Below are 112,527 nucleotides of genomic sequence, written 5' to 3' on the forward strand. Positions count from 1 at the left end.
CGTAGGGATGGTGCCAGGTTTCCTCCAGATGTGACGCTTGGCATTCAGGCAAAATAGTTCAATCTTGGTTTCATTAGACCAGAGAATCTTGTTTCTCATGGTCTGAGAGTCTTTAGGTGCCTTTTGGCAAACTCCAAGCGGACTGTCATGTGCCTTTTACTTAAGACTGGCTTCCATCTGGCCACTCTACCTTAAAGGCCTGGTTGGTGGAGTCCTGCAGAGATGGTTGTCCTTCTGAAAGGTTCCCCCATCTCCACAGAGGAACTCTGGAGTGCTGTCAGAGTGACCATTGGGTTCTTGGTCACATCCCTAACCAAGGCCCTTCTCCCCCAATTGCTCAGTTTGGCTGGACGGTCAACTCTAGGAAGTGTGTTGGTGGTTCCAAACTTCTTCCATTTAAGAATGATGGAGGCCATTGTGTTCTTGGGGACCTTCAATGCTGCAGACATTTTTTGGTACCCTTCCCCAGATCTGCGCCTCGACACAATCCTGTTTCGTAGCTTTACGGACAATTACTGTGACCTCATGGCTTGGTTTTTGCTCTGACATGCGCTGTCAACTGTGGGACATTATTTAGACAGGTGTGTGCCTTTCCAATCAATTGAATTTATCACAGGTGAACACCAATCAAGTTGTAGAAACATCTCGAGGATGATCAATTGAAACAGGATGCACCTGAGCTCAATTTTGAGTAGCATAGAAAAGCGTCTGAATACTTATGTAAAGGGTGGTGTTTTTTTATTTTTTATAAATTTGCAAATATTTCTAAAAACCTGTTTAAGCTTTGTCATTATGGGGTATTGTGTGTAGATTGATGAGGATATTTTTTTTCTTTAACGTAACAAAATGTGGAAAAAATTAAGGGGTCTGAATACTTCCTCGAATGTACTGTATACACCTACTTACATTTTGGAAGCTAATAGATTGCATTTAGTTAAAAATAAGACATAGTTGTAATCAGAAGATACTATTTACATGTAAGTACTATTGGTAACAGAATAAATAGCAGAAGAATAACTGCAGATTACATAATGCTGTAATTGAAAATTGTACACCAAATGTAGGCTCCTGCCTCTTTAAGAGCTAGAATTGATTTTGTATCCTATGTTGTGATTCTCACCAAATATGTTGTCATCTTCTCACACTATTCAAACCCCACATGCGAATAAACTGTTTATGAACATGTCTTTATAACGCACATATTGCAAATAAATAATCTGAACTAAAAACACATTTTGGAATTTCTGTGCATCCTTGACAATTGCTAAACAATATCCCAAAACCACACACATTTTTCTGAGAACCTGCTCATCATGTTCCCTCTTTTGTGGCACCAATGTTATGGCAGGAGAAATGGTGTTGCAGCATTTTAGTGTCTGCTATGGGAATAATGGCAAGCGAACCTGGGGAGCTTTGTGTTCACATTGCCCTAAAAAAGGGAACCGGACTGAGGAATTCTAGCGAACCGAACTCAGACCACCTCTCGAGATGGTCTCAGTTCAGTTCGCTTCGGGGGCTCTTTTGAGGGGTTCACACAGGACAAAAAATTCAACGAACTGCACCGAGTTCACAAAAATTGTCTGAAAGGGACCAAGTCTGAAAACACCCTTAGCTACCTCCAAATGAATCGGGAAGGACTGTTTTCTCCTGCCAAGCCAATGGAATAGAGTGAAACGCAATGGGACATTTCTTAATGAGTGAAATTTTTCGCCTTAAGTTTATACTTAACTTACCAAAAGTTGCTATTCCTCAATAAAGGTATTGGAAATGTTCTTCAATTTCTTCCTATGTTTCTTCCTAAGAGAAAAGTTAAGAAGAAATGGGATTCTTTAAAATAATTTTCTTGGATTTCTTCTTGGAAATGTACTTAGCTTTAGGAAACCCTTGTCTTGTGCAGACTGGTCAGGAGGTGAGCATTTAAAAAAAATACATTATAACTAAAAACATCAATGTAAATCCTTAATTTAAAAAGCTTTTAATCACATATTTCACTAAATAATGGATAATAATAATAATAGTTGAAATGGTCATATAAAATCTAATGCTAAACAAAGCTAAATGTATTATTAGAAAATTATTAAAATAAGTAAAACAACTTCCATTTAATGGCAATAGTCCAAAACAGTAATAATCAAACATGAATATTTAGTGATTCAAAGCTGCTAGAGAGAAGAGAACTCACAGAAGCCGCTAAGGGATTGGATGGATCCTCAACATGTCCCTGACCGTGTTCTACTGAGGCAATGTCGACTACCACAACACTTGGCTGACCTTCTAAATGAAAACTTAAAAAGAAAGACCATGAGATCATGCCCTCTTCCAATCATCCTACAAATCATGATAGCCCTGAGATTCCTAGAATCGGGATTCTTTCAAACCTTGCTTGCAGTCCTCTGTGAGTCGGGTGGTTAGTGCAGTGTGCGTGATGCACTGTGTCGTCATGTGCGAAGATTTATCAAGTTCCCATCAACTGCAGCTGAACAAATAAGCACCAGACAAAACATTTTTGAGGTGGCTAACTTCCCCAATGTCCTTGGTGCAGTGGATTGGACCCATGTGGCAATAAAGGTCAGTGACAATGATACATGAGTAAAGTTTGCACCCCACCAAAATGTATTATTTCAGTAGGCCTTATGAGTATAATTTTCTACCTGATAGGGTCCACGTGAAGAGGAAATGTATGTTAATCAAAATAACTTCCACTCTATCAATGTCCAAGTAGTCTGCGATACCACGCTAGCCTTCACAGACGTTGTTGCCAAATGGCCCGGGAGCACACGACTCCTTCATTTGATCAAATTCAGCCCTGGAAGCCAAGATTGAGGAGTGGCACATTCCTGATGGATGGCTATTATGTAAAGAAATCACTAACCCTTTCTTTCCTTCCCCTGATACCATTTAACTGTGTAATTGTTTTGTGGTCCAAAGCACACTTAGAGTTTCTTCTTATGATATCAATGTACTACTTAGTATTTTGGGTGTTTTAGGTGATAGTGGCTATGGACAAAAAACATGGCTCATAACACCAGTCCTACACACTAACAATGACACAACGAGAACTACAACCATGCTCAGGTGAAAACAAGGAGTCTAGTAGAGAGATCTATCACAGTCCTCAAATCCAGATTCTATCACGTTTCAGGAGAAGACAGAGATACAGACAGTGTCGAAGTAACACAAGTTTATTACTAGAACAGGGGGCAGGCAAAACGACAGGTCAAGGGCAGGCAGAGGTCAGGAATTCAGATCAGAGTCCATAATGTACAGAACATCAGGCAGTCTCGGGGTCAGGGTAGGCAGAGGTCAATAATCCAGGGTGGTGTGACAATGGTACAGAACAGCAGGCAGGCTCAGGGCAGGCAGAATGGTAAAAACCGGGAAAACTAGAAAACAGGAACTATAAAAAGACAGGCATTGACTGCACTGGGGAGTTATTTTATACAGCCCAGAAAAAACATGCAAGATCATAACATTGGCATGTATCTTGCACAACATCTGCATACAAAACAAATCAAATTGTATTTGTCAAATGCACCAAATACAACAGGTGTAGACCTTACAGTGAAACGCTTACTTACAAGCCCTTAACACTTATTTTTCTTGAAACTGCATTATTGGTTAAGTAAAAAATATATACTGCTCAAAAAAATAAATGGAACACTAAAATAACACATCCTAGATCTGAATGAATGAAGTAATCTTATTAAATACTTTTTTCTTTATATAGTTGAATGTGCTGACAACAAAATCACACAAAAATAATCAATGGAAATCCAATTTATCAACCCATGGAGGTCTGGATTTGGAGTCACACTCAAAACTAAAGTGGAAAACCACACTACAGGCTGATCCAACTTTGATGTAATGTCCTTAAAACAAGTCAAAATGAGGCTCTGTAGTGTGTGTGGCCTCCACGTGCCTGTATGACCTCCCTACAACGCCTGGGCATGCTCCTGATGAGGTGGCGGATGGTCTCCTGAGAGATCTCCTCCCAGACCTGGACTAAAGCATCCGCCAACACCTGGACAGTCTGTGGTGCAACGTGGCGTTGGTGGATGGAGCGAGACATGATGTCCCAGATGTGCTCAATTGAATTCAGGTCTGGGGAACGGGCGGGCCAGTCCATAGCATCAATGCCTTCCTCTTGCAGGAACTGCTGACACACTCCAGCCACATGAGGTCTAGCATTGTCTTGCATTAGGAGGAACCCTAGGGCCAATCGCACCAGCATATGGTCTCACAAGGGGTCTGAGGATCTCATCTCGGTACCTAATGGCAGTCAGGCTACCTCTGGCGAGCACATGGAGGGCTGTGCGGCCCCCCAAAGAAATGCCACCCCACACCATGACTGACCCACCGCCAAACCGGTCATGCTGGAGGATGTTGCAGGCAGCAGAACGTTCTCCACGGCGTCTCCAGACTCTGTCACGTCTGTCACATGTGCTCAGTGTGAACCTGCTTTCATCTGTGAAGAGCACAGGGCGCCAGTGGCGAATTTGCCAATCTTGGTGTTCTCTGGCAAATGCCAAACGTCCTGCACGGTGTTGGGCTGTAAGCACAACTCCCACCTGTGGACCTCGGGCCCTCATACCACCCTCATGGAGTCTGTTTCTGACCGTTTGAGCAGACACATGCACATTTGTGGCCTGCTGGAGGTCATTTTGCAGGGCTCTGGCAGTGCTCCTCCTGCTCCTCCTTGCACAAAGGCGGAGGTAGCGGTCCTGCTGCTGGGTTGTTGCTCTCCTACGGCCTCCTCCACGTCTCCTGATGTACTGGCCTGTCTCCTGGTAGCGCCTCCATGCTCTGGACACTACGCTGACAGACACAGCAAACCTTCTTGCCACAGCTCGCATTGATGTGCCATCCTGGATGAGCTGCACTACCTGAGCCACTTGTGTGGGTTGTAGACTCCGTCTCATGCTACCACTAGAATGAAAGCTCCGCCAGCATTCAAAAGTGACCAAAACATCAGCCAGGAAGCATAAGAACTGAGAAGTGGTCTGTGGTCACCACCTGCCGAACCACTCCTTTATTGGGGGTGTCTTGCTAATTGCCTATAATTTCCACCTGTTGTCTATTCCATTTGCACAACAGTATGTGAAATGTATTGTCAATCAGTGTTGCTTCCTAAGTGGACAGTTTGATTTCACAGAAGTGTGATTGACTTGGAGTTATATTGTGTTGTTTAAGTGTTCCCTTTATTTTTTTGAGCAGTGTATAAGTAAAAAAGTCTGGGTAGCCATTTGATTAGCTGTTCAGGAGTCTCATGGCTTGGGGGTAGAAGCTGTTTAGAAGCCTTTTGGACCTAGACTTGGCGCTCCGGTACCGCTTGCCGTGCGGTAGCAGAGAGAACAGTCTATGACTAGGGTGGCTGGAGTCTTTGACAATTTTTAGGGCCTTCCTCTGACACCGCCTGGTATAGAGGACATGAATGGCAGGAAGCTTGGCCGCAGTGATTAACTGGGCCGTACGCACTACCCACTGTAGTGCCTTGCGGTTGGAGGATTAGCAGTTGCCATACCAGGCAGTGATGCAACCAGTCAGGATGCTCTCGATGGTGCAGCTGTAGAATTTGAGGATCTGAGGACCCATGCCAAATCTTTTCAGTCTCCTGAGGGGGAATAGGCTTTGTCCTGCTCTCTTCACAACTTTCTTGGTGTGTTTGGACCATGATAGTTTGTTGGTGATGTGGACACCAAGGAACTTGGAACTCTCAACCTGCCACACTACAGCCCTGTCGATGAGAATGGGGGTGTGCTCGGTCCTCCTTTTCCTGTTGTCCATAATCATCTCCTTTGTCTTGATCACGATGAGGGATAGATTGTTATCCTGGGACCACACGGTCAGGTCTCTGACCACGTCCCTATAGACTGTCTCATTGTTGTCGGTGATCAGGCATACCACTGCTGTGTCGTCGGTAAACTTAATGATGGTGTTGGAGATAAGTTTATTATTCTTCTACAATAGGCCTATGAAATTACAAATCAAACAATTACCTCTGCGTGTTCTTCTGTCATATGATTATGATCATCCATGGCTCCCACATCCTGGCACAGGGGCATATGTTTTGAATAAATGTTAAATAAAATAAATAAAAATATTGATGAGGTCCAGTGTTTTTTGTGGAAGGTTGGACGCATGGTGTTGATGACCACAAAGTTTCAAAAGCTGTAGGCTCGATATGAGAGAAGTAAACAAGTGTAACATTAGCTGCATGACTGGATACATTTATAACCATGAACGTTTTCTTGCTGCCACTGCCACAGTTGGCTACCGGACATTTAAATACGGAAAGAAAACGAATTAACCGTGCATTTTATAGCTAGCAATTAACAATATATTACAATATTCTAGAGCGTTATACAGCTACTGTTGGTCTTATCTCTGTGAATTGGGTGGGTTTTCAGCTGAGCAGAACAATATTAGTCCTGGTTCCATTCCGATCATATATTTCTCCTTGTTCCCACTCCTCCTTTGTTAACTAAGCTAAGAAACGGGATAGTTAAAATACATTTTACATTTACATTTACTCCCACTTAGTCCTAAAATCAATTGCGTTTGCTTTTAACCGTAGAAACCAAGGTGGGGAGCTCGGGGCTGAAATTGAAATCCTATCATTCAAGAACACAATCCAGCGATTCAACACATCAGCTGTCAATCATTTATTTTCCCGCGTAGACAATGAAGGTTGATTGGTTCGTGAGTTTGACCTAATTGGCACCCTGCCAAGGAAGTGAGCGGCACATGAAGGCCAAGGAAAATTGAACAGTTGTATAACAACAATTCAGAGAGCACCCGAGTAGCCAAAAACCTGACCATTCTTTTACAGAAAAAAATATCCTCATGAAACAAAAATAGTACCTTGCATGTTTATTGGAATGCAATACATGAAGTAAAGTTCGCTTCACAGCATCTAATAGCAAAAGCGAAAGGATTGTTTGCTCATTTTTACATAACTGAAGGCGCAAATGTTTGTAGACTATTGTGAGAAAAAGGTCTCAGTAGCAATAAATTATATAGAGGTGTCACCCTTTTAGTTCACAGTCAGATAATGAACCACTAATATAAACGATGAAATATTACAAACATTTGAATATATTTAAAAAAGCATTTTAACCATATTTACATTCATAATTATGTAGATGGCCCGATACACAGAACACTATTTTCCAAAATGTAGGGTAGGCTACCCCCCCAAAAAAACTTTTTTTTAACAATAAATATATGTATGGTTGTTGATCTGTAGGCATTGTGTTATTATCAAAGTGAAATACAATTAATTTGAATGTTTATCACAACATACTTCAAACGTCTTACAATATTTTAAATGATGGTAGCTAGGTTGCCATCCAATTGGCGACTGATTTTCATGCTAATATTCTCAAATCCGGTTAAAGAAAATATTCGCATACTCGCCAGTGAGTCGTAGTGGGAGGACCACATATAATCTCGTGATTCCAGTGAGTCATTGTGATAGAATGATATACCACTATCATTTCGTGATTCCAAGTTTACTTCGATATGATGGTTATTATATCAATACCTGCGCATAAAGGCGTTTCCACCGCCATTTCAAGCATCATTCATTTTACAGGTATATCGCACAATATAAATGTCGGCATTTATAAAATTGTACAGAAACGTCCCGTTTCCATCACAGCTGTCGTGATTTAAAAATATATATGTATGCAGTAGCCTATGACTTTACTCGCATGAAAACTGTGAATGGGCACGTGGTTATATATGAGTTTGTTCGTGTCAAATGTATTGCTCAGTAACAACTGCGCATGCGCGTCAAGAGATCGAAGTAGACTCCTGTTTTTTTCAAATCCAGTTCAACCATAGAGATATATAGAGAACGTATCGTTGTACGTGTGCTATTATAGCGTCTGTGACAGAATGGGAGGCGCCATTGAGGCAATCTCCATTTTGAAGTAGTACATTTTCTTATTTACGATTGACTGATCCCTCCTGATGACACAGTTGGACATGACTTGACAGGGTCACCAGGAGGGTCGTCATTAGTTACCACAGTCACAAAGTCATAAACCCTGTCTATTTCTAAAATGTTTCTTCTTATAATAAGATGTTAAACCTAACCTTAACCACACTGTTATCCTTAAGCCCAATCCTAACCCTAAATGAAGACCAAAAAGCAAATGTTTGTTTTATGAATTTTTACCATATAGCCATTTTGACTTTGTGGCTGTGGTAACTAGTGGAAACCCACCAGGAGGGATCAGCCACCCAGTTGACTACATTAAAATGGTGGAAGTCCTCAATGGCTCTGCCCATGCTAATACCGCCTTTTGGCCACTAGAGGCCTATATCATTCTCTATGAGTTCAACTCAAGGCGGCCAGCTAAAGCAAAACAAGAAGCAGGGAAATCCAGATGAACGGTGAACAGACAAGGTAAGAATGACCTTTTAACCGACAAAATCCACTACATTTGGAAACGCGCCTGTCATAGGTTTATGTGTAGACACAGTTATATTGAAGAGGAGTAAACCGAGGCATTTTTTTCCTTAGATATGCAAGCTTGTTTCAGAAGGCCTGGTGACCCACATTCGTAATCTAGGCTAGAAATACCGGGGAGTGTGCAGTAGATCGCCGCATAGGTTTTTGATGTTTAAATATGCTCCTGGTTTTCGTATGTTTACCATTTTCATTAGTATTGTGGATGTATCTGTCGCATAATGTGTTATAACTACGTTGCTATATTTAGCCTGGTAGCTCGCATTGACCCCTGTTTTGGAGGGATGAAACACGCAGTTGGTTTCGGGTGCGCGTTTGTAATGACAGCACAGTTGCGTCTCTTTCACTGTAATTTCTAATGATGTTCCGTTTGGGGCTGAACCTATAATGTCAGTGGGTTGAACGCTACGGTTGTGCAGTGAACAGTAGCTGTGAATGTGAGTTAGATTTTTACAGTGCAATCTGAAGCTTTCGCGTGGATGTGGGCTGAAACAAATCCAATTAACCCTCAACATTTTCACCCAGGATCTAAGGACGCAACCTGCAAACGTAGCTTGGTGATCCAGTGAGAAATGCAGATAGGCATCAATATTATGCAGAGGAAATCCGTATAACGGGAACACACTTTGCATGTCATGAGCTAGCCCAAGACGTACTCTTAAGGAGCCTACCCAGTGGACAAACCCTGGTTGAGAGACGTCAGTATGACGTCTTATTCTGGTCGCAAACTGGTTGAAAAAGGACGTTTTAACGTATTTTTCAGACCGCCATAACACCAGTTGGATATATTTGTGATCTCTATCTGACCAGCTGATCATAAATCTTACCACTATTTTATGTGCTATATTATGTAGCCTACTGGTCGTAGTTAAGACCTCATCATAACCTGGTAATGACCACCTGACTACAGCTTATTACTACACTCTTAGATAAAAGGGCTCCAAAACGGTTCTTCAGCTGTCTCCATAGAATAACCATTTTTAGTTCTAGGGAGAAGCCTTTTTGGTTCCACATAGAACCCTTTTGGTTTCCATGTAGAACCCTCTGTGGAAAGGGTCCTACATAGAACCCAAAAGGGTTCTACCTGAAACCAAAAGGGTTCTACAGTACCTGATACCAAAAAAGGGTTCTACCAGGAACCAAACAGGATTCTTCAAAGGCTTCTCCTATGGGGAAAGCCGAATAACCCTTTTAGGTTCTAGATAGCACCTTTTTTTTCTAAAAGTGTACTGTAAAAACTATTGCAGAGGACAAAGTTGGATATTAAAACATTGTTCATTACATTTCTATTTGTTTCCATAGTCACCGATTGAAGTTAATCTGCAACATATTTTTACATTTAAAATGTATCAAGCAATGGCAAAAACAAATCTACATCACAATTTTTCACACATCTGTGTACCGTAATTGTTTCATAATTCATCCACAGAAATGACATGCATAGAAATACTGTGAGTATATAAAGGTCCATTGTTTTATTCGATTAATGATTAATAAGAGTGGTGTGATGGGGTAGATCCTCATCAAGGACCTCTGAGCACAGATGGTGATCTGGAGCATAGCGGTCCTCTTGATGAGTCGTGTGATGGCTCAGATCTGCAGCGAAGAGAATCAGCGCATTACAACTTTTATCAATTTGAGATTTTATAAGCAAACGAGGAAAGGACATTCTTGAAGAAACTTTGTGGACTCAGCTGGCTAAAAGTATTTGCATGGTGCTAGTTGAAGTATTTTGTGTCAGTTATAGCTTCGAGATGTCTTTTAAAAAAGTGCAACTTGCTTATATACATACTTTGCTTCCTTCACCAACACGGCTCAGGGGCATATTTCGGGACTTTCCAGAGGGCCCGCAACAAATCAATCTCCTGAGTTTTCTGGCTTTTCATGACACTTATTGTGAGCATTCAAAAAAACAACAGTGTGGGCATGCAGGACACGACATGACAGTAACGCACAGTAAAATATATTTTAACAGTCAGAATCTACTAAAAGTGGTAGCAAAGGCATGTTTGCTCCTCGGTCCCTACATATTGAAGTCGGACATTAATTAATTGGTCATGAATCTGAAACGTTTTGAAGAAAGAGGATATAAAAATTAGACAGTAGTTGGATAATGAAAATGTTTAACTCCTCTCTAAATGGTCAAGTTTTGCTTTATCTTAATACATGTAATATTCAAAACACTTTTTATAAACACGCCGCTGCCTAATCCTGAGGACATTGTCCCGGACAGAGGTTCCCCAATTGAGCATAGCTTGGCAGTCTTAAAAAAAGGAAGTTAAATGTAAGTATGTGTAAAGACAATAAAATATTATATTGTTCAAAAGTGATGTCTGTCGTATCATTAATGCAACAAATAGTGTTAGAAATGGGTGTAATTGGCAAATCTCATCTTCTTTTCTGCAACTGCACACGTGTTTGAGCGACAGAGAGAAATTGGAGAAACTTTACATGACTCACCAACAATGTTACCTAAAAAGAAATTCCGGCACTGAGCAAATTTCAGGTCTGGTGAGCGCAAACTTGAATGAACTTCCAGAGTGCTTTTGCTGTGAACACTGAGGCTGTACCCATTTTAAGTTACAGTTTTAACAATGGCCAGATAGGCTACTGTGGCTATTTGATCATAATGTAGGCCTAACAGAGTGGTCTATCATCAAAAACAATAAAGAAAATGCATCCCATAACATTTTAACATGGAAATAGATGTTCTATCATTCAGCCTAAAGTAGCAGCCAATGTGTGGTGTTCTATGTAGGCCTAAATTATGAGACTTTTGAAAAAAACATGCAGGGCTTGACATTAACCTGTTTATCCACTTGTCCTTCAGACAAGGAGGTAACTGAAAATGTTGTTGTTTGATGCAAGAAACCAGTTTACAAAGAATCAGACAAATTATGCCACCCTCTGTCTATTGGCTACTTAGCTTATTCAAGCCTGTCTCAAAATACAACACTGTCCCTTTAAGACAAAAAAAGCTCTTTACCTGACTTGCCTTTCAAAGATGTCTAGAAATGCACATGTTTTGTGCTCTTGTAGGAAGCAATCACTCCCCCATTGCCGACTACAAATTATGAACAAAATGTGGACATATGGCTCTGATTGGTTATGCCGCACTGGTCTGTGTATAGTGCAGGCTGAGTCATGCCCAATAGAATCCTGCTCCGATGCGTTCTGCCTACAACAACATCTCTTATATAGTTTGTTTTGTTTCAGCATGTTGCATTGAAAGTTGCTAATATTGCTTTGATTTGATCACAATTGCCACAGTAAAGGAAAACGTTGATAATGTTAATTAGGGGAAACTCTAGGAATTTGAGTGACGTTCAATCTCGTGCTTCTCTCTGTTGGCTGATATTTCTTCTGCGCTCCCGACAGTCTCTGGGCAACAGTTTAGAGGGAACATTGCTCACCAAGGGAGGTGTCTGTTAAATCAGTACACAAGGGTTTTGCACCTGGGGGGAAAAAAAGCCGAGTTAAAATTGGATTTGATTTGCTTTACTATGTTATATTATTAGAAGCGGTGCCATTTCAATTGGATCTACTTACACTACACTCTTAGAAAAAAGGGTTCCAAAACGGTTCTTCGGCAATCTGGCAGTCAGGCAGACAGACGGAGAGGGATAGACAGCAAAGCATGGGCTATTTACGTTTCTTAGTCAGCAGCTTGGATAACTTCTGTACTCATTCCCTTTATTCCCTCCTCCATCCTTCCATCCAAGATAGAAGATTCCTGCAAAAACAGAGAACAAAGAATTGACAAAGGCAGTTGATCGGTGTAACATCAGAATGCGCGTTGATGGGGAGCAGGTATTGGCAAAATGTATGTTATTTTGAAATATAAAATATACAAGGATCTCTAATGAATCAAGAGTATCTTCACATCCATATTGGGGTAGAAGTTTCAAGAATTATCCTAGTTTACGTTCTTACGCACACAAACAATCAATGTTTTGTGTATTCATGTTCTCTCTCTCTTACACACACACACACACACACACACACACACACACACACACACACACACACACACACACACACACACACACACACACACACAGCTAACATGACACAACGTTGACATGATGACAATCTTTTCTATAAGTTATTGTGATCATAATCATCTCTCCAACCTCTCACACAGATACACAAATAGTTAACATGACAATGTTGACATGACAATGTTTTTTTCTAAACTTATTGTGATCATCTCTCTCTCTCTCCCTCTCTCTTTCTCTCCCTCACACCCACGTAGAGGACACACACATAGAGGACAAACACACACACCAGCGGCGGTCGGTGCTGTTAAAGATGAGGGAGGACGAGTTTTACTTTTCATGAGCAAGGCCTTATTTCTATTACAGCATATAGGATGACTGTCATTGATATTCCATTCACCAAGTTAAATGTAACAGCGTTAGGTTTAGGCTACTACATGATACTCTAATTTTCCCTATACCGGTTGTGAGGTGGCTACAACCTAGCCTACGAATGAAAGTTTACAACGTGGGTACACACAGGACGAGAGAGAAATTTGAGGTGACAGACAGTGGACTTCAATATACAACATATCAGCTGTATGTGACCAGGCGAAAAAACCTTTCCAAGCCAAACCCTAACGTAACCACTACACACAGCCTACATCGTTGTCACCATATTAGCTAAAGTAACATCATAGTCAACATAGCTAATAGAACTAACACATTAGTAAACCCGCTACAATCATGCAGTAAAGTTAGTGTGCAATCACTAAGCAGTTTAGCACTTACACTGTCGGGCCCCGGTGGAAATAAATTGTGTCGTGTTGGATAGTCATAGCCAGCTTGCTAACACATCACCCCTCTGTTTGAGCAGGGTGTTTGAGTAGGCTAAACTAGCTAGCTTCTTTTCTGAAAAAGAATCTCAATCTCTCTTGCTTCTTCATTTTGGAAGAAAAAAAAATGTTCAATTCTGTTCAAGTATTGTCTTTCTCTCTGACTCAAGTACTCACCACATTTTATGCACTGCAGTGCTAGCTAGCTGTAGCTTATGCTTTCAGTAGTAGATTAATTATCTGATTCTTTGATTGGGTGGGCAACATGTCTGTTCATGCTGCAAGAGTTCTGATAGGTTGGAGGACATGCTCTGGAACTTGTCATAATTACTGTGTAAGTATATGGAAGGGGGTGAGAATCATGAGCCTCCAAGGTTTTGTATTGAAGTCAATGTACCCAGAGGAGGACGGAAGCTAGCTGTCCTCCGGCTACACTATGGCGCTACCTTAGAGTGCTGTTGAGGCTACTGTAGACCTTCAACAGTGTGTTTTAATCAATTATTTGGTGATGTGAATATATTTTGTATATTTTTATCTGAAAAGGATAACTTTTAAAATGTTTTCCAATTTTTATTTTTCTGAAACTTCCTCCTCTGAGGAGCCTCCACTGACACACACATTTATTATCATCAAAAGAAATCAAAGTGTTGCAAGCTAGCTAACTACAGTAGCTAGCTCAAATCATTCCTTGATGTTCTTCTTCCCAACAAACTGCTGCTTTACTTGCAAAAGTGTAACAAGAATGCAGGAGAACAGGGGACTACCACTTAGCAGTCAAATCTTTTAGAAGTTTCTTGTGTAAATTTCGAGGAACTGTTGTGGTTTTCTAGCTGTGTTGTTGTGTAGCTTACCGGGCACTCTGTCCCAACTGCCATATGGAATGTTGACGGCTGCTCTCAAGCAGGCTGCCTGAGTCCAGAGATCTTTTGCTACGCGTGAGACACAGATTCCAATCCAAGTTTTAGCTTTGTTTTCTTTAAGGTTTTATGGGAGACTACACCTATTGGTGTACTGCCGCCAACTACTGTACGTGTTAGTGAAAAAAAATATTCCATTGCTTTAGCTGGAACTGATATGCCTACCTCCTTATTTAGCTACTGAAATTAAAGTCCAATCACTGCATGCATTATGTAAATTTATTAAAAGCTTTAAAGAGAAGTATAATTGTCATATTTTCAGGGTCAAATTCAGGTGCAATTGTTTTTGATTAATTATTGATGGAAATAAATGCGATTAAAAATTGAGTTTTGTAAATGCTGGTGGATTGTAGTAGGCTATTGAAGAAAAAGACATAGGCAGGCCTATGTGATATTTGTTAAATTCTGAAAACAAATTTAGTTGTTTTCAGTCATAATAGAACATCAAAACTGCATTTAGCACAATAGAAGAAAATGTGCAGCACAATAAACAGTGCAATTAGCTTACACAAGACAAAATATTACTATTAGAAGCCAACACAGATATCATTAATTAAACAACCATTATTTCATTGTACTGCAGTTTTGTAAGGGTATCCTGTGTTATTGTGAATGTTTATCTTACATGCTGGTAGCCTTGAACAAATGTTATGGAAGTGAATGTGCACTTTTCAGTTGGGTGGACTGCAAGTACAAAAAACACTGCCATTGACTGTAGTAAAACCAAAAGCATTTATAGCATCGGAGATTCTCTAAATTAGGGACCATCTCTGATAGCTATATGACCACAGAGACTGTGACGAATTTGAGCTTTTAATGACCTAGCAAATTAGATGACTTGGAGGTGAAATACACTGAACAAAAATATAAACACAACATGTAAAGTGTTGGTCCCATGTTTCATGAGTTGAAATAAAAGATCCCAGAAATGTTTAATGCACAAAAAGCTTATTTCTCTCAAATGTTGTGCACAAATTTCTTTACATCCCTGTTAGTGAGCACTTCTCCTTTGCCAATGTAATCTAGCCACCTGACAGGTGTGACATATCAAGAAGCTGATTAAATAGCATAATCATTACACAGGTGCACATTGTGCTGGGGACAATAAAAGGCCACTCCTAAAATGTGCAGTTCTGTCACACAACACAATGCCACAGATGTGTCAAGTTTTGAGGGCGCATGCAATTGGCATGCTGACTGCAGGGATGTCCATCAGATCTGTTGCCAGAGAATTTAACGTTAATTTCTCTACCATAAGCCGCCTCCGTCGTTTTATAGAATTTGGCAGTACATCCAACTGGCCTCACAACCGCAGACCACGCGTAACCACGCCAGCCCAGGACCTCCATATCAGACTTCACCTGTGGGATCGCCTGAGACCAGCCACCCGGGCCAACTGATAAAACTGTGTTTGCACAAAAGGTCAGAAACCGTCTCAGGGAAGCTCCTCAGCGTGCTTGTCATCCTCACCAAGGTCTTGACCTGACTGCAGTTTGGCGTCGTAACCTACTTCAGTGGGCAAATGCTTACCTTTGATGGCCACTGTCATTCTGGAGAAGTGTGCTCTTCACGGATGAATCCCGGTTTCAACTGTACCGGGCAGATGGCAGTCGTGTCGTGTGGTGTCGTGTGGGTGAGCGGTTTGCTGATGTCAACATTGTGAACAGAGTGCCCCGTGGTGGTGAGGTTATGGTGTGGGCAGGTGTAAGCTATGGACAACGAACACAATTGCATTTTATCAATGGCAATTTAAATGCACAGAGATACCGTGACGAAATCCTGATGCCCATTGTCGTGCCATTCATCTGCCGCCGTCACCTCATGTTTCAGCATGATAATGCACAGCCCCATGTCGGAAGAATCTGTACACAATTCCTGGAAGCTGAAAATGTCAAAGTTCTTCCATGGCCTGCATACTCACCAGACATGTAACCAGACATTGAGCATGTTTGGGATGCTCTGGATCAATGTGTACGACAGCGTGTTCCAGTTCTCGCCAATATCCAGCAACTTCGCACAGCCATTGAAGAGGAGTGGGACAACATTTCACAGGCTACAATCAACTGCCTAATCAACACTATGCGAAGGAGAGGTGTCGCGCTGCATGGGGCAAATGGTGGTCACACCAGATACTGAGTGGTTTTCTGATCCACGACACTACTTTTTTTTTTAAAGGTGTCTTTGACCAACATATGCGTGTCTGTATTCCCAGTCATGTGAAATCCATAGATTAGGGCCAAATGACTATATTTCAATTGACTGATTTCCTTATTTGAACTGTACATTTTGGTTCAGTTTAAAATCACTGATCTTAATGCAATTTACAAAAATACTCGTTATTTCAGTATAAGTAAAGTTATTGCATCCAAAAGTTGATTTAAACGTTAATAAAGTGACTTAATATTTGTTTTATCCAAGGTAATTACAGGTAATATTGGTTTATTAGGATGTGGATATTTGTGGTTGAAAGGTATTTTAGGTATATTTATGGATTGAATGGAATCCTATGGGCAAACAGCATAACACAATATGCCTATAAAGTTTCTAAATACGTGAGATATGGACTAACAACTGTTTTGGAATATCAAACAAGTGTGAAAACAGGTACACGTGTCGAAATGGGGGATATCCAGCCCATTGTGGCTTAAAGTAAATTACATTGGGTTTTATACACCCCATTTTTCGTAACAAACCCTACTTAATCAAATAACTGTAGTTTTACTAAAATATCTATACAATAGGTTTAAGAAGTGGTCCTAGTAAATAAATAAAGTTACCAGCACAGCACACCCATTTGACTATACATTAGAATTAGCTTAGTATTATTACCGAAATTAAGGATCTCATTACCGAAACGGACCTAAAAATGATGTGGTAATGATAAATGTGTTTTTCGGTAATGAGGCCCAAGCTCAATCTGCAAATAATAGGAGAGCCATAATGAGTCGGCAAACAATTGACCACATCACTAAAGCCAATTTATGCCTCAATGTTGGTAAGGTAATGGTTCTCTGACTTTTTCCCTATTTGAACGTTTTAGCCGTTTTGGTAATGAGAAGGCCAAGTGAGGTAAAGGGGGTGTTTGAGAATAAGAACCTCATTCTGAAGGCATTTTAATATAATTAAATTTTATTTTCTATTTCACCTTTATTTAACCAGGTAGGCTAGTTGAGAACAAGTTCTCATTTACAACTGCGACCTGGCCAAGATAAAGCAAAGCAGTGGTACACAAACAACAACACAGAGTTACACAGTCAACACAATAGAAAAAAAGAAAGTCTATATACAGTGTGTGCAAATGGCGTGAGGAGGTAAGGCAATAAATAGGCCATAGTAGCGAAGTAATTACAATTTAGAAAATGAACACTGGAGTGATAGATGAGCAGATGATGATGATGTGCAAGTAGAAATACTGGTGTGCAAAAGAGCAGAAAGTAAATAAAAACAATATGGGGATGAGGTAGGTAGATTTGATGGGCTATGTACAGCTGCAGCGATCGGTTAGCTGCTCAGATAGCTGATGTTTAAAGTTAGTGAGGGAAATATAATTCTCCAGCTTCAGCGATTTTTGCAATTGGTTCCAGTCATTGGCAGCAGAGAACTGTAAGGAAAGGCGGCCAAAGGAGGTGTTGGCTTTGGGGATGACCAGTGAAATATACCTTCTGGAGCGCGTGCTACAGGTTGGTGTTGTTATTGTGACCAGTGAGCTGAGATAAGGCGGAGCTTTACCTAGCATAGACTTATAGATGACCTGGAGCAGTGGGTCTGGCGACGATTATGTAGCGAGGGCCAGCCGACTAGAGCATACAGGTCGCAGTGGTGGGTGGTATAAGGGGTTTTGGTAACAAAATGGCTGGCACTGTGATAGACTGCATCCAGTTTGCTGAGTAGAGTATTGGAAGCTATTTTGTAAATGACATCGCCGAAGTCGAGGATCGGTAGGATAGTCAGTTTTACGAGGGTATGTTTGGCGGCGTGAGTGAAGGAGGCTTTGTTGCGAAATATGAAGCCGATTCTAGATTTAATTTTGGATTGGAGATGCTTAATGTGAGTCTGGAAGGAGAGTTTACAGTCTAACCAGACACCCAGGTATTTGTAGTTGTCCACATATTCTAAGTCAGAACCGTCCATAGTAGTGATGCTAGTCGGGCGGATGGGTGCGAACGGTTGAAAAGCATGCATTTAGTTTTACTAGCGTTTAAGAGCAGTTGGAGGCCACGGAAGGAGTGTTATATGACATTGAAGCTTGTTTGGAGGTTAGTTAACACAGTGTCCAAAGAAGGGCCAGATGTATACAGAATGGTGTCGTCTGCGTAGAGGTGGATCAGGGAATCACCCGCAGCAAGAGCGACATCGTTGATATATACAGAGAAAAGAGTCAGCCCGAGAATTGAACCCTGTGGTACCCCCATAGAGACTGCCAGTGGTCTGGACAACAGGCCCTCCGATTTGACACACTGAACTCTGTCTGAGAAGTAGTTGGTGAACCAGCGAATTTAAGCGAATTCATTAACTTATGCTCATCTAAAGACTACTCCTCTAGATGATGCATCAAGCATGGTTGAATAGAACTTTAGTTTTTACAGGAACTTGAAAAAGTGTTACTGTAATCAGACATAAATACTGAATGATAGTTTAATGTCAACGTCAACTATTATAAAAACAATTATGATTTATAGACTAACTACAGCAACCTATTTTGTCTTTTATTCAAATAATTTTTTTTATAAAGTAAAATTGTATAGAATGACCCGATAATTTAATCCGGACGCATTTCGGTAACGAGATTTTGGAGTGAAAATGTAAGATATTGTGGCAAAAATATAAAATGTATTTAAAGATTAACTATGCAGAAATCGCACTGCCAATTACTGGTTGCTAAAATTCTAATAGTTTGCCTAATTTCTGTTTTTATGTGACAAAACAAGCAAGTATAATGTAGAGAATCATTGTACCATCTAAACTGCTGTGAAACATATTTTCCATAACCAAAAATATTGTATTTTCAGCTGTTTTGACTCTGTTGTACACAACCGAAAGTAAAAGACAAAGCGGAACCTAGAAATAGTGCACATAGAACATATCTACTGCTTCTTAGACTTGCTTTCAAAGAGAATGACAGATCTATAACACACATTTCTATGTGAATTTGGTCAGGTCACCAAAAAGTTAGCACTTTACCAGAAACTAGACATCTTAGTCTGCAGAATGATAATTGATTTTTGCAGATGCATCATAGGTTTTGTAACTCTATTTGGTACAGACATGTTTAAAACCGGTTTCATGAGAATCACCCGTATATGGCTTTTGACTAGGATACAATGTATGCAAATGGAATACATCTAATAGCCACTGCTATATTCAAGTAGAGCTATCTGACCATGCACGGAATGCCTGTCTAATGCATTTTGGTGCACTGGTTCCTGTGATGCTCAGTAGGGTTGTGTTTTGGCAGCCTTGAAAACATACCAATATGTGTCTTTGTCAGCTGTTGAAGCAGTACCTATCTGTTGTTGTTAAGTTGCCCTCTGAATTCTACTGATCTGCACTGACAGACGCAGCGTGTAACCAATGTTGAAACATACATTTGTCAATGGAAATGGAATAACAAGTTGTTCAGTGGCTCTATGGTTGAACAAGTTGTTCAGGGCAGGCCATGGTAATTCTCATCCACCCTGAACTGCATCTGTTTCGCCATGCATCTTGTGATATCTATAGTGCTGTGTCTGCATGCCTTGTCTGTGTCCTCATTGTTATTGTTTGTCTTTAGGAGTATTTGTGGGAAAGTTGTCCTTGAGCACTGCACACAGCATGCACAGTAAGTAGCCTGTTGTCTGAGTTCTAGAAAACGTCCAGTGACTTTTGGTTTGACCGTGACCAAGTTAGGATGTGTGTCAGTCACTCCCCAAATAGTACACAGTTTATTCCTTAGCCTAAACCTTGTATTCGTTGAAACTGTACAGTGAGGAAATAAGTATATGAGGAGATGTGCATTTTGACACCTAAGCCCCGTTTTCATTGGCATTTGAATTAAGGCCACATTCGAGCTGGCATGAATGGAATTCTCAAATTAGAGCTGGGTCGGAGGAAACCCTGGCCAGTGCAGCCCAGTTTCACAACTGATGCTAGCCCGATTAAAATTCAGGCCAGTGACGTTGTCCTCAAGTTGGCAAACACAGTTGCTAAGCAACCAGTTGTCAGCTTCTTTATCAATCAACAGAAAAATGTATACTGTTGCAGCAAAGAAATAAAAAGTCGGTTCCCTGGTCCTTTGAGGAGGTCCAGATCCTTCTGTCAATCTGGGCAGACACTTCAGTACAACATTTATACAGTTGAAGTCGGAAGTCTAGATACACCTTAGCCAAATACATTTAAACTCAGTTTAACTATTCCTGACATTTAATCCTAGTAAAAATTCCCTGTCTTAGGTCAGTTAGCTTAACCACTTTATTTTAAGAATGTGAAATGTCAGAATAATAGTAGAGAGTGATTTATTTCAGCTTTTATTTCTTTCATCACATTCCCAGTGGGTCAGAAATTTACATACACTCAATTAGTATTTGGTAGCATTGCCTTTGAATTGTTTAACTTGGGTCAGACGTTTCGGGTAGCCTTCCACATGCTTCCCACAATAACTTGGGTGAATTTTGGCCCATTCCTCCTGACAGAGCTGGTGTAACTAGGTCAGGTTTGTAGGCCTCCTTGCTCGCACACGCTTTTTCAGTTCTGCCCACAAATGTTCTATAGGATTGAGGTCAGGGCTTTGTGATGGCCACTCCAATACCTTGACTTTGGTGTCCTTAAGCCATTTTGCCACAACTTTGGATGTATGCTTGGGGTCATTGTCCATTTGGGAGACCCATTTGCGACCAAGCTTTAACTTCCTGACTGATGTCTTGAGATGTTGCTTCAATATATCCACATAATTTTCCTACCTCATGATGCCATCTATTTTGTGAAGTGCACCTGTCCCTCCTGTAGCAAAGCACCCCCACAACATGATGCTGCCACCCCCGTGCTTCACGGTTGGGATGGTGTTCTTAGGCTTGCAAGCCTCCCCCTGTATCCTCCAAACATAACAATGGTCATTATGACCAAACAGTTCTATTTTTGTTTCATCAGACTAGAGGACATTTCTCCAAAAATTACAATCTTTGTCGCCATGTGCAGTTGCAAACCGTAGTCTGGCTTTTTTATGGCGGTTTTGGAGCAGTGGCTTCTTCCTTGCTGAGTGGCCTTTCAGGTTATGTCGATATAGGACTAGTTTTACTGTGGATATAGATACTTTTGTACCCGTTTCCTCCAGCATCTTCACAAGGTCCTTTGCTGTTGTTCTGGGAATGATTTTCACTTTTCGCACCAAAGTACGTTCATCTCTAGGAGACAGAACATGTCTCCTGCCAGAGCTGTATGACGGCTACGTGGTCCCATGGTGTTTATACTTGCGTACTATTGTTTGTACAGATGAACGTGGTACTTTCAGGCGTTTGGAAATTGCTCCCAAGGATGAACCAGACTTGTGGAGGTCTGCAATTTTTTTTCTGAGGTCTTGGCTGATTTCTTTTGATTTTCCCATGATGTCAAGCAAAGAGGCATTGAGTTTGAAGGTAGGCCTTGAAATACATCCACAGGTACACCTCTAATTGACTGAAATGATGTCAATTTGCCTATCAGAAGCTTCTAAAGCCATGACATAATTTCTGGAATTTTCCAAGCTGTTTAAAGGCACAGTCAACTTCGTGTATGTAAACTTCTGACCCACTGGAATTGTGATACAGTGAATTATAAGTGAAATAATCTGCCTGTAAACAATTGTTGGAATAATTACTTGTGTCATGCACAAAGTAGATGTCCTAACCAACTTGCCAAAACTATAGTTTGTTAACAAGTCATTTGTGGAGTGGTTGAAACACTTAGGTTGGAGTAATTTAAAACTAGTTTATGTAAACTTCCGACTTCAACTGTAGCTTCTCTGTTCTGCCGGTGCATTGAAAATCCGTCCAGCTTTATATTATCCGTGTCGTCGTTCAGCCACGACTCGGTGAAACATAAGATATGATTGTTTGTTAGCAAGTAAAATGGGTGGCAGTGGGAGTTTACTCGCTCGCTTACGGATGATCAAAAGGCAGCCCGATCTGCGTCCTCTTTTCCTCCGTCTTTTCTTCACGCAAATGACGGGGATCTGGGCCTGTTCCCGGGAGAGCAGTATATCTTTCTCGTCAGACTCGTTAAATGAAAAATCATCTTCCAGTTCGTGTTGAGTAATCCCAGTTCTGATGTCCAGAAGTTATTTTCAGTCATAAGAGACGGTAGCAGCAATATTATGTACAAAATAAGTTTTAAAAAATAAGGTACGAAGAAAATCGAAAAAAATTGCACAATTGGTATTTTATTAGGATCCCCATTAGCTGTTGCAAAAGCAGTAGCTACTCTTCCTAGGGTGCACACAAAACATGAAACATAATACAGAATTACATAATACAGAACATCATTAGACAAGAACAGCTCAAGGACAGAACTACATACATTTTTAAAAAGGCACATGTAGCCTACATATCAATGCATACACACAAACTATCTAGGTCAAATAGGGGAGAGGCGTTGTGCCGCGAGGTGATGCTTTATCTGTTTTTTGAAACCAGGTTTGCTGCTTATTTGAGTAGTATGAGATGGAAGGAAGTTCCATGCAGTAAGGGCTCTATATAATACTGTACGCTTTCTTGAATTTGTTCTGGTTTTGGGGACTATGAAAAGACACCTTATGGCATGTCTGGTGGGATAAGTGTGTAAGAGCTGTGTGTAAGTTGACTATGCAAATAATTTGTGATTTTCAACACATTAATGTTTCTTATAAAAAGAAGTGATGCAGTCAGTCTCTCCTCAACTCTTAGCCAAGAGAGACTGGCATGCATAGTATTTATACCAGCCCTCTGATTACAATTAACAGCAAAGTGTGCCGCTCTGTTCTGGGCCAGCTGCAGCATAACTAGGTCTTTCCTTGCAGCACTGGACCACACGACTGGACAATAATCAAGATTAGACAAAACTAGAGCCTGTAGAACTTGCTTTTTGGAGTGTGGTGTCAAAAAAGCATAACATCTCTTTATTACGGCTAGACCTCTCCCCATCTTTGCAACCATTGAATCTATATGTTTTGACCATGACAGTTTACAATCTGAGGTAACGTCAAGTAATTTAGTCTCATCAACTTGTTCAACAGCCACACCATTCATTCCCAGATTCAGCTGAGGTCTAGAACTTAAGGAATGATTTGTACCAAATACAATGCTCTTAGTTTTAGAGATGTTCAGGACCAGTTTATTACTGGCCACCCATTCCAAAACAGACTGGAACTCTTTGTTAAGGGTTTCAGTGACTTCATTAGCTGTGGTTGCTGATGCGTATATGGTTGAATCGTCAGCATACATGGGCACACATTGGTTACGGGCATGTAAAGAGTCAGCCATCCTCTTCGGCGCCATCTTAACATCTGGTGTATCTCCACTCCAGTGGTGATGGAGAAGGTCAGCCTGGGTCTGTCTTTGTGCAAAGAGTATTGAAACGGGGATTCGTTTTCTTTCATCAGATAATAGCCTAATTGAGACAATATCCTCCCATTTAAAGGTGCTAGGCAGGATTTGTTTTAGAATTTTAATTTGAGAAAATGTACACAATATATTTGTAGTTTTTGCAATGATAGTGTTTCACAGTATTACTTCCCGCTGTGATATTCGCCTGTTGAGTTCTCCTACCGGTGCGGCATCTGTAATCAAAATGGGAAAGCTTTTTTGACTTTGTGGCTGTGTTATCTAGTGGGAATCGTGTTAAGTGGCCATGAAGAAATCGGACTGTCATTTCCTGGCTGCTAAAATTGTACACTGTTCGCTCAATTTCAGTTTATGTGAGAAAACAAGCACTGAATGCTGTAGGGAATCATTGTACCATCAAAATTGCGCTGAAATATATTTTCAATCACCAAAAATGTAGTTTTTACAGCTGTTTGAAGCTGGTGGACTAAAACCGATAGTAAAAGGCTCAAGCAAGTCTCCACCACCTAACACGGAAATGAGATGCGGGGAGATTTGTTTTGAATGCAGCCTAGCACTGTTGCAATTAACCTAGCTTCCATGTAGGGGAGAAATTCTAGGTGTAGCACCTTTAAACCCCTTCAAGTCACTAGCCCTGTCTGTCTGTCAGTCAGAGTTGGGCTCACTAAAATGACAATTTAATGACTTTTCAATAAACTGAAAAGTAAATTGAAATCAATTTGAAATGAGCCCAACCCTTCTCTCTCTCTTTCTTTCTCTATTTCTCTCTCTCGCCAGGTTCAAGACACGACACACACAGAGGTTTAGTTTCATGTGGATCCAGGAGCAGACGGAAGCTTGAGTTTACATCTGTGGTACCGAACCCCCCCATCCCAGCTGACTGACACAGTGCCAAGCCTTGGTTGTAAATTAGTTTAGGAGGTGTGTGTGTGTGTGTGTGTGTGTGTGTGTGTGTGTGTGTGTGTGTGTGTGGGTGTGTGTGTCTGTGTTTTCTGACTGGTGTGTCACTGCTTTGGAAGCTTCAGGATGTGATTCATCTCTAATCAGAACCTCTGGGAGAAGCATAGCTGATGGCTGGGACAGAACCTCACACGGCACCGCCTTGTCCTCTGGAAACACACAGTTCACCACACAGCCAACCCCAATGAAACCTATAGCAAGACCCTAACTCCATCTCTAGCTTATTCTCAACATGATTTCAGCACTTTTATTTCCATGGCTGATTGATCATGGCTCATTCTTGTGTCCCCTTTGCAGCAGACATGGTGGTCAATATGTTTGGTACATCGAATCGCATTATCGAATCGCTATACATGCAGAATCGTGACAATCGCAATACATATCGTATCGGCGCCTAAGTATCGTGATAATATTGTATTGTGAGGTCCCTGGCAATTCCCAGCCCTGCCTGCTAAAGACTGCACTCTGGCACAATATATTGTGTTTGTTTCTTTGGCTGGTCACAAGGAAATTTGAAAAGCTTCAGGTGGGTCACTGCACAAGAATGTTAGGTAACGACTGTTTCATATTCCTACCATGTAGACTCGCCCAGACCACAGGGCAATCTTGACCAAATGTATGTGTGGTTCTCAGTGGCCTTTGTTATTTCTATTTTCCAGGTTGACATTTTGAACAAAACGGCTGTGCTGAGACCATGGGCTGCAGAGGGGTGGTTGCCTTACGGGACATTGCTTAATAAAGTGAAAGAGGTAAGGAGACGAAGAAAAAGGCTGCATGGCATTTGAGGAATGTACTGCACAGTCTATGCAACGACTCCATTTAGACTGGCACCATTGGTGTGACCGGTCTATTAAGTTAATGTGGTCTAAAGCATTTTTGCATATACGCAGTGACACATTTTGGTTATTTGTGCATGTAATTTATATTTGATGATTTTAGCTATGTGTCAGCTTATTGGGGTCTGAATTTTAAATTTGGGTTTCTCAAAGTGGGTATATGGGTTAGCCCAAGTAGAGTAAAGTCTTTGTTAAAATGTGTCCAGGTAATAGGTCAAAATGGTGTTAGGTAAGTGTTTTGGAATATATTATAGCCTGACTATCTTGAGATAAATGGTTGCTTCTGATGTTGACGTTTGCGCTGTGACGGTCGTGGAGTTTTTGATGACTGTAATTGGCCAGCCAAATGACCGCGGTCTCCGTAATAACCGTTCGAATAGCAAAGAAAAACGTTTAGCCTCTACGGAGGCTCTAGTCTAGAGTGCCTGGGTAAATTGTGTTTGAGAGCATTTCATAAACTCTCTAAATGGTTAAATGAGTGAGAAATAAATGTCATTCTTGCAATAGTTTGTGAGTGGTCAACATACCCATGATACGATATTATCACGATACTTGGGTGTCGATACAATATGTATTGCAATTCTCATGAATCTACACTGAGTATACCAAACATTACGAACACCCCCACCCCCCCCACCCCTTTTTGCCTTCAGAACAGCCTCAATTTGTTGGGGCATGGACTCTACACGGTGTCGAAAGCATTCCACAGGGATGCTGGCCCATGTTGACTCCAATGATTCCCACAGTTGTGTTAAGTTGGCTGGATGTTCTTTGTGTGGTGGACCATTCTTGATACACACAGGAAGCTGTTGAGCATGAAAAACCCAGCAGCGTTGTAGTTCTTGACACTCAAACCGGTGCACCTGGCACCTATTACCAAAGGCACTTACATACTTTGTCTTACCCATTTACCCTCTGAATTGCACACATACACAATCCATGTCTCAAGGCTTAAAAATCCTTCAACCTATCTCCTCCCCTTCATCTACATTGATTGAAGTGGATTTACAGGTTAACAGGTGACATCAGTAGCTTTCACCTGGATTCACCTGGTCAGTCTGTCAAGGAAAGAGCAGGTGTTCCTAATGTTTTGTGCACTCAATGTATACTATCATAAATTGGCATGCTTAATTATTTTGCCATATGTGTGCTTGTTTAAAAAATACAAGCAATATGATTACTATTACTAAGTATGTGTATAGAGTAAATTGTATGTTTAGGTTTTTAATATATCAAAATTTGTTTCTGGTTATTGATTTGGACACTTTAAAACTGTTTTTTCACTTTGGGCTATTTATCAAAATGTTTTGTCAACAGAAAGCAGCGACAGCATCATTTTCAATTTACGTTTTTGTAATATATATTGAACTTTATTAACAAAATTAATTTCCAATGGTATTGTACTTAATTTGGTAAAAACTGCTGAATGAGTTCAAAAACATGCTGTGATTTATTTATTTTTATGAAATCACCAAAACGGGTTTGCCCTGCCTATTAAGTAGTGATGGGGGAAAACATCGATACAGTTACACTACCGTTCAAAAGTTTGGGGTCTCTTAGAAATGTCCTTGTTTTTGAAAGAAAAGCACATTTTTTGTCCATTTTAAAATAACATCAAATTGATCAGAAATACAGTGTAGACATTGTTAATGTTGTAAATGACTATTGTAGCTGGAAACGGCTGATTTTTCTATGGAATATCTACATAGGCGTACAGAGGCTCATTATCATTTTGAGCCTGTAATCGAACCCACAAATGCTGATGCTCCAGATACTCAACTAGTCTAAAGAAGGCCAGTTGTATTGCTTCTTTAATCAGCACAACAGTTTTGAGCTGTGCTAACATAATTGCAAAAGGGTTTTCTAATGAGCAATTATCCTTTTAAAATGATAAACTTGGATTAGCTAACACAACGTGCCATTGGAACCAGGGGCGAAAATCTGATATCAACTTTGGAGGGGACAATTACATTACATTTTCTCAAGAGCAATTCCTGAGGGGGACACCAAAAGTAGTGCTGTAACACATAGCCTACATTGTAATATGGTAAATGTATATTGAGAAACCAAAGAAATAAGGTGTTTGCCGTACTCCTAACTACCGGTACCGGTTCCCAAAACTACACAACTAATCACAACAGCAATACCATTGCCTTTAACAAATCTTAGTTCAGTCACCAGTTTAAGTTGAGAGTGGGGGTATCCATGGCATTTTCCAATTATGTTCCTATTTTACAAGTCTAAAAAAGGAGAACCTTTAATAATGTTGCCAAACAAAGACTCAACAAACTTACCTGAGACTCCCTTTCTCTGCCAGTCTGTCCCTGCATATCTGTCCCCAACTCTGCTGTCGGTGTGCCATCTGTTGCCTGCTCTGCCTAATGACATCATTGTGAAACATTTCCATTAGAATTTCATTTCTTTCTTATGAACATTTTATCAACTAGTCTTTGAGATATTAGTTTACTAGGGTTCTTACTTTGCGTTTTGGTGTACTGAAAAATACTCTGATGTCCGTCTTTTATTTTTCTGCCATTTTTCTACCTGGCTGGCTGGCTGGCTACACACACACAGGTTATTTACAGTAGGAGATGGGCTTCTATCATCTTATCTTTTATCATTCTATTTGGGCTTCGATCTAAAAGGTAGCTAGCAAATGTGAAACGGATTAAAATGACAAGAGTTGACAGCTGTATGAGTTCACCATTTACACAACATATGCTGCAACCTTTTGTAATTTTAATAGTTTGTTTCATATTGGCTGGCTTCCAACAATAGCTGAATTTGCAAAGCTAGCGAGCACCAATTCCGTTTCAGTGGTGTTTGCTATAATCTTTGCTACCCGGGTTAAATAAAGGTGAAATAAAATAAATAAATAAATAAAAGTTCCCTTGCGACAATTTAGCTTTTGCAACGAGACCATTAAATATATTTAAGACAATGGTAGAAGAGAGTGTAGTTGAGTTTGGACTTCAGTTTATCGCTAACCTTATCGCAGGGACTTTGAAGCACTAACTTACATCATCTGCATGCTGATCTTGGAATAAATTGACGATAGCAAAGATTCCATCTTTGACGAGGCCACATAAATGGAATAGGTACTAGCTAGCTTAATAGTTAATATTTGCGCGCTAGCTCTGCATATTCAGCTAGTGTGTGTGCGCGATTGACTGGATTAACCTCACTTCAGTTACGTTCATTGAGTGCCTTTCAGACAGTAGATACGACCCCTCTGTTACCTTGCCAACTAAGGAACTGGCAGTGGATCAAAACATTGTGAGGCAAAGGGTGGGGGGGTCGCAATCTTTTGAAACTTAAAAACGTGCTATTAACTGTCTATAATCAGCACAATTGCTTTCATTGCGTATTATTCATATTATTTAAATTACATAGTTATGTTTCAGTGATATATTGGGGGGGACAAATCATATTTTTCCAAGGATGGGGGGGTCGTGTCCCCCCCGTCCCCCCCGGGATTTCCGCCCCTGATTGGAACACAGGAGTGATGGTTGCTGATAATGGGCCTCTGTACGCCTATGTAGATATTCCATAACAAATCAGCCGTTTCCAGCTACACTAGTCATTTACAACATTAACAATGTCTACACTGTATTTCTGATAAATTTGATGTTATTTTAAATGGACAAAAAATGTGCTTTTCTTTGAAAAACAAGGACATTTCTAAGTGAGCCCAAACTTTTGAACGGTAGTGTAAGCCTACACTCATGACGCATATTGTGGTAGGCGGTGATAGCGGGCACTGTGGGCAGTTGGCATGGCGTCTTTAATTTCTTCCTCTCCTGTGTTGGCCTGGCAGTGCTCATATCTCTCTCTCTCTCTCTCTCTCTCTCTCTCTCTCTCCTCTGAACTGGCCACTTGTGGGAGAATGGGCAAGTGGCGGGGCTCCTGGCAGCCTCTCCTTCCTCCTGCTGCCATTGGAAACCGCTGCCCTACTCTGACATTCCTGTCTGTGGAGTGTGGGATGCAAACGCAAACAAAGACCCCTTTTGTGCTGTCGGGGCTGCGGATGCATGTGCTTGGGTGGAACACAACTGGTTGCCCAGCTCTGGGGGCTTCAGCAGCCCAGTGGTGGGGAGACGGGCTGGGGTTGGCAGGGAACTGGGCAGCAGCATGGATAGAGAAACAGTAGCTCAAGGGTCTAAGCTTTAGCCCAGCTACAGTACGGATCACTGACTGTCAGAAGAATCATCGAGCTTGCTGTTTTTGTTTGTCAGTAACTCCACTGTATTCTCCTTCTTCTTGGAATTGTCAGCCTACTAATTAGAAGCCATTAACCACAGTGTGCACTGATAGCAGGCACGCTCTCTTATTGTCTGATTTGACAGGGAGAGGTGTAACCTTTGTGTCTGAGAGTGGGAGAGAGAGAGAGGGTGTATATGCAAAGTGTGGGTAAATGTATATTTGGTTCGCTTTCCCGGCAGTGAATGTGTTGATGCTCGTTGGTGGTTTCCGACTGCGTTAGATTAATGAGGGATTCTCTGTCACTTAGAGCAGAACCTCTCCTCCTCCAGCTCCTTGTCTGAACGGCTGAATATCTTAAATGTCGGCAATGCGAGCCAATGGGCCTGTTTCTATGGCGGAGACATTTTCCCATCCACACTGTCAGTTCCCTAAAAGCAGTACTGCTGCTTTTCATATGGTGACACTGGCTATCCTACCCCCTTACTAATCGATGGTCCACAAATTATTTTCGGTTTCCGATGTCAGAATATGTCGGGATGGTACACACAGGCTTGGGCTGAGCTTAGAAAGGACCTATTCTGTATGCCAAGGTCCATACGATCCAGATCTGATTTTTTGTGTTTAATATAGGTACGTTTTACATCCTTCCAGTTAGACCCTTTCATCCGTGAACTGTACATGATATAGACAACATCTTGGTGTCTGTAATGGCTGTTGCAGGGAGTAGACCAAGGCGCAGCGTGTTTAGTGCTCATCTTGAAGTTTAATGAAGAAATAGAACACTTTACAAAAGAAACAAAATGACAGCCAACAGTTCCGTCAGGTTTCCAAACTACTAAACGGAAAACAGAAATGAACCACCCACAAAACCCAAAGGAAAACAGGCTCCCAATCAGAGACAACGATATACAGCTGTCCCTGATTGAGAACCATACCCAGCCAAAACAAAGAAATACAAAACATAGAAAAAAGGACATAGAATGCCCACCCTAGTCACACCCTGGCCTAACCAAAATAGAGAATAAAAACCTCTCTATGGCCAGGGCGTGACAGTGTCATTATACTCCGTAGGCTATAGTGTGCTCTCATATCTGTCTAGATTCCCATTCATTTATTCAACATTAAAAATATGAATATCTCAAAAGTACCCTTTTTGATTTAGCTTATTTTTAGACATTGTCTGGAACCATATACTCTTCAAACACATCACATTTCAAGAGTGTGCACTCTGGTACTTGAAAATATGACAATTTTCTGCATAGAAATGGACATGATAGTTCATTAACCAATCACAGCCCTCCTTTTAGGGTTGCACATTCAGCAAATCACCAGCAGAGTTCCCTTCAAATCCATTTTCCCATTCGCTGTGTTGGTGGTGCTCATAAAAATCACCACAATTAGCAGAGAGGCCACTCTGTGAATCTTATGTACTTATAGAGTAGATATTGTTCCAAACAATACGTCTTAAAATCAAAAAGGGTACTTTTGAGATTGATTCATATTAATATTTTTGAATGTTAAATTAATTAATTCATGTGAATGTGTATTTCAGAAGGTCCATATGTTAGAGCACACTAAGAGTATAATGACACCAAGATGTTGTTCGTGCACACACAATGTCTCTAGGCAACCTGAAGTCGATAGCCAAAGTCTACGCCCCTTCGTTGGTGATTGGTCGACAGTAGGGCTTCTTCAGTGACGTGTTTGTTGTCATTCAATGAGATCTTATTGGCAAAAATGTCAAAATTAATGACCGATTTCTTGAGTTATCTTAGATAAATTCAGACTATTTTGAGGAAGTGCATACTGGCTACAGTGTCTCAAGATGGACAAACAGTACTATTGATGCTTTTTTTCTCATTTTTCTAGCGAAGGTCTTGGAGGTATTGGAGGTAGGTCCTCTCTCTGCGGTAGGTAGACCATCATAGGGGGGAGCTCAGCCTCCAACAGAGATAAAGGGAGTCTCTCTCTGCTCTATAATAGAATAGGGGGATGCGCACTCATGATGGAGCAATTCTCAGCTGTAGAGGAATTCAGCTGAGCTATTTTTACCATGTATGGCGCGGGCGGTTGCTATGGGGTTGCTATGGGGTTGCTGATGGGCACTGACGATATGCTGGCGTCTCGATGCATGCGTTGGCGCGCGTGACGACGTGCTGCGCCAAGGATCCACTTTAGAATGAGTCATATCCTCAGAGCTCCTCTGACCTACATCTGAGACAGTGCGTGCGTGCGCACACACACACACACACACACACACACACACACACACACACACACACAGCACATCAGCACAATGCCTGTGAAAGAGAATTGGTGAAAAAGGGTTTGGTGAGTGAGATTTTGTAAGTGGGAGAAAAATCGAATCAAATCTAATTTTATTTGTCACATGCGCCGAATACAACAAGTGTAGATCTTACCGTGAAATGCTTACTTACAAGCCCTTAACCAACAATGCAGTTATTAGAAAATAGAGAATTAAATATTTACTAAATTAGCTAAAGTTAAAAATAATAGTCCGGGTGGCCATTTGATTAATTGTTCAGCAGTCTTATAGCTTGGGGTTAGAAGCTGTTAAGGAGCCCTTTGGACCTATGCTTGGCGCTCCGGTAACGTTAAGGGCGAGAGAACAGTCTATGACTTGGGTAACTGGAGTCTTGACCATTATTTGGGCCTTCCTCTGACACCGCCTAGTATATAGGTTCTGGATGGCAGGAAGCTTGGCCCCAGTGATGTACTGGGCCATATGCACTACCCTCTGTAGCGCCTTATGGTCGGGTGCCGAGCAGTTCCCATACCAGGCGGTGATGTTAGGATGCTCTCGATGGCGGTGATGTTAGGATGCTCTCGATGGTGCATCTGAATAACTTTTTGAGGATCTGGCAACCCATGCCAAGTCTTTTCAGTCTCCTGAGGGGGAAAGGTGTTGTCGTGCCCTCTTCACAACTTTCTTGGTGTGTTTAGACCATGATAGTTTGTCGGGGATGTGGGCACCAAGGAACTTGAAACTCTCGAGCCACTCCACAACAGCCCCGTCGACGTGAATGGGGGCATGTTCGGCCCTCCTTTTCCTGTAGTCCACAATCATCTCCTTTGTCTTGCTCACGTTGAGGGAGAGGTTGTTGTCCTGGCACCACACTTCCAGGTCTCCGACCTCCTCCCTATAGGCTCTGTATTTGAGGCTACTATGGAATGATGAGGGGGCTCCTGCCTGGGAGGTCTATTAATCGGTTTCTGTGTATACGAGGGAGAAACAGGAAATTTGCGGCTTCAGTGATTGATGAGTGGCTACTTTAAAAACATTTCTCTTCCCCTTCCACCCTCTCGTTTTCCATGTCCTTCATTTTATCCTTCATGTCTCCCTCTCTCTTCTTTTCCTCTTGTCTCACTACTGCCCCAGAGAAGCCAGGATGCATTTGCTAACTGTGTAATTGGCTTTTGAATGTTGTGATATGCTGGTTAGGGACTTGATTGGCTGTTCAGGGCTCATGGTGACTTTCTCTGCTCAGTGGTTGGCTGCTCAGGGTTTCATGGTGACTGAAAGTGCTCTGTTATTGGCTGCCTGTGTAGCTGTGATGAAGTTAAAGGGGAAGGAGGAGGAAAATAGGTCATTGTGTCAGCGGATCAGTGAAGCACTGAGTGACCTCATAGTTATACAAGCACAGCCTTTAGCTGTAGCTACCGCTAGTGTTGCTGCTGCTACTGCAACTGTTGTTATTTTAGAAGAAACAGAAATGTTGCTGTAGCTTTTTAACCCTAATCCTACTCCCTATCATTCCTCTGCTCTCACGTCATGCTCTGTCTGCATGTTTTTCTTCGTGGCGATTCCAGTGTTATGGACTTGCACGCAAAATCACAACTTTAATGTGTCAAAGAATTTACAAAAAATATAAATTAAACTTTTATGTGTGTATAGTAGCCCTAGGGGGGTGTTTATACCTAAAAAGCTAACTTCTAAATATTGGCATGTTGGAGAAATAAAGCAAATACGAAGCGTTATGGATGTTGTATGAAATTGACAAGCTTTTAGAGGAGTCTTAGGTCATAAAATGGATAGCCATTTCGAAGGAAAGGCTTGGCTGAGCACAAAAACTATAATTTTTTTAAGGTTGTTATTTCCATTATTACTTTAGAGACGAAAAATGACTTATGGATTCTACACCCTCTGTTATGGTTGTTACAGTCTGGAAAAAGACAATCAAATTAGAAAAATGTCCGCAAAAGGCATAGTAACCTTATAGGCCTGGGCAGCATTAGTATTTTACTATATATACTGGTATTGATGCATGCACCGGTTTGGGTTTTTACTTTACTTTTTAATAATAGTATTTCAATTTGTAATGTGATACACCACTCCGGCGCATGTAACATATTTTTTTATACTTTACTCATTTTCCTACTTGAGTCGTCTCTCCCGCTCCTCCCGGATGCCGCTTCCCCATGCGCTTCTTATACCAAGCCCTGCACCCTGTCACTCGAGCACTTGCTGTGCCGTTCACTCTGTCTGCATGGTCAGATGCAACAAGATGTGGTGACAATGGTGGTGACAATGATGCTGATTTCCACTTTGCTTCTGAATATAAATCCACAAGTGTTCTATAATTACACTATTAGTTCGTATCATACTGTCTGCAAACAGCTAGTTTGTCTTTTCTTAGAAAGTTGTGGCTAAAATAAATTTTGTTAGCTGCTAATGCTAATTTCTAGTTAGCTAGTTAGCTAATTAGCTAAATGTAAAAAGTCAGCTCAAACGTAGCTAGGTAATACAGCCTGATACCAGTGCTGGTGTAGGCCTAGATCAGCATGTTGTTTGGGCAACAATATCTTCTAAATCAGAGAGAAATAGTCAAAGCATGAATATGTTAGCTAGCACTGGCTACCCGGACTGCTGATAAAACTGTGGGTTTGTACAACCGAAGAATTTCTGCACAAACTGCCAAACGCAGTGCTCATCTGCGTGCTTGTCATCCTTATCAGGGTCTTGGCCTGACTGCAGTTTGGCGTTGTAACTGACTTCAGTGGGTAAATGCTCACCTTCGATGGCCACTCGCATGCTGGAGAAGTGTGCTCTTCACAGATGAATCCCGGTTTCAACTGTACTGGGCAGATAGCAGACATTATGTATGATGTCTTGTGGGTGAGCGGTTTGCTGATGTCAACGTTGTGAACAGAGTGCCCCATGGTGGCGTTGGGGTTATGTTATGGGCAGGCATAAGCTACGGACAACGAACACAATTGCATTTTATTGATGGCAATTTGAATGCACAGAGATACCGTGACGAGATCCTGAGGCCCATTGTTGTGCCATTCGTCCGCCGCCATCACCTCATGTTTCAGCATGATAATGACAGCCCCATGTCGCAAGGATCTGTACACAATTCCTGGAAGCTGAAAATGTCCCAGTTCTTCCATGGAGATGTGTCGCGCTGCATGATTCAAATGGTGGTCACACCAGATACTGACTGGTTTTCTGATCCACGCCCCTCCCTTTTTTTAAGGTATCTGTGACCAACAGATGCATATCTGTATTCCCAGTCATGTGAAGTCTATAGATTAGGGCCTAATGAATTTGTTTCAATTGACTGATTACCATATACAGTGCATTCGGAAAGTATTCAGACCCCTTCCCCTTTTCCACATTTTGTTACATTGCAGCCTTATTCTAAAATTGATTAAATTTATTTTTTTCCTCATCAATCTACACACACAACCCCATAATGACAAAGCGAAAACAGGATTTAGAAATTTTTGCAAATGTATAAATATTTTTTTTAACCTTTTTTACATCAGTATTCAGACCCTTTGCTATGAGACTCGAAATTGAGCTCAAGTGCGTCCTGTTTCCATTGATCAAACATCCTTGAGATGTTTCTACAACTTCATTGGAGTCCACCTGTGGTAAATTCAATTGATCGGACATGATTTGGAAAGGCACACACCTGTCTAAATAAGGTCCCACAGTTGACAGTGCATGTCAGCGCAAAAAACCAAGCCATGTGATCGCAGGAATTGTCCGTAAAGCTCCGAGACAGGATTGTGTCGAGGCACAGATCTGGGGAAGGCTACCAAAAACTTTCTGCAGCGTTGAAGGTTGCCAAGAACACATTGGCCTCCATTCTTAAATGGAAGAAGTTTGGAACCACCAAGACTCTTCCTAGAGCTGGCCGCCTGGCCAAGCTGAGCAATCAGTGGAGAAGGGCCTTGGTTAGGGAGGTGACCAAAAACCCGATGGTCACTCTGACAGAGCTCCCGAGTTCCTCTGGTGTAGTGATGCAGAGATGGTTGTCCTTCTGGAAGGTTCTCCGATCTCCACAATCAGGCCTTTGTGGTAGAGTGGCCAGAGGGAAGCCACTCATCAGTAAAAGGCACATGACATCCCACTTGGAGTTTTCCAAAAGGCAACTAAAGGACTCTAACCATGAGAAACAAGATTTTCTGGTCTGATGAAACCAAGATTGAACTCTTTGGCCTGAATGCCAAGCGTCACGTCTGGAGGAAACCTGGCACCATCCATTTAAGGCAGCAGGGACTGGGAGACTAATCAGGATCGAGGGAAAGATGAACGGAGAAAAGTACAGAGAGATCCTTGATGAAAACCTGCTTCAGAAAGCTCAAGACTTCAGACTCAGGCGATGGTTCACCTTCCAACAGGACATCGACCCTAAGTACACAGCCAAGACAATGCATGAGTGGCTTCGAGGACAAGTCTCTGAATGTCCTTGAGTGGCCCAGCCAGAGCCCAGACTTGAACCCGATCGAACATCTCTGGAGAGACCTGAAAATAGCGGTGCAGCAACGCTCCCCATCCAACCTGAAAGCTTGAGAGGATGTGCAGAGAAGAATGGGAGAAACTCCCCAAATACAGGTGTGCCAAGCTTGTAGCGTCATACCCAAGAAGACTCGAGGCTGTAATCGCTGCCAAAGGTGCTTCAAGAAAGTGCTGAGTATGGGTTTGAATGCTTATACAAACATTTCTTAAAAACAGTTTTTGCTTTGTCATTATGGGAGTGTTGTGTGTAGATTGATGAGGGGAAAAAACAATTTAATCAATTTTAGAAAAAGGCTGTAACATAACAACGTGGAAAAAGTCAAAGGGTCTGAATACTTTCCGAATGCACTGTAACTCTGTAAAATCTTTGAAATTGTTGTGTTTATATTTTTGTTCAGTGCAGAGTCGCAGTGCAGTTTTCACAAGATGTAAACTCAGCAAAAAAAAGAAACGTTCTCTCACTGTCAACTGCGTTTATTTTCAGAAAACTTAACACGTGTAAATATTTGTATGAACATAACAACATAACATTCAACAACTGAGACATAAACTGAACAGGTTCCAAAGACATGTGACTAACAGAAATGGAATAATGTGTCCCTGAACAAAGGGGGGGGGTCAATCAAAAGTAACAGTCAATTTCTGGTGTGGCCACCAGCTGCATTAAGTACTGCAGTGCATCTCCTCCTCATGGACTGCACCAGATTTGCCAGTTCTTGCTGTGACATTTTTGGGGGGAATGACCCTAGCCCTCACCCTCCGATCCAACAGGTCCCAGACGTGCTCAATGGGATTGAGATCCGGGCTCTTCGCTGGGCATGGCAGAACAATGACATTCCTGTCTTGCAAGAAATCACGCACAGAACGAACAGTATGGCTGGTGGCATTGTCATGCTGGAGGGTCATGTCAGGATGAGCCTGCAGGAAGGGTACCACATGAGGGAGGAGGATGTCTTCCCTGTAACGCACAGCGTTGAGATTGCCTGCAATGACAACAAGCTCAGTCCGATGATGCTGTGACACACCGCCCCAGACCATGACGGACCCTCCACCTCCAAATCGATCCCGCTCTAGAGTACAGGCCTCGGTGTAACGCTCATTCCTTCAACAATAAACACGAATCCGACCATACCCCTGGTGAGACAAAACCGCAACTCGTCAGTGAAGAGCACTTTTTGCCAGTCCTGGCTGGTATGTCGACGGTGGGTTTATGCCCATAGGCGACGTTGTTGCCGGTGATGTCTGGTGAGGACCTGCCTTACAACAGGTCTACAAGCCCTCAGTCCAGCCTCTCTCAGCCTATTGCAGACAGTCTGAGCGCTGATTGAGGGATTGTGCATTTCTGGTGTAACTCGGGCAGTTGTTGTTGGCATCCTGTACCTTTCCCGTAGGTGTGATGTTCGTATGTACCGATCCTGTGCAGGTGTTGTTACACGTGGTCTGCCACTGCGAGGACGATCAGCTGTCCGTCCTGTCTCCCTGTAGCGCCGTCTTAGGCGTCTCACAGTACGGACATTGCAATTTATTGCCCTGGCCACATCTGCAGTCCTCATGCCTTCTTGCAGCATGCCTAAGGCACGTTCATGCAGATGAGCAGGGATCCTGGGCATCTTTCTTTTTGTGTTTTTCAGAGTCAGTAGAAAGGCCTCTTTAGTGTCCTAAGTTTTCATCACTGTGACCTTAATTGCCTACCATCTTTAAAGCTTTAGTCTCTTTTTGTATATATATTTTTTATTTCACCATTATTTAACCTTGTAGGCCAGTTGAGAACAAGTTCTCATTTACAACTGTGACCTGGCCAAGATAAAGCAAAGCAGTGAGACAAAAACAACGACAGAGTTACACATGGGATAAATAAACGTACAGTCAATAACGCAATATAAAAATCTGTATACAGTGTGTGAAAATGAAGTAAGGAGGTAAGGCAATATAGAGGCTAATAGTGGCGAAGTAATTACAATTTAGCAATTTACACTGGAGTGCTAGATGTGCAGATGAGGATGTTCAAGTAGAAATACTGGTGTGCAAAAGAGCAGAAAAACAAAAACAAATTATGGGGATGAGGTAGGTAGTTGGTTGGATGGGCTATTTACAGATGGGCTGTGTACAGCTGCAGCGATCGGTATGCTGCTCTGACTGCTGATGCTTAAAGTTAGTCAGGGAAATATAAGTCTCCAGCTTCAGCGATTTTTGCAATTGGTTCCAGTCATTGGCAGCAGAGAACTGGAAGGAAAGGCGGCCAAACGAGGTGTTGGCTTTGGGGATGACCAGTGAGATATACCTGCTGGAGCGCGTGCTACGGGTGGGTGTTGTTATCGTGACCAGGGAACTGAGATAAGGCAGAGCTTTACCTAGCATAGACTTATAGATGACCTGGAGCCAGTGGGTCTGGCGACGAATATGTAGCGAGGGCCAGCCGACTAGAGCATACAGGTCGCAGTGGTGGGTGGTATAAGGGGCTTTGGTAACAAAACGGCTGGCACTGTGATAGACTGCATCCAGTTTGCTGAGTAGAGTATTGGAAGCTATTTTCTAAATGACATCGCCGAAGTCGAGGATCGGTAGGATAGTCAGTTTTACGAGGGTATATTTGGGAGTAGTGCTAGTCGGGCGGGCGGGTGCGGGCAGCGAACGGTTGAAAAGCATGCATTTGGTTTGACTAGCGTTTTAAGAGCGGTTGGAGGCCACGGAAGGAGTGTTGTATGGCATTGAAGCTCGTTTGGAGATTAGTTAACACAGTGTCCAAAGAAGGGCCAGATGTATATAGAATGGTGTCGTCTGCGTAGAGGTGGATCAGGGAATCACCCGCAGCAAGAGCGACGTCGTTGATATATACTTTAATCAGGAGAACAGTATTCAGCTGTGCTAACTAACATATTTGCAAAAGGGTTTTCTAATGATCAATTAGCCTTTTAAAATGATAAACTTAATTGAACCCACAAATACTGATGCTCCAGATACTCAACTAGTCTAAAGAAGGCCAGTTTTATTGCTTCTTTAATCAGAACAACAATTTTCAGCTGTGCTAACATAATTGCAAAGGGTTTTCTAATGACCAATAGCCTTTTAAAATTATAAACTTGGATTAGCTAACACAACGTGCCATTGGAACACAGGAGTGATGATTGCTGATAATGGGCCTCTGTACCCTATGTAGGTATTCCATAAAAAATCTGCCGTTTCCAGCTACAATAGTCATTTACAACATTAACAATGTCTACACTGTATTTCGGATCAATTTGATGTTATTTCAAAAATGAGCTTTTCTTTAAAAACAAGGTCATTTCTAAGTGACCCCAAACTTTTGAACGGTAGTGTATGTCTCATTTGTATATCTTGTTACATTATATGTGTCTATATTCAACAGGTAAAGGTTACTTTTGATATAGGCCTATATAAAGAGTAAGGAATACCTATTAGGGTGTGGTGTCTGGCCTTGTTTACTATTTACGCTACCTGTAATTATGTAATCCTAAGGAACTAGAGCTGGGCGATATGGCCAAAATATCAAATCACAATATTATTCATATGACAGTATTTTATGTTTTGTTTTTTTATAATAAAAAGTTCTAAATATGCTTTGAGTAGATCATGAAAGAGAAGTCTGATGTTTGCCGTGATAAAGCTGTAAGCATTTCACTGCAACTTTTAAACCTGCTGTAAATTGTGTTCGTGACAAATACATTTGATTTGAACGGATTCTGTATGAATAATGTTTTCTGCTGGGTATTTTGCATTGATCTGTGTCAGGTCTTGTGGAACCTCCGTTAGGTGCGTGCCTGTAATCGTTAATTGAAGAGGGGAAAATAGCTTATCATTGTCAGGGCTGCCTGATGGGCTAAATGTGCAGCAGGTAGCTCAACGCACCGTCATAAAAACTACATTCAAAAGTTTGATGTTTTATTAAGTTAAGAATTTCAAACGTCATGGTATATCCTTGTATGTTACAATGTCAAATGGATAATTTAATTACATTTAGACAGCTTTTTCATTGTTAAAATAAGCCCAATATTTTTTCTCTCAAATGAACACACAAGTGATCGAATACTGTTTGTATTTTTGATAAACTGTTGCCATCCCTCGCTTATACTACTGTACGTGAACACTTACATTTTTTCTATATTTCTTCCCACCGGAGAATGACCATATCTTTCAAATTCTGTGCACGTTATTTTATTGTTTTGACAAATGTAATTTATATTTAACGACATATCCAGCTGTGTCAATACGCCCTTGTTGCAAGGCTACATAATGTGGACAGTAACGTGCTGCTGCTTACATACATGGTCACGTTGAGAGTTCATTAAACCTGTAACCTTATGTTATGGACAGAGACCTTATTCTCTGTGTGTTATGTGATGTGTTTGTGTGTGAGATCCTGTGGGTCATGCTGCCATTGTAGGTCAAATGTATCTGTCACATGCAGAGAGCAGCAAAATGGGCATAGCTGAAAGTCAATGGCTTGTGACACTGGCCCGCCCCCCTCTTATCAGGCACTCCCATCAGTCACCTAGACACTCAGCCACAGCCACCACACCCCAATGTCTCTGTTTCGCTCTTTCTATCCTAAAATGTGTTCGTAGTTTTAAAAAAAATGTGTCGAACACCAACTCTGATGGTTTGTTCTATCCGGGTATTGCTATCTGTTGGGTCAGAATGGGATGAATCATGATACTGGTCATTTTAGGGAAGCTCACCATTGGTGATTTTCTATTGGTCAGTCAAGCTCTACTGTAGACTTCCTTGCATTGGCAGAAGTAGGTATCATTAGGACCGCTAATCGGTGTCTAAACAAGGATCTTATCATGTCAGTTTTTGGTTGCGTACGTGAGGCTGTGGCTGTGGCTGTTGTGACCCATCTGTCTCTTTGAATCAGCTGTTCCATCATCGTGTGTCATCTGAGGGTATACGGTTATATGTGCGTCTGTATGTAAGGTTATTTGTGTGTCTGTTTTCAGGGTATAATGTTGTGTGTTTGTGTATGTTTCAGGGTATAATGCCATGTGCGTTTTCTTATTTTAGATCTGAGAAGAAAAAGGTATCTTCTAGTCCAGTGCTGTAGCGACTCCGACGAACCATGTGATCGGTAAGTGCTTACCTCTCTGCTCTGTACTAACCAGTGTGATTTACAGCCAGTCCCAAATTGACCCCTAAACCCTTCCCCTCCTAGGCACATGAGAAATACAGCGCCACTGATATGCTAGGTGGAATTTTCTCCATGTAACATTTCTCCAATCATTCATTTCAGATAGACACAAGGACCTAGGGTACACAAGTACCTTTGGAATTGAATAAATAGAAAACTCCAAAGGTTTACTAATGTAATGTCTTCTGTTTTGTAACCAGTTAGAGCATCCGATGTAGCTGTCATGAGGTACGTCCACAACCGAACCCGGCGGAAAGCTCAGCTCAGCAAGGACCCGTTGACAACCGCTGGCCTTTGACACAGGATCCTCTCTGTGACTCTCGTAACAACCCCTCTCCCCTAGTGGGCACACAGACCTCTGCCATCACCACAGTATCTCCTCACAGACTGGACCTTCATCCTACACCACACTCCTCATCCTCCCACAGAGTCGGCTAGACAGGAGGTAAGGTTGGGCTGGGTGCTGCTGCCCTTCAGGGATGGAGGCTGTGGACTATTGTTTTGTTTCAGGCCATGTACTGTAATTTCACTGCTAATCTCGCTTTATCTGACAGGTTAATTCACAAATGTCTACCTCACGATTAAAAGGCCCCTCTCCACCACTGCGACCCTGAACAGGCTACAAGATGACTTCCAGCATAGGCGGGTGAGTCAGTCCACCAATCTCCTCCTACACCTGAGAGAAATAAATATCCTACCTTACCTGCTCATCAAACTAGTAACTGAGACGTTGTCTCTGAAATCACCTGTGGTTAAAAATCCTTAACCGAGGAGTATTTAAAAAAAAAAAATCTTCATCTGTACTTCACCTTGGCTGCACAGAGTCCCCATGGTGATTTCAAGCAACATTTTGGTAGACCTTTAGGTGTGTGTGACTGACCTGTGTGTGGGTGGACTCTGTGGCTCGGCACCTGTTTTAACTGGCTGGCTAGCTGAGTGACAGCGGGAGTGTCCCTGTATCCTACCAGCACAGGATCTCCCGCCTTAACCCCAGGATTAGTATGCCACTCAGCCCTGCTCCATTTTGAGTGGGTGGTGTTTTTCTCTTCCCTCAGTTTGTGTGCGTGTGCTTGTGTGCGTGCGTGTGTGCTGTCTTATGCAGCGGATGGGCCTCTCTGTTGGGCACCACTGAACTCCCCCTCTACTGTCATGTGGGTTGTCTATAATAATTCATAATTCCACTTAATGTTTTTAAATATCAGGAAAATGATGTTGCTGTAAATGAGAATGTGTTCTCAGTCAACTTACCTGGTAAAATAAGGGTAAAAAAATGAAGTAGTGAGTGGAGTTACAAACAAACTATACTAAACAAGATAAATGTCTTACCTGTGATGCTTTCCACTCACATAGCTACGTTTAGCCTACTTGGACACCAGCTTCCCCACATTTCCCAGTTCCCACGCTGAAAAGCCTGAACCCACAAGGCTCTTCTCGCAGGCTCTATTTCCCTACGTGGGAGCATTGCAAACCGTACGGTTGGGATTTTTTATCTGATAACATCTACATTGAACAACACAGCAGCTTTTCGTCATGCTTTGTTATTTCTGTATAACTAAAAATGTATGATGAAGTTGGCTCTTTTACACTGGGGTCAATGGCAAGGAATGTTTGAGGGGAATTCCTTATTATTACGTGAATATCGACTCTGAGTATTCTTTGCGTTATTAAGAGGCATATCCTTTTGATAAAATATTTTTCCGAATGAATGAGACTTTCATGTTTCACGTCTCAGTTGAATTGATTTGAATTGATTTTGAATTAAAATTATACTTCCTTAAATTAAAATTCATTTCAAATTCTTCTTCCTATGAGATGTGTCCAATTCAAATTCATTCATAAATCAAAGAAGGCTTGTGGTCTAGACAACATCAGAAATGAAATGCTGAAAAACAGCACACCTGAGTTGCAAAATGCTGTGCTTAAATTGTTCAACATGGTTTTAACTTCTGGCTGCTTCCCTGATGTCTGGAACCAGGGGCTCATCTCCCCTATCCACAAAAGCGGAGAGAAATCAGACCCCAATAATTACAGGGGAATTTGCATAAACAGTAACTTGGGAAAGGTTTTCTGTAGCATTTTGAATTCAAGAATTCAAACCTTTCTTCAAGAAAAAAATGTAAATGTGAAATTGGCTTTCTCCCTAACCATCGCACTACTGACCATATATACACCGTACACACACTAATTAATAAACACGTCCACCAAAAAAAAGAGGGCAAAATCTTTGCTTGCTTATTGACTTTTAAAAAAGCATTTGATTCTATTTGGCACGAAGGGATATTCTACAAAATTCTCCAAAGTGGGCTTGGTGGTAAGGTGTATGACTTAATAAAATGTATGTACACAGAAAACAAGTGTGCAATAAAAATCAAAAACCAAAGAACAGAATTCTTTTCACAACGTCGAGGTGTGAGACAAGGCTGCAGTTTGAGTCCAAATCTTTTCAACATTTATATCAATGAATTAACAGACATGTTGGACCATTCTCCAGCCCCAGGACTCACACTATTTGACACAGAGGTGAAATACCTGCTATATGCTGATGACTTGGTACTCCTATCACCAACCAAAGAAGGTCTTCAACAGAACATTAATATTCTAGAGCAATATTGCCATAATTGGGCCCTGGCAGTAAATTTCCACAAAACTAAAATCATGATTTCCCCCCCAAAAAACAGATGTCAGAAACACAAATATAAATTCACCCTTAACAACACCATAATTGAACACACTAAAAATTACACCTACCTTGGTCTGACCATATCTGCATCGGGAAACTTTTTAATATGGCAGTGAATTCACTCAAAGAAAAAACCTGCAGAGCGTTGTATACAAAAAAAAAAAAAAAAAAAAAATGCATGAAATGTATGCATTCACTACTGTAAGTCGCTCTGGATAAGAGCGTCTGCTAAATGACTAAAATGTAAAAAATGTAAATGTAATAAAAATGAAATTATTCAAAATCAACATCCCAATTAGAATTTGGACCAAAATATTTGACAGTCTAATCCTACCAATAGCTCTTTACGGAAGTGAGGTTTGGGGGCCACTCAATAAACTGAAGCCCTACATGCAGAATTCTGTCGGAAAATCCTTCAAGTCCAGAGAAATACACCAACTAATGCATGTAGGGCAGAATTGGGCCGCTTTCCAGTAATAATGAAAATACAGAAAAGATAATGAAAATTTTGGCTACATACATCTAAATTCATGTCCAAATTCAAGTCTGCAATTTAAAGCACTCCAAACCCAAGAGCTGAGCCCAGAAACAAGCCCTCTCAGTCAGCTGGTGTTGGACCTCACCAACCAAGCTGACACCAGCACTGCTTCAAAAGAAAGAATTCAAATAAACAAAATAATGAACCAATCAAAGGACTCATATTTACAACATTGGAAAAACGAAACAAAATCCCAAAGCCGACTAAATTGCTATCTGACCCTAAACAGAGAATATGAATTGGCTGATTATCTCTACTCTGTCAGAGATACGAAGCAGAGACAGATCCTTACCAAATACAGGCTGAGTGACCACCGATTGGCAATAGAAACCGGAAGATATAAAAAGACATGGCTACCCAAAGAGGAGCGTGAATGTGGTCACTGCACGACAGGGGAGGTAGAAACAGAGATGCACTTTGTCCTTTACTGTGATACATTTTCCTCACAAAGAGATTCATTATTCACAGAAATGACTACATTTATTCCAAGTTTGAACTTATTAAATCCAGAGGAAAAACTAAAAATACTCATGGGCGAAGGAGCAATGGCTCCTCTTGCAGCCAAATATGTATTTGCCTGCCATAGCCTGAGGGACACTGAATAATAACATCTGCATAGTAAGCAGTAACTTACTTATTATTACTATTATTGTTATTACTGTTATTGTTATTTCTATTATTATTGTTGTTTATCATTCCAAATAGTAGTGGTATGGGTAGTAATGGTAATGATAACAGTTTAGTGATGGTGGTGGTAGTAGTAATGATGATAGTAGTTGTAGTACTGATGTAATGGTGAAGGTAACCGTTATTTAGTTATAAGTTAGTTATAGATTCATTTTCCATATTTAGATTTTTATACTTATTGCATTCTACTATTTTACTATTATTCTACTACTATTTTATTGTTATTATTTTTTAATTTTGTATTATTATTTACTGCCATTTTATATTATTATTTGTTATTGTATTACAATGTATATTGTATACATTGTTGCTTTGGCAATATTAACACAATGTTTTTCATGCCAATAAAGCAGCTTGAATTTGAATTTGAATTTGAATTTGATAGAGATACACACAGAGTAGGATAGATATACACACAGAGAGAGATAGAGATACACAGATACACACAGAAAGAGATACAGATACACAGATACACACAGAGTGAGATACAGATACACACAGAGAGAGATAGAGAGAGAGAGACACACAGATACACACAGAGAGAGAGAGAGAGATAGAGAGAAAGAGATATATATAGAGAGAGAGAGAGAGAGAGAGAGAGAGAGAGAGAGAGAGAGAGAGAGAGAGAGAGAGAGAGAGAGAGAGAGAGAGAGAGAGAGAGAGAGAGAGAGAGAGAGAGAGAGAGAGAGAGAGAGAGAGAGAGAGAGAGAGAGAGAGAGAGAGAGAGAGAGAGAGAGAGAGAGATACACACAGAGAGAGATAGAGATACACAGATACACACAGAGAGAGAGATACACACAGAGAGAGATAGAGATACACAGATACACACAGAGAGAGATACAGATACACACAGCGAGAGATAGAGAGAGAGAGACACACAGATACACACAGCTAGAGAGAGACAGAGAGAGAGAGAGACACACAGATACACACACAGAGAGAGAGAGAGATACAGAGAGAGATATATAGAGAGAGAGATACAGAGAGAGATATAGAGAGAGAGAGATACAGAGATACAGAGAGAGATAGAGAGAGATATATAGAGAGAGAGATATACAGAGAGAGATATAGAGAGAGAGAGATACAGAGATACAGAGAGATATAGAGATACAGAGAGAGAGATACAGAGAGAGAGATACAGAGAGAGAGATACAGAGATACAGAGAGAGATATATATAGCGAGAGAGAGACAGAGATACAGAGAGAGATATAGATATATAGAGAGAGAGAGAGAGAGAGAGAGAGAGATACACACAGAGAGAGATAGAGAGATACACAGATACACACAGAGAGAGAGAGAGATACAGAGAGAGAGAGAGACACACACAGATACAGAGAGATATATAGAGAGAGAGATACAGAGAGAGAGAGAGATACAGAGAGAGAGAGAGAGAGAGATACAGAGAGATATATATATATAGAGAGACAGAGATACAGAGAGAGAGATATATATATAGAGATACAGAGATACAGAGAGAGATATATATATATACAGAGAGACAGAGAGACAGAGAGAGAGAGAGAGAGACACAGATACACACAGAGAGAGAGAGAGATACAGAGATACAGAGAGAGAGAGAGATATACAGAGAGAGAGAGAGATACAGAGATACAGAGAGAGAGAGAGATACAGAGATACAGAGAGAGATATATAGAGAGAGAGATACAGAGATACAGAGAGAGATATAGAGAGAGAGAGATACAGAGATACAGAGAGAGATACAGAGAGACACACACAGATACAGAGAGAGATATAGAGAGAGAGAGATACAGAGAGAGATATAGAGAGAGAGAGATACAGAGATACAGAGAGAGATATAGAGAGAGAGATACAGAGATACAGAGAGAGATATAGATATATATATATAGAGAGAGAGATACAGAGATACAGAGAGAGATATAGAGAGAGAGAGATACAGAGATACAGAGAGAGATACAGAGAGACACACACAGATACAGAGAGAGATATATAGAGAGAGAGATACAGAGAGAGAATATAGAGAGAGAGATACAGAGATACAGAGAGAGATATAGAGAGAGAGATACAGAGATACAGAGAGAGATATAGATATATATATATAGAGAGAGAGAGAGAGACAGAGATACAGAGATATATATATATATATATATATAGAGAGAGAGAGAGATACACACAGAGAGATATAGAGATACACACAGAGAGAGATAGAGATACACACAGAGAGAGATAGAGATACACAGATACACACAGAGAGAGATAGAGAGAGACAGAGAGAGAGAGAGACACACAGATACACACAGAGAGAGAGAGAGATACAGAGAGAGATATATAGAGAGAGAGATACAGAGAGAGATATAGAGAGAGAGAGATACAGAGATACAGAGAGAGATACAGAGAGACACACACAGATACAGAGAGAGATATATAGAGAGAGAGATACAGAGAGAGATATAGAGAGAGAGAGCAGAGATACAGAGAGAGATATATAGAGAGAGATACAGAGATACAGAGAGAGATATAGAGATACAGAGAGAGAGATACAGAGAGAGAGATACAGAGATACAGAGAGAGATATATATAGCGAGAGAGAGACAGAGATACAGAGAGAGATATAGAGATATAGATATATAGAGAGAGAGAGAGAGAGAGATACACACAGAGAGAGATAGAGAGAGAGAGACAGAGAGAGATATAGAGAGATACACAGAGAGAGATACAGAGAGAGAGAGACACACAGATACACACAGAGAGAGAGAGACACACACAGATACAGAGAGATATAGAGAGAGAGATACAGAGATACAGAGAGAGAGAGAGAGAGAGATACAGAGAGAGATATATATATATAGAGATACAGAGATACAGAGAGAGATATATACATATATATATATAGAGAGAGAGAGAGAGAGAGAGAGAGAGAGAGAGAGAGAGAGAGAGAGAGAGAGAGAGAGAGAGAGAGAGAGAGAGAGAGAGAGAGAGAGAGAGAGAGAGAGAGAGAGAGAGAGAGAGAGAGAGAGAGAGAGAGAGAGAGATACAGAGAGATATATATATATAGAGAGACAGAGATACAGAGAGAGAGATACATATATATATATAGAGAGACAGACAGACAGACAGACAGACAGACAGACACATATATATATAGAGAGACACACAGATATAGATATATAGAGAGACACACAGATATAGATATATAGAGAGACACACAGATACAGATATATAGAGAGACACACAGATACAGATATATAGAGAGACACACAGATATAGAGAGAGACACACACTGAGAAAGAGAGAGAGAGACACACTGAGAGAAAGAGAGAGAAAGAGAGAGAGAGACACACTGAGAGAGAAAGAGAGAGAGACACACACACTGAGAAAGAGAGAGAGACACACACACTGAGAAAGAGAGAGAGATAGAGAGAGAGAGACACACACAGTTAGAGAGAGACACAGAGAGAGAGAGAGAGAGAGACACAGATAGACACTCAAAGAGAGACACACACTGAGAGAGAGAGACACACACACACACACACACACACACACACACACACACACACACAGAGAGAGAGACTCACAGAGAGACACACAGAGAGACACATCATGACACCTGTACAGAATAAAAAATATTCCAAAACATGCATCCTGTTTGCAACAAGAAACTAAAGTAATACTGTAAAACATGCGGCAAAGCTATTAACTTTTTGTCCTGAATGCAAAGTGTTAAGTTTGGGGCAAATCCATTACAATGCATTACTGAGTACCACTCCTCACATTTTCAAGCGTAGTGGTGGCTGCATCATGTTATGGGTATGCTTGTAATCATTAAGGACTGGGGAGTTTTTCAGCATAAAAAAAAGAAACAGAATGTCAGTTAAGCACAGGCAAAATCCTAGAGGAAAACCTGGTTCAGTCTTCTTTCCACCAGACACTGGGAGATGAATTCACCTTTCAGCAGGACAATAACCTAAAACACAAGGCCAAATCTACAATGGAGTTGCTTACCAAGAAGACAATGAATGTTCCTGAGTGGTCGAGTAACAGTTTTGACTTAAATCTACTTGAAAATGTATGGCAAGACCTGAAAATGGTTGTCTAGCAATGATCAACAACCAAGTTGACAGAGCTTGAAGAATTTTGAAAGAATAATGAGCAAATGTTGCACAATCCAGGTGTGGAATGCTCTTAGTCTTACTCAGGGTCACAGCTGAAATCGCTGCCAAAGGTGCTTCTGCAAAGTATTGGTCAGGGATGTGAATGTAAATAAGATATTTCTGTATTTCATTTTCAATAATAATATGAATAATTGTCATTATGGTGTATTGTGTGTAGATTGATGAGAGAAAAATGTTTAATCCATTTTTAATTCAGGCTGTAACACAACAAAATGTGGAGTAAGTCAGGCGGTATGAGTACTTTCTGGAGGCACTGTAAATGTTAGAAAAATGTCACTAAATTTACTTATTCACACTTTGGCCCTCTTTGGCTGCTACATAAAGAAATAAATGTTAAGAATTTGTGAGGATCGAAAACACAAAGACCTGCACAACTGCTATAGAAATACCTTTTGTCAAAAGTCTGTCGTTAGTTTGTGAAAGGTATGTTGATAGTTTGTCTCAAGTTTTTTAACGGTGGTTGTGTTTGTAAGTATCATTTTTGTGGATGTGAGCATCCATCTTACTCGTTGTCCCTTGGTTTCAGAGGAGAATAGTGTTTTGCTGCCACACCCATATATCCCTCTGCTCCTCTGTAGGATAGAGGTTAGAGCTGTCCACGCACTATTAACACCAGCTTAAATACACAATCCTCAGGTTTTACATGGCACCACAATAAAATACGGCCAGCTTTAGGTGGCCTAATTTAATAGTGCACTATGGGGGGAGTTTCATTCATTCATGTGGCATCTTTATGGGTAATTTGTTATTGCTCTGATGCCTCCAGCAAGTTAGAATGAAAATATCAGTTCACATTTCTTCCGAGTCCCATTCATTCTCATACGAGAGCAAACACCATAAGGGTTAATGATAAGCCAGAGCCTGGCTGTACTTATCTGTCAGTGGCTGTGTGCTTGTTTTTACTGTATCTTTATTGCTGCATTTGTTGTTTTGATATTAAACCATCAGGTTTCTACATTGTTGATGTTAATGGCTTCGTCTAAAAATATATTTGGTGAGTGTAATTTGAAGCTGATTTGATCGTAGAAATTCTGGGGTTAAAAACACACACACACTCACACAAAACATTAATCTCATACTCACACAGCATGCACCAAAACGCATAAGGGCAAATATGGGGACAGATGCACACACACAGAAAGCGTGGCAGTATACCTCATTCCACAGAATGGCACACGCTTAGATCAGCACGCATTTGCATTAGCATGATTTTCCCCCTCCAAGGAATCTTGGTCAGTGATTAATGAATGATTGTTGAATGGGAGGAAGTGTGGAGTGACAATAGACCTCAGAAGTGACTCCGGTTGGCCAATAAACCTTTATGGTACTGGCTGGAAGGACTGAGGAGCACAGTGACCCCTCATCTGGATCTGAGGAAAGTGCACCTGCATATCCACGCATGCTATGCATGTAGACAGACAGACGAGCACTTTGAAATATTTTCTTGGAGGTGTACATATTAACATTTACGGCATGTGCACACACGCATAGTTGCATATTGGCACGTATACACAGCGCCATAGGCTTCAATAGGTCTCATCCACGCTGACACACTGTACTTATGATTATTTTCTAACTGCAGGCAGAACATTGCCAATGCTTCTTGTCAAGGTCCTAATAATGACAATTTGACGTATATTAGTGATATCAGTCTTAGTCGGCTGAGCAAGTGAAAGGTTCTCCCTTCCAAGGCAAATGAGTCACATCCCCGGCCATTGTTCCTCAATACCAGCTGAGTCACAGAGCACAAGTCTCTGTCTATATATAGACTGAACCTGGCACTGCCCTCTACTGCCTGGGCTGAGGTAGCAGTCTGGCCAATGATATCTGCACCTTTTATATTTGGAACAAAAAAATTATTTTGTAATGCCATTGTCAAGGTTTTTTTGTTCTGGTCTGTAATTTAATAAATGTTATATTATTCCTCTGACATTATTTAAGTGTAAGTAAAGGTAAAGTTAGTTTAAATAAATGGATTTTAAATTGTTTTGGGGCCGTGGTATGTGATTGGCTGGTCTTTATTGAGTAGAGGTTTAGGATTGGAGGATCTTGTTTGACTGGTTGGCTGGTTGGTTGTTTTGCAGGGATGACACAAGCAGTATCTTTGATGGGTTAATGGAAGAAGATGAAAAGGACAAAGCAAAACGGTGAGGTCTTAATAAGTTCAAGCACTCCATTAAAGGGAACTCTGAACAACAGCTTAGTTTGATCATTGTGTTGTTTTTGTTAGCATCTTACTATGTGTATTATCTTTCTCATGTCCAACCCTCCAGAGTATCCCGTAACAAGTCTGAGAAGAAGCGCAGAGACCAGTTCAATGTCCTCATCAAGGAGCTGGCTACCATGTTGCCAGGCAACACTCGGAAGATGGACAAGTCTACCATCTTACAGAAGAGCATCGATTTCCTGCGCAAGCATAAAGGTAAGGACCTCTCTTTCTTCTAGCCCTTGGACATCAACATGTCTAGAAGAATATGAACATTTCAGTGTTTTAACCAGGGAACTAAAATTATTTTCCATTAGTTTTGTTCTGAACAGAATCTTAATTTAAAAAAATTCCATTACACTGTTCCGACCAACAAAATAAAGATCTGAACTGGTTGAAACACCAAAAAACAAACTGTTTATATTGTTCCTTTTTAAATCTCAGATTTAAAAAAAATTAAATAAATTACATTTAGTTTGACAATAAATCACTTCACAAATGGATAGAGCAGCTTGCTATGGAGCGGGCAAGCAATGTGCATACATTGGACAGACAAGTGTAGTGTGGGGTGCAACATGCGACTGAAATTTGGCAGGTGAGGAGAGTGCTGGGCATGAAGCGCTGGGTATCTTGTAATTATGACGTATAATATCTGAATTAAGCCTACATAATTATACCTACGGAGGAGCGGCTTCTATGAAGGAACTTAGAAGACATTCAAAGTTCAAAGGGTTGGCTTAACTTAACTGACGGTGGACCAGAGCTAGCCCTTGATCATGACTCTCAGTTCCATTACATTACTCATAATGCCACCTGGAGTTTTCAAGAGCTAGACCAGAGCTAGCAAACTTGTGTGTCTAGAGAAGCACCAGAATTAAAATGAATTGAAATGATACTTTTTTGTAGTTAATAAATCCAATGTGAAACATGATGCTGTAACTATAGTATCCTTAAATCGCATGGAAAAAAGTTAATCCGTTGTTCTGTAATTAAAAATTCTCTCTCCCTAATTTCTAAATCACACACTGGCAAAGATTTTCAGCTGGTAGGCAGACAGACACTAGAATAAGTTTCTTTGCATGGGCGCTTTGTTGTGTTTTGCGTGGGACTGGAGAACAGTTCCCCTGCTTTTAAAATAATGGTTCTGTTACGGAACAGTATTCATGGGTTGCACCTCCATCACTCGGTCGCGTCATTGCCATTGCTATCAAGGTTCTACAGATGCCGCAGCATATTGATATCCTACTGATGGTTAATGCTCAGTCTTCCTGAACGGGGGCTAATGACTGTTTCGTCAAAATTACACTATAGTGGCCTGGAAATACGATGACATTGCTAAAGTAGACAAATAATTTGTAGAAAACAACATTGGCATTATGATGTCGTCAAACTTACTTTAGAGAAATGGCAATGTTGGCATGAGCCTGCAAAGTTGTTCAGAAATAGTTAGCAATGCTAACTTTAAGCTGGCTAAAATGTCGGTGCTCTCCCCTCAATCGTAGCTAGCTAGCTAAAGTTATGCTACATCTAAAGTCAATCTGGCGACATTACAATGATGACAAAAAATGTCCTACTAATTATTTGCCTCCTTTTGAAATGCCATCAGCACAGTAATGCACTTTAGACAAGATCGTCATCCCCACCTGTTAAGACTGCATAGAGTAGAATGCTCATCTGGGCATCTGTTCTAAAACGAATGTGCAAAACAATATTGTGATGAAACGTGCAGAACATGGATACATCACTTTCGTTCTCGGTTCTGGTTCTGTTCTTCGGAAAAACATTTTTGGCCAGTTTTCGGTTCTGTTCTCTGAACCGGTTCCAACCCCTAGTATTAACCAAGCTGTCAGGGGAATCACTGATGTGAATTACTCAATCTGTGTCTCTCTCTGTCAGAAATCGCTGCACAGTCGGAGTCGAGCGAGATCCGACAGGACTGGAAACCTCCTTTTCTTAGTAATGAAGAGTTCACACAGCTGATGCTGGAGGTGAGAGTGGCAGTCAACACACTCCAAGTGCAGTAGTTTGCACATCCTTTCACTAAGTAGGATCTATACTGAACAAAAATATAAACGCAACAATTGTAAAGATTATATTGATTTATAGTTCATATAAGGAAATCAGTTAATTGAAATAAATTCATTATGCCCTAATCTATGGATTTCACATGACTGGGAATACTGATATGCATCCCTTAAAAAAGGTAGTCAGTATCTGGTGTGACCACCATTTTCCTCATGCAGCATGACATCTCCTTCGCATAGAGTTAATCAGGCTGTTGATTGTGGCCTGTGGAATGTTGTCCCACTCCTCTTCAATGGCGGTGCGAAGTTGCTGGATATTGGCGGGAACTGGAACACGCTGTCGTACACGTCGATCCAGAGCATCCCACACACGCTCAATGGGTGACATGTCTGGCGAGTATGCAGGCCATGGAAGAACTGGGACATTTTCAGCATCCAGGAATTGTGTACAGATCCTTGTGACATGGGGCTGTGCATTATCATGCTGAAACATGAGGGGATGGCGGCAGATGAATGGCACAACAATGGACCTCTCGAATCTCGTCACGGTATCTCTGTGCATTCAAATCGCCATTGATAAAATGCCATTGTCTTCGTTGTCCCTAGCTTATGCCTGTCCATACCATAACCCCACCTCCACCATGGGGCACTCTGTTCACAATGTTGACATCAGCAAACCACTCGCCCACACGACACCATACACATGGTCTGCAGTTGTGAGGCCGGTTGGACGTACTGCCAAATTCTCTAAAACAATGTTGGAGGCGGCTTATGGTAGAGATATGAACATTAAATTCTCTGGAAACTACTCTGGTGGACATTCCTGCAGTCAGCATGCCAATTACTCGCTCCCTCAACTTGAAACATCTGTGGAATTGTGTGACAAAACTGTACATTTTTAGTGGCCTTTTATTGTTCCCAGTACAAGGTGCACCTGTGTAATGATCATGCTGTTTAATTAGCTTCTTGATATGCCACACCTGTCAGGTGGATGGATTATCTTGGCAAAGGAGATATGCTCACTAACAGGGATGTAAACAAATTTGTGCACAAAATTTGAGAGAAATAAGCTTTTTGTGCGTATGGAACATTTCTAGGATCTTTTATTTCAACTCATGAAACATGGGACCAACACTTTACATGTTGCATTTTATATTTTTGTTCGGTGTACAAATAAAGTATGTCAGTCAAAAAGGATGTAAGTAGCAGTAATAACATTCTGAACATGTTTTTGTTCATAGTTTACTGAAGAAGGTTGACAATGAAACGTCTGTGAATTTTTTTCCCCTGTCTGCTGTGTAAGCAAGAGAAAAAAGTGTGTGGGTTAAAACAGGTTCACTGTATAGGTAAAAAAAACACTTCGTTTTTTGGATGTCGTTGTTGATTGGTTTAACAAACCAAGGACTATTCAAGTTTAAAGTTAACCGCAATGGAACCATTTTTTCTACATTGTAATACTCTATATTGCAAGTAGATGGTGCTTTAACAACTGTTTTTTTATCTGCTAGGCGTTAGACGGCTTCTTCCTAGCAATTATGACTGATGGGAACATAATCTATGTCTCAGAGAGTGTTACATCTCTACTGGAACATCTTCCTGTGAGTATTAATTCTGTCCATACACATTACTTAATGCCTATGTAAGGTTGTTGTTATGCATTACTATATTTTGACATCCGTGACGACGGTTGACATACATGACCAAGGATGACATACATGACTTTGGGTGACATCTGTGTGTGTGTTTCAGTCTGACCTGGTGGATCAGAACCTATTGAACTTCCTGCCCCTGGGGGAACATTCAGACGTGTATAAAGCCTTGTCGTCTCACATACTGGAGGGCGAGACGCTAACGCCTGAGTATCTCAAGAGTAAGTACTGGAGCTGTTTTAGCATTTTTTTCAGTTTCAAGTTGTAATGTCACATGCACAAGTACAGTGAAATGCCTTTCTAGCAAACTCAAAACCCAACACTGCAATAATCAATAACAATGTAATACTAGAAAAAACACATGAGAAATAAGAAGATATATGAAGAACACAGTAAGTAAGTAAGTAAGCATACTATATACAGGGTCAGCTCTAGTACCCTATTTACAATGTGTAGGGATACAGGAGTGATGGAGCTAGATACTGTATGTATAGGAGTAAGGGGACTAAGCAACAGGATATAAGATAAACAGAGTAGCTGCAGCTTGTATGTGAGTGGGTGTGCGTGTGTGTAGAGTCAGTATAAATGTATGTGCATATCAGTGGCGGTCGGTGCCGTTTATGATGAGGGAGGATGAAGGAGTTCCCACATATCTTCAGCACTTTTTGGCAGCTTTTCCTTCACTCTGCTGTCCAACTCATCCCAAACCATCTCAATTGGATTGAGGTCAGGTGATTGTGGAGGCCAGGTCATTTGATGCAGCACTCCATCACGCTCCTTCTTGATCAAATAGCTCTTACACAGCCTGGAGGTGTGTTTTGGGTCATTGTCCTGTTGAAAAACAAATGATAGTCCCACTAAGTGCAAACCAGATGGCATATCGTTGCAAAATGCTGTGGTAGCCATGTTGGTTAAGTGTGCCTTGAATTCTAAATAAATCCCAGACTGTGTCACCAGAAAAAGCACCTCCACACCATCACACCTTCTCCTCCATGCTTCACGGTTGGAACCACACATGCGGAGTTCATCCATTCACCTACTCTGCGTCTCAAAGACACAGCAGTTGGAACCTAAAATATAACATTTGGACTCAGCAGACCAAATGTCCATTGCTCATGTTTCTTGGCCCATGCAAGTCTCTTCTTCTTATTGGTGCCCTTTAGTAGTAGTTTGTTTATTTGCAGCAATTCGACCAGTGAATGAAAGTTTACAACTTGGGTGCATACAGGTCGAGATATTTTTAGGTGACAGACAGTAACACATGGTCAGATAGTGACACATTCAATACCGCCTTGCACACTCTTGCTTGCATCTAGCTGATCTAGGGTGTAATTGTTAGTCCAACAGTTGCAAACGAGAGTTTCTATTGGACAAATTGAGGTATGTTTAACTCCGCTCATTCCGCTTGCTGCCATTTAAGAAATGTTTTTCAACTGAATCGGCAGAATGAATACACCCCTGATCACGTGTAAACACAGTTCACTTTAAGAGCAGCCACGTTGTATTCCTTCTCGCATCCATGCGCTCTCCTCCTCTCACGTTTTCTCTTTGTTTGTGGACTTCAGTGCACATCAGCTATATGTTACCTAATCTTTCCAAGCCAAACTAGATCATAACCGCTACACACAGCCTACATCGTTGTCACCATATTAGCTAAAGTAACGTCATAGTCAAGTTTCTTTGGCCACAGCATAAGCAGATAATTTGTTTCAGAGTTAGATGTACCCATGAGTTTATTTGTACTGTTTTATTGTATAATTAATTTGTTTTCAGCTAAAAACCAGTTAGAATTCTGTTGCCACATGCTCAGAGGGACGATTGACCCTAAAGCGCCCCCTGTGTACGAGTACGTCAAGTTCATCGGAAACTTCAAGGCCCTGAATAATGGTGAGTTTTCTTTTATATTGATTTATGGGAAAATAGGCTTGGAATGTGTATACAAGTAGCTGCTCTGTATTTAGTTTGTGACCATAAATGCACTTAGTCACTGTTGCTTTTTGGTCTGTCCCAATCTTTATTTTCCCTTTCTCCCGAAGTGCCTAACTCAACTCGAAACGGCTTGGAAGGGGTGATCCAGCGTTCACTCCGGCCCGCTTTTGAGGACCGAGTCTGTTTCATAGCAACTGTGAGATTAGCTAAACCACAGTTTATTAAGGTAAGACACTTATACAGTATATCACAGACTGCATATTTAGGTAACCAGGTATGTCAAATGCTGTACTGTGAAGGTTCCTAAGTGACAGCCTTGTAAATTATTTCCTTTGTATAAGAAGTAAACATCTAGTTTTTCCTCACTCACTCACAGGAGATGTGCACTGTGGAAGAACCCAATGAAGAATTCACCTCCAGACACAGCTTAGAATGGAAGTTCCTCTTCTTGGACCACAGGTAATGTGTGCTGTCTATAGCCATGTCTGTGTGTTTACCTGCCTATGTCATGTTAGAGAGAGTTAGTCTCTAGCTGTTTGAAACTAGGCACACAGCAGTCAGAACAGAGTCACAGTGAGAGTGTTTGGTTCAGCTCAAATCAAATTAGCTGGCTGCTGTGTTCTCTCTGGGCCAGTCAGTCTCACCCCTTTTTGAGCAACAACACTAGAAAGAGTACTTAGTGTTTCACTGCCACTGAAAACCTTTATTATACTGTCCTCTGTACATACCAGGTCCAGAGAGTAATGCATTGTTTTGTGTGTTTTTGATGTTATTATCACTACTTTACAGGGTGATAAACTGTATATTTTTGTATTTGAATGGGTTGTGCTATCATTTAATGACATTGTTACCTCCCCAGGGCTCCGCCCATAATAGGTTACCTGCCGTTTGAGGTTCTGGGTACATCTGGATATGACTACTACCACGTGGATGACCTGGAGTCACTGGCCAAATGCCACGAACATTGTAAGTACATTTCTGTCACATTTGTGTATTTCAAATCAAATCAAATTGTATTGGTCACATACCTATATTTAGCAGATGTTGTAGCAAAATGCTTGTGTTCCTAACTCAAACAGTGCAGTTGTATCTAACAATTCACAACAATACACACAAATCTAAAAGTAAAAGAATGGAATTAAGAAATATATCATTATTAGAATGAGCATTGTCGGAGTGGCATTGACTAAAATATAGTAAAATAGAATACATGATATACATATGAGATTAGTAAAGCAGTATGTAAACATTATTTAAACATTATCGAAGTGACTAGTGTTCCATTATTAAAGTGGCCAGCGATTCCATGTCTGTGTATATAGGGCAGCAGCCTCTAAGGTGCAGGGTTGCGTAACTTGTAAGTCGCTCTGGATAAGAGCGTCTGCTAAATGACATAAATGTAAATGTAACCGAGTGGAAGCCGGCTAGTGATGGTTATTTAATGGCCTTCAGATAGAAGCTTTTTTTTCAGTCTCTTGTTCCCAGTTTTGATGTACCTGTACTGACCTCGCCTTCTTGATGATAGCGGAGTGAACAGGTAGTGGCTCACGTGGTTGTCCTTGATTATCTTTTTGGCCTTCCTGTGACATTGGGTGCTGTAGGTGTCCTGGAGGGCAGGTAGTTTGCCCCCGGTGACACGGTGGGAAGACTGCACCACCTTCTGGAGAGCCCTGCGGTTGCGGGCGATGCAGTTGCCGTACCAGGCGGTGATATAGCCTGACAGGATGCTCTCAATTGTGTATCTGTTAAAATGTGTGAGGGTTTTAGGTGCCAAGCCAAATTCCTTCAGCATCCTGAGGTTGAAGAAGCGCTGTTGCACCTTCTTCACCACAATGTCTATGTGAGTGGACCATTTCAGATCGTCAGTGATGTGTACGCCGAGGAACTTGAAGCTTTCCACCTTCTCCAATGCGGTCCCGTCGATGTGGATAGGGGGGTGTTCCCTCTGCTGTTTCCTGAAGTCCACGATCAGCTCCTTTGTTTTGTTGACGTTGAGTGAGAGCTTATTTTCCTGGCACCACACTCCCGGGGCCCTTACCTCCATGTAGGCTGTCTTGTCATTGTTGGTAATCAGGCCTACTACTGTTGTGTCATCTGCAAACTTGATGATTGAGTTGGAGGCGTGCGTGGCCATGCAGTCATGGGTGAACAGGGAGTACAGGAGGGGGCTGAGCACGCACCCTTATGGGGTCCCTGTGTTGAGGATCAGCGAAGTGGAGATGTTGTTTCCTATCTTCACCACCTGGGGGCGGCCCGTCAGGAAGTCCAGGACCCAGTTGCACATGGCGGGTTCTAGGGTGTAAGCAAATTGAAGTGGGTCTAGGGTGTAAGGTAGAGGTGATATGATCCTTGACTAGTCTCTCAAAGCACTTCATGATGACAGAAGTGAGTTCTACGGGGCAATAGTAATTTACATTTACATTTACGTCATTTAGCAGACGCTCTTACCTTTTACTTTCTTGGGTACAGGCACAATTGTGGACTTCTTGAAGCAAGTGGGGACAGCAGACTGGGATAGGGAGAGATTGAATATGTCCGTAAACACTCCATCCAACTGGTCTGCGCATGCTCTGAGGACACGGCTAGGGATGCCATCTGGGCCGGCAGCCTTGCGAGGGTTAACGCGCTTAAATGACTTGCTCACGTTGGCCACGGAGAAGGAAAGCCCACAGTCCTTGGTAGCGAGCCGCGTCGGTGGCACTGTGTTATCCTCAAAGCGGGCGAACGTGTTTAGCTTGTCCGGAAGCAAGACGTCGGTGTCCGCGACGTGGCTGGTTTTCCTTTTGTAATCCGTGATTGTCTATAGACCCTGCCACATACGTCTTGTGTCTGAGCCGTTGAATTGCGACTCCACTTTGTCTCTGTACTGACGTTTTGCCTGTTTGATTGCCTTATGGAAGGAATAACTACACTGTTTGTATTCTGCCATATTCCCAGTCACCTTGCCATGATTAAATGCGGTGGTTCGCGCTTTCAGTTTTGCGCGAATCCTGCCATCTATCCACGGTTTCTGATTAGGGTAGGTTTTAATAGTCACAATGGGTACACATTTTATGAGTGTGTTTGTGTTTTCCTGTCCCATGTCCACATCTGTGACATCAGTTCACTCCTCTCTCTCTCTTCTGCAGTAATGCAGTATGGGAAGGGGAAGTCGTGCTACTACAGGTTTCTCACCAAAGGGCAGCAGTGGATCTGGCTCCAGACTCATTACTACATCACCTACCACCAGTGGAACTCAAGGCCCGAGTTCATTGTCTGCACGCACACTGTCGTCAGGTATAGTTCGGCCAATCACTAATAATGATATTCGTATGTATATTTCACAAGAAGTATGTCTGTCATACTATGGATAACCAGTAGTATTTCATTGTGTTCTGATGTTCATAACCCTCTTTCTCTGTTGTGTTGCAGCTATGCTGAGGTGAGGGCTGAACAGCGCAGGGAGTTGGGGATTGTTGAGTCGCCGCCGCCAGAAATCTTTGCGGTAGATAAGGTGAGACATTTATGAGACTGACATGAGAGCTCGTCTCGCTGACTCCTAAGCATGAGAAATCAGAAATCAGTTTAGGGGATAAAGACGGGGCTGAGTTTGGCTAATGATGAGGGTGTTTTCTACAAGCACATGGAGAAGCCAGCCAAGTAGAAAATAGCCAACCAGGCTCCCCTGGGCTGGGATGGGGGTGTTACAAGCTCTAGTTTGGTGGCCTCTGGTACATTTTAATGCTAGATAGTTGCTGGTTGAAAAAACAATCAGGAAATAAGAATGATAAAATTCATACATATATATATATATATATGCAGTTGTGAAGGTATTAGGGGCCAAGCCAAATTCCTTCAGCATCCTGAGGGGGTGTGTGTGTGTGTGTGTGTGTGTGTGTGTGTGTGTGTGTATATACATACAATCGTGGCCAAAAGTTTTGAGAATGACACAAATATTAATTTTCACAAAGTTTGCTGCCTCGGTGTCTTTAGATATTTTTGTCAGATGTTACTATGGAATACTGAAGTATAATTACAAGCATTTCATAAGTGTCAAAGGCTTTTTTTGACAATTACATGAAGTTGATGCAAAGAGTCAATATTTGCAGTGTTGACCCTTCTTTTTCAAGACATCTGCGATCCGCCCTGGCATGCTGTCAATTAACTTCTGGGCCACATTCTGACTGATGGCAGCCCATTCTTGCATAATCAATGCTTGGAGTTTGTCAGAATTTGTGAGTTTTTGTTTGTCCACCCGCCTCTTGAGGATTGACCACAAGTTCTCAATGGGATTAAGGTCTGGGGAGTTTCCTGGCCATGGACCCAAAATATTGATGTTTTGTTCCCCAAGCCACTTAGTTATCACTTTTGCCTTATGGCAAGGTGCTCCATCATGCTGGAAAAGGCATTGCTCGTCACCAAACTGTTCCTGGATGGTTGGGAGAAGTTGCTCTCAGAGGATGTGTTGGTACCATTCTTTATTCATGGCTGTGTTCTTAGGCAAAATTGTGAGTGAGCCCACTCCCTTGGCTGAGAAGTACCCCACACATGAATGGTCTCAGGATGTTTTACTGTTGGCATGACACAGGACTGATGGTAGCGCTCACCTTGTTTTCTCCGGACAGTCTTTTTTCCGTATGCCCCAAACAATCGGAAATGGTGCTTGCTGGACTTTTCTTGGGCGCCCTGAAGCCTTCTTCACAACAATTGAACCGCTCTCCTTGAAGTTCTTGATGATCCGATAAATGGTTGATTTAGGTGCAATCTTACTGGCAGCAATATCCTTGCCTGTGAAGCCCTTTTTGTGCAAAGCAATGATGACCACACGTGTTTCCTTGCAGGTAACCATGTTTGACAGAGGAAGAACAATGATTCCAAGCACCACCCTCCTTTTGAAGCTTCCAGTCTGTTATTCAAACTCAATCAGCATGGCAGAGTGATCTCCACCCTTGTCCTCGTCAACACTAACACCTGTGTTAACAAGAGAATCACTGACATGATGTCAGCTGGTCCTTTTCTGGCAGGGCTGAAATGTAGTGGAAATGTTTTTGGGGGATTCAGTTCATTTGTATGGCAAAGAGGGACTTTGCAATTAATTGCAGTTCATCTGATCACTCTTCATAACATTGTGGAGTATATGCAAATTGCCATCATACAAACTGAGGCAGCAGACTTTGTGAAAAAAATATTTGTGTCACTCTCAAAACTTTTGGCCATGACTGTACATACATGCATACATACAGCATACATACATACATACATACATACATACATACATACATACATACATACATACATACATACATACATACATACAGTTGAATTCGGAAGTTTACATACACTTAGGTTGGAGTCATTAAAACTCGTTTTTCAACCACTCCACAAATTTCTTGTTAACAAACTATAGTTTTGGCAAGTCGGTTAGGACATCTACTTTGTACATGACACAAGTAATTTTTCCAACAATTGTTTACAGACAGGTTATTTCGCTTATAATTCACTGTATCACAATTTCAGTGGGTCAGAAGTTTACATACACTAAGTTGACTGTGCCTTTAAACAGCTTGGAAAATTCCAGAAAATGATTTCATGGCTTTAGAAGCTTCTTATAGGCTAATTGACATCATTTGTGTCAATTGGAGGTGTACCTGTGGATGTATTTCAAGGCCTACCTTCAAACTCAGTGCCTCTTTGCTTGACATCATGGGAAAATTAAAAAAAATCAGCGAAGACCTCAGAAAATAAATTGTAGACCTCCACAAGTCTGGTTCATCCTTGGGAGCAATTTCCAAACGCCTGAAGGTACCACGTTGATCTATACAAACAATAGTACGCAAGTATAAACACCATGGGACCACGCAGCCGTCATACTGCTCAGGAAGGAGACGCGTTCTGTCTCCTAGAGATGAACGTACTTTGGTGCGAAAGGTGCAAATCAATCCCAGGACAACAGCAAAGGCCCTTGTGAAGATGCTGGGGGAAACAGGTACAAAGTATCTATATCCACTGTAAAACGAGTCCTATATCGTCATAACCTGAAAGCCGCTCAGCAAAGAAGAAGCCACTGCTCCAAAACTGCCATAAAAAAAGCCAGACTACGGTATGCAACTGCACATGGGGACAAAGATCGTACTTTTTGGAGAAATGTCCTCTAGTCTGATGAAACAAAAATAGAACTGTTTGGCCATAATGACCATCGTTATGTTTGGAAGAAAAAGGGGGAGGCTTGCAAGCCGAAGAACACCTCCCAACCGTGAAGAACGGGGGTGGAAGCATTATGTTGCGGGGGTGATTTGTATCAGGAGAGACTGATGTACTTCACAGAATAGATGGCTTCATGAGGAAGGAAAATTATGTGGATATATTGAAGCAACATCTCCAGACATCAGCATGAAGTTAAAGCTTGGTCGCAAATCAAATGTATTTATATAGCCCTTCTTACATCAGCTGAAATCTCAAAGTGCTCTACAGAAACCCAACCTAAAACCCCAAACAGCAAGCAATGCAGGTGTAGAAGCACGGTGGCTAGGAAAAACTCCCTAGAAAGGTCAAAACCTAGGTAAGAAACCTAGAGAGGAACCAGGCTATGAGGGGTGGCCAGTCCTCTTCTGGCTGTGGGTGGAGATTATAACAGAACATGGCCAAGATGTTCAAATGTTCATAAATGACCAGCATGGTCAAATAATAATAATAATCACAGTAGTTGTCGAGGGTGCAACAAGTCAGCACCTCAAGAGTAAATGTCAGTTGGCTTTTCATAGCCGATCATTGAGAGTATCTCTACCGCTCCTGCTGTCTCTAGAGAGTTGAAAACAGCAGGTCTGGGACAGGTAGCACGTCCGGTGAACAGGTCAGGGTTCCATAGCCGCAGGCAGAACAGTTGAAACTGGAGCAGCAGCACGGCCATGTGGACTGGGGACAGCAAGGAGTCATCATGCCAGGTAGTCCTGAGGCATGGTCCTAGGGCTCAGGTCCTCCGAGAGAGAGAAAGAAAGAAAGAGAGAATTAGAGAGAGCATACTTAAATTCACACAGGACACCAGATAAGACAGGAGAAATACTCCAGATGTAACAGACTGACCCTAGCCCCCCGACACATAAACTACTGCAGCATAAATACTGGAGGCTGAGACCAGAGGGGTCAGGAGACACTGTGGCCCCATCCGATGATACCCCCGGACAGGGCCAAACAGGCAGGATATAACCCCACCCACTTTGCCAAAGCACAGACCCCACACCAGTAGAGGCATATCTTCAACCACCAACTTACCATCCTGAGACAAGGCCGAGTATAGCCCAGAAAGATCTCTGCCACGGCACAACCCAAGGGGGAGCGCAAACCCAGACAGGAAGACCACATCAGTGACTCAACCCACTCAAGTGACGCACCCCTCCTAGGGACGGCAGGGAAGAGCACCAGTAAGCCAGTGACTCAGCCCCTGTAATAGGGTTAGAGGCAGAGAATCCCACTGGAGAGAGGGGAACCAGCCAGGCAGAGACAGCAAGGGTGGTTCTTTACTCCAGTGCCTTTCCATTCACCTTCACACTCCTGGGCCAGACTACATTCAATGATAGGACCTACTGAAGAGATGAGTCTTCAGTAAAGACTCTCTCAGATGGGTAGGCAGACCATTCCATAAAAATGGAGCTCTATAGGAGAAAACCCTGCCTCCAGCTGTTTGCTTAGAAATTCTAGAGACAATTAGGAGGCCTGCGTCTTGTGACCGTAGCGTACGTGTAGGTATGTACGCCAGGACCAAATCGGAAAGATGGGTAGGAGCAAGCCCATGTAATGCTTTGTAGGTTAGCAGTAAATTGGTTTTCCAAATGGACAATGACCACAAGCATACTTCCAAAGTTGTGGCAAAATGGCTTAAGGACAACAAAGTCAAGTTATTGGAGTGGCCATCACAAAGCCCTGACCTCAATACTATAAAAAATGTGTGGGCAGAACTAAGAAAGCGTGTGCGAGCAAGGAGGCCTATAAACCTGACTCAGTTACACCAGCTCTGTCAGGAGGAATGGGCCAAAATTCACCCAACTTATTGTGGGAAGTTTGTGAAAGGCTACCTGAAACGTTTGACCCAAGTTAAATAATTTAAAGTCAATGCTGTCAAATACTAATTGAGTGCAAGTAAACTTCTGACCCACTGGTAATGTGATGAAAGAAATAAAAGCTGAAATATATAATTCTCTCTACTATTATTCTGACATTTCACATTCTTAAAATAATGTGGTGATCCTAACTGACCTAAGACATGTAATTTTTACTTGGATGAAATGTCAGGAATTGTGAAAAACTGAGTTTTTAAATGTATTTGGCTAAGGTGTATGTAAACATCCGACTTCAACTGTACACACACACACACACACACACACACGCGCGCGCACACACACACACACACACACACACACACACACACACACACACACACACACACACACACACACACACACACACACACACACACACACACACACACACACACACACACACACACACACAGTACCAGTCAAAAGTTTGGACACACCTATTCATTCAAGGGTTTTTTATTTATTTATTTTTTTACTATTTTTTACATTGTGGAATAAGAGTGAAGACATAAACTCTGAAATAACACATGGAATCATGTAATAACCAAAAAAGTATTAACTTCTATGGGCTAGGTGGGACGCTACCGTCCCACCTGCGCGACACAGCCAGTGAAATATCAGGGTGGTAAATTCAAAAACAACAAAATGTCATAATTCAACTTTCTCAAACATACAACTATTTTACACCATTTTAAAGATAAACTTCTCGTTAATCTAACCACATTGTCCGATTTCAAAAAGGCTTTACAGCGAAAGCAAAACATTAGATTATGTTAGGAGAGTACATAGACAAAAATAATCACACAGCCATTTTCCAAGCAAGGACGTGTCAATACAACCCAAAACACAGCTAAATGAAGCACTAACCTTTGACGATCTTCATCAGATGACACTCCTAGGACATTATGTTACACAATACATGTATGTTTTGTTCGATAAAGTTCATATTTATATCCAAAAACAGCATTTTACATTGGCGCGTGATGTTCAGAAAATGTATTCCCACCAAAACGTCCGGTGAACGTGCACATCAATATATAAAAATACTCATCATAAACGTTGACAAAATATATAACAATTATTTTAAGAATTATAGATAGACTACCCCTGGATGCAACCGCTGTGTCAGATTTTAAAATAGCTTTACGGAGAAAGCACATTTTTCAATATTCTGAGTACATAGCTCAGCCATCACGGTGAGCTATTTAGACACCCGCCAAGTTCGGGGCAACCTAAACTCAGAATTAGTATTAGAAATATTCTCTTACCTTTGCTGATCTTCGTCAGAATGGACTCCCAGGACTGCTACTTCCACAAGAAATGTTGTTTTTGTTCGAAATAATCCATATTTATGTACAAATACCTCCGTTTTGTTCGTGCGTACAGATCACTTATCCAAAGGCATAACGCGCGAGCGCGGAATGAGAGACGAAAAGTCAAAATGTTTCATTACCGTACTTAGAAGCATGTCAAACGCTGTTTAAAATTAATCTTTATGGTATATTTAACGTAAAATTGCGATAATATTCCAACTGGACAATAGCATATTCATTCAAGAAGAAAAAGAAGGAGGGGCGCTCTCGCGGGACCGAGCATATCCAATCCCTTTGTTGCCAGGCAGACCACTCAGTAACTGAGCTCCTATTATCTGCCCAGTGACAGGAAAATGCTCAAACCACTTTCTGAAGGCTTTAGACAGCCAATGGAAGCCTTAGGAAGTGCAACGTCACCCCACAGACACAGTAGCTTCGATAGAGAATCAAAAGAAGAACTACAATTCTCAGACTTTCCACTTCCTGCTTGAATTTTTCTCAGGTTTTTTCCTGCCATATGAGTTCTGTTATACTCACAGACACCATTCAAACAGTTTTAGAAACTTCAAGAGTGTTTTCTATCCAAATCTACTAATAATATGCATATTCTAGTTTCTGGGCCAGAGTAGTAACCTGTTTAAATTGGGTACGTTTTTCATCCGGACGTGAAAATACTGCCCCCTAGCCCAGACAGTTTAAACAAATCTAAATATATTTTATTAACTCAGCAAAAAAAGAAACGTCCCTTTTTCAGGACCCTGTCTTTCAAAGATAATTCGTAAAAATTAAAATAACTTCACAGATCTTCATTGTAAGGGTTTAAACACTGTTTCCCATGCTTGTTTAATGAACCATAAACAATTAATGAACATGCAGCTGTGGAACGGTCGTTAAGACTTACAGACGATAGGCAATTAAGGTCACAGTTATGAAAACTGAGGACACTAAAGAGGCCTTTCAACTGACTCTGAAAAACACCAAAAGAAAGATGCCCAGGGTCCCTGCTCATCTTCGTGAACATGCCTTAGGCATGCTGCAAGGAGGCATGAGGACTGCAAATGTGGCCAGGGTAATACATTGTAATGACCGTACTGTGAGACGCCTAAGACAGCGCTACAGGGAGACAGGATGGACAGCTGATCGTCCTCGCAGTGGCAGACCACGTGTAACAACACCAGCACAGGATCGGTACATCCGAACATCACACCTGCGGGACAGGTACAGGATGGCAACAACAACTGCTTGAGTTACACCAGGAACCCACAATCCCTCCATTAGTGCTCAGACTGTCCGCAATAGGCTGAGAGAGGCTGGACTGAGGGCTTGTAGGCCTGTTGTAAGGCAGGTCCTCACCAGACATCACCGGCAACAACGTCGCCTATGGGCACAAATCCACCGTCGCTGGACCAGACAGGACTGGCAAAAAGTGCTCTTCGCGGTTTTGTCTCACCAGGGGTGATGGTCGAATTCGCGTTTATCGTCGAAGGAATGAGCGTTGCACCGAGGCCTGTACTCTGGAGCGGGATCTATTCCATCATGGTCCGGGGCGGTGTGTCACAGCATCATCGGATTGAGCTTGTTGTCATTGCAGGCAATCTCAACGCTGTGCGTTACAGGGAAGACATCCTCCTCCCTCATGTGGTACCCTTCCTGCAGGCTCATCCTGACATGACCCTCCAGCATGACAATGCCTCCAGCCATACTGCTCGTTCTGTGCGTGATTTCCTGCAAGACAGGAATGTCAGTGTTCTGCCATGGCCAGCGAAGAGCCATTTGTGTTAGTCACATTTCTGTGGAACTTGTTCAGTTAATGTCTCAGTTGTTGAATCTTGTTATGTTCATACAAATATTTACACATGTTAAGTTTTCTGAAAATAAACGCAGTTGACAGTGAGAGGACATGTCTTTTTTTGCTCAGTTTATTTGAGATTCTTCAAAGTAGCCACACTTTGCCTTGATGACAGCTTTGCACACTCTTGGCATTCTCTGCTGTTGCTGTTGATGATGTTGTTGCTGTTTTGTTGTGAAAATATGGACAGGACCATGGTCTGCGAAGTTGGCCAAAAATCAAGTGTCACAAAAATGATTTTGACTGGCCCGGACATGGTTTGGTTCTTAAATGCATTGGCCTAAAGGTTGCCATGCTTTCTCTCTACATTCAGCTGTTAATTGCCTATATTTGGTTATTATGATATGTATTAAAAAGCTGTGTCATATAATTTAGCAATGCAAGTCATTACTCTATTCTTTAGAATTGCAATTGCATTCATTTGTTTCTAAACTATGTCATTTTGAGAAGATTTGAAAATAGGACGCTATCCCTTTAAGACAAACATTCCAAAAGAGAGATGAAAATGGCTACAGTAGGCTAGCAAGAGAATGCTAGTGTTGAATCCACCGTGCCTCCATCTTGGCACTCCCCCACTGTTGTAGCTATGGAAATGCATTTATTAATGTCTACATTCGTTTTTGCCAAATGTATTATTTATTACAGACACCGTAATGCATACTTTTAAATTATATATGTTAGGTAAACGTGCAAATGGAAAAACTATATAAAAACATTTTGTTTTCACCTATCGAACTGTGTTAGATCAGTGATTACCTCATGCGAGGAAGGATGTATTTCCAAAGTCTCCTAACAAGGTTTGGGAGTTGTAGTAGTGAGTCTGACTGTTCTCTCTCTGCTCTCTCCATCTCAGGACTCTGGTTCTGAGTCTCAACACCAGCTCAACACCTCCAGCCTGAAGGAGGCCCTGGAGCGATTTGACCGCAGCCGCACGCCCTCCACCTCCTCACGCAGCTCCCGCAAGTCCTCGTCCCACACCGCCGTCTCCAATCCAGCATGTAAGCACTGACCACATGACATCACTACATCCATCTTGTCTATTGTCACATCCTTTCTGAGAGCTACTTTGATCCTAAGAGTAAGGTGTTTGTTTTTTCCTCCTCAGCACCTAAGCTAAAGACAGACAGGGGTACACCAGGATGCCAGTCCATCTCTGCTATTGAGATGACATCACAGCGAAGGTCGTCTGTCAGCAGTCAGGTCAGTGTGGGCTTTCTTCAGCTTGCGGTCACCGCATCTCTATTTTTGATAGTAATCTGGTTCATAATGTAGTTCCTGTGTTTGTCTCCAACAGCAATCAATGAGCTCCCAACACACCCAGAATACAGGGCAGAACATGGCCCCGTCCATTGTTTCACAACAACAACAACACCATCATCAACAGCAACAGCAGAGGCAGCAGCAACCACCACCGCAACAGCAGCAACCACCACCGCAACAGCAGCAACCACCACCGCAACAGCAGCAACCACCACCGCAACAGCAGCAACCACCACCGCAACAACAGCAGCAGCAACCACCACAACAGCAGCAGCAACCACCACAACAACAGCAGCAACCACCACAACAACAGCAGCAACCACCACAACAGCAGCAACCACCACAAGTGCAGCAACCACCACAACAGCTGCAGCTGCAGATCCAGCCCAGTGTCCAGGTGAGAAATCTCCCGCAGGACTGTAATTTGGCAGTGTCAGTGACAGAAATGTTCAATTATAATGAGCCATCCACAAACATCCCTTATTTTTCATCTTTGCTAGCCCATGGTACAGTTCTCCACCCAGCTGGATGCCATGCAGCACCTGAAGGATCAGCTGGAGCAGAGGACCAGGAGGATTGAGGCCAACATCCAGAGGCAGCAGCAAGAGCTCAGGCAGATCCAGGAGGAGCTCCAGAAGGTGCAGGGCCAGGGCCTACAGGTTAGCACTGCCCCCTGCTGTCTGTCTCGGGAACAGCACTATAAGGGCCCCATATACTAACCATGGCCCTCTAATGTAGAGCTGGGAAAGGGTTTACTGACTGAATGTTTGAATACTTGAACCAAAATGTCTGCTTACATTTGTGTGGATGCATGCATGTGTCATTATGCCTGTGTTTTTTTCTATGTAAGAAGAGTCTTACTATGTGGTATTTTCTCTGGTGCAGATGTTCCTCCAACAGGGTGCAGGTGGGCTGAGCCTGAGCTCTGTGCAGCTGGCCCAGGGGACCACCATGCAGCCAGGCGGCGCTCTCAACATGCAGGGCCAGGTGGTGTCTGCAGGCAACCTGCAGGGCAGTACTCAGCAGCAGCACACGGTTCAACGGCAACCTCAGCTGCAGGCCCAGCCTCAACAACAGAACCTGCTACAAGACACCAGCTCTGTCCTCTCACAGTCTTCTGTGAGGTCGACTCACTCTCTGCCGCCCCAGCAGAGTGCCCTGCCGGCCTCCCTCTACAACACCATGATGATCTCTCAGCCCAACCAGGCCAATGTGGTCCAGATAGCCAACAGCCTGGCCCAGAACAGCAGCAACAACGCTGCTACTGTGGCAACCTTTGCCCAGGACCGCTCGGGACAGATCAGGTACATGATTCCATCAACAGGGTTTGTTCTCCTCTCACTCAGCAGCTGATTGTTGTTGAGAACTATAATGATTATCCAAGGGATTTGCATACATTTGTTGTGTGTTTTCCGTGTCTGGTTCTTATGTTGCTCATTTATTGCCACCCTCTCTCCCTCATCTCTCTCAGGTTCCCAGCTGGCTCTCAGTTGCTGACTAAGCTGGTGACTGGTCCGATGGCATGTGGAGCGGTCATGGTCCCTACGACCATGTTCATGGGCCAGGTGGTGACAGCGTTCGCTCCTCAGCAGGGCCAGACTCAGACAATCAGCATCGCCCAGCAGCAGCCTCAGCAGCAGGAGCAGCAGACGCAGGCGCAGTCTCAGGCCTTAGCCACACAGCACGGACAGGCCCAGCAACAAACCCAGTTCCTCCAGGTGAGGTGACCAATAGAGAGCACCGTCTGTAGAGGTAGATCAAGTACTTTTCCCTCCCACCCACCTCTCTGTTCTCCCTCTCTAGGGCCCTCGGCTGCTCCATGGAAACCAGTCCACTCAGTTGATCCTGCAGGCGGCGTTCCCACTGCAGCAGCAAGGCACTTTCGCCACCACGCAACTGCAGCAGCAGCAGCAACAACAACAACAGCTACAACAGCAACATCAGCAGCAGCAGCAACAGCTCCAGCAGCAGCAACAACAACAGCAACAGCAACTCCAACAACAGCAGCAGCAGCAACAGGAGCAGCAGCTGGCCTCTCACAGGGCAGGTAGCATGTCAGGCCGCTCCAGCACACAGCCCCAGTAACCTGGCAACAGCCAATTAGACATGTGGACTGAACCAAGACAAGGTCTGTGTGTTTGTGTGAGGGGGTGAAGAGGTATAGTGGGATGGATGGATCAATAGAACTTGGGAACGATTTGGCGCTTCAGAGAGAAAACAATGCTGTGCTGACAGTGAGCACAGGGTCGCTCTGCCTCACGGCCATGCTCAGAACTCTTACGTCACAGAGACCTCCACTCTGTCCAGGTCCCCTCACCACGGTGAAAGGAGGAGGAAACCCTGGTCCCGCCAGTGTTTGTCCCCTCCCCTGTCCTCGTGTTGTGTGTTCAGTGTGTGCTCCGGTCACCCTCACAGGATTCATTTATGCAGGATGATCCAGTCGACACATTGGAGCTTCAATCCAGGCTTCAAAGAAGTCCTACGGAACAGACAGCAGACAGATTCCTCGTGTGTATCGTTTTTCCTCCTATTTTTGTTTTTCATGTGAAAGTAATTATCGGTCAGAAAATATTTTTAAGAATGTCATGTGGACTGTACTTTTATTGTACAGAACACATGTAAAATAATATGTAAATATATGGACAAAAAGATAACTAATATTTTATATGATGCATGAAATGAAAAGCGTAGTCTGTTATTTGTAGCTTTGAATATATATATTTTTATCTAGTACTCTATGAAAGAAAGCAAACCTAACACGCTTAATGGCAGATCTTTTCACAGACTTCCTTCTTCTCAGGGGGGGGTCTGCTTAGCGGACACCGCTGATGCTGCTGGTCATGTCACAGTTTGTTTCATCCTCTTCCTCACTTTTAATGTCTTGGTAAAGGAAAAAAAAACGTTTTAAAGTTACAATATTTTTTTAGAATATACATTGTGGCCCAAAGCAACATGTTGAGGACTCTAAGTAGACACAATCTAGCCAAAACAATATTTTAAATAGTTAATAAAGCAAAGACCCAAAGTTGACCAAATAGACTTTAAATGCATACTGTGGAAACCCTATGAGTTAATTCTTTACTCGGCCATAATGCCTCATGCCAAAAGCTATCCATAAGCATTTTTTGGTTTATTCAAACCTGTGGCATTATGACTGTTTTAAAGAGTGGTCACATAACGCTCATAGTGATGCATGAATAGTACCTCTAGATACAGGCTATACTAGGGCCAAGTCATAATGCTTTACAATACTGTAGTTATTTTAGCCCCGAAGGCTTAATGTGTAGAAAAATAAGTATTCTCATAGAAAAAGTAGCCATTCAATGACGTTTTAAATGGTCAAAAACACTACCTTAAACTAAGAAATGCAATATACGCTAGTGATAATTCCGCACAATATCACATATTAGCTGTTAGAAATTGTGTGAATACTGAATTCTTTTAGTGTCTGTTCTATGAATGAAATGCATCCCCTTATGTCCATACTTTCTCCTGTCACTTACAACCAACAACTACAGCATGTTTATGACCTTGATCTCCAATGAAGCTTTTTATGGGTCAGAACAAACAAATTATTGATATTTGTCCTCTTTAGAGGAGAAATGTAATTGAAGGTGGATCTCATCGAATACGTGTTAGGACAGAATGCCACTAGCAATTGTTGTGATCCGAGTTCATCTTCATGTGTTCATGAAGTAAGCTTGTATGTTTGTCTGAAGCCAGTGACGTAGGTATTACACTGTGGGGGTTGCGGTCTTAATCAAGACGTTAAACTGCTAATCTGACCTACTGGGGTCATTCGTTAAAGTAAACGTATAGCACTTATTCAAACTCTGGCTACTGACGGCTCTAACATTAAGAACCCCCTACAGACAGTACTCTTCACTTCTTCTCAGTTCGAATGGGAGAAGACAAACTACACTACTGGAAATGTTTCCTAAGGTGTAGGCTAGGCCCAGTCCAGACAAGAACAGAGAAAATGCTGAGGCTATTTGATCCTAGAACGCAAATTACCTCTGAAACAAGTGAAACTGGTGTTAGTTGGACCTGCCAAAAGAATGGATTGAAACAATTATCATATGGTTAACAGACGTTGTCTGTTTGAAGTTTTTCTTCTGCTGCTGCTCTGCTCCTCCTGCCATGCAGTACATATCACCATGTAACTGTGTTGTAAGGTTATAAGGTGATGGTTATATTGTCGTGCCATGGCAAATTTTAAAAACGACTGTTGTTGAGTGGGGTCCTATGGACTGGTTGTACTGTATGTTGCCATATTAACTTCCATAGTGGATTTCCAGGTTTCTATGGTGAATGTTGTCGAGTGAGGTTCTTGGGGATTGAGCCTCTGGTTTTCCCAGTTGCTCGTTTGTTGACAGGGGCTTCTGCAAAATGGCACTTTAGTAGTAGTCGTCATGAATCTTCACTTACAGTAGAATGGTCAGAGACCAGGTCAGCTAATTTCATCTCTATAAAAAATGGATTATATACTGAACAAAAATATAAACGCAACATTTAAAACTTCTTCGCGATCGGTGTCCCTTCCACGGGACGGTTGAGCTAACGTAGGCTAATGCGATTAGCATGAGGTTGTAAGTAACAAGAACATTTCCCAGGACATAGACATATCTGATATTGGCAGAAAGCTTAAATTCTTAATCTAACTGCACTGTCCAATTTACAGTAGCTATTACAGTGAAATAATACCATGCTATTGTTTGAGGAGAGTGCACAATTTTGAACATGAAAAGTTATTAATAACAAATTAGGCACATTTGGGCAGTCTTGAGACAAACGTTTTAACAGAAATGCAATGGTTCATTGGATCAGTCTAAAAGTTTGCACATACACTGATGCCATCTAGTGGCCAAAATCTAAATTGCACCTGGGCTGGAATAATACATGATGGCCTTTCTCTTGTATTTCAAAGATGATGGTACAAAAAAATACAAAAGAACGGTTGTTTTTTTTCTTTGTATTATCTTTTACCAGATCTATTGTGTTATATTCTACTACATTCCTTTCACATTTCCATAAACTTCTAAGTGTTTCCTTTCAAATGGTACCAATAATATGCATATCCTTGCTTCAGGGCCTGAGCTACAGGCAGTTAGATTTGGGTATGTCATTTTAGGTGAAAATTTTAAAAAAGGGGGCTAATCCTTAAAGTGTTGGTCCCATGTTTCATGAGCTGAAATAAAAGATCCCATAAATGTGCTATACGCACAAAAGCTTCTCTCTCAAATGTTGTGCACAAATTTGTTTACATTCCTGTTAGTAAGCATTTCTTCTTAGCCAAGATAGTCCATCCACCTGACATGTGACATATCAAGAAGCTGATTAAATAGCATGATCATTACACAGGTACAATAAAGTTTTGAGGGAGTGTGCAATTGGCATGCTGACTGCAGGAATATCCACCAGAGCTGTTTCCAGAGAATTTAATGTTAATTTCTCTACCATAAGCCGCCTCCAATGTTGTTTTAGAGAATTTGGCAGTACGTCCAACCAGCCTCACAACCGCAGATCACGCCAGCCCAGGACCTCCACATCCGACTTCTTCATCTGCAGGATCATCTGAGACCAGCCACCCGGACAGCTGATGAAACTGGGTTTGCACAACCGAAGAAATTCTGCACAAACTATCAGAAACCTTTTCAGGGAAGCTCATCTGCACGCTCGTCATTCTTACCAGGGTCTTGACCTGACTGCAGTTCGGCGTCATAACTGACTTCAGTGGGCAAATGCTGACTTTCGATGGCTACTGGGGAAGCGTCGTGTGGGCGAGCGGTTTGCTGATGTCAATGTTGTGAACAGTGCCCATGGTGGCGTTGGGGTTATGGTTATGGGCAAGCATAAGCTATGGACAATGAACACGTTTGCATTTTATCGATGGAAATTGAAATGCACAGAGATACCGTGACGAGATCCTGAGGCCCATTGACGTGCCATTCATCCGCCGCCATCACCTCATGTTTCAGCATGATAATCCATAGCCCCATGTCGCAAGGATCTGTACACTTCCTGGAAGATGAAAATGTCTCAGTTCTTCCATGGCCTGCATACTCACCAGACATGTCACCCATTGAGCATTTTTGGGAGGCTCTGGATTGACGTGTACGACATGTTCCAGTTCCCGCCAATATCCAGCAACGTCACACAGCCTTTGAAGAGAAATGTGACAATATTCCACAGGCCACAATCAACAGCCTGATTAACTCTATGCGAAGGAGTTGCGTGATGGTGCATGAGGCAAATGGTGGTCACACCAGATACTGACTGGTTTTATGATCCATGCCCCTACCTTTTGTTTTTAAGGTATCTGTGACCAACAGATGCATATCTGTATTCCCAGTCATGTGAAATCCATAGATTAGGGCCTAATGAATTTATTTCAATTGACTGATTTCCTTGAATGAACTGTAACTCAGTAAAATCTGTGAAATTGTTGCATGTTGCATTTATATTTTTGTTCAGTGTAGAATATTTAATATTCTTGATCATTTGCTATCTTTTAATTGAGAAGGATTGTGTGAAACCTGCATTAGGTTTCACTTTTTTTATTGGTGGAAGTTGACAAATAACATATTTTCTATCAAACCTCTCTGGTATCACAGCATAACACTGTAGAATGTCTGGGCCTTCTAGGGGTCATTTCCTGCTCTGGTCTCTCACAAGGCTGGCTGGTCAAATCCATGTAAATGTTGCAGTACCTCATGGCAAAACTGTCCCAGGCCCTTCTGTTCACAAGTACAATAAGTCACACAAAGCCTGCTAGTCTCTGCTTGTTAAAATTCACGCTTAGTGTGAATGGTGGTCCTTGTTGCTAGGCTATTGGTGGTGCATTGACCTGTACAGTACAACAAGACTGGTACTTCTTATAACCTCAAAGTTATTGTATTGCCAGTAATGCATATTGACACAGATTATTCAACAAGTTGTATAGAAACGGTATATGTGGCTCTTACTTAATAGTTGGTTGGTCATTGATTTTATGCTTTTTTTTTATTAACACAAATTAAACGTGCGCCATCTATGGCGTGATAAACCTTTCAGCTACCATCAGTGGGTCAGGCAGTGCAATACTTGAATGAATGTAACTTAATATCGAACACCAACATAGCTGTGTAAAAACTGGTATGCATAAAGAAATGAATAACCAAGTGTTTTAACAGAACACACACCTCAGATTTGAAGATTATTTTTCTATGGCCAAGCTAGACCTCAAAAGATAGACAATATCTACTATAGCTATCACTGTAATATACTGCTATCATGGTGTAGAAAGGGAAAGCAAAATAGAAAATAAATCTGCCTAATGATTTACCTCAAATGAGAAAGGAATTAAACAAACTGTGACATGCGTAAGAACTATTGATCTAATTTCCCCAAAACAGGATCGGCTACTTGGAGCTCCTTGATAAGGACTCATGAGCTCATGGTTATGCAAAGGTGTATTGAAATGTTGAAAGGAATCCTTATTTAATAGCATATACTGTATGTCCCCACCCCATGTAATTGGTTTCAATTGCCAAATAAATCTTATGAATTCTCTCAATGTGATTTGAGAGGAATGCTATATTAATATATTGGATCATCTCTAGGATGACCACACATTGATGTTCCTTTTTCACGTTTACCGGAAGTATCAAAGTAGGGATCTCCTATGTTGTATCTCAAAAGGCTACAATAAGGTAATTCAACCCAGACTATATGCTAGATGTGGGGTGGGGGAAAGATGTTTTTAATGCCCAATGTAGTGAATCATGTTTAATGTTCTGTAGTTCTGATGTACACACTAGAAGTTCTGAATGTTTATCAGTGTTCTATCATTTAATCTTTGTATGTGTGGCGTTCTTTGCAGAACACTTGTTTGGCTCATGAAATTAATCTGTTCAGTACAATTTCCAAAAAACACCTGGAACTGGAAAATGGTTTATCTTGGCACTATTGCACAATTGAGTCATAACCTAGGGCTGTGTTCCACTTTTTACATCAGTTCTTGACCCATAATTACATTTAACCATAGATTTAGGACAAGTAGAATGGACAGTTTGGAGTTAAATGCATTTCTCAGCATTTTATTCAAGCAATGAATTCCACAACCTCTGTCTAGTTCTGTGACACCCTATCAGTTGAACTCAAAGTTCGAACACATTGATCGTTGAAGGTGCTCAGAAATCAGTGGAATGGACCAATATGATATTGATATATTTGTTTGGGAGTTTCATCACTTGGAACCCCGGAGTAGACGTAAAAATGAAAAGTGCATTTTAATGTCCGTTCTACCCCTTCTATTTCAATGGTGCTAACCATGCTCTGCAGCATAGGTAAATTAGGTTGTGTGAAAATCCTGAGACATTCTGAAGGCATTTTGCATTTTAATGGTGCTGTAATATCACTAAGGAGTTTGCTGCTATAAATTAATTTCTAGAGCCAGATCATTCCTACATAAACTAAACATAATGGAACCTTTTAAAGCAAGCAGTGCTGCTTGCGCCCCTTATTACATTTTAAAATGAATAAAATGTTTTTAATTGAGAAATCCCTCGTTTTGGACATTCACATGTGATGGACAAACCAGAAGGCAGGTGTCAATTGCTTCTCGCAATCACTCATATCCAGGATAACTTAGTCATTGCATAAAATGTAGGGGCTAGACAAGAATGTATAAGGTAAGAAACCAGTCTTGGCATGACAGGTTTTATTGAGTATTTACATTAATCAGGCTTTAACAATGAAGTGAATATCGCAAACAGCGTACATGTACACGCTTGGTCGGTCATCACAGGGTACAACTTGTCAAATATTGACAATGTAGTGACATTTCCCTGTGCACTTTAAAAAAGTATATTGTCTACAGTACCTCAGCTAAAAAAAAAAAAAAAAAACTGTTAACATTAACAATACCAATCTCTCTACTACTCAAAAGTTGTAAATAAATACCATAACCAACCACTTTCAGGAAAGGTGTAGTAGACAATGGCTCAGGTCTCAAAACATGGCAGTGAAATTTAGGAAGAATCTATGAAGCATTTTGTTCCACGATTTCTTCATCAGTAGACCTCACACAACCTCTTCATAAACCATTGTAGCAATTTGAGTGGTAGATAACTGACAGACTGGCCCTCCATGGGACTGCCCTGGAGTCAGCGTTCAACCAGCAGTGACTTGGCTGCTCAACAACACTGAGCTCATGCTGAAGAGGGGAGGAGAGATTCCATGCACTCAGTCAATGAATGAGCTGCTCTTAAATCATAATATAATAACGGAGGATGGGGAACGAATTAATAAAACAGACCCAAGCTCAGTACTGACAGGCCTGAGGGAGAGGTAAGTCTTGCCCTGTGTGTAAGCCACAGGATTCAGACCGGTGAGGGATCACAGACTCAGTAAGACAAGAGGGCAACATTCACACAGACACACTCACCCATTAGAGTCCCATTATAGAATATTCTCCATATCTTACCCACACCATGAGTACAGTACAACTGTCATACACACAGAGTCAAAAGAGTACAGCCTCTCCAAATACACATAGTTGAGCTTTACAGGTATGTACTCCAATCAGATTCCAGCATCTGGCTTGACGAAGAGGGCAGAGAACGCAAAGGCCAGGAACATTATCCCACCAACGATTGTAACTGAGGAGGAGAAAACAGAGGTCCATAACACAATTCCAATGACTACTAGCTACATTCATTACAGTATAGGCCAGGGCTCTCCAACCCTGTTCCTTGAGAGCTACCCTTCTGTAGGATTTCGCTCCAACCCCAGTTGCAACTTCTGATTAATCGAATCAACCTGCTAATTATTAGAGTCAGATGCGCTCGATTAGGTTTGAAGCGAAAACCTACAGGACGGTAGCTCTCCAGGAACAGGGTTGGAGAGCCCTGGTGTAGGCTATGACCACAACTAGGAACACATTTTTGAAAAATTATTATTCAAGTGAGGAAAAATATATCACCAGTTCTGACAGAGATCTTCTGTGCAATCATCCTTCCTCCAACCACAGCCAGTCCTGTGCACAGACAGTGTCCCAGAGTACCACCCACCGCCACTCCAAAAGGATCCTGAGACAGAGCATTGGTTTATGACACCTTTAAGCCTCTCACAGAACCAACAAGTATCACAGTGCAGTAGAAAGAAATGCACAACAATAATTCCCTAACAATATAATTCCTTTTGAGTATATTACACGTACACAGCAACCCTATATCCTGAGCTTAATCATGAACTCTGACTTTAGATCCACAATGAATGCTTTGCAGCCACACCTCAGCATTTTAGCTTGAGATCAGTGTAACATTTGCCAGCATGTGCCATTTTTACTAGGCAAGCAGACTCAGAATCCATAGTGGGTCTGTCAGGACTCACCTCCCGGGCAGCCAAGATGATGGTGGTCAGCTGAGAGCGGTCTCCCCACTCTGCAAGGAAGGTGAGGGTGAAGGCCTGGATGAACACAGGCGAGATGAAGTTGTGCCATTTTCCCTGAGGATGGCTTGACCCTGAGCCCAACTCCACATCTGAAGCCCCATTCACCAGCTTAGACCGCTGGAGCTATAGGAAATAGGAATACAAACCAAACAATGAAACACTAGACCAAGAGTTACAGCAGGGTAATATGAAAATTCCCAACATGCAAATGTAGGTGTGGGCAGTGTGTGTTGTACAGACCTCCTCATCCTTCTTTTTAATCTCAGCCTGCACCTCCTCCAGCTCCTCCTGACCCTCGTCTGGACTCATTTTCAGCCCCTCTCTCAGCATGCGAACACCAAAGATGGCGAACAGAGCCGTGGACACGTAGTATGTGTAGATCCTGGGGATGATGGTGGTGGCATAGCCAAACATCACTGAGAAAAACACAAGAGGGACTTAGTAGAACGAAGGACGGACTGTACAGAACCAAATACTCAGGGGGACATTCAGACAAACCCAGGACGCATCCGCATATAGCACCTCCACTAATTGGGATACATGAACAAAATCCCAACAATCCATCCACCAACCTGAAAGGCAGGTCATAACGCCAAGCGCTAGCATTGCCCCTAACAGCACAGTGAGGCGGTTGTAGCGCATAGCCATGATGGCAGCGATGAAGAAAGTCTTGTCTCCCAGCTCAGAGACAATGATGACAGAGATGGCAGCAACAAAGGCATGGATGAAGCCCAGGTCACCAGATTTGCTGGAATCATTTTCACTGACCTCTGGGCCAATAGCATGAGCAGTAGGTGTTTTCTGTTGAAGGGGGAAACAAATGTCAGTTCAGTTCCACAACAGGTTAGCCATGAAAACCATGTTTTAATTTGTCTTTCTGTACACATACAGTATTAGTCAAAACTTATCTTTATTTTTACAATTTTCTACATTGTAGAATAATAGTGAAGACATCAAAACTATGAAATAACACATGGGATCATGTAGTAACCAAAAAAAGTGTTAAAACAAATCTAAATATATCTTCAAAGTAGCCTCCCTTTGCCTTGACAGCTTTGCACAATTTGGCATTCTCTCAACCAGCTTCATCTGGAATGCTTTTCCAACAGTCTTGAAGGAGTTCCCACATATGCTGAGAATTTGTTGGCTGCTTTTCCTTCACTCTGCGGTCCAACTCATCCCAAACCATCTCAATTGAGTTGAGGTCAGGTGATTGTGGAGGCCAGGTCATCTGATGCAGCACTCCATCACTCTCCTTCTTGGTCAAATAGCCCTTACGCAGCCTGGAGGTGTGTTGGGTCATTGTCCTGTTGAAAAACAAATGATAGTCCCACTAAGCGCAAACCAGCTGGGATGGCTTATCGCTGCAGTGGTAGCCATGCTGGTTAAGTGTGCCTTGAATTCTAAATAAATCACCTAGTGTCACCAGCAAAGCACCATCACACCACCTCCATATTCACGGTGGGAACCACACATGTGGAGATAATCCGTTCACCTACTCTGCGTCTCAAAGACACGGCGGTTGAAACCAAAAATCACAAATTTGGACTCATCAAACCAAACCCACGTAGACAAAGTCTAATGTCCCAAGAAGTTTAGAGAGGAAATGACCATGAAGGCCTGATTCACACAGCCTCCTCTGAACAGTTGATGTTGAATAAAAGGCTGAGTTAATGACCTTATCAGAATGGTTCTGAGCTCAGAGGCTGAAAAAAATGAAGTCAGTAAAAAAAGCTAGAAAGTGAGCTAACGCTTGTTCAGGGCAGAACAACAGATTTTTACCTTGTCAGCTTGGAGATTCGATCTTGCAACCTTCCAGTTACTGGCCCAACGCTCTAACCACTAGGCTACCTGCCGCCCCAACCTGCCGCACTTGAAGAAACGTTCAAAGTTCTTACAATTTTCCGGATTGACTAACCTTCATGTCTTGAAGTAACGATGTACTGTTGTTTCTCTTTGCTTATTTGAGCTGTTCTTGCCATAATATGGACTTGGTCTTTTACCAAATAGGGCTATCTTCTGTATACCACCCCTACCTTGTCACAACACAACTGATTGGCTCAAATATATTATGGAAAGACATTCCACAATTTCACTTTTAACAAGGCACCACTGTTAATTGAAATGCATTCCAGGTGACTACCTCATGAAGCTGGTTGAGAGAATGACAAGCTGTCATCAATGCAAAAGGTGTCTACTTTGAAAAATCTAAAACATTTGTATTTGTTTAACACTCTTTCGGTTACTACAAGATTACATGTGTTATTTCATAGTTTTAATGTCTTCACTATTATTCTACAATGTAGAAAATAGTCAAAATAAACTAAAACCCTGGAATGAGTAGGTGTGTCAAAACGTTTGACTGGTACTGTATATTGGAAAGTGAACAGTCTGTCTCATTGAAGCAGGTAGTCAAAGTCACGTAGACAAAGTCACGTAGACTGGGGGTATAATACAACTTGGTAGTTATTAGAGTTCAACTTCCTGTTCATTTTTTTTTTTTTTTGTATTTGTTGTGTTCATAATAAAAATGTTAAATTTAATAACATTTTTTAATTTTTTTTATTTAACAAAATTAGAGTTCAACTTCCAGACTAGGACTAATGAAGACCAGGACAATAACCCAGTTAACCATGTTTTCCACCTATGGCATGTCCCCAAAGCACGAACCCAGAAAGAGGTCAAAGTAACCGAGTGAAATAGATACTGGTGGTGACTTTACACATCATCTTGCTCTGGCTATGGGAACGTAATGACGCTCGCTAGTTAGCATTATTAGCTATGTGAAATGCTTTCGAGTTGCTAGCTAGCTAACTACCTCTTGTTGCGGTTGTTCTTGGACTGGTTTGTTTTCCTCCTGCATCCCAGAAACTCCGGCTGACAACACCGCGACAACCAGGGGCAGCAGGACACACATCACACTTCTGTTAGCACTTCCATTCCTTCTGCCGGCCAGTAGATACATTTTAACAAAGGGAAGCAAGCAGATTGTGTTAAAATGCTGATAATAAAGGCAGTTTACATAAGCGTATGAGTTAAATGATCAAAATCACTGCCCCTGACTGCGTAAATCACTCGATATAATTAGCTAAACGTGAACTACATAGCTAGTTGGTGTTGGTAGAAAAGCTTGCCGATTGAACCATTGAGCGTATAACAATTTCTGTTTTTGAGAATAGAACTCATACGGGATTTTTAAATTGTGAACCTGCTACCTGAAAAACAGTAAACCACTAATGTGATTGGATCGCTAAAAGTAGGACGCGTATGTAATCTGCTAACGTAACTACTGTGCAGTACTGTCATTGGCTACTTCAACTGTCAATTTGTAGATGTCATGGAAAATGTCAAGTTAGAGAGACTTGCAAATGCAAACCAATAGTGGGAGGGAAGCAAATGCAGCGAGAGCAAGAGGCTCTATGAAACTATACTATATAGTAGCTACACTTTAATGTAGAGGAATACAAGTGGTCAAATAAAGCAATTCAAATACTGTGATTATTTAAAAAATGTTGGAAGACTTTTCTAAATATTGATGTCATTACTACTATTTTAAGTTGGGTCCAATCTCAGGATATGGACACCGAAATGGACACCAATGCCATTCATTATCTAGTGGAGCTGCTGCTGCTGTCAGTCACAGCATAAACTGGGCTAGGGCCTGGCGTAAACCCTGCACCTTAATTAGTCACCTTATGTACGGAAGCCAAGGCACTCCCTTATCAGTCCTTGCCAATGTACACAAACAGTTGTTAACAATGTCCTCATCAATCTTGTCCTGTTATTTTTTTTAAATATATTCTATTAAAAAATAGATATTCAATGCAATCATTTCAACAAACAAAGTCTTTAGATTTATTTTTCTGGAAAATGAAGTTGTACAAAATAAATCACATTATTCATATCAGGCATCAGTTACAATAAATAAGGGAGGAATGCTTTGCGATGCTGTGGGTAAGACTGAAACTTGCTTGTGTAAAACTCATGACAGAGCTGGGCGGCCAGCGCCTGGTTGAAGAGCACATAGAGGACAACGAGCCACCAGGTGAGAGCGTGACTTCCAGACACAATCCCCAGAGACACATAGATCAGCAGCTCAGCTAAGTAATGAGGACAGGAGACCAGCTCAAACCAGCCTCCACTGGGAACCCTGTGGGCTAGAGTCTCCACTGTCCCTGCAAAAGAGGAGAACAAAACACAAGAAAAAATGTATACAAATTATACAAAACATTCATGAGGGGAAGCTAAAAAGATGTTAACCAAATGAGTCCCACTGTATCGCTGGCACATTTTGGACTTCTAACCCCTTTTAAACAGTGTGTTTGAGCTAGAGACTACTGGGTTTTACCATTGGATTCGTCTATTTCTTCTGCATCCGTAGTCTGTGTAATTAACCGGGGCTGAGCTAGAGCAGTATTTGTGAGACAAGGGTGGATCCCGAAGGGGCCCGGGGCCGGGTCTTTTATACAAAAACATATACAGAGCCCGAATGGTTTGAGCTACAAAACTATTAAAAGCTTTCCAGGAAAAGTCGAGACTCTCACGAACACGCAGATGTTTTGCTCTTTGACGCTCACAAGCCACACAAGAGTCGTTAGAGTGTAAGATGTTCTTCTACAAAGAAGATCATAGGAAATCCCAGGACATAGTGTCTATACTGTAATAAGCTCACATAGTTGCTGTCAGAAACACCACACAGTTGTCACTGACTATTTGGATATTCATTTCCCAGTGAACAATTTCTGTACTTACAGCATTCATAAAAAAAAAAAACATTTTTATCAGGTTTTTGCTTTGGGTGACCTTTTTTTTTTATTGACATTTGTCAATACAACTCGTGAATGCTGTTTGTGTCAAAGTGTTTTGTGTGCTACTTGTAGCCCTCGTTGTCCTGAAAAGAAAATGGTAAAACACTTCATTGTGAGGCTAAATATAAGGCCTGGACAAAAAAAGCTGATTTTTGCTGGGGTCTCGGGACTGATAGGATTAATGTGATCAAACATTTTCTTGCCGAGTGTCCTCTCGGAGTCATTTTGAGCTAATAATTGAGACATCTGATCTACATGACCTCACCTGATCCTCCAGTGCGCAGTCTGGCCAGCAGGACCAGGGAGCGGTGCTGCAGCAGAGAGGCCCAGGAAAAGAGTACAGCTCCAGCCACATGGTACCACCTCAGCTGGGAGAGCAATGGGAAAGCAGGGCTCCCTACCAAAACAACACCGTCAGTTTGGCATCAGCAGCATATCAAATCATATCACAATTACATATAATACACTGAAAAAATATATATGCAACAATTTCACCAATTTTACTGAGTTACAGATTATATAAGGAAATCAGTTTATTGAAATAAATTAATTAGGCCCTAATCTATAGATTTCACATGACTGGGCAGAGGCGCAGCCATGGGAGAGCATAGGCCCACCCACTGGGGAGCCAGACACACCCACTGGGAGCCAGACCCAGCCAATCAGAATTATTTTTTTCTCCCACAAAAGCACTTTATTACAGACAGATATACTCCTCCGTTTCATCAGCTGTCCTGGTGGCTGGTCTCAGACGATATACAGGTAAAGAAGCTGGATCTGGAGGTCCTGGGCTGGCATGGTTACATGTGGCCTGCATTTGCGAGGCCGTTTGGACGTTCTGCCAAATTCTCTAAAACGACGTTGGAGGCGACTTATGGTAGAGAAATTAACATTCAATTCTCTGGCAACAGTTCTGGTGGACATTACTGTAGTCAGCAAGCCAATTGCATGCTCCCTCAACTTGAGACATCTGTGGCACTGCACATTTTAGAGTGGCCTTTTATTGTCCCCAGCACAATGTGAACATGCTGTTCGATCAGCTTCATGATATATCACACCTGTCTGGTGGATGGATTATCTTGGCAAATGAAGAATGCTTACTAACAGGGATGTAAACACATTTGTGTACACAATTTGAGATAAATAAGCTTTTAGTGCATATGGAACATTTCTGGGATCTTTTATTTCAGCTCATGAAACATGGGACCAACACTTTACATGTTGTGTTTATATTTTCGTTCAGTAAAGATCATCAAGGAGTATGTGAATTGTGAAGGAATACAATACAAAGCTCACCTTCTTCAATTATCAAAGGATCCGAGCACAGCACTGTCAGCCCCAGTAAAATGTAGTAGCCCAAGCCAAATATATACTGAACAATGTGAATGACCCCATCAGAGAACACGCTGACCAAGTGGCACTCCAGTAGTCGTCTAAGGGAATGAACCCACAACAGCATCTGCACCAGCACAGCTGACACCTGTGGAACTAAAGAAAACACGAGTCAGTATTCTACAGGCAAATACAACCTAATATGAGGAGTTGGTCTTACCAGGTGCCAACACAGCAAGTTAAAACAAATGAGGTAACCATAAAATATCCCAAATCTGGAAAAGTTACCTTGCCTGACTGCCACTGGTCCACCAGTAGTCAGGAATCCCAATATGTCAGTCAACCATGATGGGAATTTCTGGCCCCATACAATCATGTGAAGTGACAGGACAATAAGAAAACCGTTCCAGACAACAGATATTGCATAGAAGTGCCAGAACCATCTACAAAGAAGAGGTTTAATTAAAATCAGTAGCCTACAGTCAGTCAAGTGTCATCATCATCATCATCAATCGCGGCTCTAGTCTTGCAAAGCCATTCGAAATCTGGACTTTCGATCAGCTGTTACATTACGTTGTGCTGATAAACGACCACCCAATAAAGTAAATATATGGTAGTGAGTAATTTAAAATATAGTTGAAATATGTTTTCCCATTTCCTCTAAAGGGCCGAGCATTACCTTTTTGGGATATCAAAAACACGCAGCCAGTGGTCTCGTTTCAGTGGTCCCTTGGTTTTACCGTATCGGATTAGATCCTGGAATAATATATACAGTTTTGAATGCTCACATCCAGTCGGCAGGTAACGTGAAAGTCTGTGGACACAAAAAGCTAAGAGAAAGCATAAAGCCAAGGATAACCACAGGAAATCAATAACACAAAATCCTAAAAGTGTTGGCATTGTTCGGTCAGGCACTCAAAAACCTCCGTCTGGAAACACCAATGGAGCATTCAAGTTCCGATGCACAACTGCTGCAAAGGGACTAGTCTCGAAAACTCGACCCGACACCGACCCTTGACAACTTGCCTAGGGTCGGGGTTTGAAGACTACACAGGGACAGTCGTGTATTAGTTAGTTCATCAGATAATACATTACTGATATAACTGATCCAATCAATAGATTATAAAAAAAAACAACGATACATTAATGTGCTGTTGATGTTATAGGTGTAAACAGCAGGTGGCAGCAAGAGTTTGGCCAGAAGACCTCTGATAATGTATTTTTTTACGGTCTGCCTCTGACAGCCTCTGGCTTGACTGCTCGAGCCACTGCCTGAGAAAACAGCTCAGAAAATCCACAATGCGAAATATCCAAACTGTCATTGACTCAACCTTATATTGGCTGAGGTGGGAACTTTCATTGAACACATTCATTTCTTGCTTTCCTGTAGACATTTCTATTTCAGCTTTGGTACAGCAAATGTAGGCAGAACCATGTTAACTGTTTCTATACCATTTCTTTCCTTTAAGGGCCTTCTGTTGGAGGCGGTATGAGAGGTACAGCAGCTCCAGCAGTCAAGACCCAGTCCGAACTCTAGATATCAAAGTGAGTGAGGGCCTGTGTTTATGTAGAGGACAATGAGCCACCAGGTGAGAGTGTGACTGCCAGACACAATCCCCAGAGATGCATAGATCAGCAGCTCAGCAAAGTAATGACAGGAGACCAGCTCAAACCAGCCTCCACTGGTAAACCTGTGGGCTAGTCTCCACTGTCCCTGCAAAAGAGAACAACAAAACACAAGAAAACATTTACACAAATTACACAAAACATATCCATGAGAGGAAGCTAAAAAGATGTTAACCCAATGAGTCACACCGTATTGCAGACACGTTTTGTACTTCTTACCCCTTTTAAACATAGAGTGTTTGAGCTACAGACTTCTGGTTTGTACCATTGGATTTGTCTATTTCTTCTGCATGTATGTAGAGTCCGAATGGTTTGAGCTACAAACTATTAAAAGCTATCTATCAAAGCTGAGACTCTGACAAACACACACACATGTAACATGCTCTATGACGCTCACAAGCCTTGGCTTCTGACAACCCTAAATGAGAACAGGAGAGGGATGGCTGACAATGGCTTTGTTGGCAGATGGTTGCCTCTCTACTGGAAAATCAGGGCACGTTGTTCACAGAGCATAATAACAAAATAACAGAATTTACAGAATCGTGGTGTTGTTGTTACTCGACTGTGTTGAGTTAATTTCCGTTAACTCTGAGTGAAAAAGACATGGGAGGGGCCTCATCGTATTTCCCTGCATGCTTTGTTGCAGGTTGCTTTTAAGAATAGTTTGTTTTAATATTTATGTTTCTGTACGCACATTGATTGATTAATTGATCTTATACTGCACAAAGATAAATAACTTTTTTCTAAACTAATCCAATCTGTAAATGGTTGGACTTATTTCACAAATTATTGAGATGGTGGTTCAAGTTTAGATGGTTTAGGTAGTCTCATTTATCAATCTTCCTTACCTTGGTAGTCATTCTAACGGCAGTTGCGGGTGATGGAAAGGTCCAATTGTTGGCTATCCTAACTCTGCCTGAATTCCAATTGGAATTATATAACACTTTGCAAGGCAGCAGAATGTGACTGCCTGTTGTGGCCTGCAAACCAGGAGTTTAAGACCACTGTGTAACACTAAGTTGTCGAAGTATGGTATTGTCATAATTAATTACATTTTTATGATAAAATAGTAACTTTGGCACTCACTTGGTAAAGGTTACAGGACTGAAAGTCATTGAATGCAACAATCATGTCTCCATCACTAGCAAATACAGTCATTGGTGACACTGTTACCTCTATAATTCAATCGAAAGGCACCCTGGGAAAAAACATATGCAAATAAGGCTTTACACCCTACAGTGTTAAAAGAGCACTCCAAAACCAGTTAATGTAACTTCTCAGGTGTTAATTCCCTACCACTGAGAAAGTTTAACAGCATCAGCTCTAATAAAATGTTAAAATGTCCCAAACAGTCATTCTGATGTAAAATAGTATTTTGAGTGACAAAAAAAATCACTGATAAGTTTTTTGGGGGATAGAATTTATTTATTTTTTCCTCTCATGGCTAACTACCAGAAAGTTTTAAAAGACAGGCTGAGTGGGCGGGGAGTTACCATTCATGAGCTCGCCTTTTCTGACAGCTCTTCGAAACACTTATGTCAAGAAACTTTGATGCAGTAGGCAGTGTTGCGGTAAAATCAAGCCAATTTGGTGATGCACAAACAACTCAAACAACATTGAAATCCCCCGTTTGGCATGTTTCTTGTGATGTGGTTCACAGCAGCACTGACGGATGTATTGACTTGACAACTGTGTCAGAGTTTTGAACGACACTTCACCCCATTTTGTTCCATGCTGGCTGAAGACCTAGCTAGCCAGTAACTAGCTAAAACAAAACACATATGAAAGGGAAAACAAGCTTACCCTATATATGAATAGGGTAAACATATTATTATATTTGCTGACACCCTACAGTCAAATTTTGGCATCAGTAGAGAAGCTATCTCAATCAAATCAAATCAAATGTATTGGTCACATACACGTTTAGCAGACGTTATTGCGGGTGTAGCGAAATACTTGTGTTTCTAGCTCCAACAGTGCAGTAATATCTAACAAGTAATATCTAACAATTTCACAACAATACACACAATACACACAAATCTAAAGTAAAGGAATGGAATTTAGAATATATAAATATTTGGACGAGTAATGTCGGTGGAGCATAGACTAAAATACAGTAGAATAGAATAGAATACATTATATACATATGAGATGAGTAATACAAAATATGTAAACATTATTAAAGTGACTAGTGTTCCATTATTAAAGTGGCCAGGGATTTCAAGTCTATTTCTATAGGGCAGCAGTCTCTACGGTGCTAGTGATGGCTATTTAACAGTCTGATGGCCTTGAGATAGAAGCTGTTTTTCAGTCTCTCAGTCCCAGCTTTGATGCACCTGTACTGACCTCACCTTCTGGATGATAGCGGAGTGAACAGGCAGTGGCTTGGGTGGTTGTTGTCCTTGATTATCTTTTTGGCCTTCCTGTGACATCGGGTGCTGTAGGTGTCCTGGAGGGCAGGTAGTTTGCCCCCGGTGATGCGTTGGGCAGACCGCACCACCCTCTGCAGAGCCCTGTCATTGCGGGAGGTGGTGCCGTATCAGGCGGTGATACATCCTGACAGGGTGCTCTCAATTGTGCGTCTGTAAGAGTTTGTGAGGGTTTTAGATGCCAAGCCAAATTTCTTCAGTCTCCTGAGGTTGAAGAGGGGCTGTTGCGCCTTCTTCACCACACTGTCTGTGTTGGTGGACCATTTCAGTTTGTCAGTGATGTGTACACCGAGGAACTTGAAGCTTTCCACCTTCTCCACTGCGGTCCTGTCGATGTGGATAGGGGGGTGTTCTCTCTGCTGTTTCCTGAAGTGCACAATCAGCTCCTTTGTTTTGTTGACGTTGAGTGAGAGGTTATATTCCTGGCACCACACTCCCAGGGCCCTCACCTCCTCCCTGTAGGCTGTCTCGTCATTGTTGGTAATCAGGCCTACTACTGTTGTGTCGTCTGCAAACTTGATGATTGAGTTGGAGGCGTGCGTGGCCATGGAGTCATGGGTGAACAGGGAGTACAGGAGGAGGCTGAGCACGCACCCTTGTGGGGCCCCTGTGTTGAGGATCAGCGAAGTGGAGGTGTTGTTTCCTACCCTCACTACCTGGGGGCAGACTGTCAGGAAGTTCAGACCCAGGGCCCCGAGCTTAATGATGAGCTTGGAGGGTACTATGGTGTTGAATGCTGAGCTATTGTCAATGAACAGCATTCTTATATAGGTGTATTCCTCTTGGGAGACCAGACAGGATAGGGCAGTGTGCAGTGCGATGGCGATTTCATTGTCTGTGGATCTATTGGGGCAAATTGAAGTGGGTCTTTTGCGACTCGACTTTGTCTCTGTACTGATGTTTTGCCTGTTTGATTGCCTTATGGAGGGAATAACAACACTGTTTATATTCGGCCATATTCCCAGTCACCTTACCATGGCTAAATGCGGTGGTTCATGCTTTCAGTTTTGCGCGAATGCTGCCATCAATGTATGGTTTCTGGTTTGGGTAGGTTTTAATAGTCACAGTGGGTACAACATCTCTTGATAAACTCAGTCACTGTATCTGTGTATTCGTCAATGTCATTCTCAGAGGCTACCCGGAACATATCCCAGACCGCGTGATCAAAACACACTTGAAGTATGGATTCCGATTGGTCAGACCAGCGTTGAGTAGTCTGTAGCACAGGTACTTCCTGTTTGAGTTTCTGCCTATAGGAAGGGAGGAACAAAATGGAGTCGTGATCAGATTTTTCGAAGGGAGGGCGGGGGAGGGCTTTGTAGGCATTTTGAAATGCTGAGTAGCAGTGGTCCAATGTTTTCTCAGAGCGAGTGCTACAGTCAATGTGTTGGTAGAGGTTCGGTAGCGTTTTCCTCAGATTAGCTTTCTTAACAATAAATGCGGACTCGGGATATGTGGTGTCCAGTTTGCATACAGTCCAGTGTAGTTCTTTGAGGGCTGTCGTGATATCGGCTTGAGGGGAAATATACACGGCTGTGACTATAACCGAAGAGAATTCCCTTGAGAGGCAATGCGGTCTGCATTTGATTATGAGGGTCTGGAGTTTCTGTGTTATCACAATCACACCATGAGTAGTTAGTCATAAAACATACACTCCCGCTCTTCTTCTCAATCTTTATTCCTGTCTGCACGATGAACTGAGAACCCAACTTGCAGTATGGACTCAGACAGTATATACAGAGAATTCCATGTTTCCGTGAAGCAAGTATGTTACAATCTCTGATGTCTCTCTGGAAGGAGATCCTCACCCTGAGCTCGTCAACTTTATTATCCAGAGACTGAACATTAGCGTGTAATATACTCGGAAGCGGTGGGTGGTGTGCGCGCCTCTTGAGTCAGACTAGAAGTCCACTCCGTATACATCTTCTCCGCTGGCGGTGTTTGGGATCAGCCTCTGGAATCAGTTCGATTGCCCTGGGGGGTACGAACAAAGGATCCAATTCGGGAAAGTCATATTCCCATGTCGTAATGCTGGTATTTCCGGTGAGTTACTGTTGCTCTGATATCCAAAAGTTCCCCCCAAAAATTCTGGGCTAATAATGTAAGAAATATTCCATGCCCCTCTACAAACACGCCTTCTCCGATGTTGGTTTAAAGGTGGTACTTATTTCAATTAGGTAACAGAATATCATGTTACCATTGGTGTATTAAAATGTGAGAGTTAGGGTGACGTCACTCTATCTCCTTAATAGTCCCGCCTTCTGAATTTAAGTATTTGACATTGGGGAGGGGACCAGTAACTTTCAAACTTTATCAATGTAGAAGCAAGAGTTATGTTTCATACTTTGATCTTGTTTCATCCAAATATCATCCAATTTCATAAAAATGATGATTTGGAATGGTCATGATCTTTAATTTAAGTTGGAATTTGCAACACCCATGGTGTTAGGGACTCAACACTCTTGGGGTGTTAGTTTATCAACACTTAGTGTTAGTTTAAGACTTTGAGATGGTCACATATAATTTCTAAGAAAATGTTGCATTTAACACTATGGGTGTTAAGATTCCGATGGCAAACTTGTTGTGTACAGGATGGACAAAATCTTTCTTATTAACGGAAAAGAGACTGAGCTCCATAGTGTCTAAAATAATTGGTAATAATATTGATTGATTACAGTGAGCTGTGTTCATAAAAGTACTGTAAGCCTACATGGGGGAGCAAGACCACATAATGTTTTAATAGACATAATAGCAGTTATTCTTTAGCCAACAAGGTTCAGTTATAGTTCCTTTGATTTAATGGTAGTAGCTTTGGTCTACTCTGTTCTTATCTGTCTCAAGGATAAAGCCACTTCCTGGACATGATATGTATGACAATTGAAATTCATTACGAGGCTATAAATTCAGTCCTCCTCTATAGTAATTATACTGTGTCTGCAGTACAACAGCCGCTTAATTAGGAATCAATTTTCCCACAGGAGACAGAATGGTCTACATTAGTCAAAGCATGTATTGTATGTTATTGTGAGTGCATGGATGGATGGATGGATGGATGGATGGATGGATGGATGGATGGGAGGGAGGGAGAGAGAGAGAGAGAGAGAGAGAGAGAGAGAGAGAGATGTTTGTGTTTACTGTGTATATCCACTGTATTCTTGGCTTTGTGTGTGTATGATAGATATGGAAAGTGTTTTATTTATTTCATTGATTGGTTGATTCTTGGTATGCACTATCACTGTGTGTGTGTGTGTGTGTGAGAGAGAAACGTATATGTATGTATCAAATGCTGCTCCCTTGTGTACAGTGTGACACGTGTTTAGGGCCTGTGTGTGTGTTTCTGTGTAAGAGACAGACCTGCTTTTGAGGCGTTTGATTCCAGGATGCCTCTTAGAGGAGCACAGTATCCTGTCTGGGGAAGCGTGGACTGTTTCCTGTCCCCTTCCCCTCCCTACCATCCACCTTCCCTCGCTCACTGTGGCCAGAGTTGGACCCTCCTTAGGCCCCATGTCCACGGCTGCCCCATCTGTCCTGTGCCCTCATAGACCGCCACCATCAGCTTTGAGAGAGACATCCCTAATTACACATGACACTGGGATAAAACTGAACTGTGAACCACAAACTGGGGATCAACAGTCCTGCTGAATGACTGAGGAAAGACTTGAGGATACGAAGCTGAGAGTGAGAGTATTGGGGCGGCAGCGTAGCCTAGTGGTTAGAGCGTTGGACTAGTAACCGAAAGGTTGCAAGATCAAATCCCCAAGGTACAAATCTGTCGTTCTGCCCCTGAACAACGCAGTTAACCCATTGTTCCTAGGCTGTCATCAAGAGAGGGTGGCCAGGTTCTGTGGGTACACCTCGACACCTATGTCTGCCTCGGTCAAGCACCACTTGCCTCTCTTCCAAGGCTTGTTGATGAAGGGTCCGGTCCCACCTCGGTGATCCGGTCCCACCTCGGTGATCCGGTCCTACGTGGACTTTCGAGACACGGCTAAGTATGTGCTGTGTAGCGTGCTTGAAAGTTTAGCAATTACTAACTATTCCTTCCTCCCCATGGTGGAGTTGCTGTGGTAGCTCTCTTGTTTAATATATACTGCTCAAAAAAATAAAGGGAACACTTAAACAACACATCCTAGATCTGAATGAAAGAAATAATCTTATTAAATACTTTTTTCTTTTGACAACAAAATCACACAAAAATAATCAATGGAAATCCAATTTATCAACCCATGGAGGTCTGGATTTGGAGTCACACTCAAAATTAAAGTGGAAGTGGAAAACCACACTACAGGCTGATCCAACTTTGATGTAATGTCCTTAAAACAAGTCAAAATGAGGCTCAGTAGTGTGTGTGGCCTCCACGTGCCTGTATGACCTCCCTACAATGCCTGGGCATGCTCCTGGACAGTCTGTGGTGCAACGTGGCGTTGGTGGATGGAGCGAGACATGATGTCCAAGATGTGCTCAATTGGATTCAGGTCTGGGGAATGGGCGGGCCAGTCCATAGCATCAACGCCTTCCTCTTGCAGGAACTGCTGACACACTCCAGCCACATGAGGTCTAGCATTGTCTTGCATTAGGAGGAACCCAGGGCCAAACGCACCAGCATATGGTCTCACAAGGGGTCTGAGGATCTCATCTCGGTACCTAATGGCAGTCAGGCTACCTCTGGCGAGCACATGGAGGGCTGTGCGGCCCCCCAAAGAAATGCCACTCCACACCATGACTGACCCACCGCCAAACCGGTCATGCTGGAGGATGTTGCAGGCAGCAGAACGTTCTCCACGGCGTCTCCAGACTCTGTCATGTCTGTCACGTGCTCAGTGTGAACCTGCTTTCATCTGTGAAGAGCACAGGGCGCCAGTGACGAATTTGCCAATCTTGGTGTTCTCTGGCAAATGCCAAACGTCCTGCACGGTGTTGGGCTGTAAGCACAACCCCCACCTGTGGACGTCGGGCCCTCATACCACCCTCATGGAGTCTGTTTCTGACCGTTTGAGCAGACACATGCACATTTGTGGCCTGCTGGAGGTCATTTTGCAGGGCTCTGGCAGTGCTTCTCCTGCTCCCCCTTGCACAAAGGCAGAGGTAGCGGTCCTGCTGCTGGGTTGTTGCCCTCCTACGGCCTCCTCCACGTCTCCTGATGTACTGGCTTGTCTCCTGGTAGCGCCTCCATGCTCTGGACACTACGCTGACAGACACGCAAACCTTCTTGCCACAGCTCGCATTGATGTGCCATCCTGGATGAGCTGCACTACCTGAGCCACTTGTGTGGGTTGTAGACTCCGTCTCATGCTACCACTAGAGTGAAAGCACCGCCAGCATTCAAAAGTGACCAAAACATCAGCCAGGAAGCATAGGAACTGAGAAGTGGTCTGTGGTCCCCACCTGCAGAACCACTCCTTTATTGGGGGTGTCTTGCTAATTGCCTATAATTTCCACCTGTTGTCTATTCCATTTGCACAACAGCATGTGACATTTATTGTCAATCAGTGTTGCGTCCTAAGTGGACAGTTTGATTTCACAGAAGTGTGATTGACTTGGAGTTACATTGTGTTGTTTAAGTGTTCCCTTTATTTTTTGAGCAGTGTACATAGTGTTAAGTCACTTGCTTATTCTAAATGGTGGTCAAAGAGGATAACTAGTTAAGAATAAAACGTCTCTTGGCTAATCTTGGCTAGCATGCTTAACTTCTGGCGAGTGAAACTTGTGGCAGGTAGCTTAGTGGTTAGAGCGTTGGACTAGTAACCGAAAGGTTGCAAGATCGAATCCCCGAGCTGACAAGGTAAAAATCTGTCGTTCTGCCCCTGAACAAGGCAGTTAACCCACTGTTCCTCATTGAAAATAAGAATTTGTTCTTAACTGACTTGCCTAGTTAAATAAAGGTTAAAAAAAGTACATTTCTTGAGATGGAGGGAGTGGAAGAAGCGGGGTTTGTGGGCACCTCCGATGAGGAAGCAGCCCCTGAGCACTTGGCTGGGGTAACCCCCGGAGCGAGGGGCATTGGCATGGGTCTGAGTTTTATTTTATTATTTATTTATTATGCTTTATTAAATCAGGGGAACCCATTGAGAGTAGGGTCTCATTACCAGTGGTGCCCTGAGAACAACAATACAAGCAATATGAGCAACACATTTAAGCATGACCACAACAAAATTACAGTAACAATATTTCAAATAAGTTTTGTTACATTCAAAAGGGAAGTAGAAGCAAATATATACAATCAATCAAACCAAGTGCAGTTTCATTGGTCACATTTTTATCAGAGCCATAAATTCACCTTTTGGGACCAAATAATAGAGTTTTAGATTGACCTGTAAGTCAATCAAGGACTGAGGAGCATAGTAACTGAAAGCAGTCTTCCCTAACTCAGAGGAGACATGTAGAACCTCTGGTTGGTACTAGTCTTGAGAGCGAGTCTTATAGTTACTAGTGAGGTGAAGTAGTATGGGAGTTTCTGAAGAAGTGGTTTATTTACGAATAATAGCCAATGTTGGGCACTTCTGGTAGTCAGAGACAATGATGCGTACGGAAATTATCACCAGGGATATAACAAGGCTGAGGGGTAGAATGAATCTAGAGGTTTTAACACATACTGTAGGCTGCCGCGTGCATGTAGATCAACTATCCATAGTCAATTACTGGGTGGAGTGTTGCTTAAACCATCTTTCTTTTATTTTCAAAAGTGATTTATTTCTATACATTTCTATACATGAAAACAATCTTTACTCACAACTTTTTATTCAGCTTATCAGTGTGTGTTTTAAAGGACAGCTTATTGTCAATCCAAATACCTAGATACTTACAGTACAATGAGGGACTTGCTCAATTTGGTCTCCTCTCATGGTACAGATACGCAGGTATTTGGGATACATTTTACGAGACCTGGAGAAAAACATAAACGTGGTTTTATCAACATTTAGCACTGATTTAAGATCGATGAGTGATTCTTGAATTTAATCAAAGCCAAGCTGAAGGTTGTGAATGGCCTACTGCACTGAAGGGGCACGGGAATAAATAACTATCATCCACATAGAGATGTAAGCCCCAGTTATTATTATTCAGGGTAGACCAACATTATTCATGAAAATAGTGAACTGTAAAGGGCCTCGTATTGAGTCTTGTGGGACTCCTTTGGTTATGTTAAGAAAATTAGACTGAACTGCATCAGCAGATATACAGTGGGGGGAAAAGTATTTGATCCCCTGCTGATTTTGTACGTTTGCCCACTGACAAAGAAAGGATCAGTCTATAATTTTAATGGTAGGTTTATTTGAACAGTGAGAGACAGAATAACAACAAAAATATCCAGAAAAATATCCATGTCAGAAATTGTATAAATTGATTTGCATTTTAATGAGGGAAATAAGTATTTGACCCGCTCTCAATCAGAAGGATTTCTGGCTCCCAGGTGTCTTTTATACAGCTAACAAGCTGAGATTAGGAGCACGCTCTTAAAGGGAGTGCTCCTAACCACAGCTTGTTACCTGTAAAAAAGACACCTGTCCACAGAAGCAATCAATCAATCAGATTCCAAACTCTCCACCATGGCCAAGACCAAAGAGCTCTCCAAGGATGTCAGGGACAAGATTGTAGACCTACACAAGGCTGGAATATGCTACAAGACCATCGCCAAGCAGCTTGGTGAGAAGGTGACAACATTTGGTGCGATTATTCGCAAATGGAAGGAACACAAAAGAACTGTCAATATCCCTCGGCCTGGGGCTCCATGCAAGATCTCACCTCGTGGAGTTGCAATGATCATGAGAACGGTGAGGAATCAGCCCAGAACTACACGGGAGGATCTTGTCAATGATCTCAAGGCAGCTGGGACCATAGTCACCAAGAAAACAATTGGTAACACACTACGCCATGAAGGACTGAAATCCTGCAGCGCCCGCAAGGTCCCCCTGCTCAAGAATACATATACATGCCCGTCTGAAGTTTTCTAATGAACATCTGAATGACTCAGAGGACAACTGGTGAAAGTGTTGTGGTCAGATGAGACCAAAATGGAGCTCTTTGACATCAACTCAACTCGCCGTGTTTGGAGGAGGAGGAATGCTGCCTATGACCCCAAGAACACCATCTCCACCGTCAAACATGGAGGTGGAAACATTATGCTTTGGGGGTGTTTTTCTGCTAAGGGGACAGGACAACTTCACCGCATCAAAGGGACGATGGACGGGGCCATGTACCGTCAAATCTTGGGTGAGAACCTCCTTCCCTCAGCCAGGGCATTGAAAATGGGTCGTGGATGGGTATTCCGGTATGACAATGACCCAAAACACACAGCCAAGGCAACAAAGGAGTGGCTCAAGAAGAAGCACATTAAGGTCCTGGAGTGGCCTAGCCAGTCTCCAGACTTTAATCCCATAGAAAATCTGTGGAGGGAGCTGAAGGTTCGAGTTGCCAAACGTCAGCCTTGAAACCTTAATGACTTGGAGAAGATCTGCAAAGAGGAGTGGGACAAAATCCCTCCTGAGATGTGTGCAAACCTGGTGGCCAACTACAAGAAACATCTGACCTCTGTGATTTTCTGTATTTTTTTGTTGTTATTCTGTCTCTCACTGTTCAAATAAACCTACTATTAAAATTATAGACTGATCATTCCTTTGTAAGTGGGCAAACGTACAAAATCAGCAGGGGATCAAATACTTTTTTCCCCCACTGTACTTTGACTTCTGTCTTGCACATACTTTTTAAACCAGCTGCAGTGCTGTTTCCTGTTTAGTGCGTTAACTATGTAATTTATGACTAAAGAAGCAGCCGAGATGGTGCTGTGTCCTGGCCTAAAGCCTGACTGGTGAGCATTTAGAATACATTTTCTATCTCAAAAGGACCTCAGCTGAGAATTTACCAAGAGTTCTAATATTTTCGCTAAACGTGACGATATGACCAGTGTGTGACCAGTGAGGGACCAGTATGCCCCTCCGCAAAAACATTACTGTGACAACAGTGCCCCCACGTTTGGTTACGGTCCAAGCAGGGTACTACATCAGCCATTGCCAGAGCCCGTAAAGGGGCTTCATGCAGGCTATACAATCTCACAGAAGCACAACGTATGTTGGAAGCTTGTCCATGTTTAATGCTCCCCCCTCCATTACTCTGCGTTCCACGGTGTTCACGGGTTCAAGGGGTAAATCAATCTCACCAGGGTGAGCGTAATTAGTTGGGTTTCTGTCCACAAGGGGACACTCCTCTGTCTCTCGCTCAACGCTTTTCATTCCTGGGAATTAGATTCAATTATGAATCCCCCCTGTCTGTTACCACAGAAGTGGTCAGTTTTTCAGAACTGCCTGTCCCATGCCCAGCTAGGTTACAAGGCGTCTTGTTGCCAGTACCCATGACTGGTCGGTAGGGTAACCTACATGATAATGTTTTTTTCCCTGTGTCTATTTTATATGGGTGCGGTCCAAAGCTGGGTGCCAGCCGGTTACCGGAATGCATCTTACTGCCTAAACCGAGTGAGGCTCTTTGTGACAACAGTACCCCCAAGTGGCACTGCCAATTGACGTACACCACTGATCGCCGGAGCCTGTGTAACCGGAGTGGGCCGGGCTTTAGGCAAACCTTGGCAGAGAAACACTGGTTTTTCAAGTTTTTCGAGTTACACAGTGTTCACGGGTGTCTCCCGCATGTGAGTTAAATGAAAAGTGTCCCTTCTCCACGTTCAGACACACAGTTGTCAAGAGTGGTGGAAATGGAAGAGGAATCTCTCACAGTCCACAAGATGGCGTCCCGGCCCTTCAGATGGCACTTCATGGCTGTCTGCTCCGAAAATGAGCATGGCCCTGGTTCATGCGAACAGTGACAACAGGGTAGAGGCTACTATTTGTTGTGTGTCACCCATGCTTCTGCAGCATCATCATGTTGACTGTTCCTGAGGCTTCAGCACCTGTTTTGTCTCCAGAAGCAGGCAATCCAAGTGCTCCTAAGTTGAAGATCCGGGACAGCTGGTACAGCCGGTATTTCCTGCTTACGAAAATGGACGGGACTTTGCGTCCCATTCTAGACCTACGTGCCTTCCGCAAGCATCTCAGAGTCTACAAACTCAAAATTCTCACGAGCTGTCAGCCGATTGGCTGGTGGCGACGGAGTCGAAGGGGCAAGCAGTGTTACACACAACCATGCTACTGTCCCATATTCTGTCTCTAGGCTTCAAAAGAAACCAGAAAAAGAGCTGTCTGACTCCATCTCAGCGCATTCTGTTTCTGGGTCTCAATCTAGACTCACTAGCATACCACGGTTATCTATCCTCACGAAGGGTGTCCGGGTTCCTGCTCTGCTAAGCCAAATTTTGGTTGGGTCACACACTGCGTTTACGCCAGTGCCTACGCCTACTGGGGATGGCAGCTTCTGTGAGGGAAATCGTTCCCATGGGGCTATTGTTGATATAACCCTTCCAGCGCTGAGTGTTAGCCACTCTCTTGGATGCATCTCACAGCCTAAGCCGGTCACTTAGGGTGTCCCTGTCAGGCCTATGGCCATAGCCCATTGGTGGGACCCTATTCTATTGTCAGGGGGTTCCCATGAGCTGAGTTGTATTCCACAAGGATATCACAACAGACGCATCCCCTTGAGGGTGGGGTGCAACTCGATTGGGGGTTATGGACACTGGTGCGGAGTGCACTGCATATCAATTACCCGGAGCTCCTAACAGTGTTTCTGGCGCTCAGGTGCTTCCTGCTTTTTTCATGTCGGTTTGTGCTGGGCAGAACCGACAATATGTCAGTGGTGGTGTTCATCAACAGACCTAACCTTGGCTCGCTCCCCATTTCTGGGGAGCAGTGAGAACATGCTCTCCCTTTGGGCGACGCATTTCCCCGGTTGCCTAAACTCTGGTGCAGATCTTTTATCCAGGTGGGGCCCTCTCTTTCAGGAGTGGAGTCTACACCCCGGGGTGGACTCCCTGATATGGGAAATGTTCAGCGACGTAGATCTTTACGCATCGTGAGAAAACGTGCAGTGTCGCCTATTTTTCTCAATAAGGGACCCGAGTGCCCTGTTGGGAATGAGCACTCTGGCGCATAAGTGGCCTCGGACCCTCCTTTCTGCATTTCCAGTTGGTAGAGCATGGTGTGTGCAACGCCAGCGTTGTGGGTTCGATTCCCACGGGGGCCAGACGCTCTGGATAAGAGCGTCTGCTAAATGACTAAAATGTAAATGTTCTGATTCAGCCCACTTTGGAGAGGGTGCGCCGGGAGGATTGATTATTGTGGCTCCCCGTGGCCTAGGCAGCCTTGGCTTGTGGAGATCGCAACTCCCCTTGATGAACATCACCAAGCGCATGGTCAGGTTTGGCACGTGAGGCCTGAGATTTGGTTCCTATGGGCCTGGCCCTTGAGAGGGCCAATCTGATGGCTAGAGGTTTACCTCTGAATGTTATTGCTACCATTCAGTCCGCAAGGGCGCCCTCCATGAGAGTGATGTATGCGTATAAGTTGCAAGCGTTTGAGCACTTGTGCCAAGTTTGGGAATCACTGACCTAGGGCATGTAGTTTCACCATGAAAATTAAAGTGCTGTCCTGTTTGTCTTGGGGTAAAAACACGCTCAGGAGGCTTTGGCTCGGACCAGTTCGTGTGACCATTAGATCCAGCTGGGCTCAACTTCCATTGTGCGTCGGGCTGACTTTGTGAGAAAGATTGGGGCTTCTGGCAAAGGGTCTTCCAGTGAAGCGACCTCGGGAATGGGGTTGTCTGGTGCCGGGTGAGAGCAGCAGCGGTGGTTGAAGTTTATAGGGCTGTCATCCCAGCCAAGTGAGGCTCATTCCGGTTTCTCTGGCGGTGTACAGGGTCCGGATTCCGGGGATGATATGCTGTCCGTGGTTGGCTCTGGAAGGTTTTCATAGTGTGACTGACACCCCTATCAACAGACACCCTGACATCAGTCTGGGGCAGTCTAAACCCCCGGCTGTGGATTCGATGGGGAGAGGAGAGTGAACCATTGGTGGTTAATGCACCTTTGATGGAGAGGTGTCGTAGGGATGGCCGATCACCTGGGGATGGATTGGACATCTTTACCTCCCGCATTGGAGTTCCTCTAGGTTTGGGGAAGGTACTGTATTTACCTCCTGTAATTGCAGCAGTGAAGCGTTGCTTACCCTTCTTTAAATGCGACCTGGTCGAAAGGAAAACGGGGTGAAAGCTGTGCGGGGGAAGTAGCAGACCTCGCAACCCTAGCTGGAGGCCAGGGGAGGTGGCATGTTCTTGGGGCCCTCCTCCCCAAGCATTTACTATGGTAACAGTGCTCCCAAGTGGCTCGGTCAATGGGGGCAAGTTACTGGTTGCCGAAGTCCCCAAACCCAGGGTGAGTCTGGTATCAGAACGGTAGTACCATGAAAGCACATTGTTTCTACCCGAGGTTCCTCAATGTTCAGATGTACAGAGTGGTTGGTACAGCCAGTACTTCTTAGTTCCCAAGATCGATGGAACGTTGCATCCTGGACTTGTTTTAAACAAGCACCTCAAGGTTTGCAATTTCAAAATCCTCACACTTCGCCAGCTATTGCAGTCGGTGCGTCCCAGTGATTAGTTCACATCCATAGGTCTGAAGGATGAGTATTTTCATGTGGCTATACATCCTCCCCACAGAAAGTTTATGTAGTTTCATTTCGAGGGTGTGGCCTACAAGTTTCTGGTCCTGACTTTCGGGCTATTGTCACAACTTCCGCCGAAGTTGGTTCCTCTCCTTGTTCGGGCGGCGTTCGGCGGTCTGCGTTGCCGGTCTTCTAGCCATCATCGATCCACTTTTCATTTTCCATTTGTTTTGTCTTGTCTTCCCACACACCTGGTTTCAATTCCATCGTTACATGTTGTGTATTTAACCCTCTGTTCCCCCCATGTCCTTGTCCGGAATTGTTTATTGTAAGTGCTTGTACACGTTATGTCTGGTGTGCGACTGGTTTTGTACCCATTGATATATTGTTCTGTTTTCTGGTGGGTTTTATTATTAAACTGCGCCGTTGTAAACACAGTTTTTGCTCTCCTGCGCCTGACTTCTCTGCCGCCAGTGCGCACTCCTTACAGAATTCCGGACCAAACTATATGGAGCTGGGAGGGGCGGTGTGCAGGGTGACCGGAGGGGGTTCCAGCTCGTGCACCATCTGTGGCCGCAGAGGTCACACTGCCGGTCGGTGCCGTGTTGGTTCCTCTGGGTATCGAGGCAGCAGGCAGGGCGCTCTGGCGTCACCCCAGGTGAGCAGGCACCATTCTCACCCAGAGCCATCTGTTGCACATATGTTTTTGGATGTCACTTTTACTGAGTTTTCCCCGCATTTCCAGCATAAGGCGCTCGTCGATTCAGGCGCGGCTGGGAATTTTATAGATAGATCGTTCGCTCATAGTTTAGGGATCCCCATTGTTCCCGTGGCTGTACCCTTCCCCGTTCACGCCTTAGATAGTCGACCATTAGGGTCAGGGTTGATTAGGGAGGCCACCGCTCCTCTGGGCATGGTGACGCAGGGGGGTCACAAGGAGATAATTCGTTTCTTCCTTATTGACTCTCCTGTGTTTCCCGTGGTGCTAGGCCTACCCTGGTTAGCTTGTCATGACTCCACTGTTTCCTGGCAACAGAGGGCTCTCACGGGGTGGTCGCGAGAGTGCTCGGGGAGGTGTTTAGGGGTTTCCGTTGGTGCGACTACGGTGGAAAGTCCAGACCAGGTCTCCACCATGCGCATTCCCCCTGAATATGCCGATTTGGCTCTCGCCTTCTCCAAAAAGAAGGCGACTCAATTACCACCTCATCGACGGGGCGATTGTGTGATAAATCTCCTGGTAGACGCTGCACTTCCCAGGAGTCACGTGTATCCCCTCTCACAGGTGGAGATGGAGGCTATGGAGACATATGTCTCCGAATCCCTGCGTCAGGGGTACATTCGGTCCTCCACTTCACCCGCCTCCTCGAGTTTCTTTTTTGTGAAGAAGAAGGAGGGAGGTCTGCGCCCGTGTATTGACTATTGAGGTCTGAACCAGATCACTGTGCGGTATAGTTACCCGCTACCGCTCATAGCCACAGTGATTGAGTCAATGCACGGGGCGTGCTTCTTCACCAAACTAGATCTCAGGAGCGCTTACAACCTGGTGCGTATCCGGGAGGGAGACGAGTGGAAGACGGCTTTCAGTACCACCTCAGGGCACTATGAGTACCTCGTCATGCCGTACGGGTTGATGAATGCGCCCTCAGTCTTCCAAGCCTTTGTAGACGAGATTTTCAGGGACCTGCATGGGCAGGGTGTAGTGGTGTATATTGATGACATTCTGATATACTCCGCTACACGCGCCAAGCATGTCTCCCTGGTGCGCAGGGTGCTTGTTTGCCTGTACGTCAAGGCTGAGAAATGCCTGTTCTTCCAGCAGTCCATCTCCTTCCTAGGGTACCGCATTTCCACCTCAGGGGTGGAGATGGAGAGTGACCGCATTTCAGCCGTGCGTAATTGGCCGACTCCCACCATGGTAAAGGAGGTGCAGTGGTTCTTAGGGTTTGCCAACTACTACCGGAGGTTTATCCGGGGTTTTGGTCAGGTAGCGGCTCCCATTACCTCACTGCTGAAGGGGGGCCCGGTATGTTTGCAGTGGTTGGCTGAGGCGGACAGGGCTTTTGGTCACCTGAGAGCTCTGTTTACCTCGGCTCCCGTGCTGGCCCATCCAGATCCCTCTTTGGCGTTCTCATCTGGACTGACCACCACAATCTGGAGTACATCCGGGCAGCGAGGAGACTGAACCCTCGGCAGGCAAGGTGGGCCATGTTTTTCACCCGTTTTGTGTTCACCCTTTCCTACAGACCAGGCTCCCAGAACGTGAAGGCAGACGCATTGTCTCGGCTGTATGACACAGAGGAGCGGCCCATGGATCCCACTCCCATACTCCCGGCCTCCTGCCTGGTGGCACCGGTAGTGTGGGAGCTGGACGCGGACATAGAGCAGGCGTTACGTGCAGAGCCCGCTCCCGTCTGTATGTCCCGTCTGCTGTTCGTGACCGGTTGATCTATTGGGCCCACACGTCACCCTCCTCTTTTTATCCTGGGATCGGTTGGACAGTGCGCTGTTTGAGCGGGAGGTACTGGTGGCCTACCTTGGCAAAGGACATGAGGGTTTATGTTTCCTCCTGCTCGGTGTGCGCCCAGTGTAAGGCTCCTAGGCACCTGCCCAGAGGGAAGTTACACCCCTTACCCATTCCATTCCGTTTCATTTTCCATTTGTTTCGTCTTGTCTTCCCACACACCTGGTTTCAACTCCACCATTACATGTTGTGTAATTAACCCTCTGTTCCCCCCATGTCCTTGTCCGGAATTGTTTATTGTAAGTGCTTGTGCACGTTATGTCTGGTGTGCGACGGGTTTTGTACGCATTGATATATTGTTCTGTTTTCTGGTGGGTTTTATTATTAAACTGCGCCGTTGTAAACACATTTTTTGCTGTCCTGCGCCTGGCTTCTCCACCGCCAGTACGCACCCCTTACAGCTATCCCTATTGCCCTGCACCTTTTCTATTGTGGTGGAGGTGGCTTTGGAACCTGTGCAGTGCCAGTGAATCAGAGTATTGGCCTATCTGGACGATTGGCTGGTCTTAGCGTAGTCGAGGGAACAGTTGGAGCTCCACACTGCCATGCTGGTTTCCCATATTCAGTCTCTGGGGTTTATAGTGAAAAGTTGTTTGACTCTGGCTCAGCGCATGAAGTATCTGGGTCTCATTCTGAATCATGCATTTTTGTCTCAACAGAGGAGGGTCGCATTCTTACTCTGTCTTGCACGGTTCCTCTTTGATAGCTGTGGTGCATCTGGGACTTCTGTTGATGCTTCTGTTGGCTGATTGCTACACGTCCGGACATATCTTGCCACTGCCATTGGTTGCTTAAGGTATCCCCATCATGCCTAAGGGCATTGACTCACTGGAGGAACCCGTGACTGTGCTATTGCATGGAGTTGTTATGGGCCCGGTAATATCCCGCAGGTGATCACGACAGTCACATCCTTACTGGGATGGGAACGTCTGTGTGTTGGCTACTCAGAAAGAGGGATTTGGTCAACAGCACAAAGGGCGCTGCATATCAATTACTTAGAGCTACTGACTGTTTTACTGGTGCTGAGGTGTTTCTTTCCAATGTTGAAGTGCCAGCATGTGTTGGTAATGTCCGACCACAGCACGGTGGTGGCGTATATCAACAGGCAGGGATCTGGGTGCTCCGTTGTGAATGGATGCTTGGCATATTAGTGGCCTCGCACCCTACTCTATGCATTTCCTCCTGTGGACCTGATACAGGCCACTGTGGAGAGGGTCTGTCAGGAGGGTCTGTTGTTGATTCTGGTGGTTCCCCGTTGGCATAGACAACCCTGGTTCCCGGAGATTATCTGCCGGTTGGGCGGGGATCCGTGGAGGGTTCTGTGATGTCGGGATCTATTGTCTCAGGCGCTCGGGAGAGTTTGGCACCAACGACTGCAGATATGGGATCTGAGGGTTTGGCCCCTGAAGGTTTGAATATGACAGCTAGGGGTTTACCCTCAAACGTGATTATGACTATACAGTTGGAGTGGGCCTCCTTGTTTGGTACCCTCTGAGCCGGCTTGGGGCGTGATTGTATGTCCCCATAGTATGTTATACCAAGTGACCGACTTAAAGGGAACGTACAGTTATGAATATAACTATTTTGGCCCCGCACCATCAGGGGATTTGGGCTCGCTGAAGAGCAGTACTGAATTGAGGAAATGGATGCCATCCCCGGTACTATAGCCAAGAGTACGGGTCTTCTGAGAGCGGGCTCGGCACCCATTGGCCCGTTGAGTATGATTTATGTTTTCTTCAGGTGAATATGATTGGTCGTTGACTCTCTCTACTATGATATACCTATTATGTTCATAACGGTATGATTTCATTGGCCTTGTCAGGCGTGATTGTATATCCTTCAACTGAAGTCGCAAGAGTGCAACTCCCCATAATATGTTGTACCTCATTTCCCTCCTTAAGGGAACAGTAGTTCTAGTCATAACATTATGTTCTACTGTACCACTCTCAGCACAGCCAGTATCGGTTATTTTGTAGTACTCCACATAACCTGTATGAGTGTTGAGAGTTTCTACTCCTCTCTTTGTTTCCTTCTCCAGTGGCTGTCTGTTGAGAGAACAGAAACGGAGTCCCACCTCTGTCTGACTTTGGCAGGGGTAAATCAAGGTGCACATTTAGAACAAGGGCAGTGGTCTTTGTTTTAACTACTGCAAAACCTTGCACAAATCTCCAGCAGGAATCACAACCCTGGCTTTTCCCCACTGTGAGATATGTGCTCCCCATCCAGCAACAGCCAAATACCTCATAAACATAGAGGATCATTATCTTCTGGTAGAACATTTCTCTCTCCCTCAAGAGCCCCTGCCTCTCTCTCTTTCACCATCCTTTCTTCTTTCAGTCTCTCTTGCTCTCTCATTCTCTTTGTTGAGTAGAGAACAATTAGAACATTGTATTGTGAATCTAACAACACAAGAAGAAAAAAAAGAAAAGTTCCTGTTCTAAGTGCCCTGTCGGGATTGGAGTGCCCGCCAGGAAGTGTTGGCTAGGAGGAGGGCAGGCGGTTCAGGTGGCAGTCCCAGCAGAAGTGACCGGGACAGGAAACATGTGGAGATGGGAGACCTACATTCTGACATCCAACCCCCCCCCCACATCCACCCCCAACAGCAAACAGCAGAGGGGCCCACATCCCACCATCCCATCAGCATTATCAGCTAAAATAACAAAACAACGTTTCAAATAACAATTTGTCCATGAATGACAGAAGCTCCAACTGCAAAATCATCAGGAATCATTTAAGATTATCAAAAATCATCCTCTTAAACATGCGGCACATCTAAGTTATGTGGCACATGACCACACTACCGATGTTTCCTTGATTAGTCATGTCCTTCTTCATAGCCTACTCTGAGCCAGACCATAGTGACTGCTTTTGAGGCAACATGGCTACTCAATAAGAAGCCTAGAATATCAGCATACTCTCCTCATTATTCTGTGGTATCTGCTTCCCATGTCTTCTCCCAAGTTTTTTTTATTGAATCATGTTACTCACCAATCAAATACACTTTGATTCTTGTAGGCTATTTCCCCTTCAGTATATTGAGTAGATTTAAAATGTATCTACTCCTAATAGCTAAATTCAATAGATAAGCAAACATTTTAATGGGGAAAATACTGTAAGTGTAGGAAGTGTGTTTGTGAGGTGAGCACGAAAATGATATTGTGAAGTGAGATTGTGAAATACTACAGGCATATATATATATATATGACACGACATAGGCCAATATTGCTGGAGTGGAGTGATGGCGCCTGAGTAGCTGTGTGGAAATGTTGCAACCCAATCTCACACTCAATTCGTGTGCAAATATGTACAAAAAGTATTTCAGCAGATTTCGTGCTTTGTTGTGTGGCTTAATTCATGTGAAAAGACACAATATTTTGTGCGACTTAACTTGTAGGAAAAGACACATTATTTTGCGACTTCATTCATAGCAAAAAACATTGTTTGGGGGCACACTTTGTGAACAATCTGAAAGTTATTAGAGAAATGCATGATGGGCAATGGTGAGCAACACAGTGTGTCCCACATTTATTTATATATATATATAAAAACGTGTTAACAATCCAATATTGTTAATCAAACAGGTTGTCACTGAAATAATGATAATATAATAGTAGCCTTACATAGTTTTTTTTATTTTATTAATGCCTTTTTTTAATCAATGCCAATACTGTTTTTTAATGCTTGTTTTCACTTAATACTTTGGTATAATGGTGCACTTGTAGTCAAAACAGACCTTTTTTTCATGTAGGCAACTGTAGGCCTACACAATTTTCTTCATAAAACATTTCATATTCCGTGGATGCATTTAATACAAGGCTTCACTTTTTCATGTACATTACACCATTTCTTTCATCATGCATTTTATACAAGGCTATATCAAATTCTATGAGGGTTGCCAGATTGGAGAAAAATACAGATTGTTATTTTATTTTTTGGTATCATTTAAGGTGTTTGATTGGGAAAAGGGGATAAATTTTTATGATGTGAAATTATAATACACACCATAATACACACTGACGCACACAAACACTTACACAAATACACACACTCTGTTTGTACTCATATTATAGCCAACTCTTGACTTGACTTAATTCATTTAAATGACCTGCATATCTGCAGTTATACAAAAATTCTAATGCAATATATCGATTTACAAATCAAATTACAAATCAAAAGGTATTTGTTTGTGGATAGTGAATTGCATTTGTGGACAGTGGAAAGACTTATGGAAAGTGATCTACATTTGTGGGAAGTGATTAACATTTGTGGATTGGTGATTTACATTTGTGGAAAGTGATTTACATTTGTGGAATGGGATTTACATTTGTGGAAAGGGATTTACATTTGTGGAAAGTGATTTGACATTTGTGGGTTGGTGATTTACATTTGTGAATACATTTGGCATGATATTGATCCCATATATAAGCTTCAGTAACAAAAAAACACCATGGATGTAATAATACTTTAAACAGGTAGTTTGTAAATGTCTAGAATGTGTTTGTTTTGGGTCCACACTGGTAAGTTTGGACCCAAAACTTAACAAGTTAAGTTAACAAGTTAAGTTAACACAGAGGAATCTGTTCTGAAACACTGGTCAGGGCATAGCACGTTCAAATCAAATCAAATCACATTTTATTTGTCACATGTGCCTAATATAACAGGTGTAGACCTTACCATGAAATGCTTACTTACAAGTCTATAACCAACAATGCAGTTCAAGAAACAGAGTTAAGAAAATATTTAGTTAATAAGCTAAATTAAAAAAAATATACATATAAAAAGTAACACAAGAAAATTACATAGCAATAACGTGGCTATATACAGGGGCTACCGGTACCGAGTCAATGTGTGGGGGATACAGGTCAGTCGAGGTCATTTGTAAAGTGACTATGCATAGATAATAAACAGCGAGTAGCAGCAGTGTAAAAACAAGGGGGGGAGGGGTCAATGTAAATAGTCCAGGTGGCCATTTGATTAATTGTTCAGCAGTCTTATGGCTTGGGGGTAGAAGCTGTTAAGGAGCCTTTTGGTCCTAGACTTGGCGCTCCGGTACCGCTTGCCGTGCGGTAGCAGAGAGAACAGTCTATGACTTGGGTAACTGGAGTCTTGACCATTTTTTTGGGCCTTCCTCCGACACCGCCTGATATATAGGTCCTGGATGACAGGAAGCTTCAAGCAACTTTGATGTGAGGCTTGATCACACATGTAGTGACTACTTCTATCTGTCACGCCCATTGTTGCTTATCCATTGTTCACTAGATACATCAATGTAATTACACCCAACACAATGTTGAAAAACAGAATGCTTCCCACCACTAGATCACATAACTACACGTGAGCTGGACATGATCACAATGCTGCCACCAATGTAGCGGAAGAAAGTGAAAGCTGCAACAGGGTCTAATCAGGGCTCATTTGTGGCAAAGTGAGCTCTAACAGCCATTGCTATGAAAGCCTAATAGGCCTCTGGGCAGTGGCAGTAGGCCTACAATGCTGGCATATGCCTTGTTACAATAGCGTAAGTATATAACATGATTGACACAACCGTAATAATCATAATGAAATGGCCTTGGAAGTGCCATAAGTCAACATAATTCATTATTTTACATTAACCTGTTTAACTGCATTGATATGACTTAATTTATCATAGTCCAAACTCGTTATAGTTGCAAATACCATGAAGTTGCACCAAGGGAATTTTAACCAAACAGATTTGTTTTTGCAGGTGTTCTGTTTCCCCACATTTATTGATGAATGAATTTCCCATCATGAAAATGTGTCCCCATTCCCCAATCAAATATCTTAATCAATACCACCAAAAAACCCAGACAAATACAGCTTTTTACTCCAATCTGGTAACCCTCATTAAATCTGACATAGCACCTCCCAAAAACAAGCATACAAAAACAGCATTGGCATTAATAAAAATATTGAAAAAACGTAAGACAACTATTATATTATAAGTGTTTTGGTGACAACCTGGTTGAACCTCTACAGGATCTGTGGGTCCCCCACGGGACGGTTGAGCTAATGAAAAATTTCCCAGAAAGTTTAAATTCTTGTTATTCTAACTGCACTGTTCAATTAACTGTAGCCATTACAGTGAAATAATACCATGCTATTGTTTGAGGAGAGTGCACAGTTATGAACTTGAAAAGTTATTAATAGGCACATTTGGGCAGTCTTTGTACATCATTTTGAACAGAAATGCAATGGTTTATTGGATCAGTCTAAAATGTTGTACATACACTGCTGCCATCCATTGGCCAACATCTAAATTATGCCCGGGCTGGAATAATACATTATGGCTTTTCTGTTGCATTTCAAAGATGATGGTACAAACTTTTTTTTAAAACACGTTTTTTTTCTTTTATTATCTTTTATCAGATCTAATGTGTTATATTCTACTACATTCCTTTCACATTTCCATAAACTTCAAAGTGTTTCCTTTAAAATGGTATCAAGAATATGCATATCCTTGCTTCAGGTCCTGAGCTACAAGCAGTTCGATTTGGGTGTCATATTAGGCGAAAATTGAAAAAAAAGGGGCAGATCCTTAAGAGGCAATATTGGGTTGTTAACACGGTTTTTTATATATATATAAATAAATGTGGGACACAAAACAAGGTAGTGTAGAACACCATTGCGCAAAATGCATTGCTCCAATAACTTTCAAAACAATGTTCTGAAGTTTGCCTCCCAAAAATGTATTTTCCTGTTATTTAAGTCGCACAAAAATGTGTGTATTTTCACACAAATTAAGCCGCACAAAAATGCACAAAAAGCATGAAATAAGCTGAAATACCTTTTTTAC

At 42.5% G+C, this 112,527-nt stretch overlaps 3 protein-coding genes across 4 annotated transcripts; 1 reads left to right on the forward strand and 2 right to left on the reverse strand.

Moving 5' to 3' along the window:
• Positions 1-8,251: 8,251 nt before the first annotated feature.
• Positions 8,252-72,828, forward strand: clocka (clock circadian regulator a). 2 transcript variants are annotated; one of them, XM_045706084.1, is made up of 24 exons: positions 8,252-8,413; positions 24,532-25,240; positions 25,374-25,463; positions 41,545-41,608; positions 41,869-42,113; positions 42,223-42,314; positions 51,810-51,872; positions 51,999-52,147; positions 53,828-53,919; positions 55,464-55,553; positions 55,705-55,825; positions 57,378-57,491; positions 57,641-57,759; positions 57,910-57,992; positions 58,393-58,499; positions 60,662-60,809; positions 60,945-61,026; positions 69,621-69,765; positions 69,873-69,967; positions 70,062-70,424; positions 70,528-70,686; positions 70,913-71,331; positions 71,499-71,745; positions 71,831-72,828. In XM_045706084.1, exons 6-24 carry the CDS (start codon positions 42,295-42,297, stop codon positions 72,110-72,112), a joined length of 2,898 nt encoding a protein of 965 aa, XP_045562040.1. In that variant the 5' UTR covers positions 8,252-8,413; positions 24,532-25,240; positions 25,374-25,463; positions 41,545-41,608; positions 41,869-42,113; positions 42,223-42,294; the 3' UTR covers positions 72,113-72,828. The 2 variants fall into 2 exon arrangements, with proteins under 2 accessions (XP_045562040.1, XP_014024479.1); XM_014169004.2 differs by lacking the exon at positions 24,532-25,240.
• Positions 72,829-78,711: 5,883 nt separating this feature from the next.
• Positions 78,712-83,649, reverse strand: LOC106584122 (transmembrane protein 165-like). Its single transcript, XM_014169003.2, has 6 exons — positions 83,280-83,649; positions 81,034-81,262; positions 80,702-80,877; positions 80,402-80,584; positions 79,992-80,097; positions 78,712-79,668 (listed from the first exon to the last, which is right to left on the reverse strand). The coding sequence occupies exons 1-6, from the start codon at positions 83,424-83,426 to the stop codon at positions 79,592-79,594; spliced, it is 918 nt and encodes a 305-aa protein (XP_014024478.1). The 5' UTR covers positions 83,427-83,649; the 3' UTR covers positions 78,712-79,591.
• Positions 83,650-84,292: 643 nt separating this feature from the next.
• Positions 84,293-87,582, reverse strand: srd5a3 (steroid 5 alpha-reductase 3). The gene is made up of 5 exons (XM_014169000.2): positions 87,281-87,582; positions 86,890-87,044; positions 86,566-86,757; positions 85,535-85,666; positions 84,293-84,636 (listed from the first exon to the last, which is right to left on the reverse strand). The coding sequence occupies exons 1-5, from the start codon at positions 87,499-87,501 to the stop codon at positions 84,377-84,379; spliced, it is 960 nt and encodes a 319-aa protein (XP_014024475.1). The 5' UTR covers positions 87,502-87,582; the 3' UTR covers positions 84,293-84,376.
• Positions 87,583-112,527: the final 24,945 nt, after the last annotated feature.

This window comes from Salmo salar, chromosome ssa23 (genome assembly GCF_905237065.1).
Source record: "Salmo salar chromosome ssa23, Ssal_v3.1, whole genome shotgun sequence".
Lineage (NCBI taxonomy): Eukaryota > Metazoa > Chordata > Actinopteri > Salmoniformes > Salmonidae > Salmo > Salmo salar.

Excerpts from the sequence above, each read along its gene's own strand:
- clocka (XM_045706084.1), top strand. The coding sequence starts at position 42,295 with ATGACTTCCAGCATAGGCGG. Across the intron at positions 58,500-60,661 it reads GGCCAAATGCCACGAACATT|TAATGCAGTATGGGAAGGGG; the intron begins GTAAGTACATTT and ends TCTCTTCTGCAG. Across the intron at positions 69,968-70,061 it reads GGTCGTCTGTCAGCAGTCAG|CAATCAATGAGCTCCCAACA; the intron begins GTCAGTGTGGGC and ends TGTCTCCAACAG.
- LOC106584122 (XM_014169003.2), bottom strand. The coding sequence starts at position 83,426 with ATGTATCTACTGGCCGGCAGAAGGAATGGAAGTGCTAACAGAAGTGTG. Across the intron at positions 81,263-83,279 it reads AAGAACAACCGCAACAAGAG|AAAACACCTACTGCTCATGC; the intron begins GTAGTTAGCTAG and ends CCCCTTCAACAG. Across the intron at positions 79,669-79,991 it reads GAAGATCTCTGTCAGAACTG|TTACAATCGTTGGTGGGATA; the intron begins GTGATATATTTT and ends TCTCCTCCTCAG.
- srd5a3 (XM_014169000.2), bottom strand. The coding sequence starts at position 87,501 with ATGCCAACACTTTTAGGATTTTGTGTTATTGATTTCCTGTGGTTATCC. Across the intron at positions 87,045-87,280 it reads GTTTTTGATATCCCAAAAAG|ATGGTTCTGGCACTTCTATG; the intron begins GTAATGCTCGGC and ends TCTTCTTTGTAG. Across the intron at positions 85,667-86,565 it reads TCCTTTGATAATTGAAGAAG|GGAGCCCTGCTTTCCCATTG; the intron begins GTGAGCTTTGTA and ends TTGTTTTGGTAG.